The sequence below is a fragment of the Colias eurytheme genome, chromosome 17 (assembly GCF_061535395.1).
Source record: "Colias eurytheme isolate Ceu_HAF_F1 chromosome 17, ilColEury1 Martin Lab GWU primary, whole genome shotgun sequence".
Taxonomy (NCBI): Eukaryota; Metazoa; Arthropoda; class Insecta; order Lepidoptera; family Pieridae; genus Colias; species Colias eurytheme.
The window spans coordinates 4323822-4449894 of NC_142996.1; the positions used below are offsets into that span (position 1 = coordinate 4323822).

Genomic DNA, 126073 nt, shown 5'->3' on the forward strand with positions numbered 1-126073 from the left:
GACGGTTGCACTTGTTTAAAATTGTTTACAATCTTTCATTCTGTCAAAGTTGGAAAATAAACTTGTAGCAATTTGAATAAGCCGCTTATAAAAAATAACAATGACACGTAAGGTTACGTTGAGATACTTTTTATATCGGTCTCCGATGGTGTACAAGTTTTTGATGGATGTTATTATAAGAACATTACGATTGTACCTATTATTTTAATGTACACGTGGAGACTTGCGAGTACAATAATAATAATTACTTATTTGTAGGTGGAGACTTAGTTTAGTATTGCTTGACGATGTTTCCAATGAGGTAAATGAGAGTTTAAATTATTTTTTATTTTGGCTATTGAGCTTGAGTTGGTGTAATGTAAGTTATCAGAACAATTTTAAAAGTATTTTAATGTTATTAGTTTTGTGCTTATAAGAGTAGTCAACGCGACTAAGAGGGTAGGTATATCATGCATTACATACATAAGTGTACCTTAACTCAGATTCAACAAGTATGATAATTATAATATACTAGCTGTCCGCCCCGGCTTCGCCCGTGGCACATATTTACGTTTTCTCTACATAAGAACCATCCTCGTACTTCAAGGAATATAATAAAAAAAGAATTATCGAAATCGGTTCAGCCGTTCTCGAGTTATGCGCTTACCAACACATTTTGCGATTCATTTTTATATATAAGAAGATAAAGCGTCGAAAAAGCTTTCAAGTTTAAGTTGTGATCGGAATTCTACTGAAATATTTATATATTGCCATATATCTTAAACAGTTAATATTTCTAGTAAGAAATTAAATAAGTAAAAACCGCTGTAGAACAATGTAGAGCAATTGTAGCTGGTAGAGTTATTAATTAAAATAGATATAATAGCAAATTCGATTATACAGTATGCACCCCTATTTCTATAAAACGAAAATCCATAAGCATTTACATTACTACAATGTTTCACATACAACACGGTATGGTTAATTGAACGCATGCGTTTCACCAGGGACGCGTCGTGACGTCCGTCCGCGCTATCTCCGCGATTCGGATCTGGCGCGCGCGCACAATTTGTGGCCCTCGTGCCTCCAAACCAGATAGCCTGCTTGAATAATACATTCGCTCTTCACTCCGCTTTATTGTTACGGATGCCATTAGAGCCGTTCTACTTCGCTGTATTGGTTTAAAATATCCGCTTTTTCGCTAAGTGATTTTATGGGTGCGCTCGTGTTGTTTGGATGTTTGGTTTTAAATGGACTTTGGAGAGAATTTCTGTTATGTCTCTCTTGGTCAGAAGGTAATATAGATGTAGGTAAATGATAATATAGCTACCATATAAAATTACAAATTTAATTATTACTAATTTAAACAACAATAGACGACGAATAAAGATTTTTTTTTTCAATTTATACATTTCAAATAAGTATTCCTATTTTGAATCTAAACCTCTTTAATCAGATATTAAAACACTTTTAATTTTATGCTGACCTTAAGATGTCGGCCGTTCACGAACAGTGAAAACGAACAATTGATAAGGATCTTGACTCCGTGCCCCGCCCAACTTCAACTGAGCGGCTTATTGTTATAAATATATTAAAAATATTGATGTTACTATAGATGGATAACAATTTAATAGAAGAATGGATAGCGATGCTTTGTTGTTGCTTTTCTTATTATGCCGTAACTTGATGAAATAGTTAATTAAATGAATAAAGATAAGTCACGTTAACACATTCAAAAGGAAAAAAGACAATTTGAGGAAAATTAAGATTGTAAAATTATCAATTTTAATTACATTCTTCCACTTTTAAGGTAACGCCAAATACTTTTCGATGAAATTAAAAACATGACATAACATTATATCTGTGACATCGGCCGTAACCGCTTGACTTTTTACATTTACAACTGTTTGCAAGGTTGATATAAATCGAGAGCAAATTGTTTAAAACTTGCATATTTTAATGTGTAATAAAACTTATTCAGAGAACGGAGTGACCTCTAGCGACTCTTTCACTCAAATTTATATGAGACATTTATTTTACTAATACGTTGTAATTACTATATAATTTAAGGCGGCTGTTAACTCATTTTGCGACACTACATACCAGTGTATATTATTCATTGTGTTATTGACTTATGTCCTTTATTCAAAGGAAATAAGGTTTTATTTGGAGTGACGACGTTGTGCAAAAAACAGAGGGTGTCATTACACGTGTCATTACATTTGCTCTATATTCAGACATACCTATAAATAAATAATTATTAAATTCGATTTTACGTTCAGTCTATACCTATGTGAAATCTATCTGAAAAGATGAATACACAGTCTAGTCTATATTTTACTTATAAATTGCCAAAATTTTAGAAGAGCAATTACGCTAACAACTACTATTATACTTACTCCACAGATTCATAGTCATAGAAATCTAAATAACAAGACACTAGAAGTCGTAAGCGCGCGTGACCTTGTCGCCACTCAGGTGACTTTCACATCACCAGTGTGTTCGTCACAGTTCAGTTGCTATGGAGACGTATGTGTGTAAACATGGTGTGTTTCAGCATTTCCCATTGCGGAAATTCTTCCACAAGTTGTAATTATACTAATAAAGGAATAATATTTCATCGGTAAATATTTTTTGTTAGAAATAATGCCGTTTTTCCTTAAAATTATAGAATATTTACAAGTATTACGAGTGTCACCATAGTAATCGAAATAACAATGAATGACACAGTTTCAACCTTATTGGAGCAAAAAGAAACAAAACGTCTCATATACTTAGGGATGTTATTCTAAAATAAACCGTAAATTCGTGCGTTAGGATACATATTAAAAAGCTTAATTTAATATTTAAGTTAGTTTTCACTAAAATCAAGTTGTCCAATAAAAGGCATAGTTTACTTGTGTGTATTGTTTAGCTATCGGTTTAAATGTGTTGATTTTGGCGACAGCGGTTTTCATACGAATTATGACATTATAGCACTTCTATGTGTCTTGTTATTTAGATTTCTATGTTCATAGTCTACCTGCCATACCATATTGACGGACAGTAACTACGTATTGAGTCGCTTCAAAATTTTATTGAAAAAATGTTAAGACGAGGCTCCCTAACATAATTTCCGACACTGAGAGACCGGTTACGGTACTAGACGCTAATACAGCCGAAATAAAGTTGAATAACGCGTGCGCTCTTTGATCGCGTTCGAGCTCGAAAAGTAAGTCTCAATTCTTATTTCGTTTATAACTAAAGTAATAATTGATCTAGAGAAAAAATATCTTGTGGTTCAATAGTAAACTCTATTTTCTTACTGTTAACATTTTTTTAGACATAAAGTCCAAGTAAATCTTTAAAAAAATGTAATAATCCTTAAAAGAGGCATAATTTTTGAATAAAAAATGAATCGAGCGAAAATGTTACAATTACGTAACTGTCTTGTACATAGAAAAAAAAAGACTCAATAAATCATATACTAAAGTTTCATTTTGATTGTATGTGTGCCTGTTTCAGAATATTAATGCAAATTCACATAAAATTTAGGGAGCCTCCCTTTTATTTATTTTCTATGAATTTTTTTTTTGTGCTGCATATTTCAAAGTGAAGAGGGACGAAAGCTGTCTACAAGCTTTATTATAATTACCAGTTTATTGTCTTGCGTTGTAGTTTACGTAATGGGTGCAAATTTTAATTAGCGCGCCGTTGACATCGCAATAACTCAATAGTTAATTGACGTAATATAAACTCAATAGTTTTAACGATAAGAGATAAAGATATTAAAACATTCGAATAACCGATAGGCGACTAACGACCTTGCTCGTTCGTAATAGAAACTATCAGAACAATCAATCTAAATTACATAGTGTTTTGTATTGGGAATATTTGACAAAATACGTTTTTTATCTGCGCGCTCGATCGCCAATAAAGTAATCCTGAAGTTAGATAATGATATATTACGCGGTATATATTTAGAGACGTAAAACAATGAGGCTTTAATTATTTATTTTTTATTTAGATATTATTTGCGTATTTAAATTCTTTAAATATTTCGCAATGAACGTCACACTGCATACATAAACAACTCAACTAGCTATAATATACTACTATAATACTACTAGCTATAATACTTCATTGTAGAAAACTACATACTCCATGAAATATTTCAGTAATAAAGAGCTTAAAATTCTACCACACTATTCTCTTTATTAAGAGCCAACCATTCTAAAAGCAGAGCCAATTTTAGGCCTTGAGAGGTGAGAAATTGTCTTCGTATCGGTAGTGAGAAAGCTAGGAAAGTCGTTTAGTCGATTTACGGATATCTGTAGCCATTTATCTCAGGTTACGATCTAACCTATTAAGTAATGAAAAATAGGTTAGTATTGCGGTTGCGCGTGCGATGAATGGGCGCGGCCGCCACCGGCACGCTCTTGCGCTGTATCTCACCGAGCGGTATACTGCGAACGGATTTGATACTTTCATTATTTATACATCTCATATTTGTTTGTAATTGTAGTATTAAATGTTATCTATGTTATTATTGCCATGTAATAATGTTTGTTATTTAGGTGATTTTGGAATAAATGTATTTTTCGTTTTTTAAGGTATTGTTTTTGTTATATCCATGTTTTGTTATCAATTTATTGAGCTTTTCAGTTCTTATAAATATTAATTTTTATTCTTTTTCTTTTTATTTTTCATTTAATTTATATCTTAGCTATTCTTTAGAAACCTAGCTGATAAGACATAATATAAATAACGCTAATACATAGTCATAAATATTTTTTTATACTTACTTCAATTTTGAATTATTTGCAGCAATATTTCAAATATTAAATTTCGATAGCGCAGCATGAATGCAAAAGGCATTTTTTGCACTGTTTGCTCGAGGCCGTACACCGCGACCAACCAGTTTTGCCCTTTGTTAAATGAAATCTATTCAAAAATCGTTTGATATTTCTGACATACAACTACTGCGTTCACTGCAATAGCTTGTAAAATATAGGTATCAATACATGTTCTCTGTAAGTTTTGTAGAGGGAATTAGCTTTATAATATCGCTACACCGATCGCCCTGTACTTAACCTAACTACGGTAGAACCTGACAAAATTACGGGTCATCTATCGGGAAACTAATTGAGATAGTTCAGAATGGTCGAGATATAAATTGGCCGTTTACGGTGAAAGTCAGGACCATCGTGTGGTAAGGTCAGAGGTGACGGTAGCTTCTGATACTGCTGTCATGTTATGGTGCTTCGCTGCAGGGTGCAGTATTGGTAAGGCTTTCGGTTATATCGGAACATTAGTCATGATAGAGATACTTCGCTTATGAAATACGTTACATAGAATCAAATAGGTACAGGTTTACGAATTGGTAAATAAGGAACTGATCCTTCAGTTCCTTATTTACCAATTCGTAAGTGTTTTTCTATGTAACTTACAGAAGTATGCAGTAATTAAAAACCTTTTCTAATTTTTACGACTTCTAAAAACAACTTTATCTGAACGTGAAATTAAGTCTCGAGGGTCATTACAACTGCATTAATGATTTATTGTAAGCATTGCTAATCCATTATTTAATTGGTATTGATTTATTGCTGTCCATAGTGCATATTAAGTATATTTTTATTAGTATCTAAAGCTTAGTGTGGAACGGGAAGTCGAAGCTCAAAATAGTCCGTGCAATCTGATTTACGCTCGCCATTCGACTCCCGAAGCGAGGACCTATAAAGTATGAAGTAGCCTTTTTAGAAATGCTAATACCTATATAGATTATTCAATGCTCTTGTCTTTACAATATATTTTATGTATCGATCAAAATTCTGAATAGCAATGGATTTATGATGCGATTCGAATATGATTTTATGTTTTATCAAATCGAAATGAATTGAAATTATTTTCTGGGTGTGTCACCAATATCTTACAGGTGATAACAGTATATTTTTCGAAGGTTTTATATAATTATACATAAAATTAGTTACTTCTTTGATAGATTAAACACAATATACAACCTGTCTATAAATGATTACTCACTCAAACACCTACAAAATTGAATTAAGTACATTACATTATTTTCAAGTACACATTCCAAATTTAATAAGATACAATTAAATTCGAACACCATTATTTAAAACGTTATTTTAAACATATGCAAAATATTTAGACAAATCACTGCAATTACTTAAATTGTGATTTCGTAATATTGTTGTATTAATTTATACTTGACCTCGACATACGCGGTTTGAAGGTTGCAATTTAATTATGAAACTGAAATTCACGAACTTGAAAGCTTTTATACTTTAACTAGCTTCCGCCCGCGGCTTCACCCGCGTGGTGTTTTGATAAAAGGTAGCCTATGTTCTTTCTCAGGGTCTAAAGATTGTCTGTGCCAAATTTCATCAAAACCGGTTGAGAGGTTTAAGCGGGAAAGCGTAACAGACAGACAGACAGAGTTACTTTCGCATTTATAATATATATATAGTAGGGATATTTATCTTACATATTCATCTGCAGTACCTATATGTACCTACTATCTTCTATAGGTATATTAATATCTAAAAATCAATTATTGCTGTTCGTTAGTCTCGCTAAAACTCGAAAACGCCGCCGCTGTGCTGTGCCGAACTGATTTTTGTTTTGAAATGTTTGTGATAAGTGGGGCGGGCGATACAAATTTCAACGGGGCCTCAAGTACATAATATACATAGTAGTTATAAATGCGAGCTTTTATGCTGTGTACAAACACAGCATAAAAGTTCGCGATACAAAGCCAAGGAAATATTTAAGCTACTATCTATGTATCTCTATTTTCGAGTTATCTACGCTATACTTTAACATCGTAATTGATTACACGAAAACACTGCAAATTTAATACTTTTTACGCACATTTTTTATTCAAACTGATTACCATGTTAATCGTATTAAATAGGCTTTTTTCAGTGAACACTTTACATATCAAATGCGATAGTTCAGCATAAACTGGCAGTTAGTATTAAGCGCGTCACACACGGTGAATATACTATAATATTTTATCTTAAGATACTGTTATATTTTATATTACAGTATCTTAACGCATCCGGTATCAGCGTTCGGACCATCATTTTTCTTTTTGTCATTGCGTACTAAGACTCCTGTAGAACCGCCATCCTGTTACAAATGACCCACAAAATTTCGCGTCATTTGTAACAGGATGGCGGTTCTACAGGGGTCTTAGTTAGGGGTCTTAGGGGGTTAAGATACTGTAATATAAAATATAACAGTATCTTAAGATAAAATATTATAGTATCTTCACCGTGTGTGACGCGCTTTAGCGTATAGGTACTCGTTAGTTTATGAAGCGGTATAAAATTATTGGACCACACGTTGTGAGACCAATTAAATTGGATAGTTTTTTATTATATTTAACGCAACGCCCTGATTATTTAACAGTTTATATACCGTTTATTTAAATTAGCTTTTAATAGAGCTGTTGAATGTGTGCTTGGATGTTTATAGGCATGTTTTATTTTCTTATAATTAGCAACATGTCATAATGTATTGGCTCGTTATGTAAGGTTAGGACGCATCTGAATATAACGACTAAATATAATTAAAGTTGAGTGTAAGACAGATTATTATAATCCTGTTACGCAGAATTATTGAAGTGAAACTTCTTTATCGGGGTAAGAAAAAAATTTAGTGTAACATTTTTTCGTTACGCGTGACATTTTTCCGTTACGCGCCATCTTTTTCTTATCCCTACCACGCGTGATTCGACGTATTTCTGTAAAGTTGCATATAGTAAATAATTTTTTGAAAAATAAGGTCATAAAAGTTTCACTTCTTACGTGTGTACACTAGTACACGCACACATTTCTGTTACTGTGAATAATATATGTATATATAACACGAGGGTTAAATATTACTACCTACTTACTTACATAATTTGCACAATAATCTAATAATTTTTAAGTCATGTAAAACAATTTGATATAAATACAAAAAAATCTTATAAAAATGTTACGCATGAATAGAGGAAGAACATGAATACATACCTCAGTGTCATTTAAAATCACAATGTCCCTGCCACAAATGCGGTAGTAATTTAAAGAAATTAAACTATGTATTTCATATTTAATACAACTATGCACTAAGTTTTATTACTATACAGTGATACATATCTCAAATAGTACATATATTATTTGGATCATTGTTTACTATGCAAGAATTTGTAAAGCAGTTCTTTTAAAATACGCTCTACATATTTCCTACTTAAATAACGATCATAGTAGACGTGTTTGTTTGTATGAAACATTCCATAGACTGAAAATATATTTCAAACATCTATCATTTTTTAATTCAATAAAAACTCTATCGTCTTATAATTTATGAATATTTTCATAGGTATCCTACATTATTGTTACATATTTTGTAAATGCATTCTAAATGCTCTATATTATTAACTCACTAGCAAACCATCAGAGACACCTTTTCTTTGCTATAAACCTCACGGAGCCCGAGACCTTTCCAACGAATGCAAAACCGTGGAAATCGGTTCGTGCGTTCTGAAGTTATAGCGTCAGGAAGGAAAATCCGACTTATTTTTATATACTTAGTAGACTAGCGGTCCACCCCGGCTTCGCCCGTGGTACATATTTACATTTTCTCTACATAAGAACCATCCTCGTACTTCAAGGAACATAATAAAAAAAGAATTATCGAAATCGGTTCAGCCGTTCTCAAGTTATGCGCTTACCAACACATTTTGGGATTAATTTTTATATTATAGATTAAATTGTGACCAAAATAATATTCTAATGACCAAAAGATTAAGTCACATTTTATACAAAACATTGTAATGAAACAGTCTAAAAAAGTTAATGTGTATTGGAATTTTGGAGTGTTTCTAGGTTTGAGTCTCTATTTAATAAGTTATTTTTTAGGTTCTTGGTATTTTTATTTGGAACCAACTCATCCCTTCTTCTGTAGGTTTGCCGACATCTGGCTCAACATGAACACCTGTAAAAGTATAAATCTAAATTTACTACTTATCTAATAATTTATGTAATAAATTTATGTAATAATAAATGTAAAGAAGGATAATTGATAGGTACAAAAAAATAACGACAAACATTTTACTTTGAATCAAACTGTGGAAGATGGAGTACCTTTTTTCAATATCTTTAAAACTTCATTTAAAGTTCCGACATTTTGCCTGATATTTACAGGTGGTTCTTGTCTAAAATGTTCTTGATACTCTGCAAATTATATAAACTAAGAACTTTTTAGTATTAATTACGGTCATAATAATAAAAGTTTTTTATGTTAAATGTCAACAAATTAACCACAGACTAAATACCAGTTTAAATACTTAAGCTAATTTAATACTTTAATTACAATTAATATTTATGATATAATCTTATTAACTACCTACATGTACAATCTGGAGTCGAGACGGAAAATAATGCAATTTTAAACTACTTCCTTGTTTAGAACTGAACTACATGAATGCATAATTACGTTATTATAAATAAACTAAATATTGATTGGGAACGGTAAGAATATGTGATTTGTAATGTAATACTACAGAGCCTATGCAAGCATTAATGAATATGTGGAAGATGAAAATATATGGATCCCAAGAAAAAACCCAACCACAGGACAATTCTTTGATCATTATATTATATGCAGTAACATCTTATGTCGTAAAATTAAAATGAAAAGTCTTGCCGGTTCTTCTCCATAGCGCCCGGCAAACTTCTTGGCCAAAAAGTAGCGTGGTGGGGGAAATTTGCTCATTAAGTTTTAGTATATTTTTATATGCGCAAGCTTCCCCCACCACCTTGTCCGAATCGGCAGTAGGTACATATTATGTTATGACGATTCGAAAGTGCTACTTGAAGAAGTATTATTGAATAAAATATAAATGTACTCCTTACCGAATTATTCTAAACTATTAAAAATACCTAACCGATTAATATAATATACCTATCTAGGCAAATGTAGCTCACTTATGTATTTTATTTCTTATAAACTCTGAGCGAATCAGACAATGTTATTAATATAAAAGAGACTTTTTAAAAACGTTATTTTATATTTACGTGATGAATGTTTCTTCTCATAATCTTCTAGCACCTTTTTCAGATCACTCATATAAACTGGCCTGTCTGTATCTGAAAAAAGTACATTAATTAGTTATGCATTTATGGGTACAGGGTACTATAATTACAAATACAAAGTACTTAAAATAATTTATATATTTATTTACACTTTATTGTGCTGGCGTACAAATAAATCCTTAAAATTAAAACTTATAACTAGTCCAGCACAGAAGGCGGCCTTATCACTTAAGAGTGATCTTGTTATTATAAATATGTTTTTAAATAGTACCTAAAAGGAAATAATTTTACCTGAATTAGTAGCAACTTCAGCATTCATTGTTTTTACGACAATTTTCGTAGCTGCAGTGGTAGGAATGGTAGTAGTTTCAACCCGTGCTAAATAAGAATATATTATATATTATCTTATAATGTATTATTATCAAAAAATGAAAATGCCACTAATATGATTCTATTTTACAATCACATTTAACAAAAAATATTACTTTCCAATATTATGAACTGGGTAAGTACATATAATAACTTTTATACAAGTATTTTCTTTCAAAATGTTGCATCAAAAACAAATAGCAACTTGCCTGCGGAGTCATTTTGACGTGGGTCTGAAAAAAAAACATATTATTATCATCAAATTATATTTAAACACGCAACAACGAAACTAAAAAAATGGTGTATTAGATCCTTAATCCATCAGTCCTCGGAATCACAGACACAATAGAAAATCTATTGTGTCGCGCCCCGATCGGGCCTTACGGTGGTCAATGGGTTAAAATTAAAACACATTAACAAACACACGAGACTTTAAAATATGTACATCTATGTAAAATTTATAATTCAAAAGTTATGTACAAAATGAACCGTCTACATAATTTGCAGCCTATTTATCCCCATAACTAAAATATCCATAACAAGTTCAATTAAAATTGTATATTGAAATGGCTGTCGAGTGTCGAGTTTCAATTTTCTTCGAACGCCCCACACGTTCGAGGCAATCTGAATAATAATATTAAGCACATTACTGTGAACTTATTGCAGATTAACGGTGTTGTATCGAGTGTAAATATTTACAATGTGTAATAAACTTCATTGGCATGGAAGAATAATTATTGATAGTAAAGTGCGCTTAAAGGATTCTACCCACTACAGCGTATCTAACCGTAACGCTAATAGAAAGCCACTTGCATAGGGGGGCGACGGTGACAGACGAGAACAAATATTTATATTGCAAAGTATGAGAGTATGCCCACTAGATGGTTCCGTCGTCGATCATAACCGTCATGTGGCATGCACAGAGCGTCAACTGCAATCTTCCATAAAGGATTTGATACGTAATTAATACGCTCTAGCGGACATAGTAGAGCATAGTCTGTTGCTTTTTGATCCATTTTTTGGTGTTGTGTCTTTCGATGTTAGCCAGAAGAGCTACTAGATCTAAACGCGGAGCCGTCGTTCAGCCGTCGCTTGAATTTTAGATCCTGACACGTTCTTACCACAGTTGACAGATATAACCAGTTAGGGAACTAAGCCCCTGCGATGAAATAATGACGTGAACACTATCAGCTTACTATCAGTATCTGTCTATTGTGTTCCTACGGTCATAGCATGATACGTTGTAGTGTGTAGAGTCCTTAATGCGTGGGCTTACTCTGACGTAGGTTATAACGCTTGGGCCCGGAGCCGCGGTAATTGGAGCCGTCGATTTCTAATTGCACTTCCACTTGTTGATTGGGGAACAGTTCTGGAATATTTTATTGTTATTTAATATAGTGTAATGGACGTAGAATATGAATGGTTAGTAACGAAATTAAGTAATTGTAATCTGTGTGGGTATACTTAGTCTAAATTTTCAGCTAAAATTTAAAAATGATAATTTCAAGCTTATTATAAAAATTATGCAACATACAATAGGAGCGCAACAGCAATGAAAAAAAAAAACACTAACTACATAGTAAAAAAACAATAGTAATATCAGCCAAAAAAATTATTCGTCGTCGTTCGATTTATTCAATTCAACTAGTTTTTTTTAAAATATTACGTTCAAATTAATTGACTGTTAGTTTCAACCTTCCTTCTTCTTGTTAAGATTCGTAAGATTCTAGACTCATGACTTAAGTTAATTTAATAGTAATTTAAAATGTCCATTATTGTTACTAAAAGCTGTTACGCTTTAACAAATTACATAGAAAGGCATGTTACTGAAGACTGAAAGTGCCTATTTAAGGTCTATAATATTTTATTGAGTGGTTCAATATCATAACTTTTACACATAATCCCCTGCAATATACAGTTGTGCTTCACTTATTAATATGAAGTTTATAATAATATTATGGCTGCTGCTACGCACGTATACTGTAGGTACGAATTGAAAATTATGTGTCGTAGATTATGGAACAACTTTTGAAGTACAATGTGTTTTCAAGTGCAATGCAAGAAGAGCGTAAAGCGTAGCTTCCACCAGGAAATCAATGTGTTAAGGATGCATTTTTTTGGATTCTATTTTTGTGTTTTATAAAAGATACACTTTATAATTCCATACAAAAACTTTGTTTTTAATCCTAAACGAATGGAGGTAAAGTCAAAATACTTAGATTTAAAGATAATACATAGATTAAAATGGACGTTGATGTTACCTGATAATTTACTTATAGGCTTCAAATAACTTTCCAAAACGCCGCCAATTTCATTGTTCAGTGTCTTTTCTTCTTTTGAAAAAATTGTATGGTTGATTAAAGAATATAGAAAAAAGATTTTTTTTTTATTGTGTGATAGGGAAGCGCTTGACCACGATCTCGCCTGATGGTAAGCTGAGATGTGGCCTATGATGGAGCGCGCTTCCCTAGAAGGTACCCGTTCACTCTTCGCTTGAAGACCCCCATGTTGTACTCGTCGGGGAACACATACTCAGGAAGCATGTTCCAGTCCCTCGCGGTTCGGATGAAGAATGTCGATCCGAACGGCTTTGTCCGGGTACATGGACCATGCAAAGCAAATCTTTTTTCTCATCCATGGTACATGGATGAGAAAAAAGATTTGCTTTATTTATTACATACATTATTATATATTCATTGATACTCACGAATACCGTAATAGCTATAACATATTTGTATTAAGTTTGAAGAAACAAGAAAAATAAATGCGTGCATCAATATTTCGATTTGTGTATATTTCAATTTAAATTTGACTGAAAAACAATCGATTTCAAGAAAATAATAAAGTAGTAGTAAGGTAAAATAAAATTATTTGTAACAATAAATTTTTATATGTTTTTATCAGCAAACTTTTATTGTTATTTATAATCTATAGAATATGGGTTTGAATATTTGATGAAAATGACTTATATACTGCGGTTAAATGAAATAAAAATTATTTCTAATAACAACAATTTTTGTACTGTTTAAAAAGTGATGACTATAAGTTATAATGAATGTCTTTGAAGTTTATTTGAATCTATAAAGTGACTCAAATGAAATGAAATGAATTATCTGCTAGCAAACCCTATTCCGCATGTTAATAAATAATAATGGTGAAATTATATATGTTTCCTTTGAATGTTAGGATATATTTTTCATAATTAAAATAAAATTTATTGAAAATCATGACAAATATATTTTTTTTAGATATGGAGATAGACTTTGGAAGTAAATAAAAGAGTTTTAAAAAGCTCATTTGTATATTTCGTTTAGACTATGTCTATATTATCGGTATTTTAACTTTTACCCATTCCATACTTTCTTCTGGTTGTTCGAATATTGTATATGAGTCGTCGAGTACAACACCTAATAAAAAATAATTATCATAAATAAAAAAAAACTTCAAACAATCATTTAAATCTAATGCAATTGCAATTTTCAATGCTTCCATTTGTGACCGAGTTCATTATAATATATTTTTCAATCATACTTTTTGTAGATACCTTCTGTCAGTAGTTCCATCAATTCATCCATATTGTTGTTCTGCTTGGTGTCAATAATGCGTGTAAAAATGAAATTATCTGCTTTTATCGTTTGTTCCTCTGAAGCTAATGCTGGAAAAAATAACCAAATACTTTAAATACATATAATTCATAATCACTTCAGAGAAGATTGGTTGACCATTAAAATTTTAGAGAAATTAAAAATGTAAGTCCTCGATTAGGATTGCCGTGAAAGAAACATTCAGAAAAACCGATCAGACAAAAAGAATAAGTAGAAAAACTTTGCATATTTAAATTACAGATAAGAATTTGTTTATTTCGCTTATTTGTTCAAATGCAAATCTTAAAAGCCATATAATTAGGACAATAAATAAACATAGATTGGAAATAAAGATATTACGTAAATAAGAATTTCTTCGGCACTTTTGATTACGCACGGTGGCATTAAAAACTTTTCGTAAAGTATCTTGACATTTAAATAATCGAGTTTGTATTTATTTATTCGATGCCAATCAAAATGTTTCAAGTGATTATGCGCTATAAAACAATCTAATCGATTAAAAATTATTGTAATTGACGATGTAGTGCAATTTTGACGCTTTTCTAATGCCGCCAACCAGATTATAACTGGTGCAATTAATGTATTTTTATTATTGCATTTGCGCTTTATAAGTACCAAATTCACGTGCATAATAATTTCACACGTTTGCAATATAAAACCAGTAGGTACATTATTACATAAATATACGATTAACATGTTCTTTTACTCAACTACTGATAAAAAAAATATTTCAATAAATATATTAAACTACCTACTACTACTACTTACATACAATTACATAGGAAAACATTTAAATTTGAAGTAATGTTACATTACCTACTCTTAAGTCTTACTCATAATTTTATATTCTACTAGCGGTCCGCCCCGGCTTCGCCCGTGGTACTTACGTTTTATCTACATAAAAACCATCCTCGTACTTCAAGGAATATAATAAAAAAAGAATTATCGAAATCGGTTCAGCCGTTCTCGAGCTATGCGCTTACCAACACATTTTGCGATTCATTTTTATATATAAGAAGAAGAAGAAGATATATTTTCACCAGATACGTGATTATTATCTATGCGCATGTTGTGTTGAAATATTGTTTATATTTAAAAGAGATACATAGAGATAGGTAGACTATTTTTAATATCTGTTTATGGATAAAGTATATTTAAGAGTGACATTGTTTGTTCGACGTGTAGTATAATAATCCTTCCTGTTTCTTCTAATCACATCAATCAAGTAGATTCCAAGCTCTCTAAATCAACTTACTTAACATTGAAAAACCTCTGAAAACAAGTAGGAAATAAAATTCAACGTTCGAAACACTTTAAACGTCAATTTAACTACGAATATCACATTCCCTTCAAAGAAATCATTAACAGTTGAAACTCAAACGCTACATTAATCGAAACCTCAACCGTTCACCAAACAATTTATTAACACATTTTGTCTCGAACTGACATAATGGTCACATTAGTGTTTACCTTGCACACAGCGCACCTGCGACTTGACACATAACATTACAACCAGCAAATAAATTCTCATATCTCGATACTTTTTATCACAATCCCATGTAATATAATATAGAATTTAATAAGAGAATCGATAAAGTTTATTGCGGTACTGAAATTATTGCACTCGTGAATCTCGATAGGTTAGTGGTACCTAATATTGCTCTTATCGCAGTGCATTCGGAGACAATCGTGAGCCGAGCATGTGTGATGATCCTACGATTTGGTTACCGTTTCTAGTTATTTAATTCCACTAACATTCCTTTGTGGAGATAACATTTTTATTGTGTTGCGTAAGCTGGATTTATTTCACATATTTTTTTACTTAATTTTTGTATAAAATATTGAGTTAATTAAAGAGATGGGTATAACCAAATTATTTAACACACCTCGTCGATCTGGAACTATTAAAACTAAGAACAATAATAGTTATAATTTTATGTCAAATGAGCTCTATATCTCTCTTTCTAATCAAAATTACGACACTGTTTTCTAAATTTACTTAAGATAGTACAAAAGTAACATTAATGTATCATGATTTATGCAAGTTTTTTGTTTTGAAACACTTTTGGACAGGCCTGATGAATGATAATGAATGACGATGGTATAAGGAGGTATGTGTTGATAAAATCATGCAAATACTTTTGCCACTATTTGCAACAGTGGCTAATAAAAAGTGTAATTCTAAATGCTATAAAGATTAAAAAATGTAGTCTTTTTACATTCTTTATAGACTTTCTTAGTACGGTTTTGGAGGATAATCGCATTTAGACCAAGCAATAGTTATTCAAGACGTTAAATTAACATCTGACAGTTTGATAATAATAAGAACCATTTCGCTACTGAACATTAAAGCAAATTACAGCTTGTTAACGTGAAAATAGCAATCCTTACCCGTCACATTTCGTCATATGAGCGTTTTCAATCTTAATGCGTTAATAACGGAGTTCCAAGAGCCGTGTCAGCTAAATGAGTTAATCGTGCTTATAACGGGGTGGTCCTAGTTAAACCATTCTGAAAGTTTGTATGAATATGCATGTCTTGCAACATAGTGTACACTGTAGTCTGTACTTGACAAGCCGTTTTGAGCTATTATTAAATGTACGATGAGTATCTCTTGATGCGGTGGTCTGGTTCATTTTAATTTGCATTAGGCTTAAGAATATTTGTATAATTCAACATTACTGGTTTCAGTGTAGTTTGTTATAAAAGCAATGCTATGTACAACTATGTACGGTCAAACTAAAGGAATCGAAAAATAACAATTTTTCAGGATTTTTTCTGAAAAAAAAAGGAATAACAAACAATGTGATTCTCTGTTCTTCAATATGAAAAACAAGTAAGCATTCGTTTTTAATTAACTACCTACATTATTTTCTAAAACTACAATGAATACTTCAGTACCTATCCTGAAACATTGAAAAGCAAACTATACAGCAAAAGCAAGTCTGCTCCACCGCAATAAAGTCTAAATTTCCATAATGCATAATCCTGCCATAAAATACATCTGATAATTAGGGGTCAAGCCACACCACCCAGTGGCAGAACCCATGCTAGTTACCATGTTATGGCTATCAGCAACAAGTGCATCCAAAACCGTCCGGATCGTGCTGCCACGTGACCCCTCTTGTAATCAACGTTTTATTTATGCGACCAATGTTTTCTTTTGCTTTTATGATTGCCTGGTAGATAGTCCGATGTGAGACTCAGGTTGAATAGATGTAAGTCCTTGCGGACCGCGAACTAAGTGAACTAACGGGTGTGCAGTGTGTATTATATTTTTAGTTAATAAATACTATGAAACTCTAGTTAAATAATAAAATACGCAAGTGATCTCATAGGTACATTACTGTTCTAACATAGGTAAACGTTGCTTTAGATGCAGTAAAACCAATCAAATAGGTAATCAATCAATATAAAAATTCTTCTAAACTTTATGTATGTATGTAACCTGTCTAGAATTTCTACTATTTAACAAGTATAGTTTCTGTTCAAATGCTACATTAATTTGTTCCATTAACGAACAAATGTACTTTACATTAAAGTTTTATGCATACATTTGTTTTAATGATTAAACAATAATGACTGATACGATGAATGCACAACTCTCTTCGTATAATTAATTAAACACAGGAAATTGTAGTTAACTGGCCATTCAATGACCGTTTAGCGTAATTAATATATTTACTATGTTTATCTCGAATAGGCAATAACATACAAATGTACAGAAGTTCATATCAGAAGGGGCATTTAGTTTTCTATGCTAATGTAATTATGGCAGTAACTCCAACACGAGATCTCTAATGAAGTATCCCATTAAATTGGTCCGATATACCGATATTAAGATCTTCATGACCCGTTTATCCATTATTAGTTACCTAACGATAGCCTTTCGCTTCGGGACTTATCTTAACTACCTGCATTGACTATTTTGAAAACTGCCTAATAATTTTATGGTATCATTGGGTAAACACGGGACTACCCATACAAATGTTAACTAAGCATTATTTGGAATTTATTGCAAACTGATTTTATAATAGTAACTAACTGAACTACTTAATAACTATTAACTACTACTACTTATATTTTTAGATTAGGTTTTTTTTGACAATTGATGTACCGATTTATTACTGTTTTGCTATAGAAATCTTGCTATTTTCAATCTCTATCACCGCATTATACGCATATATTTTGAACAAATTAAAACATTCATATCTTGTTCATTAGGTTGTCTAAAATATACCCGATATCGAACATTTAGAGTCGACCGTATAAAGTAAGCATTTTAATAATATAATACATTCAATAAAATACATATCTCGCACCTACTTACTTGCATGCAAAACATCTCATAGTCATAACATCACCACGTTATTAGTCCACGATAACGCGCAGACAACGCATAAACAAGATAATTTTCATTGAAATATGCCATCGGGCAGTTTAGCCTTTTACACTAAATTCAAATTAGTCGGCTAGTGGGCAATCGCTGGCTGATTTCGTACTAGGTGCATAGCAATCGACACCATGTAAGTCTTGCTCGCAGCTAGGTTTGCCCCATTAGACGTACTTCCTTAACAAAAGGGGCAGAGTCCCATTCCAACAATTGTATGAGCTATTTACCTTATCTGTAGCAAGCCGCAATCACACCCGCTCCCGGTGTGTGCTGCGAATGTTATTCTTGATACTTGAATAACAACTTCGAAGTAAGTATTGTTTTTGATACAAATAGTAATATGAGATTGGGCACTTATTTTCATGGGCAGATATATTTAATATGTGTTCAAAATTGGTATCATACTTGTAAAGCCATATAATCTAAAAAAATAATCAGAACTAACCACTTTCAATAACTTACAGAACTTACGTAAAGTCGAACCTAAACCAATAAATTGATAAAAAAGAAAAACAATAATTTTGGCTATGAAATACCCACCATTCTGTAATGATAGTACATCAGATAAATTGCGATATTGCGCTCTGTAATCGAATAAATAATACAGTAAGTCCAATCCAAAACACAACTAAATAACTACATTTAAACATTATAATAAAATTCAAACAAGTATCAACAACACCCAACCACTGTATAGGGCAGAATCAGTGTGTCGGTAGAAGCTGCGCACCCGCAGGCTCTGCGTTATAACAGTGATAGTCCGCGCGTGATGTGACCATAGCGGGATTCGCTCCGGCCCTAAATAGCCTGCCCGATTGTTATAAATATTAATAAAATTCGCAATTAGATGCTTTAACTAGGCGGGTCACTTTTATTGTAGAGTTTTTATTATTATAGGCTAAATGCTGTGTAAGGACTGTGATATTTATTGAATACGAAAAAGGTTGAAATGGTAGAAAAACATATATATATATATATATATAGATATAAGCTGGAGTCGATAAAATTATAGCGCTTAATAATAACAATTATTTTCATTGCTCTTTATAACAAATAAAAAAACCAGTTATTGTAGATAGTAATCCATTGAATTTTTTTTTTGGATTCAATAAATATAAGTAGGGGAGACCGGGGTTCGACGTTCCGATTTTGGAGTCGGAGGCAATATAAATGTAAAAGAAATGTTTAAAATCAACGATTCCTATATAAAATGGTGCATAATTTATCCTTCTTTCAATTTGTAAACTTAAGTTCTTTGAAATAAGCATATATTATTGCTCAGGATATTTTTTCTACGAAAAGTCGACAAGGAACAACTCGCCCCACAAGGGGGCTGGTTGTTCCTCAGCTGAGGTAAGTTGTTCCGCTTATCAACTCCACTCCCTAATAATGTAGTATTAGTTGGAAAGGTATTAAATAAAATAAATAAGGTGTATAATTGAATATTTATTAGACTTTTATTTAGAAAAGTACAAAATCTTAATGTTATTTACAAACTTTTCAACAAAATTAAAAAATGTCATGAACATAACTGCAAACATATAATAATAACAAGTGTAGTTCAACCTAATTAATCGATTTAAGAATAATAAACATTTTTAATATAACTCAATCAACTTTTACAAACGTTTGCTTGTCAAAAAAAAAAACAAAATTATTTATTGTAATGAAAACACAAAAAATAACAAATTTTAACATTTCGAGTTATAGTTTCTTAATTCAGTCTTATAGCAATGACTTTACTGAGATCAATTATCTAAACTTATAACCTACTCTGAAAAAACAGATCCATTTCAGTAACTTAAAGAAAATATTTAGAGTCGTCGTCAGAATTACAATTTTGACAAACATAAGAATGAACATCTTCAGATTTCAGGCATTTTGAATGAGCCCAATTCTTACACATGACACATTCAATCCATTGTTCACCTGGTCGTTAGTTGGAATATAAATTGCAATATATTAGACAATACCATTCCATGGTCTCTTGTCTCTTCTTCACTATCACTTCCATGATTATCTTCTTGCTGTAGTTTCCTTTTCACATTTTCTTTAACATTTGCGGATTTACTTGCCACTTTATAATTTCACTTGTTTTTACCAGTTACTTTAAATTCTTTCTGACTCTTTTTTTCAACTTCCTTCGTCTTTATTTTACTATTGCTCTCTTTTCTTGCTTTTTCTTCAGCCAAAGCATTCTTTTCAGGCGTATCTGTCAGTATTGCTGATAAGTTGTTACACACGATCTTGGCGGTGCTTTTGGTAAAGGTTTAATTGCTTCAGGCTCAAAAGATCAAATGAAACCTTGCCCCGTTTGGTTTTTCGTTTATAGTTTCTCATCCTAAAACAAAGTTTTAATTTTATTATTAACGTGTTCCTTACGGGGCAGGTTGTTCCGCGGAACAACTAGCCCCCCACCAGAGGAACTTGGAACCCCAAATTCCATTTTCTAAAATAACATCCAATTATAATAGAATACGTTTGAAAAAGCCAAAAACGATATTAAAAAGTTAATCACTATAGTTTGCTCGACAGATAATAGCAAGTAACACACAAATAGCTAGAAAATTGATTGAAATAGACCAAAAAGTATGATGACGAAAAAATTTACTTACGTGATGTTTGAGTGTCACCAATCGACTACCACGCTAACACGCGGGCATACCGTCACTAAAATGACTGACGCAATGGCGCGATGATATGACATTTCGCGATGCACTTCACACTTATTGCTATCTCTTTTCTTGGCGGAGCTATTTCAATCGGAACAACCTACCCCCGGCACTTTGAACCCCGGCCTCCCCTACTTAGCTATAAGAAACTTTAACAGAGATACATAATTTAATATATCGTGTATTGTTCATAAGATGGTTTCACATAAATTCGAATAATAATAATTCAGTGTATGATTAAACCAAGCTTGAAGCATTTTATATTCAATTTCTGTTACCCGTTAAGACTTCAATAAACAGCATTATCAGTATTATCTTACATGAGTATCATATCTACAAGATACATCTTAAAAGATTAAAGAATCCATATTGAATAAATCTGTCAGTTTGTAAAATAAATAAAATAACTAAAAATTAAATTTAAGTTTATAGCAATGAGTAATCATTGTTTACTTGTTTTTAAAATAAACTATTTTTCAACACCTTGATTTCGGCTTAATGTCAATAATAAAGGATTTCGCGTATCGATAATGTCATTTACTGTTATTTATTTTATTAAATATCAATAACAGTACTTACACCAGTAAAGAGAGTCTGCGGTTTATCTCGGCCATTGATTCAGAAAAGGCGGGACCTCCTATCGGGATCTCCTACACGCAATTTTTATACTTAACTAGCGGTCCGCCCCGGCTTCGCCCGTGGTACATAATATTTACGTTTTCTCTACATAAGAACCATCCTCGTTCTTCAAGGAATATAATAAAAAAAGAATTATCGAAATCGGTTCAGCCGTTCTCGAGTTATGCGCTTACCAACACATTTTGCGATTCATTTTTATATTTAAGATATATAAATACCTAAAGAATCAATTATGTTCACAGATTATTACTAAGTTCGTTCGGGATTATTTTCTTATGTACGCTTTAAATATCTACAATAACATAACTTAGTGTTGTGAAAAATATGCACCTACACTCATCATGAATTATTTAAACCTTATATTTAAAACATCCATTTAATTAGGAATTAATTTCTTAAGACAATTAGAATAGGAATACATAAATCCAAATGCACAATAATAGTTTCCGCGTTAACAAATTTCAGCAATTACCCAACCGTTTCATTTTACGACAGTCCGATAACATCGGTTACGAAATTGGCAGCACGCGCTAATCCGAGCTGACTATGCTCTGTGGCACAGTCCACAGACCACAGAAGTGTCTGAAGCGCAGTCGTGACATAACTCAGCCTGGAGGGCGTAATCTCGAATAAATTGCGTACACTTAGTGCCTCTTTATAGACCTTTTAAGGTAGAAATTTTAAGATGATAATCGACACGCTCATAATTAAGATCTGTGTGATTGTGGATTCGTGATGGGTGTGGGTTCCGCTTCCGTCTCGGGTGGTCTCCCGCCTTTTCGGGATCTAACGCTTATGGCATGTGCATATGGTGGCGTCTCCTCTATTGCGTCACTATTTAATTATGATGTCATATTTTTTTTTCAGTTTCATGTCGATTACTATATTATTATGAAGCATTATTGAATAAGAGGCTCTATCATTAAGAAATCTATGCAACATTTGCTGAAACAACGGAATTTTGTAGAACTGAAGACGAGATTATCCTTTATAATTATTACTTTTTCTACGATTAAACTTACATTTGAATTTGGCTTAATATGGAAAACAAATGAAGAAGAAAATAATGTAGTTCCAAGGATACTAGTCAGCCTTTTTGCTTGCCGCCTTTTAATTATCAAGTCGTTAAACTACACCAAAAATACACATCAACTTTTTACAAAGCTTGAAGCGTCAAAAATGTTTGTACCTTAGCGAAGCGTAATGTTACCATAAAAACTAACATTGTCCGGCTTTGCATAGCTATGCAAATTGATATCAAGCGGTTTACAGCGTAAGAAGCCCCTCAGTGCTCAGAGCTAGTGCCATAAGCGTCGTGTGTGTTCTTCGTTACTTAAATAATACCGGACGATCCCCATACCTCTGAGGGAAGTATTTTGCATACAGCCACCTATCGGCTCGAATGATCAGAAACAAAACGCCTACCAAGGTTTTACGGTTGTATGTATTCAATCACAGTGCGATTTTTGAATTTATTAAAATATATTGAACATTTTTGTAAGTCTTTATAAGTAATCTTTTTTTATTTGATTGTAATATATAATTTTTATATTATAGGGTTTATATTGGAAGTTAAAGGATGAACTACTCTATGATGCCATTGTATGCCTCTAAGAATTTATAAATAGACGCTTTTCGATATGCTTTCAATTAAATGTCTAACTGTAATCTGTATCACATTAAATAAGAAACGACAATTAAAGGAGAAATTAGTCTCAGTTTATAAGTAAGGCACAAGAGATCTGGACAATAATCTCCAGGGCATTATGCACCTATTTCAATAATTCGAAAATAGTTCTTATCAAAATAATCTTCGTCATCCATAATAATTGACCATGTCTTAAGCAAATAAGCACCATGTTTTAAAAGCCAATCTATAACACTAATCAAATAAAATATATACCCCAAAGTATCAGACACTCATATGCCATAACATAAAACATCACACTACACAACACTAACGAACATCGAACAAAAATTAAGCACCATTAAACGCAAACAGTTCACACAAAACCAACAACCATTTAACTGAAATCGGTAGGCAAAAAGCACTTACCATTAAACTAAAGATCGTTTAAGAAGATGCTTGGATGTTTTGTCCCCTTCATTAGGTAGGAATGGGTCAGGCCGACACCTTTCGTGCTAATGCCCTGATGTATTGTAACGATTGGCCGCACCTGAGGGCACAGATAAACGCAACCACATTTGCCAGAACGTCTTTAGAGTTCTTCTGATAAATTATTGGTAATTAGGTTCTTGGCACTCCGCGCTGCGGATTGTAAAAGTGCTTGGATTCAAATGTTTTGTGCAGGTTTATCAAGACTAGTGACGAGCCTACAAATAGTAAATGGATTATTGTAAGGAATTTACTCTTAGGAAAAGCGAAATCAAACTACATAATATATCCTTCTACTCAACTTCGCAACGTATATATATTTATATATGAATGGTTTTAAGCAAAATAGAGAAAATGTTCAGATTGTTTTCATTCACCGCAAATCAATCAAGCCATTTAAAAGCTTTATTAAAAAGGTTCAATTAGAATTTAATATTTTACATTTACATTCATTTGTTTCTAAAGCGCCTATGTTACAATAAAACCGAGCCTTAATTCAATTTAGACAAGTCAATTCACAAAAAGTAAATAATTACACCAACGCTGTTTTTTGACTTAACCCAACCATATACGTAGAAATCTCAACAATATAAACTAGAATCAATCAAGTCTTATATAGTTTTCGTTTCCCAATTTCAATAAATATAATCTTAACATATAAAAACATGTTACCAACATGGCTAAGTGTGGAAAACGGTTCTTTAATTGACAGATGCGGATTGATATCGATATAGCATTTCTATATTTGGTCGAATTTGTCCATAATTTCGTTGCAAAGCCTATGAAACAGCTTAAATTTGATAGTTTACTATTATAAAAGCGTAGCGTGGAACATCGAAGGTTATGTTATAGATATAAATATTATGTGGAAAAGGTTGTTATTTGTTTCAAATACAAACGTAAGGTTAAAATACACCTAAATATAGGTATTGCAAAAGATTCTTGTCATGTAGAAAATTTATTAATTATCGGGAAGGCACAGACTCCTGAAACACAGCGAAACCTATATTAGGTAGGTCTATACTTTGATGTAAGGAACCTTGTTCAATAAATGATTTTTATTTTATTTATTGTTGTTAAATTTGAAAAAGGAAAAATTGCAACAAGAGAATGCATCTTTCTATTACATTTCTTCCTAAATAACAACTACAGTAAAAATAATCTAAAGTCATATGAACTATTTGAAAGTTGAAACAACATGGATTGGAAAATAAGGAAAATACTTATACAGTACTAAGGAGCGTATCTATAAAATCTCGTACATCCTTTAGCTAATATATTTGAAACAAATTTTCCGAGTTGAATGGAAATTGATTTCCTCCTAGTCCTAAATGATGGTAGGTACAAAGTTTGACCTGTTCTCCTACTTATACATAAATAGTTCTCCTATATTTTTTAATCACGACCACAGTCAGGTGAAATACCCAGTATATAAAATAGCAAGCCGTCGCGTGTATTACTCGTTGCGAGGAACGGTGTGATCCAATGATCCAGTTCAGAGGTCGCCGCGCAGCATCTAGTTAATTCTAGACATGTTCCTAGTTATCTATACTTATGCGCCGTTTAACATGGATCGCTCTTCCTTATACGTTTAATGCTGTTGTCATATTTCTACTGTTTTATTTTTACTACTAAAATTATTTGTTTCCGTGTTCAATTTTTTTATCTAATGGTAAAAAAATACGCTTTCTGGCAAAGCACGATAGGTAAACATATATATCACAATACTTTATCAAATAAACTAAGTGTAAATACGAGAACATAATTTTACATAACTATTATTATTTTGGAAATTAAACTCAAGTTTTTTGAATTTCATTTTAAGGCCGTGTACGCGGTCCGTGCGCTGTTTGGCTCAAATATGTGATTTTTCAAACCAGATTGTCCATCAACCACGTATCTTACAAACATATGAATTACTAATAATTTTAGGAAATTTTATTGTCTGTGTAGTTAGTTAAGAGTTTTTTTTCAATTAATACAGTATTTCTGAATACCATCAAGATAACTGAGCCGATGATTACTTGATTTCACTTTTAGTGTCAATTTCGAAGCTAAAAATATCTGAAATTGCTGACAGATCTAACTCACAATTATTTTTAACTAACTGCAAAAATACTTATTAAAATAGTTAGTTAAAAGATTTTTTTATTTTGGACTCCTAACTAACGAAATTAAAATCCGAACAATGTAAATTTTTTTAGAATTTATAGTCGACAAAATGATTATTTTCACCAAGATATTTAACTTTATTGAATATAATTTATACATATTGCAATAAAAGAATGTCTTACTTATAAGATAAAATTTAAAAAATCAACTAAGGTACCTCTATTATTTTTCTACAATTTTTTTTAAAGTACTATAAAACACTGCGCGCGACCCGATTGTCGGCAGCGAGCCTTTCCAGAGAGAGGACATGTTGCTCGGCGCTCTCCTGTGGACCTATGCTGTTCATAGTAAAAGGATAGCGCAAGCCGCGATCTATCGTAATAGATCGCGGAGTTTTTGACTTGCGTTAAATAGAATATGCGCTCTTAAAGAATTGTGGTAGCTGTGCTTGACATGCATAGCTTGACCACGGATATATATATAAGATCAGAGAGATCAATTATTAGTTCTTTATTAATATGCGCACAACGCTGTAGAACCGCTGTTAAGTCGGATAGAGTTTTAAAATATCGCATAAATCTCACAAAATATTACATGATGTAACACAAAACCATAGCAGCATATTTCAAAATGGATATAGGAGACACAGCGTGCGAACATAACAAAGGAAGTGGTAGAACGTCTAAATCAAGAGTGTCACACGGACGTGCGGGCGACATAGCCGCTGCAGATAATAAATCGTTCGAGATGACGTCATCAGAAGCTGGTGTCAACAAAAAATAATGAAGCCCCTGAAGCACCATATATGCTCAGATATGCCCGTAGAGGAATTACTATCCTTTTTATTGCAATACCGTTGTTAGAACATGAATTTATCGCTTATACATTCCGTTTTTGTAGGATTGTTTAGCTGACTAACGTGCCCCTATGACAATTAGAGGCAGGTGGGTATCATACAATATTGCAGACATGTGAGAAGTATTTAACCCTGTCAGGGTTAGTAAAACAAGATTTTATATTCTAGAAAGCTTTTGTCTTAATAAAAAAATCGAACGTCGTGAAGCAGAATATAGTTTGAGTTAAATTTCGGGATACTGGTGTAAAAATATTGTCCAGGTTGTCAATTTGTCCGGGTAAACACATTTTTTTTTTATTTGTATAGAAAGCAATCATCAATCCACGTATTAAAAGGAAGCAACACTACCGTCTATCTCGTCAATCAGAATACAAAGATTGAATTGTCAAACTAAATTAACTTGTCTATCGTTCCAACGAATTACCTCATATTACGCTCGAATCACTATACCATTATTCATTACACGCACTTACGTGATATACTTTCACTGGATAAAACTCCGGAGACATCTGCCGAAGGGAAGCGAATCAATTTAAATCCACATTTCCCGCCATTAAAAACCTCGATGCCGGTGTACTGGTGAGTACAAAATGTAGAACGTCGTTTTAAAACTATTAAAGGTGTATAGTTTTAAAACTGAGATATTTTAAAGTAATGTGCAAATCGAACAAGCGTCTGCTGATTGTTTTTGACAGAAATATTTGAAAGCACAGCATAATATAGTCCTTTTATATCCTTCTTATTATAAACAAATAAATACTCATCTCCTTCTGGCCGTTGCTGGTAGCCAATTATTGTTAACGCATTGTTGCCCTCATTCCGCTGTATGCATTTTTCTTCTTTGGGCTAAGTTGCCGTCGTTGTATTAGCCGTGGGACGTAAACTGCTGGACAAAAGCCTTCCTCAAAGATTACCACCATGACAGGTCTAAGGAATTTTTGATAATATCAGTACTATATTAAAAACAGTCTCATATACTGACAAAAACTTTCTATAATATTAAATAGGAACATCGTAAAGTAACTAGGCTTACTAAGATTATACAGATTATAAACCTATTAAATTAATAAAAATACACTAATAAAACCTTATCTTTGCGAGTGTACCTCACCTGTCGTTCGCGCGCTCCCGTTAAGTCTTTGCCTCGTGTTGTCAATGCCTCTTCGTAAATAGAGCTTCCTGCAAATACTTTAAAGTTATTACTTTACATAAACATTGCTGACATCTATTCTATGAAACCCGACCGTGGGATTTTTTATGGATATTGGTTTTATTAAATAAAGTAAACGTTTCGTTATACAATAAGTTGTTAATCGATATAGTGTTTCATTGACAATAATTTTGATTATTGGCGTTTTCTAGTTTCGACTACCATATTTTAAACATTTGATCGTAAACGGAAAATGTAAAACAATCTGTCACCACCAGTAAATTACCGAAAAATTGAGCATTACTAAATAAATCTTGAACGATACAACTTTACTATAGGATGCTATTGTCACAGATAATAAAATACTTATAGGTACTAGTATTGTCATCATTTAGTCTGGTCCTAGGAAAAATATTAAAATTTATATTTTTTCTAAATCTATAATATAAATCTGACTATTTCTACTTTTATCGGATAAAAATCAAAACTTTTTAAATCGCAAGAAATATTTTTAAGAAGTCTCCAGCAAATAGTTAACTGCCTGGGTTTTGAGTTTGAGTTTGAGTTGAGATTGAAACTTATCAAGATGATGTAGATGTACCAAATGATCCAGAGCAGTTAATACTTTGATTGATATAGAACGACTTCACTATAACCTGGTCTGTGCATAGTAATAATTTATAAGCACAGATAAGATAAAGACCAGTATTCCATCTTAACTTCAATACGACAATAGAATTCAACCTTATCATTTATTTTATTTGTTTAAGTGCACCATATGATTGATTTATTATTTGTTTTTAAATTCTTCCGCTTATAATTTCCTTGGCTATGTTTGCGTAAAGTTACTGTAATTTAGATAATCTGTATTTTTCTTTTGACAGTTGTAGTTTGGCGGGAAATTGTTTTTTTTTGACATTTAAATTTAGTTCGAATGTTCAGTCAATAATTATTCGTAGGTTGTGGATTGCATTCAATCAAGAGTGAAATTTAAAATGAAATAAAATAAGGAACTAAAATTTTACACCTACTTTATTTTAAAAGTACATCTTTCCACTTACTAACGATGACAAAGAAAACTATATACGCAAAATAACAAACAACATTCATCGACGTAAAGCGTCTGTAAGTATCCCTTCAATATTTATAACATTATTTTCAATTTACAAGGAAACCTATCATCCATATCGTAAAATAATATTGAAACCAGCGTTCCCAGTTATCGCTCGGAGCGAAAATATAGTCAAACTGCTTTGAACTCGAGTTTTCACAATCTAAGTGTTTCCGTGCCAATAAATAAATTCGTAGAAAGGCTGGATGGTCCATTTGTACGATAGACATGAAAACAGCGAACCATCAATGTTTATTTCAGCGTAATGTCAAACTTGTCCGCAGGCATCACGGGCTGGGTTGTGTCCACAATGGCAGCTTTAGGAACTAATATTTTGACTTGGATTTTGGAGTGAATTCAACAATGTCGTGTAAGTTAATTGCGAAGTTTAATATACTATATTTTACGTTATTCGGTATTTTGGGTAGTATATTATTCGATATCATTTGAATAGAATATGTTTTCATTGTGAAAAAAAATTGTTTTATACACAAACCTACACACATCTTATACCATCAGTTATTTGAATTAAAATAATAGAGCCATAACGCCAGGCTTTAGTCGTTTGAATTTAGTTTTATTTATCTCTTATTTTCATTGTGTATTGTCCTGTTATTCCTAGATGAAGATTAATCACAGGTGAAACAAAAATATATAACCTATATTATGAACCGCACTTTGACCCACGTATTCCTATCATATCTGCCCAACAAATTCCCAACCATTGTAGAACAGCTCTAGGTGATCTGGCTGATGCAACATTAGCGCGGGAACGAGCCTCAAGCGAGAAGATATCGCCAACTAGGTGTGCAGACAGACGGATCGACTTAATTATCATGGCTGCGAGCGCTGCGTCAACGGGCCCTGATAAACGTGCCGTGCTCTGAGCTGTCTGACGTGCCTTTATATTCAACAGCATCCTCGGTGATGTATATCTTCAACGGTATTTCGAAATATTATTGAATATTTAATGTGTCGGTAAATTTGCTTGAATTAAATCTTGAATACACACGTCACACACGTTGATTGTGGTAGTAGCTAAAACCAACAAAAATTAGTGTCTCAATGATTTTCTTTAAATTGATACTTACATAAGATATAAATAAATAGATATTAAATGTATAAATCGCGCTCATATGAGTAAATAACTGACCAACGCAGCTTGATTGCACTGCGCTTTTGTGGTTCATTCGTATCGATTGCAGCGTTATTTTAAAGCCTCATTGACGATAGTACAAATAATTTCATTTTGAAAATAATTTTTTGCAATTATTTTTTTCACCCTCTACTAAGCGAGTACTAAACTTTCGTAGTACACTGATTTTTATTAGGTAGTGACTTGTTCTATGAACATCGCTACGTCAATTTTGCAAAATGTTCGTCCTGTCCATCCGATAATAATTCATCTATTCTGGCGTGATTCATCATTTCATCCGTCCACTAAACCGGGCAATTTTTAAAAGTAAAACGAATTAAAAACAATCACTCAACAAATTCGCAACCCGTTATTGTCATAGGTCACACCGCACACGGATCCAGCAATCTGGAAATAGAAGTAACAGTTATAGCGAACAATGCCCACACAAATCAGACAGGATTCCAAATACTATCGCAGCATGGTCCAAACATTTGCATCGCGGGTTGCGTGTAGACGCCCACTGCGGTGCAGTACTGTGCAATCGTCGGACATATCGGCATAGCATTAGCGCTGTAACACGTATTGAATTTCTCCATCTTCACACTATGTTGCTATTTATTGTTGGGGATTGTTGCTAGTGTCCAAAACTAGAAACCAGGAAAACTGTATCTCAGGGATTTGCATTGCGTATTAATGAATCTTGACATTTTTGTTAGAGTACCCACAATGCTTATTATTAGCTTGTTTGCAATTTACTAATATATCTATTATATATATAAGAATTTATTTAAAAATAATATATGTATGTTTCCCATCCATTTGGTTTCCATAACACAAGTGAAAGCTTTGTAGATCGTGACGTGTTTGAAAATATCCTGAAATACTTAAATACTTCTTTTTATATATTTTGAATCCTATGTAGATTTTTTTTTATTTTTACATTGATATTTATTCATTTGTAGCAAAGCAAAGCATGTATATACCGATAGTATGTAACAGTATGGTTATATCAAAAAATTACGGCTGATCAAGAGCAGATTAAAACAGACCAAAAGCCCGATCGATTTCCGTATTCACGTAGAAACCACATAACAAACGACACACATAACCTCATACAATTTAACGGAGTTTTAGCTCTCGCATTACCAAACAAGTACACTGACATTCCAGTAATTGATCGATGGGTAAGTCGATCTGTAACACGATCGGAGTGATCATCTGTCGGAGTTCGGACCTTGGTTTCTTACGGAATATGCCCGTCAAGCGTGTCTCGCTGTGTTTACTAATTTACGGTCTAGATGTAAATTATGTTTCCGCTGAATATGATGTACACGTTTGGTAGAGTTTTTAATTATAAGGTTTATTTTAATTGAACTTAATTGATGGAATATAAACAAATATTAGTGTCCGACCGAAACTGGTTTCCAGGCCGAAACCGAAACCGAAACCGAATGTTCGGCCGTGGCTTCAGTTTCGGCCGAAACCGAAACCGAAACCGAAACTCACGTGGTCAAGTATGAAATTTCTAAAAATACTGAACTTTGGTGCATTTTACCTATTATTTTGCCTTAATTAGGGCATGAAATGAAAACACAGTATATTAAATTTGTTGTAATCATTTATTTAATATAAAATAAAAAAATAGTATTTTTAAAATATTAATAATAACAATTTTAATTTTTATTATTTTTTCAAATTAAGTTCTCAGTTAAATCAGTCATCTAAATCAAATCAGTAATTGTTACTGTTACTTTTAATACTAAGTTTTGGTATTTTGAGATCTATCTCTTTATTAAAGAGTCTTTAATACTTTGGATTGGTATTTGTACTTAGAAGAATAATCAGTCTCTTTAAGGTACCTCTTATATAAAAATAATAATTATTAATTACTATTACACCCAGTTCCAATCTCAACATAGATAATCAAAAATTGTTTCCACCAGCGTGGGTCAACCAACGCTTTGACAGCGTCCGTCAAAGCGTTGCCGAGGAAAACGAAGTTAGGCGAGCGTGAACGTGTGTCACAACGTGTGTGAACTAAGTTCACTGAACTTGCGAAATAAGTTTCGGTTTCGGCAAAAGTTTCGGCCGATTTTGGCCGAAACCGAAACTGCGGCCGAAACTTGATTTTTGGCCGAAACTCGGCCGAAACCGAAACCGAAACCGAAAGTTCGGTCGGACACTAACAAATATTAAGACGCGTTAATTTACGCCCCGTTTTGCAAAATAAAATCCAAAATTCTAATAAATAAAATTATATGTTTTTATTTTTATTTTTATAAATAGTATTTTTTATAATAGTTTCTTTTTTTACTTAGAAATGACATTTCAACCAAAATTTACTTTTATATTATTTATTACTATTATGTTATTTTTTGGAAATAAAGATTATTGTTTATTATTATTGTTTATATATTTCTCTACTCATCCCGTAGCAACTACGAGTACATAGGGTAACGGCACCAGTGGTCAGCCAGGCACCAGTGATCAGCCTATTGCGTTGTTTATTGGCCATAAATATCGCTGTAATCAAAATAACCAAATCACGCGCACTTAAATAGAAACTCTGTTTCGTTATTGGTTCATGCATCACGCGATAGGAGCAGCAGGGGGTCAGGGGAGAGAAGTAAACACGTTCGTACAGGTGCTGTCCGCCGACAAGAGCAAAAGTGTCATGTCTGCAATATTTTTTGTTTCACGTGGTGCTCTTTTGAAAGGTGAGAAATAACATATTTTAGTATGAAATGTGATTGTGTTTTATAGATAATAACTTTATAGATTACTTAGAGCATTTAATTTTATGAAATTTGATAAAAAATATTGTGTTTTTACTTAAAAATATGAGGGGCTGACCATTGGATACTGATTTTTTATGAAAGATCCAATGGACAGCCCCTGGGGCTGATTACTGGGATTATTCCTAATTGTTAGAAAACCCAGTGGTCAGCCGCATTTCAAAATATTTTTTTCAAGCGGCTGACCACTGGGTCTCAATATGTGGTCTCAATGATCCAGTATTCAGCCACGATGTTATTGAAATAATATTTTAAGTATAAATGCGAATGTTTGTGTTTAAATATATAAGTAATACTTCATGTTAGTTAAGTTTTACCTGAAATAATGGTATTATGTGTATTCATATCCAAAAGTTATTATTGTTCCCTTTTTTTCTAGCTAAAAATGCCGCCAAGACAACAGTATCCTCCAGAGAAATCCTCCGAAAGTTGTTGATTATAATTATATAATATATATATTGTGGATTATAGATACATCAATAATATTATAAACTAATATCGCTGATTTTATTAAAAATAATTATTGCTGTTTTTATGATAAATAATAAGAAATTCCTAGAAAATAAGAAGACACAAAGAGATTGTAATAGTATGTTTAAAATAATATTTGTATTATGTACGATATATTTTTTTTGTGCTAAGTGAATCGTTGCAATAAAAATGTGATTAATATAGTTGATTTTGATATAACATTGTTTATTTTGATCTCATAATTAGTTATACTTACTAAAGGCTGAACACTGGGTTCAACAAGGCTGTTTATTGGTTTTTAGAGGCTGTTCACTGGGACACTGGGCCATTTTTTGTTTAAAATTAATTATATATTTTACTAACAGAATTATTGTTTTTGATAAACGCTGATTCGAAACTACAATAAACAATAAATCCATACATGTTGTACGTTTTTTTATTCGACGATTGTTGTAGAAATGGCAATTGTCAAAACTTCAAAAAGCTGTTATGAGGCTGACCACTGGTGCCGTTACCCTACATATTACATACTACATTTGTGAACTACCTAGTCACACAAAATTATATTAAAATACCTAATATATCAAATATAATACTTATTTGTTGAAAAGGATTCAATGTTTATACCATGCATGTGCAATAAATTTAAATTCAAAATGATAAGATGGCTCAATTTGCCATACGCACATCGTTTGCAAGCTCATTATCAATTCAAGACACAGTAAAGCAATATAGGATTCTGCGTAGGCGATCCTCGTCCTAACGTAGAACGACAATCATCTCTAAACCTCATACATTATTTATTTGTGTCATTATAAACGCTTATGCACAAAGATGCCCTTATCATAACGCGCAATGTATTGTAAAATAATAATTTCTATTCGTCAAACGTTTTTGTGAAGATACGCAATTATGGTCAAAAGGCGTTTATGTCAACTTTACTGCCAAAGTGACGTACTATACGTTTTATGAATATGTTAGTACAGTTTTTGTGGTATAAATCAAGTTGATGGTTACTTTCTTTGGAGTAAATTTGGTATGATGTGTCTGCGAGTGCTGCTGAAGAATGTAAAACCAAATTTGGTAATATTTAAAATGTCTCACCGGAAATGATATTCCTAAAGTAGTTTTAAATTATGATTTTACGGCAAGATTAGAAAGACTACTAATAAGAAAATAGACTTATAGATAGATATTCTAGGTGGACAGTCTTCTCAAATTAGTAATAATACGTCAAAATATTCGTATATAACTACATCCACCTATCTAATTCGTAATAACATTTCAATATCCACGGAACTATAACCATATTATAAAATGCGAATAAAAAAATGTAACTTTAATATTTTAAGTGAATCAACCACAAAACCTACATCCTTACAAACTATTTTACCCCTATTATAATACTAATACGTGAACAATATTCATGTTATTAAGTTTCCAATACTCTTCGATAAATTACCACAATCGCAATGATTGGCAAATCATCGTATGTATAATAATTCAATGCACTGCCTTATCGCAAAGACGGTAGTATAAAAACTTGCTATTTATCCAATGAACAGCTGATTGGTTGAGATTAAATCATGAATTTGCATGATGCTTCCTTATTTGTAGATCGAGTTCTGTGTCTTCCTTTATAATTACTCGCAATAAGGCGTGATCGGTATAGAAATAATTCGGAATATTACATAGTATATTGCGTACTGCTGAGAGGAAAATCTGCTTTGCTACTTGTATTTTATGCACGCAGAATATATATTAGCAAGGGTCTACTATTTGTATTTTAGCATCCATGCAATCTACTTTCCATTTTCAGAAAAAATAAAAAAAAAACATTTTTTTATGAGCTCAATAGTTTGTAAAATTATAGCATAGGATTTATTTTTATCTGATAAAGAATCTACACGTTCAGAATAACCTATTCGTGAAAGAAAATAAAAATATTTTTGTTACGTAATAAACAATCAACACCAGAAGCTTCTGCACTTGAATGTACATGATTATAATTTAAATGCCTCGATGGTGTATCTGTACGTGTTATGATAATATTCATTATTTCTGTGATGTTTATGATCAATGTGGACATCTACGCAGTACCTACTTTAATTCTACCTAATCATGTGATTGTTTTATGTAAGATAACCACAAATACCTTTTAAAAACACAGAATAATTGTTACCCTTTCGACTTCTTTTAAAACAATTTAGTATTTTAATTTATGACAGATTTGATTGCCGGACCTTTAAATTCACATGCTTTCTTGATTCTTTTTCATATCTGCGAGAATAATCGAACGTTCATATACATAATAACGGAAACAAGATTGATCTTAAAATCCATAAATTTAACTAAATTTAACACGTTTCGCAAAATATCATGAAAATGTATTCACGCGTAATATTTATCACTGGACTATAATAAAATTATCAGTTGCAACGCAACACGTTTACGCAATAACCTACACCCCAATGCTTTGGTTATAAAATTAGCTGACATCTGAATGGTAAGTATGACTATAATATCTTGTTAATACAGCTATTTCCATATAAATAATATCACCAGCAGCTAGTGAGAGCAGGCTGTAGAATCGCCTTTATTCATACTTTGCTATTATAACATAGATTATAACGTATTTTGTTGTAGATTTTTCATTGAGTTTTTATTTGTACACCTCGGTGATATTTTAACGGCTACAGAGGAACTTCGATATTATGAATTGTTTTTAAAATTCTTCTACGTTCCAGTTAGGGCATGCAGAACCGGATCCGGTTCCAAGTTTTTGAAACCCGGTTCCAAATCGAGCTCAGAACCGGGTAGAACCGGGTTACCCGGTTCTTTTATAATACTTCGGAAAAAATACGAAATTAAACAAAAGTAACTGTAAAAGTACCTGATAGGCCTTTATTTTACGCGGCTTGTGTCTTATTTTATTAAATTAATAAAGGAACAAAATTTCAATACTTCTATTTATTTATCAGTCTTATAAAAGTACCTTGGCCCTTAGTCAAACGTCAGTATCGCCGAGGAATAGAAATTGCTAACGCTAATTATTGACATAAGCTCATGATATTTTGGTAATGGTTCGGTCACACTACCAACGACGATGACGACCACGACCAAAATTCAAATCTTGCCAAAATTTATTCAAAATAAAATATTTAAATCTCCCGTCATTACGGTACTCGGAAAAAATTTTTTTTGCGATTTTCGCCGAGACGGTAAGTTTATCATACAATCACCTGGAACCAAAATTGTGCATCATAAAATTATCTATAAAAAAGGTTAAATACATTTTTTTCTAGGAGCTACCGTTTCTACGAAAAACCTATTTTTTATCCATTGATCTCGAAAAAAATTTTTTAATTGTGTTTTGCACAATTTATTTAATTTCGACTGGATGAAAATTTTGTTCGTGGTCGTTGTCGTCGTTGGTAGTGTGACCGAATCCTTAGGCAAAACATCTGCTTATGTCAATTTGTATCGATAGCGTATTCTATTCCTTAGCGTTTTGACGGTTGTCTCGGCGCTCTTGTTATCATAATATCACATAAAAACATGAAAAGTACCCAGCTGTAGGTTTTGTGTCCCATGCGAATGTCGAAATTTTCGAAAATTTTCAGCATTTACGGCTGTATCTTTTGATGCGTTGGCTTGTGAGTTCGACTTTTTTACATAAAAGGGACCGAAGACTTGAGTATTCGATATAAATTTCAGCTTGATACCAAAAACAAAAACATGACTGGATCATTAAATATAATCAGTAAAATTAACAGCTTTTCAAATTCACGAGAAATCTAATAAAAATATTTCTGTAGCCTAATTTTTGTCATTTTCGAAGCCTAATTTTTTTTGGTAATACAACCGTAGGAAACTTATAGCATCTAAGGTTGGACAACCAATCGGAGCCACGTTTGAGGCGTGGCACGAACATTCGCGATGCACGTGAGTCTGACGTTGCCAGATACAATAAATTTGTTAAAATGATGCAGCAAAATATAAATAATACTTTATATTTTAATATTTTGGTTGGAACCGGGAGAACCGGGTTTCATACTATTCAGACCCGGTTCTCAAGATCATCAAAAAACCCGGGTTTACCAGGGTTTTTCGGAACCGGGTAAACCCGGGTGCATGCCCTAGTTCCAGTAGGAATACAATTACTAATTCTTCAGATTATTATTTTTTTTTTTTGTTTTTCTCAAGACTAGATACGATTCGATTCTGTTTAAATAAATAAATTAACGAATATATAATTATAATAATGAGTAGGAAAGACTTAACGAATCAATATTACGAACTATTATACAATTTAGTGGAAAACGGTAAGCAAAAAGAGCTTTTAAAAACTCCGTACAACCTTGATAAGATGCGATTCTTATCTCATGTTTACGTACATTTACATTCAATACACTATAATTATATATTTATCAGTGCACCACTACCAAGAACATTGAATTAAAAACACAAGGTTCCAAGTAAGCCATTCGAATAATTGCCCATATAAAGTAGGTGAAGCAAACTAACTGTACCCTGGATATAGAATACAAAGCCACAGGTACGATACATCGGGCTGTGATAACGGCTCTAACCGCGTTATCACCGCGCCCGTCCACTGCGCAGTCGCCACATTCACTCCGAATATACTGCGATCGACCGATTTTGATACTTTATTTGGTGTTCGGTTACACAATAGATTGAACAATTTTGAGTTCATTTGGGGTACTAAAATTAGTTAGTAGTAAGAGTAATGCTTTAAACAAAAGCGTCCCTCGCAGTTGATATTGTCGTTATTATCTCTCTCTTCTTAAACCACGTGACGAATTTCAGTATAGGCTTTCACCACAATACTAAATATTATATCCTACTTATCAATGTTATACTTTCCGATAATTTCGTATGAAAACAACATATAATAAATCAAAACCATTTCAACAAAGATTTTGACGACATACTCAAGCTAATTTTAATTGTGAACGTTTTTCAATATGCACCACAACTTATCCGGATAGAACAGGCCACAAATTTGAGACATAAGGATTCATAAATAGCGTTTTTGCCAAAGTACGGTAGCCATCTTGTTTTCCCGAAAATCGTCGTTTTTGCTGCGACCCTGGTAATCGTCACCAGTTCTTAGCATTTTTGTTCATTATTACTTACTGATTCTGAACATTAACTTTTAATTATTTTTTTCACTTGATTCTGTGCTTTGCTCACACATGAATGAACTAATTTTGAAAAGAATTATTGAATTCAATTGACTCTTTCAATTAGACTTAAATATTTATTAATACTTTTATGAAAAATATTCAGTATGTTTGTAGTTATCAGTTACAAGAACTAAAATATATTTTCATGATTGAAAAATTCTATCATCACAATTCTAGAATCTATGTATATTTATAAATTAAAATTAATTGCCTAATAATAATAATTATTTCTATTTTAGAACTACCAAACTATATCGAGCGCTGTGTACTAGGAGATCATGCGATGCTTGACGGTAGAGTCAAGGCGAGCGGCCGGCGCCGACCACGCCCGCATCCCTACCCCCCACCGCTCACCCCGCTTCATGCAAACCACCGCACATCGATATTCGACTATCGCTCATTACGGATCCTGTTGCCCTGGTAGCATAAATCACATCTGTACATAATTTAACTTATGAAAAAAAGCTCTGAAAACTGCAGCACAATGAAACTAGATATTGTTACCAAAATAGCTTCAAACTATATTAAAAACGGTGCAAAAAAAATGATTAAATAATATAAATATTTGTTTAAGAATTCCAATTCTACAATAATACAAATAGAAAATAATTTACGTCTGAGTCTGAATTTACAATAAGAATCAAATCATAGGTACATTTTATTTTTATAGAAGTTTAAACACAGATTTAACCGATACCTACAACCTAAATAGAAAAAAAAACGCTTATTGTTAATTCATATCATAATACACATCTTATTCATTGTAGGTAACTGTTTTGTTTTATTGCTGAATCCTTCAATAACACTATGATAAATAATTACGTAACTATAGTATTTCTGAGCTTTGAAAATGACAGAGTTAAATAAATACCATACGGAAATAAATCTAAAAGAGTGGTCAGGGTGGTTGATTAGTGAGTTAGCTACAGAAAAAGTGACTTGCAATCTTAATTGGGTACATTAATTAACACCTGGCCGGTCGACTACATAAATTGCAACCCTTTTGCATTCAGTTTGTATAAATAGATGTTATCAGAGAAATTAACTGGACGTAAAAATACAGACCTGTCAGCATTATTATAATAAAAGCTTCAATACTGTAACTTGTAGTTATTTCTTGTAGTGATTTATTACGACACTAAATGATTTATTTCAATTTGTTACAAAATAATTAACGAGACAGTATAATGTTAACAGTAAATAGGTTTTATTTGCATTTCCATTAATAAGGATCGGTAAAAACATCGATTGACATACGGCTAATTGCGGCACACTGAGTTAGGAATACACGCGGATACATCGCATGATACAATAATTAAAAGTAAATTCTCATAATTGACATAATATGAAAAACAAAGTGTTTAATATGACAAAACATATCCGTGATAAGTTCGCGGTACCTTACACATAAATTATTAAATCAGATCACCTCATAGTTACGGATCTGTACATTGATACCTTTCCGGCTGGTCAAGCGGATACTTATTAAAATTAATTACGAGGCCACCTACTCATGATCAATCTCGGACCTCATTATCATTGATAACGGAGTTCGTAAGAAGTTGCACGATCTCGAAGAAATATTTAGCATACGTAACCTGTCGCTACAAAAAATAGAAACCGTACAAAAACTGTAACGATATCTTTAATGACGAGTTATGTACTATTTAGGAAAACTCACGAGCGTTCTCAGTCCTTACTTTTAATGTTAAACCAGAACGACATGCATTCATCCAAATTTATTCGATCCGAAAACGGAGGCTTCCCTTGTGTCGTCACAGGCTCAAACAATTAGTTCTGTCATCATTTTTCAAGTAGCGATTCGGCGAATAAAATTAAGCCATAAAACTTTATGATACGATCGCACCGAACCAAAAGCGATGGACATAAATTATCATATTATAATTATCTGGTGCAGGAAAAACTGTCGAAAGCGAAGAGCAAGATTACATTGAACGAGAATCGATACTTGTACCATTAAAATAGTGGGTGTCGTGGTATCATTGTGGCGTTAATGATTATCATTTTGACTTTAATATTAAACAGCAGCAGCTGACCTTTTCACTCAAGCGATACGTTTTTATTTCAGATGTGGTTATCATCAAATGTTGATCTGGAATGGCAGTTTGAACGAGGCTGCTACATCCGTTCTCTAAGGTCTCCGGCGACCACGCCCTGCTAGCAACTTCTACCTATACTATAATCGCTACTGCGCAATTGAACGATTCATTTGGAGCTACTAATTCGCAAGGCTTAAACGATATAACTAAATATGTCGAGAGTGCTTTTTGCAATCATCCTTATAAGAGGTTATGTATTGAAAAACGTGTGTAGAAAATATATAGCATGTTACCATGTTGAGACGATTGGCCACTTATGAGTCAGTTTTATTTTTTCTCAATTATTATAGAGAAAGTTATTACGTCACGATGGTAGATGTTCTTATTACAATACATATCATTATGATAAAAGTCTATGCACTTATTAATACAACCACGGATAATATAATACTAGATACAGCTATCGCCATATATCTTAAAAACTGCATTAGAATAATTTTACATTGTTTTTGGGATGTTCTTAGAATGATTTATATTTCATTATATTATATCCTGATACCTTCTCCATAATAAAATGAACGCAATTTTGCTCCACGTTTACGGAACTCCACCTGACTTGATCGACAGGTTTTAATAACTTCGATGCGTTATTGTAATTCGCATCGAGTTAAAAATCAGAGAACAAATTCTAAAAAAAACTCGATCTATTGCTAACTACTAATCAAATTGTTTGCGTAACATTACAGTTAATAGCAGGTTTCTCCTTTGAAGTGATCTTGTTCGTTATAATCACTTTTTTATGTTCAGTCGACCACACACTGCGTTTTGCAGTTGATTTGATTGATTGCGAATATTCGCAACGATGCTATAGATATTCATTCATACAGTAGAACATCTTAATCGTATTAAAATATCAATTTATTATTTAACAAATGTCATAACCTATCCTAATTCATTTATTCATTTATTATGCGAATTCTGTCATTCAAACAAGTATTTATTTTTATTAAAAGCTTTTTGAATGCAGGTAATTAAGGTAAGTTAAATAAGAAACAATTATGAAGTTATACACTAGTGATATTAAGGATTAAAATAAATTAAGATATAACGTGGTATCATTTTATGGTTCAACTTCAGTGACGAAATCTGGCTACAATCGTAAAAATTCACCGCAAAATTAAAAATTTTATTGTTTTTGTTGCATGGTGTGATGTTGTGAAAATAAAAGTGATTTGCGGTTATCATTAAAATTAAAGTTTATATTGAGAATACGACCCCTTTTCTGTTTTTTTCCACTGTGCAACAAATAATTTATAAACCTACTTTTGTTTACTGTGTTCATTCAGTCCACTAAAGATCAAATGGCTCTGATTTAAGGCTCTTACATTAACTGCTGCACCTATAAGGTGTTCTATAATTATTTACCAGTGTAATTTTTTACCATTTTAGCATAAGAACAATAATTATAAAATCGTGTACAACACAAGCTTTGTTACCAAGAATCAAAATCAACCGCAATTACGAATATAATAAACATAATTAGGTTTCCTAAAAGCTCAGTTTTCGTTTCTTAAAAGAGTTGTTCTCGTAACAGGTTCAGATGAACCTCTTTGTGCAATTTAACGGACTGTTAAGTACAGTTTTAACACCTTAAAGTTGTTTCGAATTTCTTTGGAAATTTTTACATACCGTACTGCCCATAATTTGTGTTATTTTCAATTAGAAAACAAGGTTATCGCCATCTATATCGATCATATCTGGTTCTTAATAAGCTTATCTTCATAGATCTAGGTTTTTTTTCTTCATATTAAGCGTATGAGGGTTCCAGTATCTATCTTTCAAAATAAATTATGAAGCCGATCCTTATCAGTATAATAGAGCAGCTGATAATACAAAGTGCATAATTTTATAAAACTTGCGATTAAAGATACTCGCATCATCGGTAAATATACTTACTGCATTATCTTAAAGAAATTTAGCTATTGTTTATATTATTTTATTTCAAAGAAAATCCGCTATTTTGTAAGATGAGATTTCCTTTATTTAGATTGGCGAATTCGTTCACACAGTGGAGGATGACCTGCGCGAGAGTTTGTGGATTTTTTTTCCCATTAATACATAAAAATAATATTTGTAATACTTTGAAAATATACTATGATTTTAAGGTTCTACGACATTCTGAATACTTCTTGTTAGTTAAATCATTTTAAATTTCTTGTTGTTGCATGGGTAAAATTTATAAGCTACCATGTAATTATATAAATAACTATACTTTGAAAGTTCTACAAACTGATAAGCACATATGGACACTTCTTTAAATAAAATAAATGATAGGTACATAGTAATATATATGTCTATACCTACTTATATTTTGTAGTTTAACTTGTAAGCATAAAAAATATATAATACTATTTTATTATTAGCGTAATTTAAAATAGTAATTGTAACTTAGAATTTACCAAGTAAATTCGGCCTTGTTATAAATGCGCAATTGTAAAACACAATTCGTCATAATATCTACAAGTTTATGACATCCGCACAATGCTATAAACTGCACTCAACGTGTTTTGAACACGATCATGTCGTATGTAATTATTGCAATAAAACTCTGCAAAGTGTTGCCTCCGCCAACCTCCAGTGCTCCAGTCCACTGTAAGATTTAAGGCTATTTCGTAACCATTCGTTATCGGACTCACGACATTTAATTAAAAAATGCATGAAAACTATCTGTAGCAATATATTGTGTAATGCGGTACAAAAGATTTCAACGACGTTGCAGCTTTCGTGAATTTATGGTGTGATAAGAGAAAAGGCATACTTTATTATATTAAATACACTAACTGTAACTGATAAGATATAAAAGACCTTATTTGTTGCAAAAAACGGATGTACATAATTCTAATGTAACTAAGTGTTAAACCAAATGGCGCTCGTAATAATCGTACATGCATTTGTATTAATTATAATAATGCATTCGAAACGTCACATAAATTGACGATGTAAAATACGTAAGTATGGCGGGAAAATCCATTTCGTATTTCGAAGGCAGTATCACAGGCGCACGGGGCGGCGTCGCGGTTGCGACTAGCGCTATCGTTCAAGCAACCGAGTACCGTTAGAGTGAGAGAGCCCAACGACACCGCGCGTGCGAGGGAGACGGCGGACCGCGCCCCGTCCGAGCCATCCGGAAGCCTCGCTGAAACTGGACCGTTTTCTTTTCTTGTTATTATTGAGATCGGCTCTCAAGTTCTGTTGTTGTCGCGCGGCGCGCCGCTCGCGGTGATAACGCGATGCAATGCCGGCCTGCGCACGCGCACAGCTTTAAGCTCGCTCCGACGATCTGCACCCCCGTTATGGAATGGATACTATCGAGTGCCACTGACTCCTATGGATATTGTGATTAAAAACGTAGTGATAACGAATGTGAAAACTATTGTGCTCTCAATAAGCGCGATCGCAACGGATTTTTATTAAACTTTTTGAATTTTTTTCTGTTGGAAAAGTGCTTTTTGATACCGATTTAAAATCGGATCCGTCGAGGCATCTTTAATATTTTCTTCTGTACGAAAGGTAGGTCCATAATTTTTTATTTATTTGAGGAAGAAATTTTTATACATTTAATAGAATTTATAAATTAAAATTAACCATGATATTTATTTATTATGTTTTTCCTACACTTAAAAAAAATTTCAAACAATAAATCACGTGTTTATTATACATAGCTTCATAGCGTAGGAGACAAATAAAATAATAACATTCAACTTCTTAATAGAATATAATAATATCTTATTTAATAAAAAATGTAAGTAAATATTTAAATTGTTTTTTTTTATTACTTACGACTTTATTGCTTTTACACATTCATTAATATACTACATTAAGAATTGTTTATTGATCAATATATATACTATTATCATAAAAAATAAATTAATAATTTTAATTGTAAATGGGCTTTATACACTTTCTTTTTATTCAAATCAAATCAAATATATTTATTTGCTCGTATATCGTCGTTTACGATAGATAATTAATGTTTTAACTAAATATTGCTCTTATTATACTTTAATTCACAAATAAAAAAAAACAATAACCAATAAAAAAACTCAAGCAATCGATGAGATAACCGTCTACTTAAGTATAACAAAGTTAATAGAACGAATTGCTAAAAAATATTTCCCATACAATACGTCAAGGTGAATTAATACTACAGTTTCACTACATTTTCACTGTGTACAATAAAAAATAAATAAAACAAACTAAACAAGATTATTCGACCCAGTAAACCAGAAAGTTAAACGCGCCGCGCGCCGCCCGCCGGCCGACGCGCGACGGTGCTTTTTATTTTAAACCATTGTTAATGCCGGGACAAGTGATTCATTATTATTTACCTTATCTTTCACTTTTATTCAATTCAATAGAAAATTTTATACAATTCAATTTATTGGATACATTTTTTGCTATCGATATCGGTCAAACTATAATATAACTAACTATTCAACGTTTTGGCCAAATGAAAATCAATTGTGTTTTAATATTTCGGAATTTTATAATAATTTCTTCGTTTGTCTTGTCGCTTGCAATAAAATTTAATTAATTTAATCGATTTAAAATATTTTCATATATTTTACAAAATAGCGTACATTTTATTTCACCAAATATTTCATATAAAAGAGAATCGCAATAAATTATTTCTTTAGGTGATACAAAATAACATAAACGTATCGGAGCAAAATATTTAATGTCTATTTTTTCTTCTCTTATTTTATTTAAATTTCCAAACCTAAAAATATACATTCTTCGTATTTATTTTTTTCAAACATTTTCATCTCTTTTTTAATTTTAATAGAGAACTTTTAATATATTTAAAGAATCTCCTTAATAAATAGTTAACGTAATATTAGTGTGTGTAAATGTAAACCGCTTATTGTAATACGATTACAAATAACTTATAAAAAATAAAATAAACACGTTGCATCAAAACTGCACTTATCTCTATATTGCATCGTCGAATTGACGTACAATAAGCAAACAATTTTAAATTCAAAGCACTCGTATTTAAAACGATTTTAACAAATATGTCTTTACAATGACGACATACAATAGAAAGTGTAATAGCTTTATGATATAACTCTCAATGTATATAATTACGGTTCTAATAAGAATATTCTTATCAGACATCGCGTCTTTCAAACCAATTTAAATCGGCCGAACTTTTTTTTATTCGCGAGTAATAGGTATAGACATTGATACCAGTTCAGCTTTACAATGTGGCTGAATTCGTAGATGGCAATCATTTTGCGGCATCAAAAGTCAATCACATTCTTTTTAATCGTTTCTCACGGACCGCACGAAGATTGCATTCCCGATGCAGGAAAAAAACCACAATACAACGTTCTGCTGTGTCATCTCTGTTATTATAAAATAAAATAAAAAATAATTAGACATTTCGCTTTCACTGGTACGGAATACGGAGTGCGTAGAGTTAGATAACTGTCAGAGCTGCTCGATTTAATTTCGATCGCGTACAGCGACATTATTCCGGTTTATTATACGCATCAGTGAGTGCGTACGTCTTGTATTTTATTTTATGTGATTGGCTTTCATTTTTTGATGTAATTGCGCATTTTGTATCTAGTTTATTGGAAGAGCGGAGAAGAGAAAATGAACGGTGAACATTTATTTTATATTTTGCGGACGATTTAATGTTTTTATTATAACACATATATACAACTGGATGGTATTTTCAATATCCTTACAACAATTTTATTTTCTGAATTCGCAGAAAAACATAAAATACAAACAAAAAATTCGTCCATGCAATAGACAAAATTTTATAAAAAACTGAAATTAAATATTTTATAACAGTATTTCGCAGACTTCTATTTAATCCTTACTCTATAATTTATATTTTATGAATAAAAATCAAAATGAACAGTTTTACGTGACCGTTGCAAAACCCCAGAGCATCAGTATGCTAATGATAAATATTTGCGTCACTAAATTATCCCGGGTAGGTGTGACGACAAATGAATGATTTCAAAACGAGCTCATAACCATTTGCATATAATTGCAGTCTAACTCTAATTATACAGGAATATACGCGTACATTATCTCCAAGAGCCAGCGACTGCTAAGTGACCATCTGTTATGAATACCATCAATCTTCTTTAGAATACTAGGTACTTCGAGTATATTGTTAGTAAAAGTTATAGAGTTATTGAATACGAAGTAGTAATGGAATCGATTGTAATCTATCATTATTGCCTATCTAATTGTAATGTTCCTTCACAACGAGATGGGATATTAGAATGCAAGTGCATTTGCTGTTTATTGAGATATATTTCGATGCTACTATTATATATTTTTAATTGCTTGTAACAATTTAGTTTTAATTAGAAATTTCCTACATAATAAGATGCAAATAAGGACGGATAAGGCTTTTACAATAATAAATAAGAATCATATTATCTATCCAATGTTCTATTAAATTTTCGAAACAATGTGTTTTAAATAGAATGTTGTTACAAAACTGGAGCGTTCTAAAGGGAAGAGAAAGTCGCATCATTCACAAAATATCAGATAATCTATGCTACTCCTAGTACTGCTTTAAACTCTGCAAATTAGCAGGCGATATACACAGGGCTATTGGGTAGGCACAATGCAAGAGATCGTATCGGCAGACATTTCGATGCTAAATACAATTTACCTATTTGCGACGATACTATCATCTACGGTATGAAACAGTTTCTTTAATGAAATATGCGAGAACTTTTCCAGTGTTCCATAGGTTGCAAAACAATATTATTGTCGTTTGGTATTTCACGGCCTTTTCATTTCACAATATAAACAACCTCACGGTAGTTTTTTATAACCATACCAATTCTATACATCGATTGGATTGAATACTAATATAGTTTTCCCGAACAAAAATATTTGTATCTATGCGGGACTCGTAAATATTATTCGTCGCTGCAGCAGACACATGAATCACGATGACTGCATCGTATTTGTATTCACTGGGGATGAATTCGCGTCACTCTCAAAATTGTCACCACAATACCACACAGAAATTCAATCCTAAACAACCTATAAATATACTGTACCCTGTTGAAAATCGCATGAGTGTTTTCGTTACCTAGCCTACTAGTTTCCGAAGAGATTTCTAATAAAAATTCAAGGAAATTTGAAATAGTCTGCATTCAAGTACATCACTCAGATTGTAAAAAAATGCACAGACGACGGTATAGACCGAGACGCATAATTTTTAGATTCATTTTCATAATGTGCAGCCAAACGGCTGAGGTCAACTTCGTACATGTAACAAACTTTATTATAAAATAGGAAATCACTAGACTAAAATGAACAAAAACATTTCAAATATTTTTCAATCTATAATATTTATTTATAAAATGACACGTTGCACATAAAGGGTGAATATTACACTATATAGTTATATAACAATGTGTTATAATATATTTGATATTGTTTCTTGCGTCGGAGAGACTTGGCCAAGACAGAATTAGAAGATGTGAAAAGCTGATTATAATATGAACGGCTTTGGTCGCTCCGAGCTAAACAGATCAAATGATAACGATACCGTTTCTAACATATTATTTATTGCAAAAATATTTAAAATACACTCGTAAATTATATAACTCTTGGGCCTTTAAATCACCGCAATTTAAATTATATGAAAGATACTCTTTAAGCTATTAATTCACTAAAATCTATTTATGATTCTTGCGCCACGCTATAATATCTTGAGTAAAAGTAATTTATCAGTAATATGGATGAGTAAAGAAATTATTTAATGTTATGAAAATCACGTAGCATGTAGCTACGTTTGTAACCAGTATTCTACGTAAGAACATACACATAATTCACTCAGACTGATGTATATTTTCTTTCACAGTGAGTTTGCGTTAAATCTATACTAATATTATAAAGCTGAAGAGTTTGTTTGTTAGTTTGTTTGAACGCGCTAATCTCGGGAACCACTGGTCCGATTTGAAAAATTCTTTCGGTGTTAGATAGCTCATTTATTGAGGAAGGCTATATATAGGCTATATATCATCACGCTACGACCAACAGGAGTGGAGCCACGGGGGTGAAACCGCGCGGAGCAGCTAGTTAAAAATAAACAAATAATAAAGAAAACAGAAAGTGTGCTATATTGTTGAATGTGACAAGGCTACGATCATAAATACCCATAAACCTACATTACTTAAACCCATAACGCTCACACGAGTTAAAAAAGTCCTCACTTTCATTGCCTATGCGTGGCATACGTCTTCATTGCATAACTCGATGGCAATCGGTGCATGGGAACCGAATTGTTCACTCAAATCTTTTTCACACACATGAATGTAGACATAAAGCTGATTGCACGCACCTTGTTGCGATCACCTTTAAGTGGATGCACAAAAAACTGCATGTTTCACATACGATTCTGCAATTAATTAAGGTAATAGTTCGTTAAGCACAATAATCGAGTTGATTGCGCGTTTTAATTGTGCGTCTAGCCTTTATGTGCGGAATTTAGGTCATAAATGGGCGACGGACGTCTAGTTCAATAGTAGTGAGATTATAAATATTACATCACGAAACTTATATAATCCATGAAGTATGATCGAATATTTATGTCACAAAAAGTAGTGTAATCAATTTTCTTTTGTCAAAAATAATAAAACTATTACCGTAAATGTATCGGTGTAAATTATGAAGTTATGAAACGACCACCGCCGCTATGTTAATAGAAAAAATGCAAAAATTTGATTGAACAAAACGTCACTCTCGATTTCATTCAAATGAAATCGTTTCGCTATAGATATTATCGTGATTTATAACAATAAACCCAAAAAATCCCATCGGCGTGCGAAATCGCGAAAAATTAGAATTGCATCATCAACAACCGTATAATTGGCGTTGCAGATTCTTATAAAAATGATCATTTATGGGTCGTTTTGAAATAATGGCCAATTTGAAATAAAACTGGAGGATATAGCACCAGTAATTAAAACTTGCAATGATAATTGTAATGAATTTCAGTTAATTAATTAACCACAGATTTTATTTCAAATCCTTTAAATAGATCAATATATTCTTTTGATAAAATCACGATATAAACTTAATATCTCTCTTCTAATATTTGTATTCCTATACTGCTCATTTCTCCTTTGTTTTTGTATAATATTATTTGATTCTTAAGTTATCTATCTATGTATAGGTAATTACAGTTTCTTGTATATGGATGTATTTATGCACTATCTACCTTTTTATTGATTTATTTTTCCTATATCCCAAGGTTGCCTGGAAGAAATCGCTTTTAAGCGATAAGGCCGCCAAATTGTACATTTGTTTCCGTAAATTTTGTTTTTGTGTGCATTGTACAAAAAAGTGTTTTCTATTCTATTCTATTCTAGCCTACAGACAAAGATCCATTCATCGACGCGTTCATAATAAAGTGGTTTACCTGAAAAGTAAGATGTCGAAAACTAGATTTAAGTAACACATATTCACAAATTTGCTGTAAACCGTGCGAACGGAACGAAAGGAAAGATAAATAACTCAATTTAATTTATTAAACATCCGACGAAATGCCAATACATCTTATACGTAAGAACCTTATAATATGCGAAAATAATTACACATTTTATAGAATGAGCGTCGTATTTTTTCTTGGAAGTCGAGTATATTTAATAATTAGGTCAAACCAACAGATGCGTTACCCGAGACGCAAGATTCTGTGGATTGTAAATTATAAGTGTATCTATACTAAATATAGGTTCCAAGATAAGGACAACCCTTGATACTTGAGGTTAATAACCCTTACAGTATTGACCGTTTTCTCTAATTGTGTCATATTCAAATACTTATAATCATCAAACAAACAGACAAAAATAGAAGAGAGATATTAAGTTTAAAATTATAGAGTATGAAAATTAAGAACATGAAAAAATATATTTAAATACATGCAAATAAAGTCATACTAATCACTATAAAGAATATTTATCTGAAGTATAAAACTTGATGAATTCCAGATAGAATATAATTACATGATACAACTGAGATCGACAATTTTAATATTCAATTAACTTGACTATAATAATTCTAATTTCCATTTAAATTCATGTATTCATGCGAATATATTTTATAATGCGCAGATCTTAGATTCATTATACATAATAATCTATATATATTTACATTATTATTGTTTCAGGTACCTTATCTATACTAATATTATAAAGAAAGGTTTGTATGTATGTATGTATGGTTTTCACGTTTAAACTACTGAACCGATTATAATGAAATTTAGCACACATATAGAGGGTAACTTGGATTAACACATAGAATAGGTTTTATCCCGGAAATCCCACAGGAACGGGAACTATGCGGGTTTTCCTTTGAAAACGCGGGCGAAGACGCGGGCGAAAAGCTAGTTAAATATAAAAAGGATGAGAACTGAAATTTTGTACGAGTAAAAATATTCATATATTTTTTTTAGAACAAGATACTTAATTTTTATTTTTTTTCCTACCGGTCGTATGGAATTCTGTATAAAATATTGGAATATGATCGCGGCCTGTCCAATGCCCTAGGAATGCTCGTATCAAAGCAAACAATAGCAATAACAAAAACTCTCTCACGGCACATAATAATGAATAGTTAACAACGAAAACTAGGTGAATCTTTGTGCAATAGCCTAGTGTCTTTTAAAAGAAATATGATCATTTTCAATTTCATAATGTTTCCCACACGTGATATGAATGGGCCGTACTTGACAACGAGGCTCTGACAAATTAGTGTAATCATAACGAGATTTTGTATGTTACTTATCATTTTGTTGGTTTTGTTACGTGCCATTAAAATATCGTTAACGATTTCAAAAATTACTTGAATAATACCCTATATAAAGTACGTTAATTAAATCAATCTGCTCTTAAAGTTCTATTTTAAAAACATTTCAATAAAACAAAAAAATGCTTAATTCAAATCTATTAATATCTACACACATAAATAAACAAAGACGCATAACGTTGCGTAGCATTATAAAATATGCATATATGGTGGCTATTAATGATTTGTTTTTATTAAGACTGAGTGAATCATCTCGCACCGAAAAATCTAAAAGTCAAATTCACACAACTCGTACATATTGCCCAAAAAAGGAATGACTCATTCGCATATTTACGAGCATAACGACATAGGAAGCAGTCATTTGTCAAAATGTATGTTAGCTTGTTAACGCATTCATAATTTGTTGTTATTCTTTAATTTACTTTATCAGACGACACGAAGACACGTCTAGGGACTGATAAAATCGGATTACGGCACTTCTCACGCGAAAACTTAAAATTCTTCAAGCCCTAGTCACCGCACGGCGCCTGTCAATTGCTTAATGCTGAATGAAGAAATGTGTAACACCCGTGTTTTGTTTCTGCACGAATGAGACATTTAACAGTTTTCATCCTAATTACTTAAACACATGCATGCTGTTTATGAAATCAGCTCTAGTTATCTTAAAACTGACTGCTATAACAGTTGCAGGTGCGAGTTTTTAATAGCAAGTCCAAAATTAGAAAAATAGCTTTAAAAGTAAGCATCTTAATTAAGTTCAGTTTTTTGGCTACACAATAAAATTGAATTTGAACAAAATAAATAAAAAATACACCTTATTAAAAACCAGTATTATTTAGATTCATATTACATATTTCACGCCGTTGCGCTGTAGGTATAACGAAACACTAGTATGAACTTCTGCATTACTAACAATAGTATGATAAATAACAAGAGTAAACAGAACAATGAAGGGAACGTGGCTTTAAAAATGGACGTGAATATACGCCAAGAGCACACGTTCAATGCAAATTGGCCAAATGTCATACCGTAGTAGAATCTTACACAACTCTGACATTCCTTTTTGTTCAAGATTCTCAGTGGTCCGTGTGAAACGTTCTCACGTCATAATGCGATGCTAGGAGATAAGCCAGCGATCCGGCTAAACGCTGTATTAAGATAACGTAAGGGGCATCCACAAACACAAGTTCAAATTAAATCATTCAGTGGAAACAACGCCACTTAGCGCTGTAAAATTACACGGCGGTTGAACTCGTATTGCTATGTTCTGCTTACGTTAACTACAGGCAAACTTAACGCAAAAAACATTTTTAATGTTACGTGTTTTTCGAGTACGGATATAAATATATCCGTTACAAATAAAGCAGTTCTGGAAGTAACGTCCTATTCCGAAACACATCAAAACCAACATCGGAAAGAAGTGATTTTATAATTCGCACACTAGTGCTCATAAAGATATTTAATCTTCCTATCTAATTAAGTCCGGCCTTGAATGCCTAGCGTTGCGAACCATGTCGATGTGATCCACGCAACGCCAATATGTGGGCCGACATATCTGTTTCAAACATGCGATACCTCCCGGTGACAGTTACATCATAAGCCTTACTAACCTCTTTCCTTTCTCACACACTGCTATCGAGGTACGATCGACTTCCTTTCGATTTGGTGCCACTTCCTTTTCGTCGGATTCAATTATGCATAGATGCCTATCTATAAAAATTGACAAGCGCCAAATTCCGTTTTATTGCTGCTGTATTGGATTCGACTGGAATCTTCGAGACTGTGACGAATATCGTTTTTTTTTTGCTTCTTGGAAGATATCTCGAATTGGATGTCACAACAAAACAAAGCAGGATATATCCATGTTTTAACTCATTAAAGTTTAACATGTAAGACCAGATTCTAGCCTCTTTAGTGGGAAAATTAAACGGCTGATGATGATGGTATGGATCAGTCTCACACTTTTGAATGCTAATAAATATATTAAGAATTAATAAACTATCGAATCAGCACATAATTTTATGTTAAATATACCAGTTTCAATATATTTCTCACGATTTACCGTCCTCCAAGTGAACATCCGCCGAACTGATTTGCGGCGAATACGAGATTTCGTCCCCGTCCTGTCGACGATTGATTAGCCAATTGAGGATGTAAATTACGGCGCATCTAATGTAATCTAGGATGAGGTCTGGTGGCATTTAGAGCACTTAGCCGCAGCACCGTTATTTTTATTGCCGTCGCGGTGCGTCTGAATCGTAATATTACCCAATAAAGCGTACTAAAGCCTCCAATTACGCTGTCATTAATTCGAAATTCAAGTTTTTAACAATTACTGCGAACCAATTTGGATTGTAATATGTGAACTTGAGCAACCGCCCATCGACTTATTATTTCAAATGAGAAATGTAGCAAGGAATCGATGTAGATTTACGAGCACTTACAAAAAGCAATCAAAGGGGGCGTGACCGCCAGTAATTATTTCTTAACACCATCTTTAACTTTGCTACCGAAAGTGGTCCATTAGAGACTTCCTCTGACTTAATGGTTCTGATTGAGATGCTGTTAAACACTTAATTAAATCCGGTTAATTATACTCTAATTTAGCCAGTGCCTAATTTCATAAGCATTTCGATGGTTTAATAATTTATTAACTAAAACATGAAATTGAAAATGTTAATAAGCAATCGTATCTTAACGTAAGTAATGACTTTTTTAAATCGAATGTTATAATTTTGTATTACCAATATACGGTTGAAAGCACAATTATGGCTGAATTTAATTAGGCTTCCGAGAATATTACGTACTAAATAAAATCTGAAAATCTGAATAATTTACCTTACCGAAATGTTCTTGTTTAGCGTTAAAAACAAATTAGCCGCAGGCACTTGTGGTTAAGTCATTTAAGTGTTGAGACTTATCGATCAATTTTATAGCTCCATAAAGGATTCATTATCACTCTGAATGAATAGACCAGCGGAGGATGTTTATAGTGCACTTGGGATCAATAAATCAATATCGTAACTTGTTAATGATTTTCTAGTCGATTTTAACTATGATTTGCTATAACTGCAGCATTCTGAAAGTGTTGTTCTTGTTATTTATAAAACTCTTATGAAAAAATAATAAATAAATTAAAACTTTTTCGGTTTCCTATTTTTGGCGAACATTTTCTTAATCCTATATGTACTGTTCGAAAAATGTTCATAATTATTAGGTTTTTGTATAAGTTTGTACAAACTACAAAGCCTTGATTACTTAACTATACACCTTAAGTAACCGGTTATTATTCAACACTTTATTTTTGAAAATTCTTAGTAAGTTATTATTATTTACCAACGCTTAGCTTACTCGTATGTAGGCGTGTATGATATTCGCAACTACTCTCCCAGCTTTACAGTGTAACCTTAGCTTTACAAAGCTCGTACTCACAAGGTGATTTATATAATATTATAAAGCATCAATATATGATATGTTGACATCTCCCGTCCTGTCATTGTCACGTCAGGGCAGGCTCAGACATCCAGTTTGACAGCTCGTGTGGCACTTAGCCCGATGACGAGATAAAGTATTAGCATAGGATGTATAACCGTTACCTTCTTTGCTATGTTGTTTGTCTTGTTTCTGTATGTCATAAAAGCACGACCTTGGGTTCATTGATGCGTAGAGGTGCTTAGGTATCTTGTTTGTTGTTTTGATGTGATAGAAAATATAACGATTTTCTCACTGCTGTTATTATGCCTAACGTTTTTGTATAATTTACCATAATTTTTGAGTCACCATTTAGTTTTATTACACCTATTAGTTTTGCATAGAAATGGGTTCAGAAAAACGACTATGCCAAAAACAGTTTATCTTAAACAATCGTACTCGTAAACAAATCAAACTATCAGATTTAATCGTGCGTTTATGTAAGGAATGCACCGAGCTCGCTATTTCAGCTATTTAGATCAAATTAAAAGACAATATAAATTCATCTAATGTGTTGTTTCAAAATCGAAATTGCTTGTCATTAGCAAGGCTAAAATGTCACAGAACAATGCTTGTCACAGCGGTCGAAGGCCGTACGTGAGCGCATTTCCTATTATATTATCTATTTATATTACACTGAAAACGGTCACGCAACGAAAACTGATTAAAAACGCCTCGAATATATATACATTTTAGAGATAATGTAGGCTAATGTCTATCAATTTTTGATTAGTTTTGCATACATCCAAGTATGCATAGCAATGCCAATTTTACGAGCAATTTGTGTTCGATACACAATGATGCTATTTAAGGTATCGTTACAGTTAGTGAAAGAAGCCTCTCGATGTTGGCGTCGTTCTTATAACTTGTTAAAGAAATATTGTTACTACAATATTAGAACATTCAAAGTTTATAACATAAATTTTGTAATCAGCTCAATTGGCTTATGAGTCACACTGAAAACAAATCAAAAATTGTATTATATACAATATAAAATAACCATCCCACCATATCATTTTTAACGCTCAATTACAAAGATAGCAATATTTATTTTGCATTGCGGCTTTTAAGAAGTTCCATTCACGCTAGTTCACATTTGACATTCAATGGACTGCTGGCATAATTGCGTTATCGCGTGGCCCGCGTTTATTTGATGATTATTTAGAATATAATAGCAAGAGTATTACGAAACGATGAGTGTTCACTTTCAGCCAATCAGAGTAGCACGTGTGGGGTCAAAGGTGAGCATGCGCCTTTGGCTAAGCAGGAGCGAGCACTTAACTATTGTTAAAAACAAACTGATGGTCCGTACTGAGCGTGAAGTTTCGATTACTGACGGTTTTATTTAACGCTTGTATAGTTTCTTTCTTATGACTATTAACGAATGCAAAATGAAGTCTGCATCATATACGAAATAAATACTTTATCGCACTATTGTAATCCTCTCTTTTTTATAACAGTGTGTGACCTGTATGACACATGAAATAATGATGTTGTGCTCAACGGAAGGAGAGGTCTTGGCGCGCATATAAGTAATATAATGAAACTCTATGTAGAGTACAGTAAAACGGTAAAAAATAAAAAGACTTGTATTAAAAGTAAATAATATAAAATCACATTTTATCCAACACGACACTAACAACTTATCACAGCTAGCAACTATAACTTCAACTTGTCACGTATTAAGGTTACAATTTCCTTGCGCCTCGTTAATGTTGCTTCATGGAATATAGAAATAAACGTAAAATTCATTACAACGCAGTACAATGAAAGTTTAATCGCATCATTGTCACAAGATTCCGTTAGTTGTTATCTTGCGCTTACAACTGCACTATCTCAATGACGCTCGGTTTAATTCAATCAGTGATAGTCGTATCTAGCCGTGTCACAGAAGGGGCGCGACCAACAATAAATTTGCAAGACCCTAGCGCGAAAGACGAAGTACCCGCTTAACATACAATGACTGTCGTAACCATAGTGTTGTATTCTAGGCCTGTATTAATAAATTGGACTTTATTTTGAAATCTGTCTTGTGAATTGTAGGCGTTGGTAAATACATCATTATTGTTACTTTTCTCTTTCAAATTGATTGGAACGAAACTGTTATCACTGTTATGTGTTACGCCTTTTTATAACGATTGCGATTTGTAAATTACTGTGATTCTTCCTTACTTTCCTATAATTTAAGATGGTTAAATAAAATGTCAATACCCAAATACAATTCTGACTAACGGATACGATTCTATAACTAATAAAGAACGAATATTATGACCACATGAGTTATTATAACACATTTGACACCAAAACACTCACTGAATGGATTCAGCTGAAATGTCACATCATAAATAATTTTTTTAGCGTCTGACATTTGTTGTACAGAACCATTAATTATGTACAATAATGCATCTCGGACATATATGAATATGTTTTTTAATTTTTAGATTATAACAAGGAAGTCATTTTCGCAATGAATTATATTTCGCATTTGCTTAATGTTGCGAATGAAAAATGTAGGTACGGCGTTAGGCAGTCTCTTCGTAAAATGACTTCCTTAACTTTACTTGTTCTCTTAAATTGCTACTTAATTCGTCCGAGCAATAATTTAAACAATTGCGTCAGTCTTACAATTTAAAACAATTACTGCCACGTTTAAATTCCATTCGAATAGTCCAAACGAAGCTATAGAGCAGTCGCTAACGAGTCTGGGAGTGTCCCTTGGACCAGATAACGTCAAATCATAATTGCAGGTATATAAACTACATCTGGAAATTCAACTTAACGAAATAGTGGAAAAAAACTCTAATTATTTAATTATAAAATGTGATTTTACCATTATTAGTGTTTAACAAATAAACAAGACCATATTATTTTGTTGGTGTTCAGAAAAGGCTGAGCCTACTTGGAAAACATTAGACGATACGAAATTTCGTATATTATATTGTTTTGATGAGTGTTATATTAATAATTTAATGTTAGTAGTTTTAAATACATGCACCAAAGTTTTATGTCATGTCAACCTATACAGGATGTCACACTATTGGTATACTAAGCGCGAAGGGGATTGTAGTTTTGCATACACTGATCACATTAAAAATAGTTAAATAACAAAATTAAGTCGAAAAAAATTCCTATTTTTTTTTCTACAAATCCATGTTTTCTTCTCTAGCTTCGCGCAGACGGCATGGCATATACGGCTTCGCTAATGTGAGCATTTTGTCTATGAAAACATAATCTTAAACGATAGCTCACGTGCGGGTGGTAAAATAGGGCGGATTGCTTGTACACATAGAGTTTTTAGAATTCATTTATTTGAAAAAAAAAATGCGTCTGGAATTTTATAAGTATTTTTTACGTACTCAGCATATGCAAAACTATATGTATACTCCTTTGAGCTTAGTATACCAACGGTCGGACACCCTGTATAACTAAAATATGAATGTAAGTCGATTATTGTTTAAGGCGAAAATACCAAAGCATACTATATTAGTATTGTATATGAACTTTGACGATAGCATACAATACAAACGAATCAATTTTATATTTAACTTCGCTTACTCATTCGTATAGGTTCACATTTGTAAATGTCATGTGTTCAATTATTGAATAATATTTTAACATATGGTTTGTCATCTTTCGATCGTATCAAATGTAATAAGAACAATTTGTTTCGATTTAACACCAGTTAATCTACTCGTATAAGAACAGATAAAGCAATAACACAATTATAAATGCGAAATACTCCTTTGTGCTAGTTTTCAGTGCGAATTAGACCATTAGAGATTAATTTATATAATTTTATTTTATTTTATTTTCTTTATTGGAAAACATACAGAGACAAAGACAGAGATATATAAAACAAAAAATCTTATTAACTAAAGATACATGAAAATGCCTCCTTATAGTGTTTTCACTGGGAACATATGTTATTATTTTTGCCAACACTCAGCAGTAAGAGAGACAAGAAAAAATAATCGATAAGTAATATTTATCATGCGTACATAAAAACGGAGGTAAACAAGTATTTGCAAAGTCTTTACACATTAACATTCTTACATGTTCAAAAGCAATTTTTTTACATTCATTTTGTAAGACGAAGAGGATCTTTGTTCAGATAAAGATAGTTATTAAATAGCTTTAAATACTCAACTTACATATTTCACGTCTTATGATAGAAGAAAGTAACAATTTTTAGATTTATCTACCAGTAGCTGCGCTTCGCGGTTTCACCCGCGTGGCTTCGCTCCTGTTGGTCTTAGCGTAATGACATATAGCCTTTCTTCCTTGATAAATGGGCTATCTAACAACGAAAGAATTTTTCAAATCGGACCAGTAGTTCCTGAGATTAGCGCGTTCAAACAAACAAACAAACAGCTTTATAGTATTAGAATAGATTAAAATACATAATATGTAAGCTTCAGCTTTGAACGGTAGCAAAACAGAGTCGTAAAACATAAACACAAATATAGGTATTACAATTGCAACAGAGTATCCATAGCAAAACGCAACCGCCCCGTGTCGGAGTGATCTGTCAAAGATTACACATTTTAAATTGATGAGTAGCACCAACAAGGAGTTCTGAAGAATGTGGTTTTACAATACTCGCACGCTGGAATCTAGTATAAATAACAAAACAAATAGATTTGGACGATACAATCTGATCTTTACTATTCAGTCTTTAATCATTCACGTTTGTGTTTATGCAATAATGAATAAATTATGGGTATAATAACGACTAACAGATAATGTAATCATTACTTGTACATGGTGTTTCTATTTGGATAATAAAAATTAAAATATTAAGTTAAATAATAAAATGTAATTCTATCGTTACGTAATTATAAAGGAATAATTAATCGTAATCTCTCGTAATTAAAATTTATATCTCGTAATTAATATTAAAAATCATATTCTAAGGCACCTTAATTAATCCTACTAATATTATAAATGCGAAAGTAACTCTGTCTGTCTGTCTATCTGTTACGCTTTCCCGCTTAAACCTCTCAACCGATTTTGATTAAATTTGGCACAGACAATATTTAGACCCTGAAAAGGAACATAGGCTACCTGTTATCAAAACACCACGCGGGCGAAGCCGCGGGCGGAAGCTAGTTATTAATATAAATGACATTCTACATTAATTTTAGAATATATTTTCTCAAGAAAAATAATATCGGTTACTTAAATAATGATACATTAATCAAAACATTAAGCATAGATAATTTTAAATCATGTTACAAACAACATAATGTTCAATACCTACCTACTATAAACCGTTTAACTTCAACTAGCTTAATTGCTACAACAAATGGAAGGGCTTTAACTCAAAACTCAACTCAATCTTGTATAAATAAAGGACGTGTCATTCTTATCGTAAGTCAGTCACTTTGACGTATTTTATACATAATATGAAGGATGTTAAATACCGCAAATGCTTTAAATAATTTACGACTTCTTTGATAAAGCTATTTATGGAAGCTCTCTATTTGAATAGTCGGTATAATTTATTAAGGCGAAGTAATAAAGACATGTTAATATGAATGACATTTTGGGACAATTGTGAAGCGGTTCAAGAGGTTGCTTGCGTGATTTATTCCCCTTAAATGTTCAGAAATTACAAAATGATTAACAATTAATATGGAATCCTGCTAATGGGTTTTAAAGCAAGAACAATTAGCTTAGTGATCTTTATTATTTACTAGCTTTCCACCCGCAGCTTCGCCCGCACAGTCAAAGAAAAACCCGTATAGTTCCCGTTCCCGTGGGATTTCCGGGATAAAATCTATCCTATTCCCCGGGATAAAAAGTAACCTATGTCCTTTCTCGGGTATCAAAATATCTCTATACCAAATTTCATGCAATTTTATTAAGTAGTTAAGGCGTGATTGAGTAACAGACAGACAGGCAGAGTTACTTTGGTCACGGATGAATTCTACACATACCCGTGGCCCTGTCGCTGATGCGGCTTGACGGAACACAGTGGGGTTTTGGTCGGTAGGAATCCGACATAACCCACGCCCTCTTCCCCGGAGGCCGTGGGTATCTATGCAAGATTTCCCCACTAAAAAAAAAAAAAAGGCAGAGTTACTTTCGCATTTATAATATTAGTATGGATAGTATTTATAAAATGTCATTATTCTTTTTTAAATGCATTTTATAACTAACCATTTATTAAATATATACTATTATATTGAAATAAGTTCAATACAATCACATCCATAACAATTTTTCGGTAACTTTTTTTGTACCAAAGGCCAAATTTGAGTATAGGTTCGTAATATGAATCGCATTTAAATTAATAGCTCACTATATCTGGGCAATGGAATTCGATAGACACATAAGTGGTTTTCGTAACGCCCTCCACCGACCGCGATAGCATCGACGCGTGCTCAGAATCTTAGGCTCTTTGTTTTTTACACCATCTGGACATCAGATTGAACTTTATTACAACAGAATATAGTTATCGATTTAATCAATATTGATCATCAAGGGGTACATTAACTTCAATCCATAAAGATGTAATTGACCTTCAAGCGAGCATTGTAATACGATTTTTACTTTCGATTCGCCGATCGAATCAGATTGTGTCAACTTTGACGAGCATGCTCAAGGAGCTTGTACAGATACCTGTTTTGTTTTGTTCATATTAAGAAAACACTATTATAGTAATAAATTTACAAATTCATACAGTGATGTTCAATAATTCACTATTCAAACTCAATTAAGTAAATTCGATATTTACAACGAAATGTACATAAAAGGATAACATTAATTTTGCGAAATCCATGTAATAACGGATAAACAGAACAAGATTCATAATTTTATTTTGAGATATTGCACATTCACTCGGCTCATTTGATGCAACTAAATCTGTACTGTAATTGCAATTAATGAGATCACTTCTGACTCATCAGCAGGGGTCCGCGTTTCAATCATTCAATAGCGATTCATTGCTCTTATCATAAAATCATGTCGAAAGTAAGGTCATAGGGAGCGGTCAAGGGACAGCGGCCCGTGCCTTCACCTCGCCTTGATGATTCACAAAACCATTTATATCGCTATACAGATATCGATCCTAACGATGGTGCAACTGACACTAATTATATCTTCGCTTAGTAGCCTTGTTCATAATGCGACTCATAATATAGATACTTATCATGCTGCAAATCTCTTCATGGTCACTAATGTCTTTATATTTAAAGGAAATGGCCATTTCAAACGTTCAGGTTTTGTCTTTTTGTTCATATACTTGCAGTTACTTTGTCCAATAAATGTAAGAGAATAGATCGTTATAATTTATGAAAAAAAACGTCATAAAAGATCTAATTCGTGACTTGGATAAAGTGCTTCATTTGAAATGGGCAATTGTCTCACTGAAATACACTTATTCAGTCTACCTTTCTTTTCTTAGAACAAAAAGTACTCTAACTAGACATTTACAAATTGGAGGATGATCTCACAGGTAAAAGTCAAGGCGAGATGGAACAGAAAATAACGGCTTATTGCAAAAAATGGTATATTGGAGAGATAATATGTTTACTGCTCAATCAAAATTTACTTATTGAGCTGAAATATCGAGGCAACATTTTAAAAACGTACATAAAATGAAATTTCATACAACCAGTACAATATTGGTATACACAGACAACACAGAATACTATATCCAAAAATATAACATGAGTAATTTACCAAATGAGTTTTATGGTAATTTTTGCAATATTCTTTTTCCCATGATTAACAATAGTAATTGGAATCAATTCCTATTTTATGTAGTATATGTATAATATAATATATCGAAACTTATAATAGTGGCATTCTAATCTAGGTGATTTTTAATACTAAATATTTATAGTCAAGATCTTCATACAAATTTGCATGATCCTTCAAAATGACAGTTTGTCCAAGAGCCGCGATATGAAATGCCGTATGACAGGAGCAAATGACACTCACTTTCAATAGACAGATTCGTTATCTGATTATTTCGTAAGTTTATATGCATCGGAGCTTTAACGCGTCGCCAGACGCCAGTATACCTAATATTAGAATACTACAATGTAAGTGTACCTGGGGCCTTAGACAAAGTAACAATTAAAAAACGATAACGAAGTTAGAAAAGGCAAAAATGTATGGGATTGACATACGCCGCGTTAGATCACGTGGTCTATCTAATGTCAATCCCATACATTTTTCCTTTTCTAACTTCGTTATCGTTTTTTAATTGTTACTTTGTCTACGGGCCCTGTATCGTGTTCTCGAGGCTATATCGGTATATGAAATGAATCTTAATATTCTTTTAACTAACATTTTTTAATGGACACAATCACATTAAACAATGAAACTGTTAATTTAAAATTACATAAATAATTAGGTATACTTATTTTTTTCTTTACATACGTCGAATTAATCGTATAATTGTGATATTCGATATAGTTCTTAGATTTCTTATCAATACAACGGATGTCACTTTCCAGTACATACCAACGATAAGCGGAGACAAACACTTAAATAGACAATTCGAGTTTTATAGTGTACACTACCGGATAGATAACGCCTTATATTCTTTTGATAGCAGAAAAAATAGTTTCTTTACTCACTCCAATATCTAAAACCATAAACGGATTTCCCAATATACGATCCAACGGTCAATACAAGGCGTGTCAGTGAAATTCATGTGGACTCGGCTTACATGTTTTTGTTTCAATAATATGTTATAGTTAGATTCCATAACTGGTTCGCATTTGATCAGCTTTCTTGCTTATAAAGCGGAGGTTACACTGTTGTGCTTTCGATTTAATCAAAAATAATATAAAGTGTAACAACATTTGTTGTTTTATCTTTTGTTTCTTTGCATTTAAAAATAAATAAATTGACATATTGACAAAAATTAAACTTTGATTTTAAAGTATTAGTGTGGCATATTTATATAACCTGCTATTGAAAACATAATATTACGTTATGTGACAGTCATATTTTTATTCAGTACACTTTCACAAAAATATCCATTTTATGTTTGTAAGTAATCACTGATTTATTTATGAAGTAATAAAATATAATTCAAATACAATAAAACTACGATCAATCACCATAAATCATAGTATTAAATTTATTGACTTTTACTAGAATAATAAAACAACAAAGTTATTTTATTGCCCATACAAATTGATTCATAATAACTGAGTTAGGTTCATATAAGATGATAAACTAGTTACTTACCTATTTATTAAGTTTCATGACTAATACAAAATAACCCATTTTAGAATATTGTCTGTAAGTTTATGTACAATCTTGATTTGTTCTGGTTTAAATAGCAAATAAAATTAAAGTTAAATCTAAGTATAAGTATATAGTTACTAGCAGCTCTGCGCGGGTTCACCACCGTGGCTCCACTCCTGTTAGTCGTAGCGTGATGATATAGCCTTCCTCGATAAATGAGCTATCGAACATTGAAATAATTTTTCAAATCGGACCAGTAGTTCCCGAGATTAGAGCGTTCAAACAAACTCTTCAACTTTATAATATTAGTATAGATTAAGACGCCATGCCATTATTTTCTATTCAATCAAAATTAATAGATAATTTTTGTATGGAAACATACATATATAGTCCTAATATAATATGATTTATATCATATTACATACTTACAGGTTATATTTTAGCTAAAAGTCTTGTGGTGAATAATTAAAGCTATAAAAACCAACTACAGTTGAATTAACCACAAATTGACGTCTAGGTATCTCTGTGTAATCTTTAAAGAATGTCTGTATTACGAAGTAGATTTATCAAATCTTGACAAGTGGGTTTAGAAGGAAAATTTGTAATTTTCCTTATGTAAAATAGAAAAAAAAAGGAAAAACTGTATTTTTTGGATTTTTTTATTTTATTTAAATGTTTTATTAGGAACTTAATATACAAAAATAAAGGCAAAAATAACTTGATAGTCTCAAAGCGTCATTTTTACATTTTTTACCAAAAAAGCTTATTAAAAACGCTATTATATCCCGGTATGAGTAGTTATAACATGCTATCTTTCTTTCCTATCTTTCCCAAACGGATCCATAGCAAGTAATAATATCATAATTCAATCACCCTTAAAACAGATATATTAAACAAATTATAGTCAAGTAATTCAATAGCATAGTATCCGTGTAATTTCTATTCATCAACATCGAAGGCATTGTGGTAAGTTAGATCGTGCATTGATACCGTTGGTTCAGGCTATTCAATTAGGCTGCGTTTCTTTAGCGGATATGCAGATTGATCTTGTTAATAGCTCTACATTCGCTTTTTCTTTGCATACATTTGTATTAAGTGCACTAGAGGAATATATTTTATGATAGCCTGAATTTAATTCTTTGTAACTATTTTCTGTTACATGGAAATTAAACGTAAGATAATTAATTAATTAATTAGTAAAATGCACGATTCGATTTATCACATTTATTTAGCAATCGAATCCACTGAGATCAAGGTAAATGTCATGTGCTTAACATTTTTCTCAATTTTAATATTTAGGGCCGATTTTTCAATGATTGGATAAAACTTATCCGTCCAATAAAGTATTACACGATAATATTAAAATTTCACGTAAGTTGTCAAATACGGGCAATTAGAATACGTTTTTAAAATGGTAGTTTTATACATTATTCGTCGAATAAGTTTTATCCAAGCATTGAAAAATCCGCCCTTAATTTCCCAATATATTCTATTTTGGTGTTATATTTATGAATGTAACACCAAAATAGTACTTAAAACATCCTACTCCTTCAAAATAAATCAAAGTCACATGAGCAGCTAATTATTCTAGTTTTTTTATCGGTAACACTAACGACTTGAATTAATCTCGTTTTCATTTTTTTTTTGGATTAAATATTATAAACAGGTTCCGGAAGTTTTGATATCACATTAAAATCAATTAAAGCATTATTTATGGGCGTAGGTATATAACAATTTCTACATTCAATGTGTGTGTACTATAAATAGTATAAAAATATTTTATATTTTTTTTTCAAAGCAAATTATAAAATATTTTTTTATATTTATTTATTTTATTTAAAAACAAATACGTTCGCTAGGTGTGCAGAATCCGTAATTAAGTAAAATAAAAAGAAGTATTTTTTATTGAGTAAAATAAAAAATGGGATAACAATAATCGTCTATTTGATGAAAAGTATGTATATTGTTAATTAGTGCAACTTTTATATGCGAAAATAAAAGATTCTCTTCATTAAACTTCACCCAGTAATTCCTTATTTCCTAAACAGGTGATCTACAAAAAAGTTCTCATAGACCGCGAAAGGCAAACAAACATCGTCCGCAATGTATCATTATACAAAAACTAAACCATATAAATACAGGCCTAATTAAATTCAAATAACCTTCTTTATCACATCAGTGTCACAGATTGGACGTAGCTAAGACACGTTGGAATTAATTCTCACGAAGCACGCACTTAAGGTGATGCACTTCAAATGGGACCAGTTATGATTACGGATGAGCATATCGTCTGGACCACGAAAGTCAACCTTACACCCCCGAAATAGAGTTTAAATTGAATTCGAATTTGAATGGTCTGTGACGAATTGAGTCAGCTGTCATTTCACACGAAGCTCAGACGGACCTCTCGTGAATGTCACCGGCCAATCTGATTAAATTTAAGCCCCCATACAGGTCAGTTTGGACCACGAATTCTATTAATGCAAAATGATTTGATACGGTACTTTTTTAATATTAATTAAAAATGTAATGTCAAAAATATTTAAAGACAATTTTTGCTCTATCAAATGCCACAATGCATATTATTCTCTATGAATATTCGCATATATTATTCGCACATTTATACAATAAAAAATAGCATTAAAGTAATACATACGTGCTAAAAACAACTCTCATTCTCTGGAATACAACATAAAAATTGTTTTACTTCATTCCTTACAAATTGATGCCCCTCTTAACTCGAAAAGAATTTATACTTTACACTAGTGCCGTTCGCATAAAGTGTTGATGTCTGATGGCGACATACTTACCCAGCTTTACGCGTATTAACTTAAGTAATTGTGAAAATAATTCTTCCCCGCGATCACTTCCTCAATAGTTTTTAATTTATTTAATACGATCACACAACTCGTGCGCTCTGCGTTTCCTTGTCGTATGCAGCATTTTATTGTACCTTTATGGCCGCAGAGGATACTAAAATTTATGCGAGTACTCGCTTATAGGCTCAATATTAAATTAACTCTTCACATAAAATACACAAACAATGTAAAAAACTACTCACGGAGACGAGAAAATGACCAATTACAGGCAATAATTTACAAGAGTGAATGAAAAATTACGCCATAATAATTTAATACAAATGAACGATCGAGAAATAAATAAAAATATTTTAACAGCCATATCATGGGCGGTGAGCAAAAAGTGAGCAGTGGAAATGAAAAATTTTGATGAACCCTTTAACTAACTGCGTTTTTCGTGAGCGCGATAATATTCACGCTTAATTGGGTGCCCAAATGAGTGGAGTACGTTAAATTAACTGTGGCGGCGACTTCAAAGCGCTTGTTTATTTATTGTGCCTGACAGCTGACTAAGGTTGCGATTCCACTGAAATGATGAACAAATTATAATTATCGTTACATATCTAGACTACATTTAATAACAAGTTGTCTAAATGAAGATATCGATTATATATTTAAGATTAATGTTACAATAAAAATTTTGTAGTTTCGTTTAACCTTTTGCAAAGATATAGTTAATATAGTTTATATAGTATAAGTTAACTGTGAACGTTTATTTACTTTATGAATCAACTGTTGTGAAATGTACTTATATTGATGTCAATTTTATAATCCCACTTCTTTCTGCCTACTATTAATTACGGTACTTCATTAAGAAATCGCGTATCTGTCGATCGTTAATGACCTTTAAGTACATTAAAATAAGAGGCATTATGTAACGTCATGCGATTCATATCTCCGCGTAAGTGGAAGATAGGTATGAAACCTTAAACAGATTAGAGTTGACGTGGTCGCGAAGATAATTTTAATGGTCCAAGAGATACAGGCAGATTCACGCTTGATGTACGTCGATTTCAGGCTTTCTCCATGTAGAAAGTGTTTAAGTATCTGGTTCATTTCTTTCTGATACTTCTTATTGCTAATAGGTATTGTTCGTTTATGAGTTTATGCGAAATGAGCCCAATAAAAACGAGAAAGTTTTATGTTTGTTAAGTAAAGACACTGAGTTGTTTACCGCCAACGATACTTTTATAGTTGACAATCATAAATCTGCTTGATGCAATTTACTGTTTATTATCACTTAAGCTCTATATAAATTAAATTACAGGCTTTTATTTTTTATGTTCGTTGAATAGAATCACAAATAATCTATTTTAGTAATTCATAATCAAAATTCAGGTTTGATAACTGTATAATAAAGTTATTTTTAAAATGCGTGACAGACATTTTAAAATAATTAACATATTGATAAGAATCAAAACAAATTATGATATTAGCTACTTATACGATATTGTCACCGTATTAATGAACTGTGACAGATCACTTCTGGTTATATTTCAATGTCAATTTAATTAATATATAATAATTAATTGTTAAAAAATGCGTATATCCTCGACTAGACACATTCAATAATCTTTTGAATTTAATATTGAAATGAGATCGAAGCGCGTTGAATTCTTTATCAACAGGATTTTATACAATGGCATTTGTCGGAAAAAACTTAGTGCTTGTTAACAGAAAATAAATATAGCTACAATTCGATCGCTTTCAGGGAGATTTTTTTTTAATATTTAAAGCAATTTTTAATAATAGATATAATATGAACTTTATAAACTGTTTAAAAATCGAGCTTTTTAGATCGTGCCTCCTGAATTTATTTTTAACACAATTTAAAATCTTTTCAGACACACGGAGTTTAAAAATAATTTAATTAAAAATTTATATTATCCTTTTATAATTCTCAGTACGCGTTATGAAACATCAAGATAGTAGCAAGTAGCTGGCTCCATCTGACAAGCGTTTCATCACAGTCAGTTTACCCAACTAATATCTCATTCACGCATACGTCACTCAACTATCTCTAATATCAGTTTTCGATCACGTTTGATCCCTGACCCTTGATTTCGGCTACTGTGAGCACGATTTTTATTTCTGACCACAACCCGATTTGCATCCAATCACGTGCGCTTAAAGCTTAAATTTGAATGATTCATCTGTAATCCGCGGTACCTTTGAAACTCCTTATGTTAACTATCTGAGACCAATATTTTAAATATCTTACAATCAGTAGCCGAATACTTTTTGTACGTCACGATAGTTCGTCTGATAAAATATTTTTTTAATTGCTAAGTTTAGTCACGTCAAGATGAGTGTTTCGAAAATAATTTAAGTAGGTTGTTTTTATTTTAATAGAAACATATTATATAAAATACTATTTTGTGTGACTGATTAAAATAAATTGAATTTATTGAGAATAAAATTGTAGATTAATTGCAAAGAAATATCTATAATTACTAAATCACTGTGAAGTAGGATTTGATGTTTTCTTCCCCATTAGCCGGTTCGATTTCCTTTTCAAGTATTAAGCCTTTCTAAATTGAACTTTTAATAATTCATAGTAATTGAATTAGCAATACATTTTTTGCAAAATTTAAAAATAAACTAAACATTAAATAAAACTGATAAGCGGTAGATTTCTTAACACCGGCGTCCATATTTTTCTCTTGTGAATTAAGATCGATATTTCGTAATAAAAATCGTCAGGCCGCAGCCATTAAGCAAATGAATCGTGAATATGGAGCAACATCCTGCGCACGTAGGAAGTCAGACCTGTTTCTGACTAACGGTGGAGATGAGTCGCCACATTAAACCTACAAAAAGATGGCTAAAGTGCAAGGGCGACATTAATGCACTTTACCGGAGGTCAGGCGATGTAGTACGCGCCTTATTTTGCCATTAAACAGCGATCTTTATAGTGATACCGCACATTTTTCGCGATTTTCATGTTAAAATGTAATCTTTATAATTGCGCATATTTCCGAGTTCAACCAGATTTTCGAATAATGTCATAGTGCATATAAAGCTCTGATTTAATTATTCATTGGTCATTTAACATCACTTATGTCCTTAAACAATTTTATATTACTGGTAATCAGTTAGTAGTAGCAGTATTATATTATCTGTGATAGTAGGTAGCTTGTAATGTAAAAAAGGTAATGGGGTTTGATGTAAACATACAAAGATCAATCAAAATAAAACGTACATATATGAATTTGATATTGTATTAACGAGTATTTAATAATAATCAGCAAATCAAGACACAATCAAATCTAGGTGCTTTTCTCTAGGCTAAGACCCGAAATCGATTCTATAACGAGCGAAACCGCAGGCAATACATATTAACAAAGCGAATATTAAGATTTAGCCCGCTTGTCCCTTAAATCATGAACGTTATGATAGGATTCATGCATTTATCATATATAAATCATTAAAGCTACAAATTATTCATGCGCATAGTAAATAGGAGTGGATCGTGAGACCCCTATGTTTCTTCGCTATTTAGTTACGATATAATATACATATTACTTGCAAATAATTTACTATTGTTTAAATTATAAAGTGATGAATGTTATATTGTTCGATGATATGAGAAAATGGATTTAATTAAGCGATTAACTGAATTCAGTGGGTAATGTAGAAACGGACGTAGTTATTATTCAAACAGAAATCGAGCTTATTGAATGAAGAAATACAGAAACATATTCAAGTGGGTTATGGGCCAGTATTTGCCTTTGAGACAAAGTGCAAATAATCTTGTGTCCTGACTTTAGTTACCAAAACCATTTTTTTTAACTGAATGTAGTTGTTTATTATTATTGAAACAGAAGTCGAGCTTATTGAAGAAATAGAGAAACATGTTCTAGTGTGTTATTTATAACATTTTCCTTTGGGATAAGTAGGTACATAGAAACCTATCTATACCACTACGAAAACTAAACGTTTTTTACTAAACTTACGTTGTAATAAAAGTTACATAATTAAACTGTACTTTTAGTAAATTTCTAACCATGTATTTAAGCAAAAAACTTGTAGGTAGGTACCTACTATAATAATTCGTTCAAGTTCTTATATAAATAATTGGTCTCCATCTAAATTTAGATAAACTAGTTATCAATACTTCGACAATTTCTTGCCCAGTATAATTTGATTCACAAAAAACATCCGTAACTCTTTCAAATTGATGACTGTATCGGGTAATTAACGCTCAATCTAACAACCATTAACACATTCTCACATACTTTCGACTTTTATTAATAATAAGATTATTAGAAGCTGGTTATGAAGCTGTTTCAATGATTCTTTATTATTGACGTCTAGATTCGGTACTAGGGATATTAAGAAATTTGGATTTTAAATTACAATTTCCAGTGTAGGAAATGAAAAGGGATACGTTTAAAATTTATATTAGTATAAATTTAAAAACCTTAAAAAATAAAGAGTCTTTCCAAAAAACGTTTCTTTTTCCATGTATTTCCTTAGACTCAGCATTAGAGTTATCTTGAGTATCTTTAACATCGATGTTTTTTTCTACACGATATAAATCCTACGTGATTCTCATATTACGACGTTCATAATTGCCTTCCTCATGTGAGAAATTTTGTTAAGTGCACAAAGAAGCAGTTTGGAGGTAGAGGTCAAAATAGAAGCGGCTATAAGCATTTAGAATAAAGATGTACACAATTTTATAAGTAGTAATTTAAAAGAGAAAAGACCATCAAGACATTAAGTGAACATGTTTTGAAAATATACCGCTTTTTAAATTATGTAAGTCCCATCCTGACAGACGACTTGATTAAGTCCAATTATTATTATTACCTCCTTGGTATTATAATGTAGGTAATTCGCATAACAATTGGGCAGCGAGACTAAAATTTTCTTTCAAAATTTTCATTTTATGCCTCCGCAATTTCCACCACGATATAAATAATTAATAGAAGATATTATCACATTTTATGTTCATTCATTTTAAGTTATATTAGTTTCACGGATAGATAGATTAAATTTAAAATTAATTACATCTACTTCTTGAAAATCGCCATCCATACTTTTTATGTTAACGTCCTCTTCCCAAAATGATAAAAAATAATATACATTAATGTAGTATAATCATTAAATACCTACTTATTACTTAATAGCGAAACGCGCAATGCAATTTATATAACAGATAAAATATCTCAAAATAAACAAATCATGCAATTAATGCCACCGTTGTTGCTACTAAGAAAATACTTTCAAAAGTAATAAAAAAAAGTCACAGGACCCTTCTCTTGAGATCACTGATCGTAAATGTTACCGAAGTTTTGCAATCTCTGTGATATATAGATCCGTTAATTTTACGTTTTACTGCATTTTTATCAATTACCATTTTATCGTTTGTTAAAATGGTAAAATTCGGGGCACTAAATAAGTTTTACTGGCTGGGAAAGTGGTAGTTACTTAATTGGTCTCCAATTTTATGTTCATTGATTGTTCGCTTGTACCTCTATAGGTATGTAGTCCAATGTAATGTTTGTTAATACAGCTGGGATTACCTGTGAAAGATAGATAATAATTTAACATGATAATATACTATATTGGTATGTATTATGTAGTGACTTACTGATTGTGTTACAAGCGTGAAACAGACAATATTAACTATATAATTTTCGCTTTCTGTTCTATCACATTCAAATTGCAGATCTACTTAACCGTAGATGATAACCCACAAATAAAGTGCAAGAATTTTATCATTGTACAAAACTTTTGTAACAATACAAACCTTCAACTCTGACAGCAATTGCCCAATTTAATTAGTCCAGCGATTCATAATAAGATCATAAACACGTTACATCATTCACCTTAACCCACTTGTACATCAAAAGGTGTAGTGTCATATCAATCTTCAATGACAATTAATAATCTCCCATAGTTTTGTAGCGGAATCATCGTCTATTGTATGCTATATGTAACATGAAACACACGCTGTGAATAAGTTTGCTGAGCAAAAGTAAGATACTGAACTTTAGTATAATAATAATATATATATAGTATAATAATAATATTAGAACTATCATAGATATATTATAACTTAAAGAAAAAAGCTGAAATTAAATTAATTGGGTCTAATTCTAATATATTTTTACACATGTTCAAATGTAGATATAAATTAAACTGATAAAAAATTTCTATTCGTTTTTAAGAAACTTGATCTCACTGGCACAAATACGATCACTATTCCTTATTTTATAAATCCAATTCCAAGCGTAAAATATTCTCAAACCAATTAATTATTAAACCCATATCAGTAAAAGACTACAGGTAATAATATACGACATCATCATAACAATACGATTAATCTTTACTCACCAAACACAAGAGCAGTGTGTATCAAAACGATACCCGTTTTTTCAATAACCCAACATGTAATGATCGCTGCAAATTGTTTATGCCTTTGTTTCGGAACATTAGGTTCATTCATACACGTATAAAAATATCTATCTTGTTAAGCAATAACTATATCACCATTTGTTATGAAACCGTTGGATTAGACCCATTTGTTAACAGTCATGTTCTTATTTGATATACAAAGAATCATGTATTTGATACTTCAATGGAGTTTTTGAAGAAAAAGCTTTTTCCTTTTTTGGAAGAATAGACTTTTTTTAGTTTACTTTTTATTTATCAAAATAACCTAACACACACATGGCATACAACTGCTTATATTCTTACGTGTCCATGTTTCTTATTAAACCAAACAATGTAGAGCTGTTGCAAATGTTTCTTGAAAAAAAAAATAACAGTTACATCAATTTCTTTAATAACATATGCACACCTATAAAACCTTATAAAACTTAATTAAATACGTATACTGCAAGCTTAAAATTAGATCCAAAAGTACTAAATATCTTTTTACGTTTTTAGTACAACCAATTCCAATATTTAACAGGTGTTATAGCCACAATAAGACAGAAATAAAATATCAGTAATTATTTCCTTCCAGGTTTACGAGAGCGAGTAAACGGTTAACAAACAATGAGATGACGTTCCGTAATGTTCCTCATAATTATGGCCTATAAAAGTTTGTCGTTCAATTAAAAACTACAATATTGTTACTTTATAAGTACGTATTCATAACGCGTTTTCATTATATCATTCCGGAATCGATAGCGTTTTATTAGCGAGCAAATAAATTTCGTCAGGGATGAATCATTTATTTAATTACGTGCGCTCAAGTATTTGTACAATGCAGGGATCGTGAACATTCGGCAACAGGTCAGAGATCGTGCAATTAATATGGCCGATTTCTTGAACTTAATCTACAGGGCTGTGTCACGATACGACTGATTCTGTTGATTTTGAAATATTATCATAGAATAATTGGCACCGCCGTTTGTCGCAACTGAACATTGAAAGTTTGGGGACGTCTGTCTGTCTGTTGAGCAACTCGAAACAAATCTAAATTAAAATCTCGCAACGTCATCTTATTATTCGTTAACAACTGTTATTAAGGCGTTCATCAGTCATCGTTACACTCGTCCAAAATATAGTTTTAATCATATATTTCGAAATAAACGGTTATTTTGTTGTTATTGTCATTAATGTTCTAAGTATTGTTTTGATGTCGAACTATATATGGTTTTAGTTAGCTGAGCAGACGTCAGAAGTTTCATTTTTTACAGGCATGGCGTCACAATTGTAATGATAACGATTTTTCTTTGGAAATAATTGTTAGATTTATAATATTACAACAATCTTGTTAAATTTATAATAGGGAATTTAGTTTTTCCTATCTCATCTAAAGACTCTCAAGATGTTTTAATACTATATTATATCATGTGTATAACCTTACAAAAATAACTTTAAAAAATATTTTCTGTGTTATAGAGTACGAAAACCGCCGCCAAACTGTCTACCGCAAATGAGATTATACCGAGCTACCACGTCGAAGCGCTAATAGGTAAGTTAACCATCTACTTATTAACAATAACACTATCAAAATTGACACAGTATCCTCTCAATATTATTACGAGTATAATACAAAAAAGCTACTTGTAGTTATAAAATGACAATTTTCATAAAAGTAAGTATGTAACAGGTCTAGCTTAATAAAAATATAAAGGAATAAATCACCATTAGAATAACCTTATCAAACTATACGCAAAATACAACAAAGCATAAATACCACACCAGTATATTAATATACATACTAGATTTCCGCTCGCGGCTTCGCCCGCGTTTGCAAAGGAAAACCCGCATAGTTCCCGTTCCCGTGGGATTTCCGGGATAAAAACTATCCTATGTGTTAATCCAAGTTACCCTCTATATGTGTGCTAAATTTCATTGTAATCGGTTCAGTAGTTTTTACGTGAAAGAGTAACAAACATCCATACATCCATACATCCTTACAAACTTTCGCCTTTATAATATAATATATACTAGATTTCCGCCCGCGGCTTCGCGCGCGTTTTCAAAGGAAAACCCGCATAGTTCCCGTTCCCGTGGGATTTCCGGGATAAAAACTATCCTATGTGTTAATCCAAGTTACCCTCTATATGTGTGCTAAATTTTATTGTAATCGGTTCAGTAGTTTTTACGTGAAAGAGTAACAAACATCCATACATCCATACAGCCTTACAAACTTTCGCCTTTATAATATATATTAGAATATTAGATATTAAATCTTATCCACTGAAAAGCATAATACTGATGTAACATCACACGAATAACGTTAACCATAAAGCGGGTAGTGAAATTTATCTGTAACAGGATTATAGCATGCTGCAAGATAAAATTAATTCCAGTATAGTAACTAGTACATAGCTGGAGATGGCTAAACTTTATAATGGTGGCTTATTATAATAAAACGTGGTGGTCCGAGCACCTACACGGTTTGACCTCGGGCGATTAGCCTGCTACCAGGGAGAGTTAGCTACGTACCTTCAACTTTGCATATTATATTGCTGTTTTAATATAATCTTTTGTATAAGCGTAACAATAATTAAAACTGTATTTGTACTCTTGGATAATAATTCAGTTTTAATGCAGATAACAACAATGAAAAATTATTATCGTTGCGTATAATTAAATACATGATGTAATTTTGCTTTGAAGATTATTTTAATTATAGAAATGATATGTCTATAAAAATTATATGAGTATACAATATTCAGAATTATAAGTCCGTTTATTTCTAAACTCAAAACAATATTTAAAGAAATGATATTATCATTTTAGTTGAGACATAAAAAGTTACAGAAATATCGTTCACATTTAATTCATGTAAACACGTTTAATATTACAAATAATTTATTTGCCAACCGTACAGTAAACACGCATCGCACGCTTCGCTATAGCGTGTAGAATAAGCGTAACTTAGAAATTCCGTCCGCTATGCGAAACATTTGCTGCCTTAAATTTATGTAAATAGAGCTAATTTATACGACATTCTCACTTGTCAATAGGTACTTGTGAAGTGATCCTAAAAGGAAGACGCTATGTGGTTTGAAATCAACCCAAATTCACAAATATATTGCTTCGTAGAATAACTGTGGCATTTCAACGAAATACCTTGGATAAAGAGCGTTTCCCGTGTACATAAAATTGATTCATTAAATGTAATCAATTCGCTCTAAGATTTTGTAGGACGTAAAATAATTGAATACTTTTGATTGAAATTGATTGTTTTGTATTTTATTGTATGACTAGCGACCCGCCCCGGCTTCGCACGGGTGCAATGCTGATACTAAATACACTACAGAAAAACTTTTAACGTTGTATATAAAAACATAGCGGCCCGGCCGGCCGGTACCGCTGCAAACGGTACGTCCCGCAATTTTTAAATCTGTAATATCTTCGAAAATATTCACTTAAATCATACGGTGTCAAGGGCCATATAGATCTATATTAAATGAACAATGTATTCAAGGTATTTAATTGGTTATGGATTAATGCTGTATTGGTTTAAATCGCTTCGAAAATTAGCCATTATTTGACGTAAAAAGTAAATGACAAAAAAAAGTTATTGTGGGTAATCCATAAGAGATAGACATATGCCATCGCGGACTTTTCTGTAGACCTTTTCAATGTGTACAATACTTAGTAGATTATTTTGATAAAACTCGTAGGGTTCAGCCTGCGTTTGCAATGTAAGCGGAAAAAATGTAATTATTTACGATATCACATTAGAAACCTCAAAAATAACAGTACTTCTCCACTATTTAATGGATGTTATTATACATATAAACCTTCCTCTTGAATCACTCTATCTATTAAAAAAAACCGCATCAAAATCCGTTGTGTAGTTTCAAAGATTTCAGCGTACAAAGGGACATAGGGACATAGGGAAATAGGGACAGAGAATGCGACTTTGTTTTATACTATGTAGTGATAATGAGAGTATAATATTTTTAATGACGTAAACATAATAGAAAACAAAGAAAAAACAATTGAGAAGAAATTTGAAGCCCGTTCGTTCTTAACAGTTTTGAAAAAACATATTAAAAAGTAATTAACTTTAAATATTAATGAATGCAGGTTTCCAATTTGTAAATACTGAATATTAAAAGCAAATATTCTAAATAGTATTCAAATATTTTGCCTTAGAGGAATTCATTAGGCGCTCCGAGCAACTATATGTGTATATTGTATAATCAACATAATCGTATCAATAGAAACTAGAAATGCATAAATAGAATTTGATACATCATTCCCATAAGAAACAAGAGCAAAGTGCGATATGTTTTAAACATTCATATAAATCTAATAAATATAAATTTTGCTTTGGCTGTCTCATTTAAAAGAGGCATTGTAATAGACTGCATTCCTAACCTAGTATAGCATTATAATATCTAAACCAAATAATACATGAAGCACGTAACAAAGGTTAATCTAAAAGCAATTTGAACGAGATACTAAGAATAAAGAGAGCAATCACAAGCTAACAGTATCAAGAGGTTTCACTTTTGCGCGGGCGTACGAAGGGCTCCACTTAGCACACGACCGAGCTTATCAAACAACATTGTGGACTAGCCGACTTTCGCGGGAAGATGTTGATATATCGAAAGCAACGGATCTCAGCCATTCGCGGTTTTCTACAATTGAATAGTTCGCGGTTTTGCAGCTATGTTAATCCGCTCTCGCTACGAACCCGTCTTTGTATTATATTTAATTTGCGTATATCACTTCACGACGTGAAAATCGACTTGTTTATGGCTTGACGTTCGTTAGCAATGTTTAATTTACTAGGTGTTTAACATGGCAATTCCATTAATGTTACCTACTATATAACAACTATGACCGCTCATTTAATACGTTTATGTATTCATGTATAACCAGACCCATTTATTTAAGTATAAGAAACTTTACAGTTCAATCTTATATAATAAAGTAATAATGCTCTAACACTGTCTCTACGTTATGAAACTGTTTATTTTAAACCTAAAGTGTACTAACAGCTTTGAATTTAAAGCCTATAAAAACAGTTTATAAATTTAGCTTTTTAAATAGCACTATATACATATTTTGATGAGCGTAAAAAAATGACCTGAACATTTTAAAAAATAAGAGTTAAAATGAAATAGATTTTTTATAGAAAACTAGCAGTCCGCCCCGGCTTCGCCCGTGGTACATATGAAAAATAGATGTTAGCCGATTCTCAGACTTACCCGATATGCACAGAAAATTTCATGAGAATCGGTCCACCCGTTTCGGAGGAGTATGCAGACTAACATTGTGACACGAGAATTTTATATATAAGAAGATAAAGCGAAGAATAAAAAGCCATCTTTAACGTTTCCATTAAATAAGTTTCAAGCTAATAAAACATTCTAAATATATGTATTTTTCTAATTAAATAAGCCCATAGAAGCCTTCCGCAAGATTATCATTAGCACTAAATAAAACTATTTCCTTATAAAGTCATCAACGGCATCAAACTACATTGCTCTTAAAATATGTGACTATGCAAATAGACTGATAAAAGAAAACCGTAACTTAAGTAAATATCAAGTAAAATAAGTAAATATCAAGCACGCTCACTTTACTGCTTAACTTAATGGAAACTATCTTTCTGTTTATTAAAATCGAGAATTTATAACAGCTTGATGTTATAACTTAATCGAGAGTGGGATAAAACGTTTTATTTAATTAATAATGAAACATTTTGTTGTTCAATTATATTTTACTAGCGACCCGCCCCGGCTTCGCACGGGTCAACGGGTGCAATGCTGATACTAAATACACTACAGAAAAACTGTGAACGTTGTATATAAAAACATAGCGGCCCCGCGGCCGACCGGTACCGCCGCAAACGCTACGTCCCGCAATTTTTAAATCTGTAATATCTTCGAAAATATTCACTTAAATCATACGGTGTAAAGGGCCATATAGATCTATATTAAATGAACAATGTATTCAAGGTATTTAATTGGTTAAGGATTAATGCTGTATTGGTGAAAATCGCTTCGAAAATTAGCTATTATTTGCCGTAAAAAGTAAATGACAAAAAAATGTTATTGTGGGTTATCCATAAGAGATAGACATATACCATCGTGGACTTTTCTGTAGACCTTTTCAATGTGTATAATACTTAGTACATTATTTTGATAAAACTCGTAGGGTTCAGCCTGCGTTTGCAATATAAGCGGAAACAATGTAATTTTTTACGACATCACATTAGAAACCTCAAAAATAACAGTACTTCTCCACTATTTAATGGATGTTATTATACATATAAACCTTCCTCTTGAATCACTCTATCTATTAAAAAAAACCGCATCAAAATCCGTTGCGTAGTTTCAAAGATTTAAGCGTACAAAGGGACATGGGGATATAGGGACAGGGAAAGCGACTTTGTTTTATACTATGTAGTGATGTAGACACAACAAGGTAACGGCATAACAATATGTAAATTCGTATATAATATTATATGGTGTCTACAGTCTTTTGTTTACTTGCAATGACAATGTACGTACGATATATCTCAATTTTTTGTTATTATAGATTTTATGATGTCAAATATAGAAATTGTGCTGCCTATGATACATTTACCTATTAATTTAATTAAAAAATGATGAAATTATGCTGATATATCAAAACTTGGTAAATTTAAACTATCCCAGCATAAGAGATGTCGACAGGTGCAACGGGAAATGCGATATTTAATACCTGCATTTTACTGCAACCATTTCTAACCATAACACCAGTGGTTTTATGTGAAACAACCTAATCGAAGCTTCGATATGGAAAATTAAATAAAGATTAGCATATAATTACACCAATATCGGGCGATAAAGTGCTCTGTATTGAGATATATCTATATACTGTAATAAATACAAGTGGTAAAATGATATTTTCTCTTTAGATGTTCTTGCATTCAACACTTTTGGTGATATAATCTCGATATGGTTGTGCTGTAAAAGCGTAAAATAGTTGCGAGTAATACCTTGTTATTAATACAGTAGAACTCCAATTATACGAATTAATGGGGACCGGGACCCATTCGGATAATCAAATATTCGGATAATCGGATTTTTAAAAAAACATTGCCATTGGAGACAATAAAAGCTACGTTTTGATATTGTACTATCTTTTTAATGAATTAAATGAAAGAAACATGAAATTTTCACGTTTTAAATATAAATAAAATGTACTTATGTACAAGTTTAGAAATAAAAATCATTGTTTTTTAAACATCTCAAGTCAGTGTAGGCACAACGGCAAGTTAAGATAAGTCAAGTCAAGACTTGACGCGTAAACACTGGCTTCGCGGGGCCAGGGGGAAGAATAATAGCGCACTTAGACTTTTTTTGGACAATTTTTTGTGATTCGGATAATCGGCGATTCGGATAGTCGGAGTTCGGATAATTGGAGTTCTACTGTACTTTAATGTTACTTTAGACAGGGTAATAAGAAGGACACCCTATAAATTGTAAATTCTGGAACGTTCATTTGTTTTAGAACGTAACAATTGACGCAAAAACAATTGTTAATGCGACCTTTTATGAACTCTACATTGCGGGTTTACTAGTTTTTTAACAATTAAGTATAGTTTTAATTTAATTTTTAGTTTAACACTATTCAAATGCTTTATTAATGATAAATTTCTAAAGAATTGAATACAAAATGATTATGGGAAAAAAACTCTCCACATCCACCCAATGGTGTTTAGATTCAAATTTGATATGAAAATTTTACTTCACAATAAGCATAAAATAAAATATGTGAATACGAAAGCTTTATGGTTTTCGAAGCAGTTTTCTTAGAGCAAATAAAGCGACGGATGCGTTTTCAATTATAGAGCGGATGCTCATATTGGTTCAACAGAAATCTGCTTCATATCTCTCTAAGTTAGATTCCTATTTACTCACGATACTGCATAAATAATATTGTCATATTCAAATGCACCTTTCATGTTACGAGTGGAAAATTAACTAATAATATGCGTTGCAAATTATAAAAATGTTGTGTACATATAATTGTTAATTTGAACACTGTATCTTTTTTTCACAGTTAATTAAAGCAGTTATTCGCAAGCAGTTTTTACTGTATTATTTGTATTTTAATATTTTTAAATAATTTCAAAAAGATTGTCAATTGTATTAAAATTGTCAAATGGATGCAAAAATAGATAGAAAAAGCAGCGTTCTTCCATTAGACGTTTAGAGCACTCACAGAGCGAAACGAGACATCGAAAACGAAATCCCAAAATCACGAGCACTCACGCGTAAAGTGGCTGAAAGGCGCCAACGTTTTTTTATTGATTTGTTTCAAACAATTTACGGAAATGGCATTGACTTTTACCGCAATCTATTTGAAAGTTGTAATTATTTAATGATGTACTAGATGAAACGTTACTCAATTTACTCGACCTCGAAGCCTACAAAGATTACTTTTGAGTTTCCTTAAGTTCACGAGTTTAAGTACAATGCTTTCTTTTGATTCAGTTTGTAAATCTTATCATAAAAGCAGACATAACGTATAACTTGTGAAATAACCCAGGATTTATCCCTTGACCAACATTTATGACGTTTTATATTCGGACTCACAATTCCAGTAAAGCTCAACTTGGAAGTAATAAATAATGAAAGAGTACAATTTATTTGACCGTTAGTGAAGACTTAATGTAACAGTTTCAATGAGTTGTTAATCTATAAGGGGACAAGTATCATAGTATAAAGAGGACAAGTATGTTATAGGCGAGCCGAGAGTCATGCGTTGAGACATTCAGACGGGTATGTGATAAATTAGTGACTTTGTTAACATGTTATTTCATTCAATAGTTTTCATACAAGATTCCTTCTACGTAATGTTACAAAATAAATAATAAATTTAGAATCAGAACACGATAGGAGCTAGTTTATTACTCTATTTTATAAAATATTTTATACATTTTGTAGGATACGCTTGTAGATGAAGAAATACATTTTTTTTAATTAACTTTCGCTTAGATTCAGAGAGTTTGGTGTAAGATGTAAGGTATCAATAGTGACACATATTTTTTTCTCTAGTTTTAAATAGTTTATTTTCTAATCCAAGTAATGCTTTATTCTTTCCATTTAATTTTAATTGATTGCACTAAAAAATAAATAAATAAATAACTTAAATATCAACATTACCCAGTTATTAATTGGTTAACAGCTACTGGCTTGCAAAATAATTATAATGAAAATGAAACAAAATTTTAATTTATCCTCAATTTAAATCAACTCACTATAAATATACCTCTGATTAATTTAATTTACAGTAATAAATCATTTTTGATTAACATAAAACTTTCTCTTATCTGAATAAATAATTATCATTGAAACTCGTTAAATGAAGGCTTCGTAATTTCGGCTAGATAATATCAACTACATACATTGTAAATTTATATATAACATTAAGATGAATCACGAGTCAAAGAGACGTTAATTATATAAAAGATTTTGTTAATTACATCGGTACATTTTCCTAGTCTAAAAGAGGATGAATAAGAAAGACAAGCGTTCGTATAAAACTTTTGTTTACTGATATGCCACATAATAAATATTCATAAAAATTTAAGAAAGAATTGTCACACAACCTTTTCGACAATAAGACCTCAATGTCCCAAAGCAACGATCCTACCATTCCTTCACCAAATACCCATATATACCAGAACATACTCGAACATTCCAGAACAGTTCATAAGCGCTTGACGGGCGCTGACGGAACAAATCCTAAAGCACTCTAACGGCCCAGTGGCCGCACGCGCGCACGAGTACATCAATTACTTGGTCGTGATCGCTTCTGCACAACAAGCAGCATAAATAAAACTGGTCGTATGCCACCACGCCACTGCCACAATTTTATGCCGATGCAACTAAAGGTCATGCCCGATTTAAAGCTAGGTGAGATTTTACGTGAATTAAATCATTAGCAATTAGTGGCTAGTGTTTCCTGCGAATTATATAAGATGCGTTAAATATAGAATGCGTTAAATATAGAATGCATTTAGCATTTTTAACTCATTTTCCTTAATGTTTAATAAACTGTTTTTTTCTTTCCAGGTAAATAACTCAAGAATAATGTATCAACTCTTCCTGCATTGACCCAAAACATTCTGGTCACAAAATCTCTATAAAATGTACGCAGATAACACTGTATGCTTTTATTATTTTGAGTTGAGGTGGAACTCGATACTACACACGCATAGATTCTTTGTTCTTATCATTCATCTGGATAAGGTTTGAATAATTATTATAATCATATAATATACAAATATAGTAATTTACAATTGACACGTTCTCGGACATTATTCGAATCGCATTAGCATTTTATCATCGACTTACTCATATTATTTGAATGTCAATAAATCAAATAAAAACTGCATAGCTCACAGATAAGCTTATTATCTCACTTACCGCAGAATAACAGTGAAAAAGTGGGGTAAAAATAAAACGATCACGACTTAAGTAAATACGGGGTAATTGAATAAAACGTACTATTACCGAGTTAATGTTAGCAAATAGGCTTAATCCAATTGAAATAAGCGTTTGGAATTGCATCTAAACATTTATGTGTGGTATGGGAGTCGTGACTGCGTTGTGCTCGGCACGTGCCAGCCCGTCACGCGGTGATAAGCCTTTCGCTAACTAATCTAACTAAATTCCCGGTAGAAAATGTATGTGTTCGAATACTATTTATTACGCAAAGATACCCCACATACGTGCTAAGGTCTATGGAGACTATAGAAATTTACAATTTAATTAGAAATTTTATGTAATGAAATCTATATCATATTTTAAAAAATTCTCTATTTATATAAATAGTTTCTCAAAGAACTAATTAATTCATGATTCAAAAATAATAATAAATTAATTTTATTATGCTTACAGTATGCAGATTTGTAGGAACCATACTATTGCAATCTGCGCAACCTTTATTGAAAAATCCGTAACATAATACAGATAATATTAAAATATCCTACTTCTAAACTCATCTACTAGACCGTTGCAGCAACCGCACCAAATTACCAAAGCGTATTCCTTTTTTCGTCCGTCCTGTTTGTCACTTTTGTAACAATAGCCTTGATTGCGGAAACTCTACTCTTCGATTCGCTTTCGCTTCCCCGGTGTCGATACTTGTGACGACACCCGGCCCTTGTGGTTGTGGTTATTGACGCAAAATATTTTGATTTCACTGCTATTATTTTTATGTAGACGCAAAGTGAAATTCCTCACGTAATGATGCTATGTAAATAAACTTTCGTTACGATTTTTTTTTAATGATAATTGCTACATGTAAACTTGCAAAAATAAAAAAACACACGGTACACGTATTGTGTTACTATTGAACTTTCTTGTCAAGAATTTTTCATCACGATAACTTTATTAATATAAAAATTACGAAGGTTTAAAAAGGGTCGTAAATGTTATAAAAAGTTTCATGACAACTTTTCGTAAGAATTTTTTCCGTCTAGCCCCCTTTCACAACGCGCGATAAGGAACTTCGTTCCAATATATTTGTGTGTTGTTACACATGTTATATAATGTTTCTCTGGATATCATCAAATGTATTAAAGTAGTATAATGCGAAACTAATCAATTATGTTGATGAAGCACGGTAGATGGTTTACAATCTTCGCCGTGGGTCAATCCGAGACAATCATGGAGCGAACCTCCGGGCGATATCTTACGTTATCGGCTCCGAGTCTCGAAACAAACAAATTCAATTAGGATTAAGAAATTAAACTTTAGCTCAAAGACGCCGCAAACTTCCGATGCACCGAACGAGGTCGTCGTACCCGCTATCGTATTACGCATAAAAATATTTCGCCTCGACCATTTTCTTTTACGATATCATCTCGAATCGAAGTACTTTTAAACCTATTATACAATATTTTTATTGTTGTAAATGACTTGATACGAAGCTCGGTAATTATCAAATTACTTTATTTCGAGAAACAGTAGTGTGTGCACGTAGTGAGTACAGTTTTTATTAGCCGGCCTGTATGAGACATTTTGAGGTATACTAACATGAACCAGAAACGTTCTAAGTGGTTTCTTGGAATTGTATGAGAAATTTGGTGAACCTTTGACATAAGCAACTGTGAGGCCGTTTGCTAGCTGGTAGCTTGTAATTAGATCTGAGACCGCTTATCTTAAGTCGTTATGGTTATTATGTAGAGAAATGCCATACTTATGGCTTCACACTATAAATTCCTCTAAGTGTGCTTTCTCATAACATTTATTTATGAGCTTGCAGCATGAAATGGTTGCAATAGCTTTAATCTTTTACTATCGTTAGAAACGCATACTGAATATGTAAATAATAAAATAATAGCAAAGTTCACACCGTATTGAGAACTACTGTTGATTTTAGGAAATATGACTGGATACGAACTGTATTTAACATTAATTTCAGGTTTTATTTCGTAGCGAGTTAATGATAATAATACAAAACTATATCAACTATAGAATTCTTGCCAACCATAAATGTGAATAAGTAATAATACGTCACATTAAAGCAGGTTGCAATGAAACTGCGCGAGTCTAGCCAGCCGTCCCTATTCGGATATCTGATAACAAATCAACAACGCCCCGACATGACATAAACAGAATCTAAAAGGGGCCCGACAACTTTCCTTCGATCGAGTTTTCTCGGCCACTCACACTTAGCGGATACTGTCGTTTTCAATAATGCGAGATGATTCGTCTTATCAAATTACGGGTAGTCAGTGAAAATGTGGGAATATTTTCTCATCGCGCCGCGCTGATCATAGGAATCAGGGTGAAATTGAGCCCGGGGCTGTTAATAGCCGCTTATTTGTAAGTTTTCACTGGACGCTCGTTACGCGCCATCGCGTGATGGACAAAGATACCCGCTGTCAGCTGAAATAGAAACTTTAATAGTAACATGCCATCCTGCGCAACTTGTCAAATGTCTATGTTAATGGTTTTACAATTTGCATAAATCTATGGTATATGTTTATAATCGATTTATTTACATTCTTTGCTTGTTTATACTGGTACCTATATTTAAAGGGAAGCTTAATTAAGAACAAAACCATATATATTATTAGCATTTTATAAAATATAGAATATGCGATGGTGCCTATATTAAAAAGAAAAACAATTTAAATGATCAAGGTGAAATTTTTTACTCCAAATCATTAAGGATGTGAAACTTTTCTAATTACGTATTTTAACGACTTTTAGATAAAATGATGGGGCAAGCAAATGCATTTAATGCATTGCTTAATGCGAGCTGTACAATTAAAAAGATTTATAAGATTAATTTCACCAATTGGAGTATTTTCAGTAAAATATTTTGACATTTTGAGATTATTTGAATCTCTATAACTCAACCAAACAATGTTCATAGAGCAATAAAGAAAACATTTCGATTGGTTTCGTGACGAGTTCCCGATGTAACGACAGTTAGCTAGAGCAGGGATCGCTGAACCCATTACAAGAGGGCACGACCGGCGCGCGCCGCGGGCGCCGATCAACTGAGGAAGTGACGCCACGACCGCCGCACGCGCTCTAATAGGGCTGATAACTTTGCGATACTTACTGCTTTTTTTAAGGCGAGACGTGAACTATGCAGCCTTACCTTTATTTTTTGTATTAACGCTGTGTGAGTAAATAAATGTAAACTATTTGGATCATACAGTTTCAATTTGTAGAGCTTGGGCATTATGACTGTTTTTCTTTTTATTTATAACAATGGCTCATATGAAATGGATAGCAAAAAAATAGAGTAGGTGATCTGCCATCATTCCTTAATGACTTAAACACGAATAGAGATGGGATGACTCCATTCATCAAACATCATTATTAGCAACTTCTAATAATTTATGACTTAGGTACTTATTACTTCTTAAATTTTGAGGTCAGTACGTAAAAAAGTACTAAAAATTTCGCCTTAATTGCGAGTACAATTCATACAAGTAACAAAATGCCAAAAATGTTTAGACATGCATAAATTAATCATATTGTAATCTCAGATAATATTACATCGCTTTGTCTCCATACTTCCAACACAATAGATCAACATCCATATCACAATAGGCAGCGCACGAAGCCCGTATTTGCTCAAAGCGGAGCCGCTGCCCTCAGCAATCCAATATTATTCACAGTTCTACATTAGTCTCACTGGCCGACGTGACAGTCTATCTCTAACATTTCCTTCCCATAATTGGAAAATATAAACGCCTGTCCGGGCATAGCAACAATGTTGAGGAAATTCTTGCTTTATGCGCAGGATATTTGCGTCTGAAATTTCAAGCAATACTATACAAATTGTGAAAGATATGATACATAAATCTTAACTATTTATTGGATGATATTACAGTTCTTTATGTAGATATAGATGTTTCTATACATCTATTTCTACTGACCAGTCAGATCAGAATAAACAACAACCAAGTATATCCTTAAACTGAGCCAATAAAAAGCATTAAACCAACACCTTTGAGAAAGAAAAATAATTATTAATAACGGCCTAGTAAGTCCATTTGTTACAAGTTGTAAATGTTTATTTAATTTATTTATTTATTTATTTATTTATTTATTTATTTATTTATTTTGGTCTACCAACGTTTGTTTACATTACATATAACATATCAAAATTCATATACACAATTATAAGGTCAATGTAAAAAAACACTTACAGGTAAACACAACATGCGAAAACTAAGTTTAAAAGTATACAATATAAGCGATAAACAAAAAAAAAACAATGATATATAATGTACTTAATCTATCCTATTCCTTAAAAAGTGAATTGAAAGTTTTGCGGAGCTTGTTGGGGGAGTCTACGAATACATCAAAAAACTCGCTGTAATCGTTTACAGTTTTACAAATTCTCGGAATGGGTGAGTTCCGACCCGATACGGTTCTGCGTTGAGGAGGACACAGCGGCAATAGAACCCTACGAGGATATCTGGAAGGGACCTTTAAATTAAATTTTTGCAGCACTTGGGGGCAATCGATTTTACCATTGAACAATTTTAAGGCAAATAGTAAATCAAGAAGTACCCGCCGATTATCAAGAGAAGTAATTTTGAAATGAGATAATTGCTTTTTATATGATGGTAACTGTTTTTTTGATTTCCCGCTAGAATAAACAAGGTGCAAAAGAAATCTTCTCTGTATATAATTTATTTGTCTATTCCTATCATATCATATCCGTACTTCAGCAATTTATAGTGTATTTATGTAACAATTCATAATATGCAAGCGGCCTATTTCTATCGACATTCTCAAATTGCTGTCAACAGTTAACGATCTAGATAACCGATACGTGGATATAGGAAATCTCAGGACCGTTTCAGTTATGCCGCAAACCGCTTGTTTACAAATAACTCCTGCAAATAAATCCTCTACAAATGTAAGCGCTATTTTGAAGGTAATCGTAAGAATCGATTAAATTCTCGATTCAACTGAGACACATTCATCATTATCTATGTGTACTTATGGATCGACCGCTGAATATTTAATGGTTCGAGTGGTACTATATTCTACGTTTTAAACACTATGTAGGCTCGACCGCATTCATGGCATAATAGAATGGATGAATGGATTTATAACCTTATAGATGAGTAAAAAGTAGACGTTGTGCGGTTCTATTTACATAGCAGCATCCAGTCGACCCGAATACGTACCATAACAGTTTGGAGAGCCTTAAATGAAAACATTAAGGCGCGAGCAAGCACGAAGCGCACATAGAAATCGCTTTCATTATTTAGTACTGCTTCAAATCGCTATCTAGGTGTGCTATAATGCATAAATGTACTGCATTAATGCGACGCGTGGGCGATTCCGTCCACATTTCTATGATGAACGGGTCTCTGACGCCGACATGTTACGAAAATTCACTTCAATTTACATACAGACAGACCAACTGCATATTTGAGGTTAGGTTATCGATTCGCAGCACTGTTCGGTTGTTACGAGAATTATTTATGGGATACTTTGAACTGCCACTACCGTTGTCCTCCGCTTAAGGTAAAAGCAAATGAGGCATAACGACATAAAATCAGTTAGTCGCGTATCATAATTGTGATATTATCCTAAAATTAACGGCAACATAATAATTTATCGCTCGCTATAAAATCGAGATCATAAAGCAGAACTGGAACAATTAACGTTGTGCGCAAAACCTAATGATATTCGCATTACACAAGCGGTAAGTAGCTACGCAATCAACGAAAACAAAGAGTCGCTCGCCATCCAAAATATCATCGTAGACAATGCGTCCGGGCGGTCAGATGTTAACCCTGCATTGCGAAAGGTAAATGCATTAGAATGTCATATGATAAAGAATGGCCCACCAGGTGATTGATGTCGACTCGGCGCGTGGGCGGCGCGTTCGCTGAAAACACTCGCTAAATTACACCGTGTCGTGTCAATTGTGATTGGATAATTTTAGTCGGGAGCATGGCCATCGAGATCGTCGGTAACCATTGTTACACCGCATCATTATTTATCTAACGTAATTTATTACCGTTGAAAAAACATTGCTTAATTAAAGCAACACAAACAAATGTACAACGAAGCTTCGAATGTACGTGTGCCTAATGCTTGTACTGTTTTGAATTTAATGGCGCATCGCACGCGCAGCGCACGCGTCGCTAATGATCCACGGGTCGATTCCACTATTTAGTTACGCCACTGAATATATTATAGCTTTAAACTAACAACTTGTATACTTAATAGGTTCTAATATCGGACAGTTATTATTTTATATTTATGTGAAATGAGATTCGATCTGGTGTGTAATTACGTTTATTAAACCCGTTTAAAGTTTCGCATGCATCAGTTATATTTTGAGCTTGTTAATAAAAACGCAAAAAATAAATATCGATATTACATAAAGCGGTTTCATCACACAAATTGACTATTATCTTAAATAAATAGTTGCAGAATTATGCCGATATCATTAATGTACATTGAAGGCCTCATACGCCCATCAATCTTTTTAATAATCACTTTAATCGCTGTTCACTTTCATTTTGTGGTCTCGATATCAAATACCGAAGTATTTTAATCAAAGTTGATGCACAATGTTTGAGAACTCAGTTCGTATATTTACAGATTTATACGAGTTGTTTAACTACTGATCAGGAGCTGTAATTACAGCCGTTCAGATGAGTTGCTATGAGAGCCAACCTTCTGTATTCTGTAGGATAATCTCAAGGATATTCTTTGCCCAAAGACTAGATTAAAAAATATAAAATACATACATATAAATTTTCCTTTGACTTGTTTTTATTTATAAAGAGAGAGATTATTTATTTACGTTAATTAATTTGTTGTTGTCTTTGAGTGATTAGGTTAAGCTCAATTCCGTCGACCACCAAAGTGAAATTCTAGACCGGCAATCAAAACTAAATTTCCCTTTTCTTGCTCTTAATTAAAACTAGAAAGTAACCAATTAAGTGCAGACAAAAATTATCCCGCATAGACGAAATAAGCTGGCCGCCGTAATGCCTAGATATAGATTAAAATCTTGTTCGAAGCGGGTCTCTCGCTTAATAAATTCTACTAATGCATACTGAAGAAGCCATGTAATTAAGAACTGTGCCTGCGGCTTGCGTGACTCAATAATGGAACGTGCTCCTACATTTTTGACGGCCGTAATCATCTTGAAATTGAACTGAACTTTATTATAGGACAAATATTCTAATGTATTTGCTTTGGTTAATTAATTTCGTGTTTTCTAATCAAACGCGCTGTTATTAATTACAAGCTGTGTTAACAACAACGATTGACATAATTTGATCTAAGCAATGCCTGTTTAATGCAGGCTATTTTAATATTAATGTAGGTAGGTAGGTACTTAATTGTACTTTTGATTATGAAAATTATTTATTGATATAATTACAGACTTAAATACCTAACCATTATTTCAGAAACCTCATAAATAAAACACTTTCGGAATTTAAGATTTAACTTGAAGTGGACTTTTCGCAAACTATTTTCAATCAGGTAAGAATCGTATCCAAGAGACTTCACTCAATATCTACCAAATCACCTGCTACAATGCACCTACGTCCCCTAATCAACTGCAAGAATTTCAAATGGAAGATATGAAATACGCGAGCTCTATGACAGACTATTTTATAAACCGTACAAGATCATATTTAACAGGCGGGCACGCAACGAAATGCTAGCGGGCTATAAAACGAGAGTTCTAGTGGACACTAAGACGTTTACCGCATTGATGTAGTGCCGCATCAGTTTCAGCTTAGACCGCGACCAAGATTTACTGTTTTGTAAGTCATGCGGCCGATTTGAACGCATTTTGTGGTCGTCTACGAGGTAAAAGCGGTAGCGGACGAACAGTGAAATTAGAGCTATGCGATATGGTAGTGCATTAGAATGACCATAATCGCAAATAAGCTATATGAGACTTTTTTCAGTTGTTATTAAATAGACAATCAGAACGTATTCATAATTATACGTATTGTGTATTACCAGTCAGTAAATAAAAAAAGAACTAGAGCCATAAGAATTTTAAAGCATTTTATACGTGCTCTGGGCATATTAATGTTCATCAGAAACACGTTCTCAACTTGTAATAATAATTTGTTAACTTTTAATATAATTGAAAACAGGTAGAGCTAACCAAAAAGTTATACCCTATTATTGTCTTAAAGCTTAATAGAACTTTAAAACAACTCGAATACATTAAATATTAAATGATAACGGTATTAAATCTCCGCTCCGCTCGTCACATACACCACACGCAAAGGGCCGTTTGTGACGATTCTAAAGAGTACTTCGCTATGTAGCTGATTGTGATGTATGATAGGATCGTGCGGATAATAACCGGCTAAGTTTCGATTGAGAGAGCATTATGTAAATCTCATTCTGCGCGCCAACTCTAAACACGTCACGTAACACATTTTAGCTATTTACCTGGATATTCTAGTACACTGTGTGTTTTAGTAATGGTTCCGCTACATTGTACAAGTAATAATTTGTTTAAATAATATTAAAATCTGTAGGTACTTTCTTTTCATTTCTGTACGAGGCACAAAGTTTCTAATTTTTGTAGGTTTTGAAAAGGACGCTAAGCGACTTTTTGAGTTATTTGACTATTTAGTCACTTTTACTATTTAAAATCATTTAAGGACATTGAAAAGGGGACAGAACCATAACTCGCTAACGAACAATATTACCATCTAAATCAACATTCTACATACCCAACGTCCGTACAATAGAAATTTATGCTATTATAAACAAGGTTATTTATTTAGTATACAACACTATAACTTTTCATCTAGACCTCATAAAATCTCATTGGCATCGTCTAGCCATGTCTCCGCTTTGAAACTAAATACTTATTGCCAAAGAACCGATTAGTACTATAGTGTTTATCATAAGCTCTAAAAGTCATATGTAGGCGGGACCAAGAGTCATCACTTGGGCATAAATACGCTGACCTGATCAATGTTATCGTGAATGTCAGAGTTGTAAAATTTACACTATACGATATCAAGCGGTATCTCACAATTTACCATATTATCCTTTCCGCTGTATTAATTTTAGCTTCCATTGTATTGACATTAATAATACTGAGGTGGCGACAATTTTAATCGAGCAGCGAGTTTTGGTTGACTTGCGCAGTGCACTGTTATATTTTATATTTTTTTCTAAAAATGTGAAACCGAAATTCAAAACAATTGCTTCTTGTAAAGAAATCCTCTTAGTTTTAATATGTTTAATATGTACATACAAACATACAATGGTGAATAACATAATTACTATGTAAAATTGCATAGTTTTTTTTTAAATTGCGTTTATGCACTGAACTCAATTTTCATAGGAACTGTCGTATCTTTCTAATCTTCCATCCTGGATGAAATATTGAAAAGATATGATGAATTTCCAGGCACATATGCCACTTAAAAACAGACCTTGGCTCGGTTACATTTAAACCTTCTTTACTTTTATAGAGTTATCCAAGAATCATTGCATGTTAATGACGAGTACAGATGCGGTAAAAAATACATATTTCAACGTCCCAAATGTGTCGCTGCATAATTGATGTGAATGTAATGGTGGCATTTTACGAAGCCTCCGGCGCGTAGACGATGCAACCGTGAATATGACCAATAACGTCTTAATTTGATTGGCGATAATAGGGCTGCTACAGTATTTATTTTCGGATGTCGCAATTTTCTTTGTTCGATTTGGTGATCACAACCCGAGAGTTTAAATTTTAGTGAATAGATCGTGGCCAAGCGCTCCCCTATTGTAAGTAAAAAAAAAGGTAATTTTCAGTTCCAGTGCTTTTTAAAATAATATCTACAAACACACATACACCCTACAACTTTTTTAATTTAAAAGCTTTCTTGCACCTGATAAAATAAAACTTTTAAAAATATATAGGTTCCCATTAATTAATGTCAAATTTGACAACCCTATATTCTGATATCATTATATAGGAGGAGATACTCAATAACCAAAATTGTGCGCTGGACAATATTTCAACTAGACTGAATTCTTCAAAAGTTGATTTATGGTCGCATTGAATACGTCTTCATTGAAGCTTCGGGCAGGTCGTGAGTGGGAGTTATCGACCCGAAAATATTCAAAAGAGAATCCCGATGAAGTAATAAATCATATTCTTTGTGAAGCTCTCAATATACAGCCCTGTACATCCTTCGAAAGCACATTCATCATTGCGGTCAACACAGCATTTCGAGAGTGAAAATTTTCGCACGTTATCTCAAAGCGAAATTGAGAAATAATAAGTGACCGTTCCGATCCTTTTGATGATCTCCTGCACTTATGTATATGGCTAAATTGGCCGGATGACTTTTAAATTTCTTCACATCGGGTGCAAATTAGTGGATTGTTATCGAGAACGTTATGGCGACCGTAATATCCGAGTTTTATATTATGTGGCTCATCGCTACGTAACGGTTTTTTAACTGTTTACTCAAACGTAATAAAATTAAGTATCTACTTACACTGCATTTTGTGATCCATTCACGATCCAATAATAAACGTGATATAAATGTTGGAGAAATGTGAAACTTCCGAGTAACTGGAAGTCGCCCTGTTAAGATAACATCACTAAAGCAGAGATAAGAGGAATATCAACAACGAACAACAATGTATTACGAATATCTTATAATAAATAATTGAAGTGAAACATATGTAAGAAATCTACATGAAAATATAACATAACTAGCAGTCCGCCCCGGCTTCGCCCGTGGTACATATTTACGTTTTCTCTACATAAGAACCATCCTCGTACTTCAAGGAATATAATAAAAAAAGAATTATCGAAATCGGTTCAGCCGTTCTCGAGTTATGCGCTTACCAACACATTTTGCGATTCATTTTTATATATAACATAATTATATTAAATGTGTTTTTAAGCACATAACGTGCTTAAAAACAAGTGAGACATTACCAACTTCATTTTAATTATAAAGATAATATCAAGAAAGTGTTGCCCTTAAAATATATCATTTAGTTACTTTGACTTAACGATTTAGTGACATTTTTATGTGAACAATTAATTTATTTAACTTATTTTGTATGTCGTATTATTTTAGATGATATAACGTTTTCAACGAACATTTTATAATAACAAACGCTATAAAGAAAACGTTCAAGTCAATATAATTGAAATACGCTTCGTATTATAAGACAATAGAGAACAAGGAAGTGGGCTATCACCAACATTAACTGGAGTGGACAGAGGGCAGTGTCGCAGCTTTGTGCCTTGTGCCCTGCTTGCATACTTTCACCGCTTCCCTATATATCGATAAGGCTCGTTTGATACGCCCTAGTACTCGCTCCAGTTAAAACGATTTAATGCGAGCGTACTTTAACTTGTAGCAAGAGAGTTTCTTTGAGTACACTAATGTGAAATTATATTATTGAACTACAATTACCTAAATACATTATAAATTAATTTATACAATTTCAATTTTCAATAAATTTTATATTCTCTTAGGAAAAGACATACAGTCTATGCGGCAAACATTAATTGTTGAAGATTTTAACGAATTATAAAACATACATTTACTGATCAATAAATTCTTCATATGAACAGTAAACTGTTAAACAAAGCTTCGAATCTCATTATTTCACGTATTTATTGTTAATTGTAAAAGCACATCAATGGGTACTAAACTTGAATATCTATATAGTCACACATAAAATCTAACACGGAAAGTCGTAAAAATTACAATCGCTCGATATTATCAGAGTGCTTATCTTTTAAGATAGCTGTTATAAATGTGCTTAGGCTTAGAGATCTTAATAACTTTATTAAGTAATTCCAGTAACTGGCAATGTAAATGCTCTATCAAAATGTATACCGTCGGGCTAGCACTTGTTACACATTACTTATCGAACGGCTCTTGTAGCATTACGAATACCTTCGGGCTATCTTTATTTACTCCCATTTTATACCTACAGCTATCCAATTTAGTTGGACTGGCATACGAATCTATGAAGTCAGCAAATTGTTTCCTTTATGTTTATTCTACATAATTTTACACATTTTATATTCTGTACAAAGAAATAACAAGTTTCTACTTTTGTTTTTATGCACGTTTTATATTCTGAACTTATAACAATAAAATCTGAAATCAAATGATACTTATACAGTAGTTGTATTATTAACTAAGAAGTATTTAAAATTATATTTAAGAGGGACGAATGACTAGTCTGGAGTCTGGACTGGCTGGATAGAAAGAGGGCCATTTTTTGACATTACTTTTTTTGACTTTTGTTCAATTATATTTCGAAACACTACGATCATTTCTCATTTATCTTACATGTTAAAACACAAACAGATCAATTATCTTAATTTCATTCTATCAAACACAAATATCACCCATTAAAATGTTGCAATAGCAACACCAGACTTACAATTTAATCCCAATGTTTGCGCTAATAAAGTATTTATTGATTAATACTAATTAATTGTCGAATCGCTAATAATTACACGACAACATTTACGAAGCAGGTTCCATTGCGCAATCGCTTCATATTTCATTACTGAACTATAAGCGTTTCAAGCGATGTAATCTGTCAGGGGCTGGACAGTGGACTGTGGACACGGACAGGTAGCGTTGCGCAACTCAAAGAGAGCATTTCAACACGACTATTAAGAACAAAAATAATTCGAGCACGAAACACTAAAACTCAGTTTTTACGAGATTCATTTTTAAGACTCACTTTCGTTCATTAATGTTTACGATTTAAATGTTCAACTCCCGCGCAGTCGCCAGCTAACTGATAATTTGTTGTGGTTGTCCCCTGTCGCCTGTCATCGAGGTAACACGGATTCGTATCTGTGTTTTGTTATTGCCCACATGGTTTGTGTGCATTTATTTTGAAATTTTGATTGAGGGATTGTAAACTCTAAAATTTATGACGATCAAAGACAGCTAAACAAGATAAATAATTAATTTATTTGCACAAAATAATTTAACAAATTAAAGTGACTTCAGGCTCCCAAAATAAAATAAGTACATATATATTGAATCAACATTGATTAATACTTTTCATTATTCTTTACTTGATGAATCTAATGAAATAGCTTAAATAATTCGAGGCTCCTCCTTTTGACCTTACGAAAACAAATTCCCTCCGCCACGGTATTAAGGAAAATGCCGTAAATTTCATTTATCATTTGCCATTTAAATCTTACAACAAATATTTTAAGGAATTTGTTGGCAGTGACATAAACAAGACGCAATAAATGCGCTATTTGTTAAATGCAATTGATAAAATAAGGCAGAATTTCACCGCATTTAATTATAAGCAAACCGCAACATATTTTCTTATCACGACCATTAAGTGCCTTCTTACGAAGAGGCTTTCATTATTGTATTTATTTCGGTTCGATATTTTCGATATAATTATTTTTATTTGTCAGCCGCTTGCTCCGTTACTCCGCTTACAAATTGACTGAATATGAAATAAATTGTAAACTCAATATTCACTACTTGAGATGCTAAATGTTAACGTGTATGGTTTCTTTTCGTATTTGAAAGTTTATCGTATCAATTAGTGTTTTTTCCAAAAAATCTCGGAAAGTAAAGATATGAATTTATATATTCCTCCGAAACGCATCGAGCTCCAAGCCTTTACCAGATTAGTAAAACAACATCGGAAAATTTTTGGAACATAATATCACACAATTATTTTTATTTTACGTAACTTAAAATGCCGTTATTTAAAAAAAGTACGTTTAAAAGTACCACCTAGTTTTCCATCGATGCATTCAGGGCAGTAAGGTGTTTTTTTTTTTTATGTTTTTCGCATGCGTTTATGTTTTATGCAGAGGGAGATGGACAAAAGCTTTTGCTTCTTAATATTCGAAAAGGTATGGAAAACCTTCAATAACTAGAAAACTACACACACGTAATATTTGCTTCCTTTTTGTTCACTTGTAAAGTCTACGTAACTACGTACCTTATATTCCATTCTACATAAATTAGTAGTCAATTATTACTATAACATACATCTCACCTAATTCTAATCAGAAAAATCGATCGTAAAAAGTGTTATTAACCTTTATAATCATTATATTAATTCTTTATTGGTATTGGAAGCCAGTTAATATTTGCACTCGTAAATTATTTCAATCTAAACAGTCTTACTGTCAATCATGCTCGTTTACAAGATTATTCATTGATTTATAGTTTGCTTAAATAGAAACTGGATATAGTTTCCGGCGCGGCACAGACGAATTCTCGGATAATTAAAATTGTCGAAAATATTCATCTTGCCAATCTATTTTATTAAAAGATCACGTTTGTTATTATTAGATACCCGTCAATCAGTATATGAAAATATGCATTTATGATGCAGTAATTATTCCGTTACCATAAATGAAATTATTCAATTCTAACCCGCGTAGTGGCTAATAAAAAGAATTTAATTTTGCAGGTTGATTACCTATATCACTTTAAATTCGATCTAGGTATATATATGTCATGACACATTCGCACAACTAGGCAAATGATCAACTATTGTTTAATTACTTAGTAACAAATAAGGCTTATGAAACTCAAGTATAGATTTTGGTCATAAGAGAGAGTTTTCTATATAAACGTTGCATATTTCCTTCAGATGGAATCAATGGATCGTTAAAATATCTATCTTGTGTTATGTACGCGATACTGCGATACTATACAATGGGCCGATTTCACTTTACTGAGTGCTTCTATCAAAACAACGATGCAAAAATTTATTGGCAGGTAAACATCTTATATTACGTACGTATAATACTGTTTTTAAGGTATAAGTAAATAAGATGAACCCAACCTTTACCCCTCTACCTTTTACAAGTGTTTGTAATTTTTATCGTCAATAATAAAGTAATTTTCCCAAGTGGCAATTTCTTTTCGTGCCCTTTTTGATACAAAGCGACTGACGACATGCAACTTTTAACATTACCGTGCGTCAGACAAGATTGATGATGTATTGATTTAATATCGCTTTATTGAACTGGAAATGTATGGTTTCGGTTCGTTACTCATTTGTTAATTAATCGTAAGACGCCCGCTCGAACATTAAATTCAATTTCGATTAACGCACGTATGTATAACGTCGGCTCGGTGTTTACATTCTCGAAAATTATGGATTCATTCATCGATTTATATTCATCAATCTGAATGTGGCTCACTTGTGTCTAGCCCTTTACAATATAAAACAATGAACTATTTTATTATTTTTATACAGTACATATTTATGACTCTGGAACGTATCGAAAAATGTGAATGTATAGAATTACAGAGAACCATTTGATTTTAAGAATCGAGGATAAGAGGATGACGATCCTCAATTCTTTATTTTAAGTAAATGTTTTAAGTTCATAACAATCAAATTAAATAGCGTATATTATGATATAACTAATTATATACGAATACGACCCAGTACTAGATATTATCTACTCCTCAAGATTACACAAGACGCCGATATCACCCTATATCTTGTTTTCTAACTTACTCGATCAGTAGAGCACTTATCTGGTTTAATATTGATGTGTTTTTACCATAGATGAGAACATGTTCAATTAAATACAGGTCTAATACCAATAAACATTGATATTTTCAAACATACGCACTCACTTTAGTAGGAGGAAGGTTGATGGGTCGTAAAATTATTTTGTAATCGCCGGATTTTAAATATACATCAAGCTAAGTAGGTACCTATGTACCGTATAAAGTATATTTAAAATATATGTAGATCAATTATTTATTATAATAAAAAGCGCAAACAAAATTCTAAATTATGTGGTTCGCAATTTCATTAAAATTTATAATCCAATTTTAAAAGTTCACCTTTACTTAGGAAATCTCCACTATACATCATACATTATAAATAATGTCATATATCATTTAATTTAATTGCTTTAAAAATATTTCAATAATAGTTCTTCAAGGAAGCAACTGCGCCTCGGGTGTAACATTAATATTAACAGCGAGATAAAATATAGACATATATTTCATGGTGATTACAAATATTGGTTTCCGATCGCTCACCAGACTACCTACTGCCTACTACTTCTTACTGCCTTACTGCCTACTTACCTACCTTACCTTACTGCCTACTACCGACTACCCGGTGACTTGTCGCCGGATGTATCTAAGTATATTGATGGGACCAGTTCAACGCGATCAAGGCTTCGCCAATTTCACCTCCGTGTTTCAACCAGTTTTAATTGCACCGTATTATGCACGTAGACATAATTACCCTTTTAAATCACATTCTCCTTTTAATCAACATGCAAAGCCAAGTGCAAAGAAAGCGCCGTTAAGTTTATACGAGTAATTAAATTAGAGTTCAGTAATGAGGCAATCAAGTAAAGCGTGGTCTCGCCGCGGCGCGGTTCGGTTACAATGCTGTTGTTCGAATTAAAGTTTCGTTAAAATACCGCAGAGCGGAGGTACAAGTCCGGGCCGGTATCGGGACGAAAGACATAAATTCGACGATGTCATGTTTTTGTTGCTATTAAGATGTGATCCTGTCGCTGTAACGAGACAACTGATCCGAGGACAATGGGTGGCCGCTCTTTAATTGATTCGTTCAAAACTTTTATAATTATAACAACAAACGATCATAACAAGAAATGGTACAAGATTTATTGCCGCCTTTCAGGGGCAAATGTGTTGGGCATGTTAATGTTCAACCATAAATGTGATAGATTAGCAATAAACCTTCACGATCAATGCCGGAATGTACTTTATAAAAGCCTAATTAATTTTAACGATTTAGACACACTTTACGTAGGTTTACGATGAACGGACCATTTGATTGAATTCTAATTAACTAATACACACAAGTAATAAGAAACTAATTGAAGAACTAGTTTTGAAGACAGTTCAAGATAAGCGAGACTCAGAAGTGTGTGTAAAAGATGGGCCACAATATTTTTTATTGTTAAGCTATTGCATAGCTTCTATCGCGGGCCTTGAGCGCGGGGACCGAATCGAGAAATTCCGTAACGAAAAAACCTCACGCTCCCCACTCCGACGGACACGGAGGTGTGGCTTGAAGGCATGCTATACAATAGCTTTACCGCGGCAGTCCCCGAGTGCCACACGTCTTTTTATTTTATTTATGTAAAACAAAAAATTCAAATCTCGGTAACGAAACCCAAGGATGGGTATTCAAATGTTCACTATCCTTTCTGTAAAAGACTATATTGGTCTTTCTATTAACAACCACCGCATTCTAATGCAATTCGACACTCTTATATTACATCGCAAAAAAGATTTCATCACAACAATTTCGCGCTGTTACGCACAATTGTTATCCTACAAAATTAAAAGTTAATAACATAAAATGATCTTATAACAAGAAGCATGAGCACCATAAAATGATAAGTTAATCACGGTAATTCATAGTGCATTAACTTGCTATATAAATACGTATCGGGCGAGCCGCGTTGCCGATGCAATTATGTTGTTATCTAGAAACCAAGTTTTGCTTCATTTATAAGCCCATTATGTCTCTGGACACCTGAAACATATAATAGAGTTTGGAGGTAAATTACACCTAACAACTACATATATATAGCATTTGATGATAAACGCTACAAGGCAACGCATTTAATTTAGATACAACAAGAAATACAGCCTTAAATGGTAAATCAATATTGAAACTTAATGGTTTAACAATTTCTCGTTTAATCACTTTATGGACTCATAAAGTTTCAATTAACAAGGCTAAATATTTCGTTTTCGGTTTTATGGACGGACATCTTTGAGGAAGTAACATGAGTTTCTATTTTATATTCCTCAATCATCTACTAATCAAACATTCAGAGAGTATTTACCTGAAGAAATAAATCACATGCGTTTGATGCACTACTTATATATTTTAAGTCCTTCTTATTAAAGAACCTTCTTCATAAACTACTTTCAATAGGTTTGTCTGTATTCCCTGTTTATTTAATAACTATCTTCCGCCCGCGGCTTCGCCCGCGTGGTGTTTTGATAAAAGGTAGCCTATGTTCTTTCTCAGTGTCTAAAGATTGTCTGTTCCAAATTTCATCAAAATCGGTTGAGAGGTTTAAGCGGGAAAGCGTAAGAGACAGACAGAGTTACTTTCGCATTTAAAATATTAGTAGGGATAACTTATTCTGTTCAATCTTAATCCATCCTTTATCCCGGTTATTGAATTGTCCAAAGCATATAGCTTGGTCAAAATTAACTCTATCATTTCTCTAACCATAATTAACGATACTAGCCCATGAAATGGAATTATGTCGACTAATCGTTTCGCAACCATCATTCAAATTAGTTGCTTATTGATTTTAATTTATGAAGTTATTACTTTATATTGACGTATAAACCGACCGATTGATTGATAAATCATTAAATTTGATGGCCATTACGATATTGAATGTATTATTTTACGATGGCGGAATGATCAATAGTGTTTGTTTAGAAAATTAGTAAAGAAATACCATACTGATAATATTTAAATAACAAGGAAACGATAGCGTAAAAGTAGTCATTCAAAAACATCATGAAATTAGCATTTATTATCGAAGTTATGTGAAATATTCAACATAAAGCTGCCAATAGTGATAGATTTACATGTAAACGATTTAATTTCCTATTAACAATTTCAGAAAACGCGTCAAAAATGTAGTAATGATTTACGAATCTATTTGAATTGCTAATCAGTGATTACCCTTGTCAATAACAGCGCAACGACTATTTTTATGTCTGTATAAGTAAGAAAGGACAAACTGGCTGAGAATCTGCTTTAGAAAATAAAACACATATGGTTCTAGCTATGTTAGTCTCTAATGTAAATAATTGAACTTAATCGGTAGAAAAAATCTTTATCGTTTGTCAAAGTTTTATGTTTTACCATTACCATTCGAAAAAGCATCTCCGATTTCTGTGATAATAACAAAAAAATATAATAATATTAATTATACATACGCTTGCTTTTTTTAATGTTTGATCATACATCACATATCAACACATCCGCTCCTATTTAATTTGATACCTTATAATATATAATTTGTACAGGGAAAAAAACAGTAAGAGATAGAGATATTCAACGTAAGATCTCAATTGAAACAAAATTGTAGAGCCGTTGTGATAAAGAAACACGCGTTTAAAGTAAACCGTAGATTCCATCTCTATAAAAGTGAGCACTTCTTACAAACATCTAAAGCACTCACGTCACTATAAATGAGCGTGGATGGTCAAGATGAGTATGTAAAGCAGGTGTGTCACCTTATAAGGCATAATAGCGTCTTGACTCTTGACGCATTTCAGGAGTGCTCTCTTTGTAAGAGAAAGTTCGCCGCTCGAATTGCGTGCTTAATTAAGTACTAGCCCATTTTGGTTATATTATGAAATGCTATTCAATATTGTGTAGAAGCCTGGGCTTTGTTAATACGCTATCGGCGGAGATCGTGGTTAATAGACATACAATAATTAGTTCGTAAAGGTATTACGAAGGCGGACCTATTATTAAGACACGAATTTAGAATATCTTCGTACCCTTTCTATTTACTCTAATAATCTGATCAAACAGGAAGTTTATTAAATTAATGCGACATTACAAAATTTCATATTTATGGTATCTACGATTTTTGTGTTACAATTTATGAATAAACAAAAACTCTATCTACCACTTATCCATACTACTATAACAGTTATTTACCTGAACAATCATTACCTATTATAGCGACAGCGTAGCCAGAACTATTATTTACAAGCCAAATTATAATTCTTGTTACACAAATGTTTAGTAGCAACAAGATGCAAGCAATGTGACCCCACGCACCTCGCTTAAAGCGCAGTAAATACTTAACAGATAGTAGCAAGCTACCAGTTTTTAGTTATTAAGTGATACAGGAAACTAGCCGGTCCAACATGAATCTAAATTTAATACCAATCGTGATCGAGTAGCGGAAATTATTGATTATAAACTGTATCTAACTGTTTTATACTGTCGACATTAACAGATATGCTCTAATTACTTTATTTCTCTAACACGTGGTTAATGATAATTGGCCAATGTACGTGTAGGAAATACACTTGAGATTTAACAGAGGCATTATGTGTATCGGTTTTGAAACACGTTCATAGCAGAATATCAAAGACATCAATCAAAGATTGATAGCGCTATCACTATATTATCGACTATATTAATCGATATTTTTGTCAAAATATGATGACTAGTATACTATAACTGAGACTAGTAGACTAAAATTTTTACTATCCATATTATTTTGTTTGCAATAAAAACATCTCTATCTATTCAGAAATAGAAATTGACTTTCACAATAGTATACAAATTGTGCTACAATAAACGAAAAGTAGATATAGTTAGAGCTCAACAACCCACATTTACAATTTGTTTAACATAAATCCGGATTAAAAGCAAATCATAGCTCCACAAATACACCTACCACAGATTAAGTTCTCGATTCTACAAACGAAATTTATTCGAATATAAACGAAATCAATGTTTATGTTGTTCTCGATTACATCACAATTTGTTTATCTGAGAAACGAGCACAGAACCAAAAGGTATAAAGCAAAGTAAATTTAATCGTAAACTTTTATTTTAAAATATTTTATGTATGTTAACCATTAACAATAACAAGTTATAAAAGTTTTTACACACATTTACTTCTGACCAATTTCTGTATCATATCTGATCAAAGCGAGCTTCAAAGCAGATGACTATATTTTTGCATATATTATTAATTTTGTTACGTATGAATAAATGTCATTTTAAATGTAAAAGGTGAACCCACTTTATGAAAATTTATACAACCGCCAGCTTTCATTTAATACTGCTTAAAGCGTATACGAAAAGTAACAATCATTTTATCGAACCCAATAATTTTGATAATATGTTGATTTTGAATTATTCTCATAATAAGCGTTCACCTTGCATGAATTTACATTGGTCGAAGGTAATTTTGTATCGATTATTGCGAATTTCGAAACTGGTTCGCTCTTCGCGTAATAATTCTTACAACAATGACGCCGATCGAATTTATTAATTAAAACGCATATCCATTTAAATCACAAGCTCCATTTTCTTTTTTATATGTTTTTAATGAAGTCCATATATGTAATGAATGGTCGCTCCAGTATTTACATCGATCTTCTTAATCGGCGCGTGGAAATTTTTTTTGTTTTATATTGGTCCGGTTTTCGAACTCTGCTATAGTTTTGGCAATACGATATTGAAATATAAAAACAACAAATGCTGTTACATTTATTTGCTTCTCAATGTTACGCTATTAAACTGAGGTTGAGGAAAATAAAACAAAATTCCTTAAAAGCTTAAATTTTGTATATGCAATAAATAGCAATGATAAAAATATCTCTTTTACATAACAATGTCAATACGAGCATCACCGCGCCGCAACAAGGGGATAATGAGCACTCATTTATATTATTATAGGAATGATCTCGATTTGCAACAAGTTATAGTCAATCATAAAAACTGGTTCGTTTTCAAAATGACTTGCGCAGCGCTCTCGTATTATATAACAAACCTTTTATTTCACTCCCTTGGAAAGCAGTTCAAATTTAACAAAATCGGACCATTACATAAAGATAACGATTTCAACGAAAAGCCTCTGTTATTGTAGATTGAGCACTTGTCCATTATACATTTAAACCAATCCACAAAATGGGAAGTATCTTTCTTCGTATCCTACATAAACTTTTTTATTACTAACTTAAAAGTACTCATTGTAAAAAGGCATTGTGTTCCGACTACTACGCAAAGTCACTTATACAAATATATAATTTTAAAACTCTACAACTCTTAGCTGTATGTCATTGTATTGTGTCCATTTTAAACTGTAGATAAAGAGAAGCAATAAACAATGAAATCGCTACACGTCAACAATAATAACTAGAGTCGAGACACGTGGGCCGGCTGAATATAATGCCAAAAGTTCTTGCTCAATCTGAATCATATTTGAGACATACAGATCGTCGTTATGCCAAGCAAAATGCTACAAAGCATCTGAATTGGACTTGAATTAAATTTCATCGCACTATTTAACTATGGGCTGATTTTTAATCTTTATTAAATATATAAATAACATAATTATCTACCGAACTTAATGTTGGCACATTATTTCTTAAAAAAAAATAAGAAAATAAAGAAAAATCTGAAAAGGCTAAAATAATGTAAAGAACATAAGAGTAACGCTCGGTTTTAAGTTGACTTCTCACATAGGTATTACTTGCTACCGAACACGTATTTCATATTGAGCAATTTTAATCGACGATAAATACATTACAAGTTGTTAAAATTAACCTCCAAATGTTGTTAAACGTGCATAATTAACCATTATATGTTTACCTTTATAAAATTTTCCGTTCGTACTGTACAAATATTTATTTGCTACTTACCAAGATAAAACGACTGTTAAATATATGAAATCTGAAATCTCTTATAAATAATTCCTTATATTCTATTTAAAAGAGAATGTGTGTGCCGAGCACATGTGTCAGAAGTGAAGCTTCATTGGCAAGATTCTAAGATATCAAAATTGTCTCCTAACTCCATGACGGTATTGCCACAACGCGACCTTTAAATTTTACTCTAGGTAAACGTGCCTAAAGAAGTTTTGGCTTCAAACACAATGTACATAATAAATTAAAACGTTTACATGTGTTTACATCCTTGTTTCGTCATTACAGTATATCAAAGCACATTAAAAGTTGATATCATCCTCTGGAATCGGTCATCCGTAATGCCAAGGCCCAGGTGGGCAGTAAAGCATTGTTTGTCAATTGATATTGGAAGTATTGGATTGCTTCTGTTGCCTCATCCGTGCTATATGTTTTACGTAACGCGATCTGTATCTAGGAAAGGATGATTTATTTTGCGATCGCTGTTTGTTCTGGTCTGTTTCGAAAGTTTGAAACTATTGTGTATTAGGTTGAGTGAGCTGTTCCTCATAATACCATACGATTTTTAATAGTAGAGCTAATAGATAGACGTGGTATAAAAATATAGGTAGTATATCTAACTTATTAAAATAAATTATTATGTAAATGTTCTCTACATTTTTCATGGAATGCTTGGAAAATATTGAAACCAAATTATCTACTGATGTTTTCAATGGAACAGCTCATAGTAAGGTAAATAAAAACGCTACGATATATATATATATAGCGCTTTATGCTTGTGTAGTAAATAAGAAAATTTAGATAGACTTATTGAAATAAACAATTTAAAAAATATTTTCTTAACACAATGTGTATACAATTAAAGGATCATAATAATAAATGCTACAAAAAGCACAATAGCGCTTAATAATTAATGCATAAACTTACAATTATAAGCATTCCGAACATTTAGCATTCACACAATACTAATAGCCACGATCATTAAACATTATACAATAAAGAATGAGAACAGTAATATAGAAAACATACACTTTGCGATCATAAAATCGTCGGACGGTCTTGACCCGCATTACCTACGATTATACGGTGTCATTAGCCGCCCCCATCGCGTTCAGACGGACGGTAATGATGGCTGGTGGTGCGCTTATCATTGGAAGGTCGTAATCAATGTACAGGTGAACCCGTGCTGTATTGCACAGTTTATATTGATATCTAGTACGTGTTGAGTGTTAGGAGTTGTTATTCAACTTGAAATGAAAAACGAAAAATAGTTGGAGTAGGTTGGTTGGCCATCGTGACTTGGATCCTGTTCAGAAATTCGTTATTCCTAAAAAAATGCGGAATCAACTTCTTTACGCGGGTTTTACTATGACGTAAAGTGTTCAACATACCTATTATTATATGGGCCGGTTTCACCACTTGCTGATAATTTGATTGACGTAAATTTTCATACATTGGGTATTTTTACATTTTAGCTGACAGAACCTTTAATTTTAGCTTTTTTAGCAGACGTGGTGAAACTGGCCATAAATGTTTTTAAATATTATCTATGTGTATATTTTGTCTGTGTATTTTGTCATTCTATGGAGTATTTTAACCGCATCACTACCTCTAAATGGAAAACTAAATCCATGTAATGTATATAACTAAATTATAAAAGACAAGACATCATATAATTTCGATTAGACCGGTTCTAAATAATTAAAAATTGAAATCACATTCAGTATCGATACAGGTCACACACAAGATCTAACTGTAACTTCAACCAGACCTTGTGTGTCAACGAGAACATAAATAGTTGCTTTGCGATATTATAAATCAAGACTTGCATATTGTAATAACCAGTCAATAATATATAAAACGATGTTCAAATATATAATTATAGCTAGGAATGGCCGGTGACAAGAAATGAATAATTTGCATACACGCTTAATTCGCTTCGCTTGCTATCTGGAGTGTGGTTTTCCAATTCTTATTACCACACCGATTTAATTAAAATGCAATTAACTAGATGGATTAGGCAGAGGTATTGGGAGCGTAAATTTAATCATAAATGCATATATTATATAAATATTTGTTTTCTCTTTTCCTACATTGTAGAGACCACGAGAATAATACGGCTTTATTGTAGATATCTAGCTATACTAAGCCATTATTAACTGCGTCTTTAAAGAAATTAAACTTGATTAAAAATTAATCACAAAAAACGCATGTATTAATTTGTGTTGTATGTTTCTGAAAACATGCAATTTTATGTCATTAATTCTTATATGTATATAAAAATGAATCGCAAAATGTGTTGGTAAGCGCATAACTCGAGAACGGCTGAACCGATTTCGATAATTCTTTTTTTATTATATTCCTTGAAGTACGAGGGTGGTTCTTATGTAGAGAAAACGTAAACATGTACCACGGGCGAAGCCGGGGCGGACCGCTAGTTTTAAATAAAATCCAATACGATTAAATACAACATTAATTAAGAATTTACATTTAATAGTTCATACACATTCCCACATTTATCTTCGCCAACACCATAATATATGCAGTTTATTATTACACAGTGCACTATGTTATTCATTTAACATTTTAATACAAACATTTCTCAGTACAGATCGTACACGTTATATACTCTGTGGCCCATTACATAGATAACGTACGGGGTCAGATACTGCATCCTCAAGAACAATGCTAACTGGTTTATTTACATAATATACAACTAGAACAATTAGAAGGCCGATATAATCCATCAAACCGATGTATAGATGATAAAAAAACTCTGGATGGAATCCATCAGATACAGACACTTGATTTATACGCTTAAAACGTTATATTTTTTACTAAATGATATCTTTAGCGACCTTAAATGGTTTTATTGCTTTGTGCGGAAAAATATGTCGAGTTATCACAATTATTTTTATTGCTGTGATAGTTATTGTATTACAAAGAGAATCTTAAGTTTAATAAAACACTACTTTATAAATTAACGTCTAATCAGTTGTATTTATAATAATCTCTAATTAATCAGTTGCCGTCATAGTAGTAGAAATATATTAATGCTATTAAGATTTTATTTCATAGATATTTGCTGAGGAAAACCGAAGTATGTCCATCAAAAACCATCCTGTAGTATCAACTCCAAGTGTCTAAAATACAGCATCAACTTGATTAAAAAATCTTCATCAATAAAGCATAAATAAATAAATGGAGTATATACTATATGTACAGGGTGTCCCACTGTTGGTATACTAAGCTCAAAGGTGGTTATAGTTTTGCATACGCTGTATAAAAAATACAGACTAGAGACAAAACCTTAATTGCTATAAAATCAATAACAGAGACGGTATGAACATGATAATGAAAAAGGCCTATCGGAAAAAGGAATTTTAATGCACAGGATATAACATCTTATATTGATTTTTCAAACAATTATAGAACTAAATGCTTCGAAAATACGGTATAGATTCATAAACAACAAAAACACATAAACATGGATATTAACGCCTTGTATTTGTTGTCATAAGTGATCGACACTGATCACATCCGGTCACCTCCACCTCTATAAGGAAGTCATAAAATTTGTTCACATTTTGATAAACGCAGTTACACATAAATTAATATCAATTAGCCAATATTTTAGTGCATCCTTTTCCCTGTGATACAGTTTTGCATGTTTTTTTTTCGTTTATAACTAAAGTAATAATTGATCTAGAGAAAAAATATCTTGGGATTCGATAGTAAACTCTATTTTCTTACTGTTAACATTTATTTTAGACATACTAAAGTTCCATTTTGATTATATGTGTGCCTGTTTCAGAATATTAATGCAAATTCACATAAAATTTAGGGAGCCTCCCCTTAAGACTAACAGGAGTGAAGCACTGCGGGTAAAACCGCAAGTCACAGCTAGTTTATTGATACAACCTGCCAAACATTCACAACATCAGTAGAGGCATTATCACTTGCCACATTTGACCCTAAAGTTCCCCGCTAAACTAACTTAAGTATACATTAACAATGAAACACGAGGTATGAATTTCTATAATTTATCAAGGATATATAATAAAATCCAGCAGGGCACGCCGGTCGAGTGATAAAGGCATGACCACCTACGTACTAGGAACGCGTTGGCGAAATGTCGTGTTAGAATTTCACTAGTCGACACCATTATAGCATTGGTATGCTATTGTACCGTTAAAATTTGTTGTTAATTGATATACCTCTTGTTGCTTATAGTGAAATCAGGATATTTAAATTAATTTTGACATCCATATGAGCTATTCGTTCAAACATGTATAAATAGTCTAGCCTAGTTTATATTTTAAACTTTGCTTAATTTTGGAAGGAATAAAATCGTATCATCCGCGTCCTCATCTCATCATCATTCAAAAGAAAATATTGGTTGAATATTCTTATAAATTATAAATAATCAGAATGGCATTTAATTCTAAAGCCCTAAATTAATATATTCACATCTATTACGCATCTGTCGCCCAATCAAAGCGCAATACATCATTTCAATACTGTCGTACTGCAAATCCAATGTAAATGAAATTCAAGTTTACCGAGCTTGCCCTAATGGTACGCCATAAATTATAGAACAGCGTGCTCTGTTATCTATCCTTGTACACAATTTTGTGTAGATTATACTGAATATGTAATAGAAATACCTAAATTATACATTTTATGACGATCCGTATCGTAAACGAACAAACGACCGGAATTCAGTTCTACTTTAACATTACTAAACAATGCGTTACATAAATAGCTTTAATTCTTAGTTTTGTAACAAATTGGAAGTATTTAATGGAATGTTAGAACAAAATTTAAATATTCAATTAGGCCGGAGTCAGTAATTCATCGGCTACTAGAAAACATCACGCAAACTATTTGCAAAATACAACCAGTTTCCGAATGTCGCAATTTGGCGTGTGCTTAGATTTTACGAGATGTTGGTAATTAGATCGGAGCCGGTCATAACTCACGATAAATGCCTGTTTGTTGGGAACTAGAGGAAAATTTCCTTTAAGAGAATCGTAAGATGGTTTAATGCTCGCAGCCCAGTAATCATTGGTTGAACACCTCTCATTCAATAAAGGCGCGGATTAACCTCAACTATTAAACAAATAATTGCAGACTTAACGGCCCGTTGCCTAAGCTAAATGTGTACTAGAAATAATAAGTGCCACATCATTGCAAAATTATCGAACATTTGTGAATTTCAAGACTAGGTTATTGTAAGTCTTAACTTCTACTCAGATTTTACTCCACTAAGTTCAAACATTCCAACATTTGTCTTAAAATTGCTCAAGAATTCACTAATTTGTAATAGATATTGATAAAAACAAGCCACGACACATAAAGGCATCGCTGACAAAGGAATGAAACGGTATGCATTTCAAATTTCAAAATAATCAGAAAAAGACTAAAGCCGCGCAACGTTCGCAATGGGCTAACGTACAAAAAATCCTGATTTCTGTCTGTTCTCACGATGAACGTCGCCCTGATTCCCACATCCAGTGCATTTTATAACCTTTAATATCGTAATGCGCCTGCGTGACAAATCACTTGTGATTGGTCGGAATCTGCGACTTACATTGATAGCCGTAAGCCCTTAAACGTATAACATTCTTGATCCATTCCTTACGTATTCCTGTTTACGTTTTTTACTGCTGTGACATCCTTTGTAAATCTTGTTGTAATTAAAGATTCATGTATAAATATATTAACACTAGAAACATATTTATCATTATTCAAAATTATTCCCTTTGCTTTTTATTCTACTTCGCTGGACACACTTTGAAGTAAGATATCATTTACTTACTGTAAATTTCTATCGTCCACTTCAGCTCGATCAATGTAATGAGTTGAATATCTTAACCGTTTATAGGTACTGCGTACGACGCCGCAATAACAAATGCGTCAATGAAGAGCGTTTTCAAGTATTCCAGCATAATGCTCGTGGGATTATTTACTACACAGTTTTTCCTGCCAGCAATTCATACTTCCATACCATGTCAGTTGACATCTATACGGTCTTATTTATGTCCCATACAGAGTTCATATATCGGCTTGTAATTTCATAACTCGCCTTATGGCGATCGGCGCGACTCGTTACCTAAAATAGTGATATGAAATAAATCAAAGACCGTCGACACGATATCGTCTAAAAACTGCGCGCGTGTGAATCTGCTACGACCGCAATCCTATGAGAGAATATGATATAGGAATGTGTAGTATGACGCTCTTTTAAATTGCTGGCTACAATTTCAACTTTTGCAAGCTCCTAGTCGTATCCGACTGAAGGAAATATTATTGAATGAATAAATTCATAAAGTTTAAATCCTTTTTAGGAAACTAGCGTGAATTCATATTTTATTTAATAGTTTTATGTATCAATATTTGATGTGAATTTTCTTCATTAGTATTTTTTTTTCAGATTCCTTAAGCTACATTATTTACGATTACCATTACGATTATGTCTGTAACGCATTCCTTTACAATGTTATTTATAGTGTAGTATTAATTCTAAAAATAAACTAGAACAACAAATAATTGAGTCTTATTTATTTTTATATGTGCGAAAAAGTATTGTAAATATAATGACGAAATATAATCTATAGGTATCTCATTAACTCTAGTTTGAAACATCGAATCAATTTTATTTGAAATAATATTATGGAAGTAGTTAGTATAAATATACGGAGTGGGAAATAATGGTAATATGCAGAGACCAATAACGATGCTTCTACACATAATGATACGCACTGCAAGTCAAGCTCAACAGTATTTCTCCATTGGCAGTCAACAAAGCATATAGCACTTATCATTCAACGATTAATACATGCTATTATAGTCTTTATCTACAGAGTATTAATACCAGAATCGGTTATTCCATATGTATATAATATAAATGATCGTTTACATAAGTGCCCGAGCGTAATTGTCCTCTATAGCGGTAACTTATAATCTGATAACATATGAGATATTTAAATATAGCATTGGATTAATTATCAACATAACACAAAATACAAAAAGAGCTGACTCTGATTAATTGATTATAGAAATACATGCAATATTTTATGCGAACGTAAATTCTATATACAGGAAACACAATCAACTCTATATAAAACGACCATAGATAAAATAACGATGTCTCATTTCAATTCACACCTCGCCTTCAATATCATACCTATAATATTATTCACTGATAAATGAAGCAATTTATATTGCATAACTACTCGAATTATATATTTAAATTATTATGTTCGAATTCGATAACTGTGTTATTCAACTTCAATACTATAATTTATGAGATTAGTTTCTACATAAGAAACAAGTGGGACGAGTTGACGAGCCTATTCGAAATGCATAAAGGCTCACCAAAGTGGCCGTTCGGAATCGCTCTGTCGGTAGCGGCACGAACGAATAACCGTTTCAAATGCTAATATATCACAAGGCGGCGCGGCGTGATAGCGCTCATTGGCCACGGTGTTTACATTAACATACATAAACGTGTTGGCCCCGCCTACCACGTAATACGTCACGTCTTCCGATCGCCGTTAATTAAGTACAATTAGACGATCGTGGCTCGGGTAATGATGGGCGCACATGTTCTAAGATCCATTTGCGAGACGTGCAAACAGGCAAAATTGTAAAGATCGCGAAATATTCCATACAACTCGCCGACTAATTTCTATCCAAGCACCTAATTTCTAACGTACGTGCAAATATTAACACTACGCGGTGGGAGCCCGTACGATATTACCTGACCTGACCAACGCGAACGTAATAAACTAGAAACTACTCGAAGGAGTTTGATATAAATGAACCTCAAATGTCAATTCCACTACAACTGTCGTTGCTCATGGACCTGCACGGAATGTAGTTTCTTCACCTTAGCTGAGTTTGTGACCTTTTTAATTATAGTTGAAATGCAGGAGGCAGGGCAGGAGCCCATATAGTGGTTAGCAAAAAATGGAACTTATCAGGATAAGTTTTCGTGTCGATACTCTACAGAGTGATGCTCTACATGGTTTGACTGAACGGGGCAGTAACCTAATCTTCTATAAAAAAGGAAAATCAGTCATATTTTATATCAACTAGGTTTATATTATATCCTCTATTATTTTATACTCTCTTCGTTAATAATTAAGGTATCGTTGGATTAGAATGGTCAAAAAAAAGATTTTCGTAGCTAAGTTTATTTACCTACCAAGTGTCCTCAAATTTGCCAAGCCTTTTTTTATTTTTGTAGCGATTAAAAGAAATATGTCAATTTATCCAAAACATCTAAACAGAGAGAAATTTATTACCCTATTATCTTTATTTATCTATCCACACTAGACAGAGGTCGTCATAGCCAAAGATTTCGCAATACAATTTCCTAGTGTCCAGTAACAAATCATAAGTAAGCCGCGCTTGGCTCACGAGCTCACCTAATAAGGATCCGGATGTCGATGCTCGGTTCATGTTCAAAGGATTTATGTTTACTGCTTTTGGTGCAAATTAGCCGCGTGTCAGCTCGTAGGCGTGAGCTAACAAATTTGTACACTCCTGTGTTGATATGATACTTTCGCAATTAATTCATTGTTACTAAAATTGTCCTAGAACAGACAAATTCCGATTATTTCTCATACGCGATACGAAATGATCAAAATCAGACCTGCGTAATGGAAATTTTACCTCAAAGATAAACACTGTATCACTTTAAGCACTATCTGATTTTAATGCAGTTAAAATTAACTACATAATAACTGCATCTAATATGAAATTCAATCTGGAAAGTGGCAATCGATATTAGATATATGTATTTACTGCTTAATAAAATTGTAAAATCTTGTTCAGTGCAATCAGTCACCTAAATCTTTACTTGGTTACTTAGAAAACTGACATGATTGATGACTCTGCTTTTATCCCCCTAATTAAATTTATATTAGGTATGTATTTGTATAAATACAAAAACAATCCGAAATAACAGTAAGGCCACACATAGCAAAATATCATTGGTACTGCGAAGTTTAAATATATTCCACTGCCTTCTGAATGATTAAAAAAAGAAAACATAATTGTAACGAGTGCTCTAGTTACCGATGTCGCAAGTGGGTAGGCGTACGTCGAAGGCGAGCGTAGGAGCCGGCATCGATCAGATGGTCACCCCACCGGTCACGTCATTTCGCAATTTCTGTACACATTTTAGCATACTGACGTTTCTAGGATATTCATCATTGATGTCAGTTTTCGAAGTGTATGTAAAAGTTGTTATGCGCATATCAAATTGGACCAGTCTAATTGGTATAACGACTCCGAGAAATAAACGTCTAAAACATTTCATGTATTTCGCTGTATAATAGAAGGTTGTGTAATTCTTTGAACCATATAGAAAATCATAAATTAGCTATATATTCTTAACTATAACAACTATTTATTAGAGCACGAATTTATGTGCTCATATTAATTTCCAAATCAAATAGTTATCATGCGACGTGTGTTTAATGTGTACTTTCTTTGTTGCAGGTCGGTGGCGCACGAGCCCGATGAGCGCGTGCGCTGCGGCCGCCATGCGCGAAAAGCACGCGGCGCCGCGCCGCCTCGCCTCCCCGCCGTCCTCTCCGCTCGAGCACCACGCCAGCCCCCTCGGCTCACCCCGTGCCGACGAACCCTTGGACCTCAGAGTCACACACAAGCGCCCCCAGCGGCTAGAAGATGAAAACTGCAACTTGATCACTCCTTCTCCACCGCCACATCCCACGCATCCTGCGCATCCGGCGCACCCAGCGCTGCTACAATTCTGCAGGCGGTTACCTCTGGCCTTACCGGCCTCGTTTGGACGATACCCTTTCTTGCCCGCAGCGGCCGCGACCCTGCTCGCTCCGGGCGCACCCAGACCTCCACCGGTCCCTCCGAATCCAGGAGTCAACAGAGCACGTGACCGCTACACGTGCTCTTATTGCGGGAAAGCATTCCCTCGTAGTGCGAATTTAACTCGACATTTAAGGACGCATACCGGCGAACAGCCGTACCGGTGCAAGTATTGTGAACGCTCCTTTTCAATATCGTCAAATTTACAACGACACGTGAGAAATATTCACAACAAAGAGAGACCGTTTCGCTGCCGTCACTGTGATCGCTGTTTCGGACAGCAGACGAATCTAGACAGGCATTTGAAGAAACATGAAGCGGAAAATGGAGACGATAGTCGCAGGAGATCCCCTGAAGAGACTTATTTCGAAGAAATTAGATCGTTTATGGGCCGCGTTGCGCCCGCCCGACGCACTGCAGCCGCCGCGGCGGCGAGCGCCCCAGATCACACCTGATAGTGGCTCTATAAACTTAATCAACACTATATCTGGTCGGTGTATCCAAATGACTTTGTATTACACAAATTCGCCCTCAGCCTTTGGCATTGTGAGTTGTTGTGATTGATTAGTATTAGCGCCAATGGTTCCAACTTTACTTCTTCTCTTCTCATATTTTCACATATTTTGTCTTCCATAATGTTTCTAATATTTGTGTCATGTTGAAAAATAGCAGGTCTTATTTACGATCTAGATATAAGAGAATAAAAAATATTCCTAATTGTTACCGCTACCATTTCTGTACCTACTGGCGCAGATAAGAGAGACAAGGAACTATACAGTTCCGCGTTAGGTTATTAGTTTGTGTTAAGGCAAGAAGTGATATCATATCGTATCTAAAAACTGTATGTACTTACTGTAAATATAAACGATTGTGTTAAATCTTAAATAGTTTAGGTAGAAATGTATTAAATTTTCACTTATGTGAAATTTTCTTCCTTAAAGAGAATGTTATAAGTGTTCAGAGAGTGTTCGCTACGTTAGGAGTATTAGTAAATAGGTATAGGTATTATATGAATGTAAGTAGTCTCCTTTGTATTATTTTTGTAAATTTTGCTTGTATGATGTTTTATTTTATATTAGTATTTTAGTCTGAGAGAAAACGCCGGTTACCAATAAACATTATAACTTGTTGCTTATTGAAGATATTATAAATATTTTTATTGAGTGTTAGAAAAGTTGTTTGAAAATGTTCTGATCAGTGGATTTTATCTGTATGTTGGACAAATTATTTAATATCTGGGTTTAACAACAGCTGTATATGTACAATATGCAGCGTGTGGTTTCCTACATTGTTAAGTTTAAAATATTATGCGAAATGATAAATATTTATCAAATTTGAAGTTTGTATTTTACACATTTATAAAATATTAAGAATTTTATTGTAAAACGTTTTGTATCCAAATTTTTAACTAAATTAAGAAATACAAATCTGTGATTTTATTTATTTACTCGTGTTTTGGCTCCGTACATTAATATTCTTTTTTTATATATTTTAACAGATTTTAGACGAAGTCTCTCAAAGAACTAATTTAAACGTTCCTTTAAGTATAGATAGATCTCTATTAAATGTTACGAGTATGGAAATTCTATATCGTTTTTTTATTTAAAAATATTTGTAAAACTCCAGCTTTTACTAGCTTTTATACACAGTTTTGGATATAGTCAAAACTGATCTGACACAATTTGTGTATGATTTTGTTTTCAAAAACTTTCTCCTGTTTCAAGTACAAATGCCGCTTTGAAATAATATTGTATCCTTTGAATAATTCATATTTTAATCTTAAATCAAACGTTACCTTGTAAAAATAGAATATGTATGCAGTGCCTTACTATGTTAAATACTCGTACCAAATTTAATTTTGAAGTTTTATGAGATGCTATTTAACTTATCAATAGTTATGTAAGAAATAGAGATTATCACCTTTGTCATATTGTATTTTTCATACCTATTAGTCGTTCAAAGGTCACCGATTACCTTGTCAAAATGGAATAAATAATATTAAATTTTTATGTGTATTTATTTCTTCTTGGTTCGTTCCCTATTTTTCAACTTATTGAATAATATAAAATACTATTCTAATTTAAATTAAAAATGTCATATAATAATATGACGAATAAAAATTATTTATCTTCTAGATAACTAGTACAACCTTGACGTTATCTCACTTCTCTACTTATTCGGCATGTTTGCCTAAGCTAAAGTAATTTCATGCGGTTTTTTTGACATTTCCTTGCATATTATTTCAATTGCATTTTAACCACCATTTTATTGAAGATAAGGAAACTGCTTCATAAGTTATATAAAACGAATTTAATAACATACCGTAATTCATAAATCGTAATTAGAAACTATCACCAATCGCCATTTTCGAAGGGCAGGTAGCCGTGGGCCGTGGTCGTGCGCCCGCGCCGCCTCAGAGCCCGCGATATGATTATGTTTTATAGCCATTAATTTGCGACAAATGAAACCGCCCAACACGCAGCCATCTTGGTTAACTATAAGTAGTTTAATTATAAACTAATCATAGATATTTCTAAACGTTGGAGAGTTGCCAATTAATGTTGAGCCTTTTCGTCAGTAACATATTGATTGGGAAAATTTTAGTATTCGAAAGTAGGTTTAAATTGGAGTAGTAGGTAACTGTATTTAATTTTAATTAATTGTTTGTGTCCAGAATTAAAATGTATTAATTAAAACGATAGGTACTATTATTTCGCAAGCATTTTATGCATATCCAAATGCTAACCAGCATATCATTGCTTATCAATTATGTAACTAAGATATTAAACAGTTATATAATAAACAACAGTTTACGTAGAAACTATCCCATTCTCATCGATATCTAGCAACCAAGTTTGAATTCCATTATGTATAAGTTATTCATGATAGGTAAGTCTGTAAGTTATAAGCGACGATATGCACCTAAAAATAACATTTATCTGGATTTAAACATGCAGCTGAAACCTACAATTTAAATAACAAAAGAATATTGTAATATATTATTATAATATTTATTATAATATAATTGTGTATAATAATTTATATATGTATATTCTTTAAATTAAAAAAGAAGAACGTGAATATCGTGCAACCGTCGTGCAACGTTTTTCGGTACAATAATATAAGCATAAGAAAAGGATAGGCGTATATATTTATTTTAGTCCTAAAATAATATAGATTAATGCAAGTAATCAATTAGAATAAATATATGAGGAGAATAAGAGAGAATCTATTATCAAGTAATTAATAATTATATAAAAATATCAAAGTGACATGATAAGTTATTCTATAAATACATTAATAATTTCCAGATAGATATGTATATTATACGTGTTGTTCTAACCGCTTTTCGCTAGTAACTGGTGGTGCAAAGTTCCATTGCAGGGTGGGGCAGATTGCACAACGATGACACGGCCGGGCGCTTGTTAGCGGCGCGTGCGCATGCCACTGTTGCGTTGCGTTACATTATTTATTGCATATTGAAAAACCGCGCTGCGCCTATCGCTTTCGCACAATTATGACTTGTGGTCAACCCCTTCTCCGGCTTTTTTACAGCAATGTTTGGCAATCCTAGCGCAAAACTGTTAGTGTTTTTTTAGAAATCACCATTGATATTTCACGCAAAAAATAAACGCACATTCGACTGTCCGATTTCGTATCAACGTTTCGTGCTGAATGTGAAAGTTTTTATGTAAAAATATTACCGTGTTACATGAAGTTTTTTTCGTCATTATCTCAGTGATTATAAGTGAAATATCGGTCTGATTTGAAAGGCCGGTGGATGGTGATATATTATGCTATCGCATGGAAGCGATGAAATCAACCTCCTGCGGTTGATTACATGATTTTAGAAGTGTATTTTGTGGTAACTAGCCACCACTCACCACAGACATAAAGTTTAAGTATTCATGATTTATTGCATTTGTTTAATGCTCTTTAATATAGGACAATAAAATATCATTTTAATGTATATGTTGATATTGTAAAAGGATATGACAATACAACTACTGCGTTACATTTATTCCATAAATTAACGGTAAATGAATCGATATCATGAGCTCTCTACAAACGCATCTCTCGATACCCATCCTTGCAGAAAAACACCCTTATTCGTCGGTTCAATGATATGTACATAATTATTTATTAAAAAAACTATACGATATTACTATACGATCCCACATAGTACATACCTACAATATAGCGCTAAAACTTAAGCCATTTTAACACATACCTTCAGATATGGAGGTTAAATGTAAATAGAGTTTTCCAGTACATTATTACCATGTCATAACAGGTGACCAATCCATCACTTGCTCAGCGAACTAACTAATTAACGAGAAGGTCGGAATGACGAAACGAGTCCCGCTCCACAAGTCAAAAATATTTACGCAATTTATTTTTATCTTAAAGATGTCTCATGATCATGGTTATATAATAAGTAACGCTAGTTTACTCATTAGAAATTATGTAGGCTCTATTGGCGAAATATTACAGGATTATTATGAAATGTAAAGTATCGTAAAATAGTTATAGGCGGTTATTATTTTTTAATGTGACACGAAATATAGCAATCACCCACCGAGGTAACAACTCAAGATACTTAGATTTTAATTAAAAGGGTATCGTGAAAGCGAAATATGTAATCCAGACTAATATTATAAATGCGAAAGTAACTCTGTCTGTCTGTTACTCAATCACGCCTAAACTACTGAACCAATTTGCATGAAATTTGGTATAGAGATATTTTGATACCCGAGAAAGGACATAGGCTACCTTTTATTGCGAAATATGTACCACGGGCGAAGCCGGGGCGGACCTCTAGTAAGCTATAAAATCAATTTATAGCATGAAATATGAACATTAATTTAAGGTAGCAGTTTCATTTTGATCCTTTATGTAATAGTTTAAAAATAAACACTTTATTTAGTAACTATACTTTATAAACTATGTTAATAGCTTGTCAAGTATCATAGCAACTCTTCGCCAAGTATGGCGCGATTCGCTCCACATAGCCTTACCTATATATAAGAAAAGATATTTTGATGAACGATAAATTAATTAAAAATCGCGTACCTCTATAATCAGCGAGTGACTCGCTTATCGCTATCTCGTAATCGATATCGATGGTGACGACAAACATCGATTTAATTACACCTAATTTTGGTCATTGCGACTCCCTTAAATCCATTTATGTCTCGTAAAATGAGACAGGTTCTAAGCCTGTTAACGAACATATCAGTATAGTAATAGCTTAATCAATAAATAATATATGTTTAGTTCCAATTTGGAAAATATAATAATCGGAAATAATGAAAAACTAATGTAAACTTCGCTTTAACTTGACTAATTGATAACTTATATTTTATTTCTCGAGTCAAGAATAATATTTATTTTTTAAGATTATTATTACCTTCTTATATACGTGTATACCTACCACTTTAACTTGTTAAAGTTTCAATGAATTTCTCGAGAAAAGAGCTTTTCAAAAGCATTCAAGAATTCAATAGGAATTCAAGCTTTAAAACACACCTGCTTCTATCTTCTAAACTAGTGACGTGCTATTATCGTAACATAGATTACATCCGGTACTATAATTTAATACACGAACATATTATAAGCAAACAAATTACTTCGATGTATCGAGTACTTGGGGGCTATAATTATCGATTTTTGAACAAATTCGATGATGAGCTGCTTAATCATACATCGTTATACGGCATTTATCAACAGTTACCACAAATCGAGAAACTTATAGTGATGTGGAGCGATGAATCGATACTACGTGCAGCGTATCGATAATTGCAAGGCTCTCGTGATAAGCGTCAACACATAATGCTGTAGTATCGTGAAATTATATATTACCTGTGCGCTGTGGTAAAGAGAGCAACGCTGTCAACCGGTCCTGCGTTACCAAGGTTCCGTTGCAACGAAATGAAAACATTTTTGTAATAATTCATGGAGTAAAATGCTATGGAAAACTACGAATATATAAAAAGGCGTATTTAAATATACATATTACTGTGTTTTGTTAGCCTCAGTGCTCATTAAATAAATACCAATGTTACGTTTAACAGCCCTTATTTTTATTGATATATAAATTCATTTTAACCTTAGATTTAAATATATATATTACAGTACACAAAATTTACAAATGTACAATAATAATAGAAGATAAATCATGTTTCAAAATGTTGGAATATAAAATATTAGACAAACATGAATACGTGAGTGCACCATATACTGAACCCAGCACACATAATCCAGATGGCCTGACGGGTCGGCTCGTCGCACGTCAGCCTGTCACATTATAAATTCAACCAACGAAATGATTTTATTCCACTTGGCTCTTGCGAATTTTGGTACACCTGAAAAATAATTATTCTATCGTTAATTAACATAAATGGAAATCATAAGGTTTTTTTTTGCTAATTGATAATGTTGTTTGTTATTTTTTTAACTCTCCCTTTGAAGTCTACTACTTATACTACATATTTACATGCATACAATAATATGTTTCTATGTGATGTTTTCTAAATATGTAAATATTATATTATTTTATTCCTTCCTTTTATTATATTTTGCTAATATTAGGTCATATATCTGTTGTATTATAAAATAATTCAAAATATACTTTTATTATACGCGCAAAGGGGAATAAACTCGATGTAAATCAGCGACTAATTCTGGTCGAGTTTTTCGTAATAAACTCGATCGCACTCGATTTACTCGAATACTTTTGCCGCTTCAAATTAATTTAAACCACTTTGGTATGATTTAAAAATACTTTGAAGTATTTCGCATTCAAATAACACTATTGAAACCGATACATCATATATCTTTTAAAAATGTTTTACTGGACATGCTGTGAGGAAAAAATACTGAATAGAATACATTTCTAAATTAGTAAAATATTTAACATAAAAAGTAATTACAAATACATTCTTGTAAATTCCGAAAAACTTTTATGTGGAATAAAAAAAACAGATTCGCTAAAAAGTAACAATAGCTCCAATCTCGTTGAATTCTAATGAAAGGCTGCTTCCATCTACAAAATCGTGAATATTACATACTACAGAAATTAATTTTTTCAGGTAATTTAAACACAGTTGATAAAATTATTGATCTGTATTTAATTTTCGAACCTTATGATGATTAATTATAATAAATAACTAATTAATCACGATCACAAAACCGCCGGTATCTCCTTACCCAATCTCATGTAATACAACTGTGAATAAATAAAAATATCGAAGCGAAAAGTGCAAAACAAGAGCAGATTCCGAAATAATGAGCTCCCGCGGAAGACACGAATATTTAAAATCGCTCGACGGATGCGGCCGCGATTAATTAGCGAGATGTATGCTGGAAATGTGCCACCGCGTACTGCCTACTAGGACATTTTACTTGCTTTATACATATTTCATTTTTAACTATATGTTTATAAAACAATTCAATGTATAGGGTAATTTTTATGTAATTGCTGTACTAGCTGTAGTACAGCTTTAGTACTGTAGAGCACAGGTTGCGTAAAATAAAAAAAAAGACGTGTGGCACTAAAAATCCTGTCATCGTCTTCCCAAATCAAAACTACGCAGAAGCACAAGAGCAAGAAACATCTGCACGTAACAAAAAACAAACTCAACACGTACGTATATCTAAATCGAGCGATCCAGTTACCGATCGTTTTCACTCTCTATACAATCCCGCTACGTTTTCTAACTGATACAGTTTTTCATTTGACCACCGCGACACACCGGTTTCACTGTCTGCGGTTGCGCCCACGAGGCTTGAACACTATCGCCTTTGCTTTAAATGCAATATTAATATCTAAGTTCTAGTTAACCTTTGGGCTGTAAAGCAAGTGATTCGAGTATAGCTTACACAATGCCCGTTACAGCTGGAATTTTCTGAAACATGGTACATTTAAGTTAAATTATGGCAGCAGATACGTGTTTAATATCATGAATATAAGGACATTGTACACAAGTCATGTAAATCAAATAGGGCTTTTTCATAACTCTATCATCGATCGATAGAGATAGAGATCATCTGTACTTCACCAAGTTCCATAAAACACTTTGATATTATATAATTTAAAACCATTTTTAAAAACCCATAAAGTCAAAACTCATTACGTTTTAGTCAAAATGATTCTTCATTAATACCTTTCAAATCATGTTCAGGGATTAACGTCTTAACATAAAATGATTGCATAAAGCTTTACATTTTTTATGCAAATTATTTACAAGAACTAATTTCACTTTTTATCTATGTCAATACTAATTTGCTAATCTTTGAGAAAACTAATTACTATTAATTTAAAGTTAATATAAAATAAAAACAAAATATGTAATAGCTTCATGTTTTTCTTTTAAATATTCTTGAATATCGATCATAACAGTACTTATAAAGATATAACAGCATACACAATTAATTAGCTGTGAAAAGGTACATTTACTTGAAAACTATTCCTGGTAATTCATATATTCACGATCAAGATGGATGACTTTGCTTTCTCGCGAGATGGGCACATACATTTTTTCTTACATGAAAAAAACTTGTTAAAAAGAAAAAAATAAAACGAGAGCAGCCCGCGGCAGCGGCCGAGCCTTCAATTAAGCCTCCATTGGAAAGGAGTAAAGGTTACAATGTGGTTCACGACTTTTTTTTTCGTATCCTTACAAATACTTATACAGTGGTTAATGTGATTTTTGTCACGTTCGAAATAATTGGTGTTCACTTGAAATGTTTTTATTAAATTTATTCTGATGAATTTGAACTGAAATCCAATTGAATGTGGTAGTTTCGTTTTCAAGTTTTATTTTTGGAAAAAAGGTGTCATTTCTGTTTATTAGTCACGATGATCAAGATGACATTGATGAATAATTGTATGCATTTAATTAAAACGTATTTGTATTTATCTTAAATGAATACGAATTTTTATACGTTAAAAACAATTGCTCATAAGTACCTATATTTAGAATCAATTATGAATGCAAACTTTCGGGAACAATTCGGTATATTATTAAGTGTAAACAAAATACCAAAAAGTGTAATGAAATGAGTCAACAAGCTATTAAAAATTCATTATATAATATTTTTAAATTTGGTCCACAAGGTTCTTCGGCTTATTATGTCATAATTAAGACGGATCATTCATTTTTAATTAACGCACGACCAAGTTTGTAATCTAGAGCAAAATAATAACATTACGGTTAATATTGCACTTTTAACATATCTGATGAACTAAAATATGATGTCACATATCTTAGGCTTTTACTGGAAAAAGCGAAAGAATGTTCTCACACTCAATTAGGTACTTGGCTAAAGCATTTCATGTATTTACATACATATTGATGCATTCCCAATTGGCAAAACGCAGTCTCATTTCGCGTGTCTTTCGAGATTCCCTGCTGAGCAGGAATGTTTGCAATGGACAATCATTAGCTATCAGTCTATATTTGTATTCACCCTTCTTCCATGTGGAATTTAAATAACTCATTTATTTGTAAATCGTAACATGACCATTGAACATCTTCTTCTTATCTTCTTATATATAAAAATGAATCGCAAAATGTGTTGGTAAGCGCATAACTCGAGAACGGCTGAACCGATTTCGATAATTCTTTTTTTATTATATTCCTTGAAGTACGAGGATGGTTCTTATGTAGAGAAAACGTAAACATGTACCACGGGCGAAGCCGGGGCG

At 32.5% G+C, this 126073-nt stretch overlaps 1 protein-coding gene across 1 annotated transcript; it reads left to right on the forward strand.

Moving 5' to 3' along the window:
* The first annotated feature begins 43985 nt into the window (after positions 1 to 43985).
* On the forward strand, positions 43986 to 118371 carry LOC149901168 (uncharacterized). Its single transcript, XM_090111425.1, has 3 exons — positions 43986 to 44331; positions 75021 to 75093; positions 116020 to 118371. Exon 3 carries the CDS (start codon positions 116040 to 116042, stop codon positions 116817 to 116819), a length of 780 nt encoding a protein of 259 aa, XP_089967551.1. The 5' UTR covers positions 43986 to 44331; positions 75021 to 75093; positions 116020 to 116039; the 3' UTR covers positions 116820 to 118371.
* The last annotated feature ends 7702 nt before the right edge of the window (positions 118372 to 126073 follow it).

Coding starts and splice junctions, on each gene's coding strand:
- LOC149901168 (XM_090111425.1), top strand. CDS start 116,040: ATGAGCGCGTGCGCTGCGGCCGCCATGCGCGAAAAGCACGCGGCGCCG.